General features: G+C 36.7%; 1 protein-coding gene across 1 annotated transcript; it reads left to right on the plus strand.

Moving 5' to 3' along the window:
- Nucleotides 1-2,599: 2,599 nt before the first annotated feature.
- On the plus strand, nucleotides 2,600-106,763 carry COMMD10 (COMM domain containing 10). Its single transcript, XM_005528131.3, has 7 exons — nucleotides 2,600-2,654; nucleotides 2,793-2,883; nucleotides 5,668-5,778; nucleotides 7,522-7,677; nucleotides 23,847-23,957; nucleotides 105,523-105,582; nucleotides 106,211-106,763. The coding sequence occupies exons 1-7, from the start codon at nucleotides 2,623-2,625 to the stop codon at nucleotides 106,247-106,249; spliced, it is 600 nt and encodes a 199-aa protein (XP_005528188.2). The 5' UTR covers nucleotides 2,600-2,622; the 3' UTR covers nucleotides 106,250-106,763.
- Nucleotides 106,764-108,773: the final 2,010 nt, after the last annotated feature.

Genomic DNA, 108,773 nt, shown 5'->3' on the forward strand with positions numbered 1-108,773 from the left:
GTGGTTTGAAAGACAAAGGGAAACTGGTGACAAACCCTTCCTGGGAAGGTAGGAGCTTGCAAAGCAGTTCTGATGGCAGATGGAACTCACGAGCATTGCTGGGGTGCGACTCTGCCCCACCGGTGTCAGGCTCTGGTTCGTTGGGTGTTGGTGCTGTTGTCTCTCCTGTCATCCACCGAACTCCACTGGCATTGGTGCTGCTATTCCTGAGCCATGGCCGTGTTGGGAGGGAGCAGGAGGGAAGACACAGTCTCTCTGCACTGACATGCGGTGACCCGACCCTGAGGCTCAAGCTTTGCACATTTGACAGGTGTTGCAAAATTCACTCTGAAACAGGTTCTGATTGTGAAATGCAGCTTCTTGGGTTGCTGCTGTTGTGAGCCCAGAAAAATACACCTGAAACAGCATCTGCCCTGAGCAAATGCCACCAGAGAAAAAAAGCACTTGGCTTGGGCACTCCAACATTTTAAAAAAAACATTTAAAAAAAAAGGATTGGCACCACCCCTTGCCCCGCAGTTCCGCTTCTGGCTGTAGTGCTGGGCCTTAAAGTGTCAGTAACAATATTGGACACAGATAGAAATGGAATACAGTAACATTTTGGGTTACCCAGGACAAAGTGCAGCACAAATGTTTTAAAGCCTCAGGCAGGAATTCTCTAGTTTCAATTCATACTCTTGGAATATGGCCACGTTTCTCACTTCTATTTTTCTGCTAAAGTTCCTTCTTAAGGCCAAGTCTGTTTAATCAGACATTAATTATCTTTTCATGCATTCTGGCTGCAATTCTGACCATATTGAAGTTGAACCCACTGACTAAATACCCTTCAGTTAATAGAGGCAAGATTTCATCATATATGTTTATAAAACATTTCTTCACAGTACCCTCAAAAATTTCCAACCTTTTCCATCCTGTCTCTTGAGCTTACCATAATTTATTACCAATTATTACCTTCATGACACATCTTAGAAACCTTTGCAGCCACATTCAGAAGTCTTCAAAAGACTTTTAGTAGTTTTAGTTGGCTTCCTAGGAAAACAAGGCTTACACAGTTATGCTGCTGCTGGAAATCGAAAAATAGAAACTTCTACAGATGCTGTAGGTTTCAATATGCAGCCTTAGAAAGAGCTTGGATTGATGTAGTGATGAAGGTACACAGATATTGGGTAGAGAAATTATAAACTTATGTTCCTATAGTTATAAGTAAGAATATGCCTAGAGTAGGTAAGAAATTATATTAGGTAAAATAGTTTGAAGTTTGAACTGTAATAGCATGACTCATAGAGTAGGTTAGAGATCTAGAAACTATAACAGAGGTGTGTATGTGACCTGTCAGCTTAGTGGCTGAGAGAGAGATGCAGTGCAGCAAAATTAAGCAAAGGTGATAGGTTAATAAGTGAAAACAAGCTTCATGTCAACTGCCTACTGGGTAAGAAAGCTATATATTGCTGCGCAAATAAGAAACTTGTGACTTCCTTGAGCTATGGCTGACTTGTTGCTTCCAAATCTCACACTTCGAGACTGATACCTTATTTGGCTACTTGAGCAATAAATCATTTTAAAGCATGGTGGTCCCATCCCTTGTTTTTCATCTCAATATGCTGCCTGTTCCTCTGCTAGCTCATCCCATTGTCTTTGATCATGTCTTTCAATTTCAGCCAAATCTTACGGAAAATAGAGGTCTCACAGACATTATATCCATTGAAGTGGAGTAGAAGCGCACAATTCAGTGCTTGAAAGTGAATGGTTTTGTTCATGTAGATTGGGATCCTTGTACTTGGCCTGAAACAAGGCATGATGTGGTGTGTCTTATGAAGGAGAGTGCAACCGGATGGGATGGGACTTTGGGATCATTGCCTGGGCACAGGCTGTTTGGGGAAGGTGGGAATGTAGCCTGTCACTGCAGCTTCCACAGCCTCCAGAACAATTCGTTGTTGCTGTAAGGATGGCATAAGCTTGCTCTGACAAGCTCACAGCCTACAAGTAAGAGTTGTGATGACAGGTGTTTTAGGGCTGACTTTGCAGCCCCATATGGGAACAAACTATGGAGCCGGAGGGGCTGAGGACTACCACTACCCTGAGGGCTCAGGGATGTGACTCTAGGATGAGCACCCGTCCCCACTGCCGGCTGTGGGCACCAGGGCGGCTCGTACTCGTCCCCGCCGAGGCTTCAGCCGCCGCCGCTGCGCAGCCCCGCGGGGAGCGCCCTCAGGCCGCCCCGCTCCCTCCCCGCAGGGAGAGCGTCGGCACCTTCCCCCGGGCTACCAGCGACGGGGCGAGAGGACACGGCCTCAAGCTACGCCCGGCGAGGTTAAGGCTGGATCTAAGGAGGAATTTCTTCACAGAAAGTGTGATTAAACATTGGAACGGACTACCCGGGGGGTGGCAAAGTCACCGTCCCTGGAGGTGTTTAAGGAAAGACTGGGCGTGACACTCCAGTGCCACAGTCTACGTGACTACGGTAGTCACGGTAGTGCCCGATGATGGGCTGGAACACGACGATCCCAGCCTTCCCCACCGAGCTCATTCCCTAATTCTGTGGGTTTGCGCTGCCCTCGCTGCAACCGGCGCGGCAGCGCTTGGCCCCGCCAGGCCGCCGTCGGGGGCGGGCCCGCGCCACAGCCATGGCGGCGCCCGTCGTGCCGGAGAGCGACAGGTACCGGGAGCGGGCCGCGCTGCCCCGCCGGGCCGGGCTGTGCGGGCCGGTGCGAAGCAGAGCAGAGCAGGTCCCGCCACGGTGCCGGGGCTCAGCGGGGCCAGCGCCCCTCTGACCCCCCTCCCTCCTTCCTCCCAGCATCCGCAGGGCCGTGTCGCTGCTTAACGCCGTCGACCCGGGCCGGGTTCCGCGGCTCCTCTCCCGCCTTCTCCAGAAGCTGCACCTGAAGGTTGGCGGGACGCGGGGAGCCGGCTGGGGATCGTGTCACGCTGGGCTGGGCGGGGCGGGCGCGGGGGGCTCGGCGGTGCCGGGAGGGGGAGGGTGTGGGGCCGGGCCAGTCCGGAGCATGGGCAGCGCGGCTGCGGAGCTTAAACACCCCTTCTCCCCCTCCCCCACCCCCTCCTCCGCTCCTTTTTAAGGATTCTAGATCTTATTTTCATTCATCACTAGTTCTTCAGGACTCCATCAGGGACATGAAATAAAAGCCGGTAGCCCCCGGCGTAGGAAGGCGAATGACATGAGAACGAGTGATGCTGGTTGTAGCCCGCTGCCTCCAGGTGCTGGTGCCTCCGCGAGCGCTGTCAGAGGACACGCGAGTTGCGTGGCCTTTTCTACAAACTCCTCTGCCCTCACGAGTGTTGTCCACAAAAGCCGGATTTCCTGTCCGGTTTGTAAAAAGCCAGTGCTTACACCCTCGAGCGAGACATTACTTATTTCAGAATTGTGCAGGCCCCATTTTCAGTGGTATTCCCCAAGTCAAGCGCCCCAGCCATCAAAACTTTTTACCACTTACACATTTAAGCAAACAAAGGCTTTAGTGTTCATTGGCAACAAGTTACATAGTTCTTACTAGTTAACATTCTGTGTTCTGCTGGTTAATGAGTCTCTTGCTTCCCGTGCTAATTAGTCTTCATGCTCGGTCTTTCTTTTATTTTGGGTTGGTGGTGTGTGAGTTGGTGGTTGCAGATTCCCTGCAGGAATTACCTTTTACCCAGTCGGAGCTAATTTCGGCACAGTTGCTGAGTTGGCTTTATCAGTTTCTCCCTTACCTTGGGAGTTTTGCCAAATGTCCTTGAGGCCCATAAATTCTGCATTCTTTGTGTTCACTATCAGTGGTACATCCTTATTCCCAAGTTCTGTCAACCTCCCCCTAGGTCTGAGGTCACTGATGTGTGTTAAACCCTAAACCTCAACAAGGCAATTCTTCCAACAGCCTGGTTCTTTCTAGAACCTGTGCATCACTTAGACCTTATTAGCTGGTCTCTATTTTGTGGATTAAATCACCTTTCTTGTTGATTAGGCTTGAAAGTATACAAAGATCAAACATCAGAGAACATCCTTTCTTAAGAAAATGTTGTATGTTCTGCATTTTACAACACAAAGGAAACACTAAATGGGTGTTTTGTTTATTTTTCTGCATTTGTGCATGTCCATCAACTAAAGACACCTGTGGAATTGAGGATAAAAATTAAATCCAGAGCTTTTAGTGAATATTTCTGTTGTCTTTGCAGGAGATGTTTTTGATTGCAGAAAAAAAAAAAAGGAAATCAGTAGTCAGTTTCATTTCATAGTGCTGAAATGTGAAAAGCAGGCTAACTTTAAACTTTGTAATAAATATTGCACAGAAAACTGTTAAATGAATCTTATGCCAGAATTTATTTTGTTAGTTTCATGGTCTTACAGTGTCAGATTTTGTTTATTCCATTGTTTGTGTTTAGAAAAAGTATAAAAAAACCTATGGAATTTGTTTTCTATGTGCATATACATATGGACTAAATGGTGAAATATTACAGGAGAAGCATGGAAAAAATGCAAAAATGTAAAGATTATGAGTGTGAGACTGTAACGATTCATTTGATTAAACTGCTGTGTTTTTTTGTTTTTGTTTTTTTTTTTTCTATTGACATCACTAGCTTGGATGCTGCTGTTATTGCAAAGAGTTTTCTCAGTTGTTTTGCATGGATATGAACTGTTTGGTAACAGGAATCTATCACCAACTTTTTGTTTGTTCTGTTTGTTCTTTTTTACTATGTAGCATTTTAGTAGCTCTTCAGAGTTTTAATTGGCATTTACATGAGCTGAAGTGGTTATTGTCATTCAGCCCACTCAATCTCATGATTAGTTTTACTTTCTAAAGTACCTAAGTAACTAGTTAAATTGCTGGAAGCTTGAAATGAAATTAATTGCCTAAACAAGCAGACACTGGGAGCTCTGTGTTCCCTTTTAACAACTAAAGATTCAAATAATGTTTCCGTTTTGATACACTTGTTATAAACATTGTGATCATCGAAGATTTTGTTTAATTACCTTATTTTTTTTTATTTGGACAGCTAAATTGTTTTGCTTGTGTAGCTGTGCAGTTTTGGATTACTAAGTGGTCTAAATGTGGTGTTTGTTACTAACTGGTTTTTAAAAGAAGGCAATATCTGCATTTTAAATTACTATTTAATTTGCTGTATTACAGTAAGTACAACTGCTGTATTTTAAAAGTGCAACACATTCTCAGTTGTCTTCAGTAACACAGTAGGCTATAGATTCAAATTTGACTTTCAAAATAAATATACATATATATTTATTTCCTTTGCAACCATATGGGTGATTTTTAGAAGGGTATCCAGAGTGGAAAAAGCATAGGTAATTAACTACAGTTTTGCCTTCTGTTTTCTGGCATGTGATTTAAGTAGTGCATTTTTTATTTGCCTTATTTTTATTTATAAAAGGTTGTTGGAACTGATCTACTAATTGAAAGAAGAATATTTCTGTAGAGTCTGAGGTACAAAGAGAAAGCTTTTTCTTCTGATGTATGTCAGGTAATCCTGTGGTACTGTGTTGGCTCTTAATTTTGATTTTCAGTGAGAGAAGTTGCATTTGCTTTTTAATTCCTATTTAGAAACAACTGGACAGTGTCTGGACAGCCACTGTGTTTACAAAGATGAGGAGAAAGTGGTTTTTTTGATAGGTATGTTCTTGGTCATTAAATGAAATGTCTGGACTAACCATTTTTGTGCTTCAGGCTGAAAGTACCTTCAGTGAAGAGGAGGAAGAAAAACTTCAAATAGCTTTTTCATTGGAAAAACAGGATCTTCATCTGGTTCTTGAAACTATATCATTCATTTTGGAACAGGTATTTTGTTTTCACCATTAGGCATTGATAAATGTATTTTTTTATCCAGCTATATATTTCAAAAATGGTACAGTGAAGTTAAGAAGGAGTTAGTGAAAATATAGCTGTAATATACTTAATATATTTTGGGGTTATGATTTAACTGCTTTTTGTTTCATGCCTTTCTGATTTGGATGGGACTAGATGCCTTTGAGCTGTGGTTTTTCAGCTAATGTAAATATTAATAGTAGAAGTGAGGTCTGCATGACTTCAAGGGATCTCTTGATAATTATGAGGTACAGTATCCTCTCTTCATTGTATCAAGCCAGCCATGCATTTTTTAAGTTCTTGTGAGGAAAATCGTAGTTGACATTACTGAGCACAGCTTAATTTACTGTAAGAGTCACTTATGGAAAATTTTCATGCACAGAAGCAGTCTGTACTGAGGTGAACAGGCACAACTAATGTAGCTCAAGTATTTGGAGGAGTGGATGAGTGCATGGTGGAGCATGGTGCAGTTGCCTTGTAAACAGAGAAGGTTTTCTCATTCTGTGGTCTACCTCTACTAAAGCTGGGAAGATGTTGAATTACCCAGTAAATATGGTAACCGTTTTAAAAATTGTTAAACCTATGATGTTATCCATCCATTTCATGCAAATACAGAAGTTGGCGTCTTGTGTGGAGGGCATGAATAGTGATGGTCTTTTGGTGGATTTAAGTCTGGTCCTTTCTTACACATGTCAGTTTATGATCAATTCACTTAATTAACACATTCCACTGTATTAGGAATAAAATAAACAGTCCTTCTCATGGCTCCCATCCACTAAAAAACCAAAATGAAACCTGAGGTCGCCTCTAGACTGGAATTTTTAATTTTCATCTCAGAAAAGCAGCAAAATTACATGCTTAGGGCCTTGTCCTGATTTCCTCAGACTGCTTAATTTATATTACAATTATTGAAGATGAACAGGAAAGCAGGTAATTCTCTTCTTGCTTCTTTTGCATTAAAAAAAAAAAGGAGGGGAAGAATATTAATATCTGCCAAAAAAAAGAGTCCCAGATGGACTACATGTTGTATGAGAGCTCTTTGTTTTCTTGCTGATAGCTGTGCTTCTTGGTGCAGCTGCTTATTCTGTTGGATAATAGCTGTTTCAACAGCCCTTTGGTCTGTGGAGGCATTATGTATAAAAAGACTGCTATAGAGTCTTTGCTGCATATGTTGTTTCTTTTTTTAATCTGACCTGGTGGTGATACAATCCTGTTTTGAAAGCAAAGAATCGTATAGAATATCTTTCACAAAAAAAAATTATGCTAATAGGGCGGTAATATCTCAGTTTAGGCAAACTGTTCTTGGATTTTCAGGATATTAACTTGTAGTTTAGATTTGCTTGAATAGTGTGAATTTGGAAAAGTTCTCTTTTCTTGATGGTCACAATTGACTTCAAAGCCCATCTTTTTTTATTGATAGCTGCTTTGCCATTATGCACAGTGGAAACATGTACATATACTGACTGGGCTTGTGTCTACTTCTTTTCTTGTAGTTTGTCTGTCTTGAGAGGAGTGATTTGTAACACTGCATTTTGAGATAGTTACAGTTTTTCATCTACCAAGTAAGAGAGTTAAGACAAATAGGTTGCATATAGTTCCTCTAGTGGAATTGCTAGTAAAAATCTTGCGTGAATACAATGGCCGTTTGTGCTTGAACATTTCTGCTATGACTTGTAGAACAGCACTTAGCAACAGCAGTTATTTTCCCTTTGACAGGCAGTCTACCACAATTTGAAGCCTGCTTCATTGCAACAGCAGCTACAAAGCATTCACCTGGATCAAGACAAAGCTGAAGCATTTGCTAGTGCATGGGTGGCTGCAGGACAAGATACGATTGAAAAGTTCAGGCAGAGGGTTTTGACCCCTCAGAAGGTAATGTGTGTGGTTTTTCTTCTGAGAGAGAGTAAAGTTGTATTAGTTTGGTTTAAAGCAAGGAGTTTAAACTAAGGTGCAAAGTTTGTGACGAAGTACTTGGTCACTTATAGGTACTAGATAACTTTGATCATGACAGAAGAATTCTGTTGTCTTATAGTGATGTTACATGTTAGCTGATGTGCTGTAACTGCTGGAACCTGGCTATATGTGCACTATTAGCAACCTTCGTACTGTTTGTGAACAGGCTTTACAACATGGGAAGGGACAGTGTGTTCATGAGCATTTGTGGTGATTGAGCTCATCAGCCTGGTCATTCTCTGCACTTCTATCTGAGCTCTTGCCATCTTTAATTTTGTAAGCTGGTTGTGTAGTGAATTTTATGAGATACTTATTACAATATTATGGTGTTTTTCTATGATAATTTTTTTTTCTATGTCATTTTGCTTCTTATGTTCCTGTTGCCACTTAAGACTTGCTACATGCTTTGGAAGTCTCATTGTATCTTTACAATGATGTCTGTATCTATGACAAGGTATAATAACTTAATTTTGTTGATTCATAATATCCCTTCAAATGCATAAGGAGTTGTGTATAGAAGACATCAGTGTCAGCCAGGATCAGATTTTTAGAAAGAATTGTGAAACATGACTCAATTATTGTTACTTTATTTTTATCATTGCTTTAGATCTTGTGGGAATAAGATTCAATTTGTTAATTAATGATTTTGTGAGTAAGATAAACATAGAAAAGAAATTGTATATATTAAGTTTACGTGATGCACAGAGAGAACTAGAACAACATAATATGTACCAGCCTGCTTGCTCCTAAATAAATCTAGAATTTCACTTTGGTGTAAAATTCACATTTTGAGAAGGTGAGGTGTATCTGTGGAACAGATTAAAGATACTCTGAATTGCATCACAGTTGATTTTTTTTCAACATATTTAAACTTGATGCTTTGTAAAACTGGGTAATTTTAGACACAAAACTTACAGAATTCTGATATGCAAAATTCTAATAACTCATTAATATAACAGAGTAAATGTATAAAATAAAAAAACCCAAACCAAAAACAGAATCAGCAAGATATTTTGGGTTTCTGTTTTTGTTTTTTTTTTAAATAATGTTACCAATGCCAAGTGTTTAAGTCCCAAAGTTTAAATGGTCAGTGGTACAGTAAGTATAGAGGCAGGTATGACTGTCACTGAAGAAGGTAAGTAATTTGAAAACCAAGTGAAATAATGAAAGATTGTAAGGTAAACTTTTAAACATATAGAGTATATGTGCAGGATGGAATGCAGGTCTGAAGACAACTTACAAAGCAGATGTCTTAAAAAATTTTCTTCAGGCAGACTATACATTAATACATTTTTTATTGCTGGCTCCTCAGCATATGATAAACTAATAAAAACACCTTTCATCCTCTTTCATTTCCAGCTTGTACCTTACATACCTCTGGACATTCTGTGACCTGGTTTGGGAGTGAAATTGCTCTCTTACTTGTCTTGAGCTTTACGAGCCTTGCAACATATAATGTTTCTGGTGTATGTTATGGTTTTGGAGGTTCTTTCTAAATTCATCATCATCTGCTAATACAATGAAGTTTTCCTACATATTGCATCCCATAGAAAGAAGTTTTAAATTGTCATTTTTAATTGAGCTTGCAGGAAAACAACTGCAAAAATATTGTAGTGCTATTTTCTTGTTTTTTGGTGTGAAAGCAGGTTTAAACACAGGTGTGTCCCCCTACACATGCTTAAACCTTCATTTTCTCTCTTGCCTTTTAGCCCAGATAACAGGTTAAGTATCAGTTTGAGTGTAATTTGTGTTGGAACTTGAATTTGCTTTCTCAGTTTGTTTTGAAAGTCTCTGAAGTATTACTCCTGTAGACTTGAAGTTTATGAGAGTTTTCCTTAAAGATTAAGTTCACAAAACTGATTGCTGAATAAAGAATTTATTCTGCTAGCAAGAAGTAAAATATTTTTTAAATTGCATTGTAATGGAAGAATAACTTGTCATGTCCTTACAATCTTCTGAATATCTTACAAGTGTAGGTGACTGCATTGTTTCCTTCAGTATGGTATGTAGTTGCATATCTGCATGTATTTTCTGTATGACCTGTCTGTACCTTGAAAAATAGTGGCTGAAATACTCTCTTACTTGTGGTACATTGCTGTACTAGCTGATTTTTTGCAAATGTTCATCATCATCTCTTCAGTTGAAGTTAAAAAAAAGTTATAATTCTGAAAAATACTTGCAGAAGGGTGATTGCTTTTTAAATTAGATATACTATTCAGATACTTGTATTGATTTTGAGATTACATTAACTTCTTTGTAGAAAGAGATGTGTAATGAATTATTAATACACTCTTCAACATGTAAATATGGGTGTAACCTATTAAACAATTGATCCTATAAATATGCCCTCTATTTCAGTATTTGTTTATGTGGCCATATATGTATTCTCAATTTACATTGTTCACTTATCTTCCAGAAGCAATATTCTGTACAGAAATAGAGTGACTTTTATATTATCACAAGTTCTAGCAACCTAATCACAGAATAGTTGAAGCTGGGAAGAACCTCTGGAGTGTATCTGATCTACCCCCTCCACTCAAGTAGGGACATCTAAACCCAGTTGCTCAGGACCATGTCTAGACAGCACCTGAGCATCTATGATGCTGTATATTCCACAACCTTCCTGGTCACCCTTTGTCAGTTCTTGGCCACCGTTGAAGTGCCTAAATGTTTTCCTGTGTTCAGACAGAGCCTCCCATGTTTTAGTTTGTGCCTATTGCCACTTGTCCTGTTTCTGGGCATCACTGTGAAGAGCCTGGCTCAGTCTTTATAGTTTTCCTTCACGTAAGGAGTTAAAAACCTCTCTTGTGGCTTCTTCTCATATGTGAGGTGCTCCTATCCCTTCATCATCTTGATGTCCTTTGCTGTACTCTTTCCAGTACCTACATGACTCTTACACTCTGCCCAGCACTGATTGTGCTACTCCAGGTGAGGCCTCACCAGTGCTGAGTACAGGAGAAGGATCATTTTCCTCAGCTTGTGGACATTACTCCTCCTAGAGCAGCCCAGGATGGTTCATGGTGGACTTGGTGTCCAGCAGGAGCCTCAGGTTTTTTGCAAGGCTTTTTTCCTTCTAGACAGCATCCAACTTGTACTGGTGCTTGTCCTCTCCAGTGCAGGACATTTCACTTCCATTTGTTGAACTTCATGAGGTTCCTGTCAGATCATTTCTCCAGCCTGTCCAAGTCTGTCTGGATGGCAACATAACCAGCCCATTGTACCAACCATTCCTCTCAGCTCTTCTCAGACCTCACCTGGAGTATTGCATGAGGGGCTGGTTGAGGGGCCCCCAGCATGAGACAGACTCAGATCTGTTAAAATGGGTCCACAGGAGGGCCACTGAAGTGAAGTAAGGGTGGCATCACCTTTGCTGTGAAAACAGACTGAGAGAGTAGGGGTTGTTCAGCCCACAGAAGAGAAGGCTCCGAAGAAACGTTGTAGCCATTCAGTGCTTAATGGACGTTTACAAGAAAGATGGTCAGAGTGGCAGGGCAGGGGAAAATGGTTTTAAATGGAAGGATCATGAATTTAGACTGGATTTAAGCAAGAAATTCTTCATGAGGGTGGTGAGACACTGGAGCGGGTTGCTCAGAGAGGTTGTGGATGCCCTGTCATTGGAAGTCTTCAAAAGATCGGATGGGGCATTAATCACCATACAATCCAATCCAAATCCCTTCCGATCCAAACCATTCTACAAGTCTATGAATGCTAGTTGCTGGTTGTTTTTTCTTTTGTCTTTCATGTCCTTTTAAAAATGCATGCAGGCTTTTTGGTTATTACTGCATATTTGGTAAGGACTGTTGCTGACCTGTTGAGGTGGTGTGCATCACTACATATGAATTCAGAATTTAGTTCATACGTGATTCTTTTGTACTTTCACTTACCATGTGCTTCCTGCACATTAGTAACTGTCTTTTCTTTAAAGCAGCTTTAGTGGATATGTAAAGGGATTGCTTGTGTGGATCCAAGTGCAGAATCAGGGTTGTGATTAACATTATGGAGGTCTTGATAGTTCTGCTTCAACACATACACGGTGTCCCTGCACACACTCACAAGACAAAGTCTATGAAATAACTAAGAAAGATGTATTTGGAATTTTATAGTGTGTTTTAATAAAATCTGTGTGGCAAAATAATTCCAAGTCCTTCCTGACACATGGTACTTAGAGATTGTCTCTTTCAGATGTATTGAAATGCTGGCAGTACAGTATTTTCTGTAGTGTACACAAGAAGGACTGGGCAGTAATCTTCCATTTCAGTTTCAAAACAATAAAAAATGGTAAACATTTTTTGGGTTTTTTTTATTAGGGATATGGTTTACACATTAAGAAAACATTGGAACCTGTGGGATTGATTAGCTTATGGTCAAAACTAGTGGGTAACTGAGTGTCCAAGTTTGTTATTTCATAATAAAGCTAAAAAATTTGACTTCTGCCTTTTTTGAGAGTAGGTCAGTGCATCTTTTGGCTTGTAGAAGTGTTCAGGTTTCGACTCAAGACCACTAGTTATTATGGGAAATAATTTCTTACAGATAATTTGCCTGTATTGACATGTTAGTTCTCTTAAACCAGATTTTTTTCTCACCTGCAAAGTACAGGTTGTTAAAAAGTAGTATTCTGAGTTCTGGGTCTGCCAGTTCTGTGCAAGAGGTGTAGGTGGTAATGTGCTGGTTGATACCTTCATTAGGATGACAAGTCAAATTGTGTTTGTTAGAGCAGCAGAACAAGTATTTCCTAAAATACTGTTTAGGTGAAGTTTTCTGTGGCATGTTGAAGAGTATTTCTAATTGTTTGAGAAAAACTATTCTTTTTTGAACAGTTTTTTGAATTTTTTGTGCAGACTGCTCAGTAGATAGAGATGTTCTTGACTTGAGAAATTAATAAAAACTGTGTAGTTGAAATAAAGATGTACTGTTTAGTACTGTTTCTCATTTAATCTTCTCATTTTTCTTTGCTGAATTACTGGCAGTCTTCAGCTGCACAGAGCAGCTGGTTCTTCAGTCCTTACTCATATGGCAGTGCCTTTATTATATTATTTCTGCTGATGATAATACAATCCTATTTAATTAAAATGATGGTATTTGTATAAGTTTTTCCTTTGAGCACTCTTCATCTGTCCTTTAAAATGATAGGCCAGTGATAATAGTTTGATATCAATCTGATCCGGTTTTTAAGCCTTTTCTTAGTAATATGTAAGTTTAGAAATGAGGGCACACTGATCAGATTAAAATGTATTTTTTCCTCCCTACAAAGAGGAGCTAGATTTTTGATAGCGTTCACTCTGAATTCTCATGGCAGTTTTACATCAGTTTTACTGATTTTCTCCACTTCTCCATCCCCTTATATTAAGTTCTCTGTATGTGTTTTGGTATTCTGCGCAAATCTGTTTTAAAGGCAGATCAAGCTAACTGCTTCATAGCTTTCTAGTTTTGGAAAACCATTCAGGGTATCCTTAAAATACATATAATGAAAAAAAAAAGTCCTATGTTGCCAAGCAAGAGAAGTTTTTTATAGCTTTCAGACAGCATTGCTTAATATAATGATGCGTGGGAATGCAACTAGTGAAGTTATGTACCTAAAATTCTTGACAGAGCTGTCAGTTCTGTATCTTGAGTGCCTATTTGAAGCCATATGGGAAAAACTCTGAAAGTGATATTCTCAGAAACTGGCCTTCTTGCTAATGGGTGTATATGTAATGTTAATATGCTAAATTCCCTCTGCTAAAAGCTGGCACATCTACAGAAATATTCTGAAACACATGCATACTGTGGTTATGCCAGAATAAAAAAAAGAAGCTAATTGGTGTGCTCTGTGTGTATGTCGTGGCAGAAATTTTTTTTCTGATATCAGAAGAATGCAAAATAAGGAAGAATACAGCTCAAACTATAAGAAAGAATTTTACAGAATTATGAAAAAGAAGTTTCTTTTTAGTATCTGATTAACTGATCATTCTTACAATGTCAAGCTGAGATACCTAAAACAGCTGTACCTATGGGCATGTCACAGTGAATTGTGAATCAGCTTACAGTATGGGATGCCAATACACTCACAAAGGGGCAGCAAATGATGAAATACAAAGTAAAAACACAGTCTTATACCTAATGAGATTATTTTAATCACCCATTACAGCACAACTGAGTCTTATTCTTTCACTCATTCAGCTTTGTTAGTAGGAATCTTAATTGTTTACAGTTTTTAGGTACCACTTTGTAAGGATTTTTTAATGAGTTGCTTCCCATCCTTGCCCTCCTCTGTCTTCTACTGAGAAAGTATAAGTTATAAAGGTTGGAAGAAGGTACATTTTGAGAAGGTACATTTTGAGAATGTTCAGAAAGATCTGTAAGTTCTGTTTTGCTCCTATGTATAAAATAGCATTTTTAAAGGTTATAAAAATGAGTACTGTCCTTGTCTTGTGTAACTTCCTGTATAATACAAAACATAATTTTTCCTCAAAATGTAAAAGAGCTGCAGAATCTGGTTTGACAGTGCATCTAGTATTGTGTCTAGGTAGGTAGGACCCATGCAGTGATTCTTACTTCCTTTTGACTTCCTGTCTGGGAAACATTGACTTCATAACTGGGAAACAAAAATAAAATACCATTAAAATTTCAAAGTCTTAAAATTTTAGCGCAAGTTGACCATGCCACTTATGCTTAACTTGGCTGTGCATATGTGTTATGACTGACTGTAACTACAGACTTATAGTTCATAAAAATCTTCAGCCTATTGTAGTGAATCTGTTATGTGGGTGAGTGGTTGTACCTACAGTTTTGTAGATAGTTATATACCATTTTTATGGGGACTGCTCCAAGTCTTGTATTTAATTTGAAGATTTGTGTAATACTGTCAGCTGGAGATGCTAGTCTTTAGTCTAGAATTTTGTAATTCATGTATACAAGTAAAATTTGAATGTTACAAATTTTAAACCTGACATTAAAGAGTACTTATCACTGAAAATACAATATGTCTCAGTAACCCATTTATGAAATGAGGATACTGAATTGTGTTGAAGTTGAATAAGTTTGTTCAGTAGAGGGACAGATTTTTAACTACTGTATACTTTATTTTCTATTTTCTATTACAAAATATAAATGTTTTTCTATTGGTATGAAAAATGTGGTGAAGGACTGCAGTCAGAAATTTAATGCTACCATATGAAAACCCAGTTTCACTGCAAGATTGTTCACCTAGGGAGCAATTGCACAGCGAGACCTGCTGAAAAGAAGCTGCAGCATCCAGAACTTCTTTTAAAGATATTCGTGCCACCTGAGTTTAACTGAAGGCAGTAGCAACAATGGAGAATAGAAATCAGTGTGTTTGTGCAGTCATCTCCCATGCTACAATGCTCGTTTCCCATCAGAAGAAAAGTGGTGTTTGGTCTGGGGCTTACTTTAGAGGAAACACTCTCTTCCAGATTACAGATTATTTCTGTGATGAAGACCCTGCATTGTGGAGTTTGGCAAATGTTACCTGTCAATCATTGCCTTCTCTTAAAAATTTGCCCCTTTTTTACTGTTGTAATATTTTTTTGCTATATTGAATACACTTTTGTCTATATCCTTCTGCTTTCTCCTCTGTAGTAATACTCTTTTCTTGAGATGGAGACAGCTTTTGAAGGAGTTTGTAGTCAGGCATGTTTTGTCATTCTTAAATCATTCCTAAGTTATTTTCATTACCACAGCAGGCAAAATTGATATTTTCATGTCTGATTTTGATTTTTGATTCTGGAGTGCTGACTTTGCTGATGAAAAGTGAAATTGGCATCTCTGGCTGTAAATTTCATAGAGAAGAATTAATGGTTTCCTCTTGTTTTATGCTGATGCGATTATACATGTATGAAGTTACGAGTATAGCATTGTAGACCTATGTTTTAATATGTAATACACATTTAGTCCTCATACAAAACTGATAGTTAATATATTAAAACTATAGATAAATGTTGCAGTGCTTTCTTTAAGTGAAAATTATTCATTTATTTAACTGTGACTTTAGTGTGTTTTGTCTAATTGATTATTGAAAGATGAGAGGAAGAGATCTCCAAACTTCAAACATGAATGTTGTGATTTTTGTTTTCTGCAATGGTCTTCAGCGCAGGAGCTAAGTATGGCAGCTACACTTGAGAAATTAAGCTGAGTGAAAGGGTGGCCATACTCATTTTCCTCTAGGTTATTTGCTTAAAACAGCTGAAAAAATCTAAGTGAAAGAACTGCACTAGAAAATTTCTTACATTGTGGATTATTTCCTCAAAATACCTTGTTCAGTGGACAACATTTTTAAATGTTTTGTTGTCAGTGAGATGTATAGTACTGTGATAATGTAAGAAAAAGATTTCCTGAAGGTATCATTCATATCCCATTATGTCTTCACTGTTCATAGCAGTTTCACTTAGGATAGAATGGATGGCTTAAATTACATAAACAGCTCTTTCAATTATTCCAGGAAATGTTTAATTTTTAAATTTGGACTATTCCTCTCAAGTTAGAGGAAAAAAATATCTGAAGTGAATGAGTTAATATCTTGAGATAAAATGACAAAAGCGTGATTTCATTTATTAAAATAAGACATAATTTCTCTCTTTCTGTAAGTGTTGTATTTGGGACATTATAGGTACCTTGCTCAGGTGTATGTGGGCAGAGACATTGAATTATTAATTTTCTCCATTGCTGTAAGCAGCGACATTATGTAGTGCTCTTTTTCAATTTGTCAGGATTAATTTTTAAGGTATAGTTTTTGCTCACACTGGAGCTATTGAAGAGTAGTTCCTTTTTTCTTCAGCTCTGAGAAATCCATTTCTTCAAGAATAGGCTGAAGGTTGTGTTTCCATCCCCCTTTTATGCACTCTTCCACAGAGCTATTTACTCATTCTTAACACTAAAATAGGAGATGTTTAGACATTGAGATCTTAAGATGTCAGTATTTACGTTAAACTATGAATTAAGGTAGCCTCTGAAGTAGGGAGCACTCTAGCCAGCCTTGATGTGGTGAAGCAGAACTTACTTCCATGAGTAGCTGCTGTATGTAAACTGACCACATGTTCCTGCAGATACACCACATTTAGTAGGAGTAGATGAGGAGACTGTTACTTTGAAAAATAGTGCTGTGCACTTGTGCATTGTTATGGTGTTTTTTATAGAAAGAGCTTCAAGTGTGACAATTTTTTTCTCAGGCTATGAAAAGCATGATCTCATGTTCAGTAACAGCAAAGCTATCACAAATTCCAGATCATTTTGAACTAAACGGTCTGTCAAAATAAGGATTAAATTATTTGAAAATCAAATGGGTGGATCTGTACACCAGTGGAGGGTGACACTAATTTCTGTATTGCTGTAACTGACTTACTTTATCTGCAATAGTTTGTTAAGCTTCAGCCTAATGGAAGACTTTTCTCTGGTACCTGTAAAAAAATGAGCCAGTAAGAAGTTATTGGCATTCTGTTTCCTTTATGCAGTTTTTAAAAACCTCAGAAAAAATGAAGTCAATTTCACTACTTCAGCATGTCCTCAAATTAATCAGACTGCCTGAGAATGTAAGTAACTCTAGGTGCATTTAAACTGCACCGAAGTCGATCTTTGAGTATGGATGTAAAGTCAGGAGACCTGGATGTAATATCTTAGCTATGCAAATCTACAGAAGCATTCTGTGCCATAGAAAGCTTCTGGCAACTGAGAACAGGGGAGTCCAAGTTAATCAAGTCTTTCAGCACCACCAATACCAGGAGAGATCGACCCTACAAGGGTAGCCTACAAGAGAGCTGGAGAAGAGAACTTTTTGCAAGGGTATGTAGTGATAGAATGAAGGGAAGTGGCTAAAAACTGAGAAAAGGTGGGTTTAGTTTAGATTTCAGGAAGAAATTCTTTACTGTGAGGGTGGTGAGGCACAGCAACATGTGTCCCAGAGGAGCTCTGGATGCCCCATCCCTGGAAGTGCTTGAGGCCAGGCTTCAATGTGGCTCTGTGTAACCTGGTCTTGTGGAAGGTGTCCATGTGTGTGGAGGAGAGGGGAGTTAGAACTAGATGATTGTTAAGATTCCTTCCAACACAAACCATTCTATGATTAGAAGCACTTAGTTTTCTGCCAAGATTTGAATTTGCAGAAGGAATGGTAGGGTTTATTTTCATTTGTGCTCATGTTACTGGCTTTTAATTCTGACTGTGGGACACAAGCTCAGTTTGCTTTAAAATTCTCAGTCATGTTAGGTGGCTTTAGCAGTTCCTTAGCAACTTTGTGGTAATGAAAATCTTGTGCTACCCAAAAGGGCACCTGTTGGGGAGTTTTGTTGCTTTAAAGAAGTTCAAGCAGACAAACTAAATGACAGCCCATTGACAGTGGAAGAGATACTGAATTTAAATAATACTGTTGAAAAACTGTATTATACAGTTGATTTTCCAAGATTACAATTATATGGCAATGTTACCACTTTCATTTACCAATTACCTTTAAGCTATACTGAAAGCATTTGTTGTTTTACTAGTAGTAGACTTGAAAAATTGGATATGTTAGTTTGTCTGTGCTATATGTTCCTTTCCCATCCAGGGCTTTCATAACCTTTCTTCCTTCATAAGCATAAAACTACAGGAGACTTGCTGCCAGTTTAGAATTGCCTCTGCATTCTCTGCCCACAAGGCTTGTTAACCAGTTTAGCCCAAAATTGTATTTTCCTCCCTTTTTAGATTTTAAAATGAAACACTGGTTTTGAACATTTTTCTTGCTCTTTGCCAGCTGCTAATCAGCATTTATTGCTCTGCCTGTAGAAATGCTCGTGGTAATTTGATTGCCAGAGAGACTAATATTGGATGTGATGGGATTTTCATACTCTTTCCTGTAGCCAGGTTATCTGTAGCAGACTGTTAAGTAACATTTAACCTGTAATGTTGATTAATTGTCTGCATATTTTGAATCAAGTATGTTTTCTGAATATGACATTTTTTTCTATTTAATGAAAGCTAGGTATTCTGGAAGCAGCAAATCTTGCCAAGAAAATGGAGAGCAAGAATCTGAACAAAATAATTAGGTCTTTCTAACAGGTTAAATTTGATTTGTAAAATAATTGGCTGTTTCATAACTGTCTAAATGCCTGGTAGTTATAAAAACCACAGTGCTGTTGATTTTATGTGTCTAAGCACTATTTCCATAGTGTAGTTCTTGCAGGTTCATTGCTGTGTTGAGCAACTCATTGTTGCTCTTACTTTCTGTGAGTCTGTTCTTAAAGCGGTTTCTAAGGGACAAACAGGTGCCAAATAATGGATGAGAAATAGTGGCTTGCATGGTGTTATTTATTCTGCTTACACTGTGGTAAGAAGCAAACTGCCACATCAGTGACTTCTGAGAGCCATGTAATACTGGTTTTCTGTAGTTTCTGTAATGATTTGTTATGACCCTTCCAGAATCAGGTAATTTACATGAAAATTCCAATTTTCTACTTTAAAATTAAAACTAACTTCCAGTCATTATGGGTGTAGAGACAGACAGGAGGTGTGATCTCAGTTTATCAGCTAACTGATATCTCTCAGTTTAATAAACTCAGTTTATTAACCATCTGGAAAATATCCCCTTTTCCTCCTCTTGTACTGACTGAGTATTTAAGCCCCTTTTTTCTGAGTCCTTTAAAAATACTCGACCCTGCTCCAGAAGCTTGGCTGAAGTTGGAGGCATTAGGTAATAAATTTTAGGTGAATACATGGTTTCTAAAATTCTGTTCTGCTTCATTGTCCCTGTTTCACAATACTTCCCCTTATTTTGTTTATTCAGATTAAGTCATTGCCAACCATTTTTTAGTGTCAGTTTCATGTTCACTTGTGCTCTGTACTTGCTCTTTCAGGTTGGAGTCCTGAAACATGCCTATTATTGACTTCAGTTCTGCTTTCATTCTCTTCATTTTGAGTCTGATAGCCTGGTATAGTTAAGATGATTAGCCTGAATTTCCTTGCCAAAGAACATTTATTTGATTTCTTATTGAAGAGTGTAAAGTAAATATATCTGTGTAGTTGAGAGAAGTATTTTTTGACAACTAATGTAGAAACTTGTCCCATTTGACAGACTTCTTGAATTTCTTCTCAGTTGAGGTTTAATTTGTACTAATGCTTATGGGCAGCAAAAGTGGAAGGAAGGAACTGTGATGAAGATATGTCAGGAAGACACAAGAGAATATGTAAAAACACCATGGGTTGTAAGAGAAATGGTGAATTCTGTGGGTGTTAATTTTGCCTGTGTGAACCTTGATTTAGCTGGAGATTGTACTTGAGGTTTATATCAGCTCTGAAGGCTGCCTTGACATTAATGCACTGGGCTTTTTCAAGAGAGTGACTTTCACCCAAATGTTTTATCATAGTTACGTTAGATTGGTGATAATCTTGTCTTACTGTGTAAAATACTATTCTCTACTACTGAGCCTGGAAAACAGTCTGCTGGACAGGACTTGCGTTGGAAAATCTAATGTATTACACTGGAAGAAAATTACTGTGGCCATCACAGACAGACCAGAGGTGATGTTTTTATGTACCTGTAAAGGTGCTGCTCATCTTCAGTTGAAGGGTCAGATATTCATATAGTAGGGGAGCTAGCTGCTTTGTAGTGTGGATCTGTCCTGGGACAGCTGTGGGTGGCCACTGAGAAGCACTGTGGATGAGGGAGTACAGGGGTGGTTCAGCAGGCAGTGACACCTTACCTCTTCTACAGCTGGTATTGAGTGAGTGCTGGGAGCGGCAGGTATATAAGTTCTGTGTCTGTTAGTCCTGAGTGCCATGGTAATCTCTTCAGAGGCCTGAATGAAACAAAATGGACACAAGAACTGAGAATTTACAGGAGTTATAGAAAGTTTACTTATATCTTTGTTGCCTTGACTTATTTGCCAGAGGTTTCATGACAGATCTGAAGCATTTTCATACACTCTTCCTACTGGTATTGTTTAGTACCTATGTTTATTTCCCTTCCTTTTTTCCAGCTTCTATTTGTTTGCTTTTTGTTTGGTTTTTTGTTGTGGTTTTTTTTTTCCCCTAAACATAACCTTGAAGTAAATAAGTGCCAGAGATATCAGTGAGAATTTACAGCAATAAGCAGTATATTTTCAAGAGTGTTTAGTGTTGCAGTGACAGAGCTTGGACATTTCTAACCTGCTGATAGGAAAAGAAGCTAAAGGTCTGTAGTAGCTAAAAACACAGCTTTGTTTTCATGCTAGGCATGGAGAAATACTTCTCCTCTGTCCCAGTAAGTGCTTTTTAGTTAGTATATCACAGTTTCTGGCATTGTTCTTCCATCATTCTTTTTGCTGTAACAAGTTTTATACCAGAAGTAAAAATAATTTTATAGTCCTTTCATATTTGTAAAAAATTGCCCTAAAGTATTTACCACTTTGTGACTAACAAATACTCTGCTTTGACACAAATGTCGTGCAGAAACCTGTCCCTACTCTCAAAAGGTTAATTGACATTGCAGGATGTTGAATGTCTTCTAAGTAAACAAACACAACCATTGCCAGATACTTGCTGCATTTTCCTTTTGAGAAAATGGACCATTTTGATGCCTTAAGGCAGCATGCTATTTATTAATTGAAACCTATTCTCGTACAACTATGTTTAAAGCAGAAAACACACATGAGTTTTATATGAAAACAAAGTGATGTTTAAGGTAAAGCAATATAAAACAAGAGATACAGCTGTTATTCAGCTTTAAGCTCAAGCCTGTGTGCTGCCACGTATATTTGTTCTGAGCACTCTACAGTATTCTGGGATAGAGGTGTACTAAAAGTAAAATAGAAAACACAGACTTGAATTTTTTTATTTTTGGTGGTTTGGTCTTTATGCTACACAGAATACACAGTATTTAACAGCTTCAGAAAAGTCTTGAAAGTCAGGCTTCCTTGGATATTGTTTTTGTGTTTAGTGGCATTGTTTTATGATCCTTGGGAAGCTACTATCCTGTCTAAGGCTTGGTTTCCATACTACAGTAATAAACTGTTTAAGTAGGTGATAGAAAGTTCTTTCTAAGCTGAGAAGCAGAGGGCTTGAACCATAGTGATTGCAATATGAAGAGGTGTCAGATTCCAGAGCTCAGTGTTTCTGTGTTTGTCCTTAGTGGTTAGGTGTTTTATCAATACGTAGTGCTGTTTCCAGTTGCACACTTTGGCCTGCTTCCACCACTATAACACATAACTTAGGATCTGAGTCCTTCTCTGTTTACCATTATCAATTTTCTTAACTGAACTATACTTATTTTCTTGATTAAAACCTGAAGTTTTTTGATTTTTTTTTTTGTTAGTTTTTTTTTTTTTTAAGGTACTATCTTTATGCTCCTGAAAGAGTCAGAGTTAATTTCCTAATTTCATTGAAGTTTGTGGAGATAAAATTGTTTTCTAGTTGTATCATTCTGGTATAATTTCCTGGAAAATACTGGCTACTGCAGGGACTTAGCAGAGTTGTCCATTGGTGTGACTGACTTGAGCATGTTGACAGAATCCACTCTAGATTGTTCCGTGCTTTTGGATCGGATGATCTATGCACTATTATTTTCACTAACTAAGATGTAGTCAAGTTAGAGAAAATCAAAGCAGAATTATGATTAAAAATTCATCTGCTTTAAAAGCTATGTAACTTTTCTTTAAAGCATCTTCTAATTCATAAGCTCTGGGCCTACTGTTACTAAAGCTTTGCTCAAAATGAGGTACCTTGGAACATCTTCACTGGGTTCCTTTGTGTGGTCTGCATGCTTTCATAGATTTGATTAAATGTAAACTTCCTTATTTTTATGACAAATAGAAGTTTGGTGCATTGATTGCAGAGCAGCTGACAGACTGCAGGCTGACCTGCTGAAGTTCTTCCTGCTGTCCTGCTCCTGTAGCTGCGCACAAAGTCAGCCTGAGATGGTGTCTTTCCCTTAACTGTGGCCTTGACTGAACTTCCTAACCATCTTGTACTGGTCTTGGTGGTTAAAATACATCATGATACATAGTTTTCCTTCTGGTATGCTTAGTTATGTGGTGGGCAGTGTTTGTTGCATAGTTCTGCTATTGATCCGGCGTACAAATAAATGCAGTATAACTTATATTAGTATGTAAGTGTAAATTGTGTATCTGCAAGAAATTTTGGAAGTTTGGTCTTTGAGCTGTGTCTATGAAGAAGCTTTTGCCACCCTTTCCTACCTTTCATCTAGAGATTACTGTCTCTGTAGGATGTAGGGCATGTACTGCTGTTCACAGTACAAGGCCTTTGGCATGGCTTTATTCTCTTAATGATTTTTAGCTGAATTTAGCTGTTAGATTGGTAAGAGATTAACCAAGATGTGGCACACTTACACTTTTACCAAGTCAGCCACAATATTTCCTGTAAGAGGGGAGACACACGATTAAAAAGAATTTGTGTGTAGGTTATCTTGGCCGATGGTAAGACTTTGTATTTCCACTTCTTTTTATTCATTAAAGCCAGGAAGATCATTTTGTGGAAGCCTTGTAGTTCTGTTGTTGTGTACTTCATTTGTGCATGAGCTATATTTTAATAATGTTTGAATATAACTTCAAATTAATAATGAAAAAAGAATATGAAATGTATTTTTTTTAATTTTCTATTAAAAATCCTATTGCTCACGTGCCTACCTGGGTTATGTCCTTTCAGCATTAATGAGTCAAAAAGCAGAATTGTTTTTGTCATTAAGATCTGCATATTTTATAACACATGAATAAATCTGTGGATTAAGAAATCATCATTTTTAGTTTACTATTTATTTAAGATTTTTTTATTTTTCCTAAAAGTAAAGTAAATATGAAATGAAATTGAATCTGCAACTTTAATGATAAACTTCCACAAGAGGAGGAAGCTACCATATTCTGGATTTGTAGTTGTGTTCTATGGATTGGGTTCATCAGATCTGGGATACAAGAAGTTGCTTTGAGTGGTCGTAGCAGTTTGAAAGATAGTTTTGAGAAGAGAAAAGCAAATCTGTCTTGGAGTCCAGGATAATTTGAGGGAAATGCATTGTATACAAATGCTTAACATTTGCGGAGTGTGACACTGTGTTCACTGACACAGGCCACTGGCAGTTTTGAAAGTTGACTTCACTGCTTCTGTACCATCTGATTGTCATCTAAACTTGTGTTTTATAGCTTGAAACAATTGGATGGCAGCTTAATCTTCAAATGGCAGAGTCCATGCAAGCAAAGCTGAAGTCTCCTCAAGCTGTTCTAGAGCTGGGAGTGAGCAATGAAGATTCAAAGGTAAGAAATATAAGTCAGCAGAGTTGGAATGAGTTGTGGTTGATGGCCTTATGTTAAGGGTCAGTTAACGGCATCCATTTGAACTCTCAAATGTTGTTGTCATTATTTCTGTTTTCATATTTCATAAAGATTATAGTAAACACTTGGAATTGTGAAATATTGATATAATAGCATAAGTATTCAGTAGACTGAGAGCTCTGTTGCCAACTCTTTGGGCTGTAACAGGAGAAATAGGGAATGTGGTTATTTTAGGTCTCTAAAATGTTTTTGTAGATTATTTTTATCACATAGCATATGATTGTAGTTCTTATGCTTTTAATACATAGTAGGTTGCAGCCTTCTACCATGTGTGTAGTTATGTAACGCATTGCTCATCACTTGCAACCTTTCTGTGCTAATGATGTATTTATATGAATGATGACACTATGTGAGGCCACAGAAACCCAGTATTTCGAGGTTTTAAGGCAGAGTCTTAAGTTCAGGGATTTTAGTGACTTGGTGGCATATCAGAACCCAAACTCACTAAGTAACATAATTTTTTATTCATAAAATCTGTGTCTTTTGTCAGCCAACATGTTTCAAATTAGACACATGATTTGCTTTTAACCTTATCTTGCTACTGGAAACAGGAGTCTTTGGTTCTGTGGTGTCTGTCAGAATGTTAACCTGTGAAGAGTTCAGTATAAGGAGTTTGAGGGGAGAAATCAGAATTCAGTGCTGCTTTAGCATTGTATTTAATTCACAGTAATTTTACTAATGTGAGTAAATATGGTGAAATAAAAGTGAATTCACAGCTTATGTTTGTGCTTCTCACTAAGACTTGCAGCAGTTGTATTTTTTTCAGCGTTCCACTGCTGCAGATGCAGGAACTGGACAAAATTCTATGCTCTGTCTGTGTCTGCAATGGTGGGCATTGAATACAGATTCAGTTCTTATGTCAAAACTATTAAAAAATATTATATTAAATATATTTATTATATTAATATATTTATTATATTAAAAAATATAGAGGGAAAAAGTCACTTTCATATAAGACAGAAATTCTTCTGTTTCTTGTACAAACACAATTCAGATAGTGGTCTTTTTCTATTGTTTTCTCTCTTCTTTTTCAGAATATGTTTAGATACCAAGATCAGAATTACTTGATTATTTGTGATAATTACAAGCCTAGAATAAACTCGTGGTGGGCATTTAGATAAAACAGTGCATCAAGATAACATTACAGACATTAAAATTTTAAAATCTAGGTTGGTGTAAAGATCACTACATGATTACATCCTAGTACATGAGATTGACTAGTATTTGCTTAGTGTGGGCAATCTTTCTGTTTGTATCTTGCATCTTTGTGATCTGTTGGTGCATGAAGTATTATATCTTAAATTTGTAGCTACTAGGTACCTTTTCTTTTCCTCTAAAGTCATGTGTGTGCCTTTTGTGCAGAAATGTGGTGTGAATTTAATATATTCTTAATGATTGTATTATTTTTTCACTTTTTTTTTTTTTTAATTCATGGATATAATGACTTGATAAAGACAAAATGCTGTTACAGAGGAGCTTTTATGGTCTGGCTCATTAGGGGGCAGTAGTGTTCTTTGTCACCCTGGCTCCTTGTTTGTTTTTTTTTTGAGATAATACTCAGAATCAATTCTGAAGTCAGTCATTGTGGGAAGTGTTTAAGTGTTTACATTTCTAATCTGTATATGACAACAGAAGTTTCTCTTGTGTATATAAAAAAATACAGCCTATTAATAAAAAATGCACACTGAGCAAGGTAAATGAAATGGGTTATTTTTTTCACTCTTGCTAACTAAAATTAATTATACTAATACATTTGTGTTTACTACAAATCAAACTGCTTAAAGAACATTTAAAGAGTTCTTATTCACAAGATGACATTTAAAATTTGTATTTAAATTATCTCTCCAGGAGAGGTAATCATAAAACCTGTGGCTACATGGATGTTACTTCTGTGTTGAGAAATAAAAAGAAATCTGCTATATGCTGTATAAATATTTATATAGTACATATTGTCAGCTTCAGATGAAATGCAGAGTCCCAGGGGAATAAATCCATCGAAATGCAAAAGCAAGGTGTTCTTTAGTTCTTTCAGGTGGTTCAAGCTGCTAGTGACATTTGCGTTTCTCAGGAAATAACACTGCTTGTGACTAGCAAGAATTGTGATCAGAGCCCATGATTTTTGTTAAACTGTTTTTTACTGGTTTTTGTTACAGATTTGCTTATACTCAGATTACGCTTGTGTTAGCCCCAGTGTGAGCTGGGGAGTGGATCAGGTGGGCTGTCAGACACAGCCTTCCAGCTGAAGTTGTCCTGTGGTCTAGGCTGCTTTGGTTGCTGCTAGTGTTTTGTATAAGAAAGAGAAAAAAGGAGATTTCAATTAAAAATCCAATTAACAGTGTTTTATTACAATGATTAATTTTTTCAAATGTTTAATTGCATCCTAGAATCTGAAGGAAGTGATATGTCTATGAACTAGACATATGAAACAAACTGGTATAATAGGAAACATATTTTTGATTTGCAAGGTCCCTTTGCTTCCCTTATGACATTTTGATGAGTTTAGTTGACATTTGAGAACTGATGTGTAACATATCAGCTGTGTATAAGGTTTTTTTTTAATAGGAAATTTGGTTTCACATTTTTGGACTGTTGATTGCAACATGACAGTCTGAAGATTCTGTACAGAGTATAATTATTTTTATGGCTATAGGTTCAATTGATAGTAAAAGAAGAACAAATTAACAATCCTGACAATCTGTGTTGCTAATAAAGATTTTTGATTTGCAAAGAAAGACTGCTCCCCAAAAGTGCTGTGTTTATTTAATATTTTTTTCCTCCAGTAATCTGTTTAGTAACTGTCCACATAAGCACACACTCTCACATTCCCTCCCACTGTTAATAGCAGTAATTCCTTTGGCTGTCTAGTCCAGACTTTTTTTTAAATAACTGTGATAATTTTATATAATCCTAGGAGAAGCCATAGAAATAAATAAATAAATAATATCAAAGTGTGTAGAAAGATTGAAGGGCTTCAGAAATGTCACACAATTGGTGCTGAACATCTTCACAGAGGAATGTGAGAAGTAGGAGTGTTTCCTTAAAGAGTTGTTGCTATTACTCATCATTAAGAAGATCCAGTAAGGCACATTACTATATAAGGTATTTGTTACTGTGTATTTTCACACATGATCTGTAGTTACCATTTATGCTTGAAAATCGTTAGGATAAATAAATTATTCTTGCCCAGTGTTGTCTCTCGATAGTTATCCAATTTTCTTCTGTAAATCCACTCCACAGATTTTATTAGATTCAGTTATCTAATTGCAATTTGTCCTATAGAAGGCTTTGCTCTTTTCTTGGTTTTCCTTCTCCTTACTTAATCTGTGAATTCTTAACCATAAAGAATTCTTGAGGCAGCTCTATTTTTAAGTATAAATATTATATAGAGATTCCTTGTGAAAAATCAATATTTTGCTTCTTCTGTTCCTTCTTTATAGATGTATTTGAAGAATTTTTACAGGATTTTGTCTGCTAATGCAAGACAAAATAATAAGTGATTATTGTGCTGGTTTGTAGAACCTGCTAGTGTAATACTTTTGTCAAAAGATGGATAATATTAGAATTCTTTTATTCTGATTTTATTTTATTTCTTTTTAAATAATTTCCCCTAACATCAAGATGCTTTAACAAGGGAATGTAACACATGAGAGACTGTGACAAATTAAGAGAGATGGGCAATCACTAACCAAATGAATTTCAATCAGGACAAATGCCAGATTCAGCAGCTGAGATGGGGCAACCATATATTTGGACACACTGGGGAATGAGATGCTGGATAGCAGTGCTGTGAAAGGTGATGTGGGGTTGATGGCAAGGTGAAAGTGAGTCAGCAGTGCCCTGGCAGCCAGGAGGGCCAAGCGTGTCCTGGGGTCCATCAGGCCCAGCAATCCCATCCCAGGGCAAGGGAGGGGATTGTCCTGCTCTGCTCTGCTCTGCTCTGCTCTGCTCTGCTCTGCTCTGGGGCAGCCTCAGCTCGAGTGCTGGGGGCAGTTTTGGGTGCCACAATATAAAATAGATACTAAGTTAGTAGAGGAGGTTATTACATAGGGCAGGCAACAAGGATGATGAAGGGTCTAGAGGTGAAGTATATGAGCTGCAGCTGATGTTGCTTGGTCTCTTCATCTTGGAGAAGAAGAGACTGAGGAGACATCTCATAGCAGTCCAGCGCTTCCTTGCGAGGGAAGGAAAAGGGGCAGACACTGGTCTCTTCTCTGTGGTGACCAGTGACAGAATCTGAGGGAACACCATGAAGCTGTGTCAAGAAAGGTTTTGGTTGGATATTAGTAAAAAGTTCTTCACCCAGAGGGTGTTTGGGCACTGGAACAGGCTCCCCAGGGAAGTGATCACAGCACCAAGCCTGACAGAGCTCAAGAGGCATTTGGACAGTCCTCTAAGGGAAAAGGTTTAACTCCTGGGGCTCTGAAGGGCCAGGAGTTGGAGAGATCCTTGTGGGTCACTTCCAGCTCAGAATATTCTATGATTCTATGAAAACCAAATTGCAGTCTGATTGCATTTGAAACTGAGCTGATACTACATAATCATCATTCTAGAGAGTAAGTAAAAATCTAGAAATCTGGAATTACTATCTTGTTAAAATAACATCATATGTGTTGGGCTTTTTCTTCTCCTGGTTTATACAGACTTTTTGTATATTTCTGGCAGTGAACAAAATTTATATCTTTTTGCTCTATTTACTTCAATAAGTACACCATTATGCTTTCTGAGTTTCCCATTGTGATTACTTTTCCCATCTTTTAAAAAAGACACCCCAAAGCAAAGTAAATGGGAAACAAATCTTCTGTCAGAGCTACATCAATTACTTAATTCACAGTATAGATTCTCTGCAGCCTGTATGGCATGCAGGCAGGACCTGCACATTAATCAGTGCTTAAGGAAATATGGTGGTACTTTCCCTTCCACCTCAGTTTAGCCCTTTGTTTTTCTCTGAAAAGTATTTGTGTTTGTGGACTGGCACAACAGTGAGAGCTGGTGGATACTAGTAATACGATCTCACTTCTGAGAAGTAGGAGGTGGCAGAATTGAGCATGTACTCCTTTCATTTGTCATTTCAGTCCTTGCCTTTGGGGATGATGCATTTATGTGGTTTTTTTTTTTTGTCGGTTTGTTTGTTTCAAACTAGAGGAGTAATTTTTATCTGTAGGGCCTTCAAAAAAGAGGACACTTGAAAGTAATAATGCTGAAAAGAACTACGATGAGGTCCAAAGATAAAACAATTGTAAATTGCTTCCCACGTTCATCAGCTCGCTCTCAACCACTTTCTTTGCTGATGAGGACATCATCCTTTTCCTTCTCAGAGCACAAACAACCTTGTATGTACACCCTGGAATTGAGCTTAGTTTTCCCATCAACATTATTTGTAAGTCTCAAACAATTGCAAAAAGAAAGTAGGACAGGCCTAGATGAATGCAAAAATGTTTAAGGATTAGATTGAGAGAGAAGGGGTTTTTCATTCCTGTTTGGGAGAGTTAATTGGAGACCTGGATAGCCTCAGACAGCACAGTCCCAGTTCAAGGCTTTTCTGTGCTTCTGAACAAGCAGTGTTGCTGCTTTTAGCAATGTGTTCATCATGAAATGAGTTTTGTCTGAGAATTAAGCCCTAATAAATAGTGCTGCTGTTAAGAAAGAAAAAAGTTCCCTAAGAGAAGGTTTCAGAATATGAGGGAAGTCCTCATATCTGTAGGAATGGTAGTAAGAATGATCTTGAAAATATGATCTTGAGTTGTGTGGAACAACTCAGAAAAATGAGCCTGAAATTATAACTTGATTCCAGCAGTCACATTGTTGCAGAAAGATGACAGAAACTTAATTGCTCCACCATGAGTGACGGAAATTCTGCACTTATGATGAAGAGCAAATCTTGCATTAGACTGTTTAGTTTTGATCTATCATAGTTATTACCTCTGATTAAATTTATTTAATTAGAGGGAAAAATGAAGCTGTGGTCTAGAATTTTTAAAAAGCTGAGAAGACTTTTTTGTTTTCTTACTCTCATAGAAATGGATGCCCATGTAGCCTGTGTTCTGTAAGTTGGGAGTAGTTTGACATTTTTCTCGGTAACCATTTACCAGGTGGTGTGCCTCCAGGAATATTCACTCACCTCTGGCAATTGCACTGCATTGTGTACTTAGTTATCTGACTTCATTTGTGATTTTAAATTATTTAATTATCCATCTTATAGTAAGGATCTCTTTACAGTATACTTACATTTCTTTTATCTGGCTATATGCACAGTTTGTGAGTTCAGACTGTATCACATAAATTTACAAACCCTGTAACTGGTTACAAGCTCTACACGTGCTCAGTTCGTGGCAGAACATTTTTAGGATGTTCTCCCTGTTCCTTTGTGTCCTGGAGCTAAAGAAGAAGATAGTGCCAGTTGACTGTTTATAATTGCAGTCTTGGGCAACCTCAGCCTACAATTAGAAATGAAACTCTTGTTTTGTACAGGAGTAAATTTAATTGTCTGTAATGTGTAGCTGTACTGTTGTAAGTCCAAGTAAACAGCAGAAAAGTAGTTCATATACTTGCGTTTAAACTTGGTGACCCATTTCATTGCCAGGCAGTTAAACTTTAGGGCCTTGAGGGAATTTGAAAAACAGAAAGATCTGGTGATCTTTTCTTATTTAGTGCAGTTGTTCATGACATCTTAGAAAACTTGTTCCCTGTTTCCCCAAATTGGTTTACTGTAGGTCTTTTTCAGATAAAGAAGACACATCCCTGGAATTCATCACAAATTCTCAGGCATTTATATTCTTTCTTGCCTATTATTCTCAGAAACTGTGCAGCGCCTTAACAGATGAACTGTTGCTTGATTGGAAGATAACCTTATTTGTTCAGTACTTTTGCTGTGCTTTTGCAGAACTTTTGCACATTATTTTTCCCTCTGCTTTTACTGAAGCAATAAGCTCTGTTGGACCTTCACAAATATGTTAAAAACCGTTATCTCTCCCGTGTCTGTTTCTTACTGACTCTATGGTAGAAAGATAAGGTAGTCCAAGAAATGAGTGAGGTTAGGCAGAGATAAATGTGAAAGCTGGACTTGCTCTAATAGCAAATACAAGGTTACCAGTATTGCTCTTCTATCTTTTCCTCTGTCACACTAATGTTGACTGCCGCCTTTGAGAATTGGAGATGGAGGCAGGAAGATGGAGGAGGAAGTGGACACAAGGTATAACAAAAAGAACGGTAATAGAGCTGGTGAAGGGTCTGGAGTCTGATGAGGAGGGGCTGAGAAGTCTGGAGGTGTTCAGCCTGGAGTAAAGGAAGCCAAGGAGAGACCTGATGGCTCTCTACAACTGCCTGAAAGAAGGTCATAGCCAGGTGGGGGTCAATGTCTTCTCCAAGGCACCAAGTGATAGGACAAGAAGAAATGGTCTCAGTTTGCACCAGGGGAGGTTTAGACTGGATATCCTTCACTTAAAGGATAGTCAGGTATTGCATATGAAACTGCTTAATTTGGGTTAAGAAATTAGAGATTCTATTACAGTGTAAAATAATTAAAAATACTGTGCAACCCAAAGGAAAAAAACTGGTCTGTGTCAGAGCATTTGCATCTTGCCAGGGTCAGGGCCCACAGCTTACTTTGGGACTACTTTGAGGCTGTGCATCCTTTACCTACACATGTTTACTCCTCCATACACAATCTGTCACATGTCTTGTGGAAAGATATGTGCTTATCTTTTCTTCCTGATAATGCCAATACTCATATCAGAAGAGGCTGTGAAAATAGTTGAATAGGTGAAAAGGAGCAGCTGCCAAACCAGTTCAATGGCGTGCAGATCACGCCTTGCTTTTGTATCATGTACCTTTAAAAACGTCACGGTGAGAAGGACCGTTTCCAGTTACTGTGTTGATTCATACCTTGCCAGCAGTTCTGTACTGCCTAGACTATTACAAACTAATTAGGTGTTTTATGTGACAGGCATCTCACCAGGTCTGCTCAGAGCAGTATAGAGGGAGCCCACACTTCTTCATTTGCATTCAGTTTACATTTATGTTCACCATTGAAATTCTCTCTTGTGCTTTACTTTTTCTTTGTGAGTTCTTTAAATTCATTGTTTCGTGAGTTTTGGTACAAAATGGTACTGTCAAGGAAAAGTAATCTTGTGGTAATGAGTTTCAAACTAAGAATCTTTGGGGGTTAATAGCATGGCTTTGAATTTAAAAGCAATTTGATTGCCCGCTTTGCAGAATTGCTGGACTTGCTTTCCTTTTACTTTTGCTAATTTTTTTTGTCAGTTTGCAACTAATGTAATTGCCAAATCTGGCTTTCTGGATAAATAGTGTATCTGTTCTTGAAAGAGTAGAAAGTTAGCATCTCCTGCGTTGCTAACATTTGTCCAGCTCAAGGCAATAAATACACAGTACATACTGTCAAACAGTATCAGTGCTGAGCATTTGACGTCAAGCAGGTGCTTAACAGTGTTGTGACACTCTTTCCAGTCCCTCTTCAGGTGGAAGAAGATAGGTCATCACCTCAATCATATGCAGAGACAATTTTCACTTAACTTGTTTCCTGTTGTTTACCAATGCCAGGAGTTTGATATCTGAAACTGTATCTCAGTTTGTGCCACTTGGCTTTGTATGAATGTTCAACAAACTATAAAAGCTGCTATGACAAGTGACCTTTCTCACTGGTTAAAATACATGAAATAAGACCGCTTTCACAGGAAAACCACAATCCACAGCATGGCCTACAGCCTTTGAGGAAATCTTATTCAGTATGATTGTATAAAATGACTACTGATGAAATAAAACATATTTCTAGAAATGCACGCTCAGTGGCAAGACAATAATAGAAAGATATTTCAAAGAAGAGAGGATTAACACATTTTTTTCCATATTGAGACAGATCCTGTTACTAAGAATACATTTTGAAGTCTTGGAGTAATGAAAGAATAATACAAAAGGCAAAACAGAGCCAAAGCTACTGAAAACGCTTGTCTCTCTTTTTTAGTAATGCCTCATTTGCAGCTTTTTATATTACCTCTGATGCATAGAGGCAGGCAGCAGACTTGTAAAAAGGTTTAAAATACTAGATTATTTCTCTGTCCTCTTTTGCAATGTCAACAGAAACAAGAAGTTGGGAGATGCCTATGTTTGGAAGTAAGTCGTGTTATGAGAGCAGGCATTTGAAAGCAGAACAAGTAGTCAGTAGCTAGGTTCTATGGAGCTGTACTATAGCTCCATATATTGGTCTACAGGTCTTTGATTAGGTACTTCACTACTAAAGGGTTGACTTGTTTGCTTCATGACTTGGAGAAATGTATTAAAGACCCATAGAATCCTTACGGCTGGAGAAGGCCTTCAAGATCATCAAATCCAAGCAGTGATTTAGCACTGCTAACCCATATTCCCAGAGCCACATCCACAGGCTATTTGAACACTTTGGGTGTGGTGATTCCTCTGTTTCTGTAGGCACCCCATTCCAATGCCTGATAATGTCAGTGAAGAAATTTTTCCTGATATAAATCTTAAGCTTTCTGGAGGATGGACACTATATTTTAGGGGGCTGCCAACAGGTAATTTAGATGTGCCATTGTACCTAGTAGTTCTGGAAGGTTTCCAACCTGGAACTGAGTATAGGAATCAGTAACTGCACAGAGGAGTTCAAATTCATGTCATCTTTACTATTCTGAATGCTAAATAAAGGAATTTCAAAATCTAACAATACACACGTGAACAAATACATCTTTTGTTCAGGAACAAGTGCATTTTCAGGCAGACACTGCCTGAAAAGACCTGAACTTACTACTAGAAAGTAAGTGCCTTTTATTAGAAGATCTTAAGAATAGTCAGGAGGAGAAGGTTTATTTGAAGATGCAGTTGGAGGTAGGAAGAAAGCCTTCTGTAGATTCAGGAACGTCCTTTGACTACAGAGAAACGATTCCTGAGCTGTTTTTTTCCTTGTTGTCATGTCTAGATCACTTTGCCTCTTCACATTCCCATTCCTTCTTCCTTTTTGTCGTCTCATCTTCATAGGAACAGATGCATTGTTCTCCTATCAAAGAAATGCAACAGATTATAAAATATTTTTGAAATTCCTCAAATATCAAGAGTTGCCATTCAAGTGGGACAGAATTGCTCAGTTTGATGCTATGTCTAATAAATTCAACACAAGCTCTCAAGTCCTGCCATCTATAACTAGTAACGGTTTTTTATAGTTGTTTCTGTTTCCTTTATTGTTGAAAAAAGGTTGATTAAGTAATAAATCATTATAATCCTTTGTTAGATAGGTTTCCTTTGTTGTTGAGGCTTTAGAGCCCTTCTTATGCTGTAGGGTATCTTTTGCTCCAAAAGGATGTGAAGCACAGTGTTACATAAATGCAAGATGCTCAGGCAGATTTTACACAGTTACTGGGTGGCAGTATATTCTTGTCTGTACTTTTGAATGCTAAAATTTACCAGGTTCTTGAGTGAACATTTTATTTTCCTCTTTCTAAATTTGTATCCCGTTCAGTGAAAATGAAAGTCTTTCTTGTGAGGACCAAAATGGGTTGGTAATATAGATGAAATGAGGACTAGCTAGGCTTTAGTATTGAAATTGATTTCTTTGATTTCTTTCCAAGTGCAGATTGCAGATTTGAGCCACCATACAGTAGGAAAAGGTAAACCTTTTCAGGAGAGCTGCTTTGCTGTAGCAGCAAGGAGCTGGCTTTGTTGAAGTGCATTGATTTGCCAAGGGTACTGCAGCCAGGCACAGTGATGTTTGAAAATGGTGTAACACAGAGAAGAAGTGCATGAAACAGATATGGGGGGTGGAGGCTGTAATAGCAGTGAAGAGCACAGAAATACAAGAAAGGAATGTTCATTGAAAGCTACCTGAAGAAGTAGTTGAACCTGAAGAAGTTTTTTGGAGTAAAACTGAGGATGATTATCATGCAGGAAAATGATGGACTCTGAGAAGGGTTATGTACCATGATGCAGCGCTTTGTTCTCAAGCACTGTACAGTCATTTTGAAAAGCTCTTGAAAATTTAAGTCTATCATAATTTGATTTTATTTTTTTAGTGGAATTGCTTTAAAATTCACATTACCATTTCAAACTGCAATTTTGCTTCTGTGGCCTTCAGGGAGTCACAAGGCACTTGAGACCATCCTTGACTTTGACATTGTGGCCTGTGATGCTTGTCTAGGATGATGTATAAGTTGCTTGTGCTACTTTCAGAAGAGAAGAACCTGACACATTTTTATCTCAGGGACTGCATTCCAGGGGTGAGCTACAGACCAACAGTAGATCTTTTGAGGAAGTGTGGAAATAGTAAGGCAGAAGAAGGATATAGCAACAAAGAACTCCAAAAAAATCCCCAAATTACTCAAAAAAGACATCTAATAATCTGTTATTGATAGATAGATAGATAGATAGATAGATAGATAGATAGATAGATAGATAGATTAAATATATTTGTCAATGCAGAACATGCAATATGCCGTGCTGTAACTTAAATACCACAATGAGGCATCAGGTTGTGTATACTTGTTCTAAACTCCTTCTTTTCTTCTTTGCAATAAAGTAATTTTTTTCCAAAACATTCCAGTCCAACTTGACAGACTGCTGGCTTTTTATGATGGTGTGGCTTTAGATGCTGGAAAAATAGATAAAAAAGGGAATTTCGTTCTTCCAATTGTTTTATGAAGCAGTTCAGTAATGTGCTTTCATCATTAGACTTTTTCTTTTTTCTTATTTTTTTTTCTTTTTAATAAAGATGGAAATAAAAATTGTGGACCAAGCATGAATCAGCCTATAAAACTGCAAAAATAGCTTTGCATGTCAAAACCAAAGTGCTATTATTTTAGTATGTGTCTTCATATACAGATAAGCACATCCCATTTGCAGAGTTATGTGAAATCAGTATGTGTTTAATTCTGTCAATAAAGATTGCAGGAGTATGAATGTCAGGAAGACTGCACATGAAAACCACTGTAAACAACATCCAGTACTGTGCTAGCAACAGGTCTGGAACAAGTGCAAAAGTAATTTGATACTATATTTGTACATGTGTTAATATCTTCATATTACCTCAGAGCTTGAAAAATTTAATTATTCTTTGGTTTTGTGGAAGAAAATATTTTAAAAAAAGTACCTATTTACTTGGAATCACTGTTTCCTTATTTGTGTCTAATTTGTAAGCTTCCGTTAGAGTACCCTTTTCAGTTATGGGTTTGCAGGATTTTTTTTGTGTGTGGTTTCTTGGTGTTTCATTTGTTTGTTTTTTTGAACTTTTTTTGTGGGAGGAGTTTGGGTTTATGTTTGGGGTTTTTTTATGTTAAAGAGTACTAACATGTTTACTGAATGTAAAAGCATTGAGAAGAAAGCCTTTGTGGCTAGAAAAGTGTCTTGTAGTTTGTGCCACAAAATTCCTTTCAGGTTTAATTGATCTAAACTGTATAAAAATTACCATTCCATTTCTGCTATTGGTTTCTCATAGAATGCCTGGATTTTTGCCCTAATACTAGGTCATTATCAGCATTCTGAGCTAAGGTCAGACTTTGATGTTATTAAACACCACACTCTTGGGCATTATGGGGAGCACATAGTCCAGGTGCTGAAAATAATGCACCTTGGGTCAGAAGAGGGCTTGGTGCTGCTTCCTTCCTGCCTTGAATCTTGGTACAGGGAATCAGCTGCGTTCTTTCCCCTTTCTGAAGTTGGTATATAAAAGAATATAGAAGATGATGGCTGATACTCCCACAGGTGGGTGAATGCCCTACAGAAAATAAAAAGCCCAGCATTTCCAGGGGGTATAAAATAGGAAACACACTAGCAGAAGGATGGGTGAGGTTACCTAAAGCATTTTCTCTGTTTTTTTTTTTTGTTGTAATAAAACAATTTCTTAACAAAAATTTTATACGTGTGTGTGTGTGTGTGTGTGTGTGTGTGTATGTGTGTGAAAGTAGTAAGCAACTGCGTATGTACTACAATAAAATCTGTGTTGTTTTCAATTCTCTTCCTCTATCTATGGCCTTCATGGTGCCTGGAAACTAGTTCAAAATGGGGCAGGAAATTCTAGGCCAAGAGGGAGAAGATTACCTCTGGCAGGCATCAAGGACAGTAACCCATTGTGGGGGGTTCAGTTTCTTAGTTATTCTTGTTAGAATGTTGGAGATGTTTTTAATCCTTAATGATGCTTAAGTGGATTTTTTTTGTGTGAAAGTAGATACCTTTGTCAGCAGTTGTTGAGTATCCTTCAAGGCTAATGCAAAAGCAGTAGAACAAACTGTGACTGTAGATAGAAACCTTGGAAATAAAAATAAAGCCAAGCCCCTTTCTTCTTCTGGCAGTTAAGAATTGTGTTGATCCTCCCTCTAAATACATCAAACCCCCGAGTGTGTGTTTTCTTCTGTAGAGGGTGAATGAGGTTCACACTGTCACAGTTGTGCCTGTATGTTTGTAAAGCTGTGCTGCAAAATGCAGCCCTGAAATGAATTAGAAATTGAAACAAAACTGGTGTCCTAAAAGTTTTTAGGAATTATAGATCTTATGTTTCTGGTGACATCTACAGAAAAATTGTACTGGCACTGAAATGAATAGACTGATTTGCAGGTGGTTATGAGTTGTTAGCATGGGGAGGGGTGTGACATAGCAAAGAAAATGCAACTTTAAGCTGTGCCCTGTTTTTAACTGTTAAGACTTCTTTTTCACAGAACAGGAGTAATCTCCCAGATTTTAGTAGGCATTTAAAGACTATCATTCTGCTTTACAGATGTAGATAAAAGTGAGGCTCTTAAATATGTATGTTTGTCCCTTTAGTGTTGCTACTAATGTAAAGATTAGGATGATTAAAACTTATTCTTTTCTGAGGCAGGAAAGATAAATTACTTGCATGGAGTTTGTTAAAGTTGATGCATTAGCATTTCTTTTTAATGAAATCAGTTAGATGGAGAGAAAATTAACTATTTAAAAAATTCCCACGAATCAAAAAAGCAGGAAATTGCTTAGCACTTTCTTTTTTGTAATCATGTTTGACCTTGTTTGTCTGAAGTGCTATTTGATTAGATTGTTTTTCTGTTATTAGCTGTGTTGTTCATATACTCATCCTTAAAATGACATTATTTTTACCCCAAACAATTCAGTTTAAGAAAGCTGTCTGTGTAAAGTTTGTATATAAAGTTCTAGAGATGAACATATCTTGTGCTACCATAGCTGTTTTAAAATAATTTTCCATTGAGTCCAAACATAAGCTAAAGAATACAATAAGAAGAATTTGATATGTAAGTGAAGTACATAGAACTAAAAGGTACAGGTATGAAATAGCAATGATAAGAAAGAAAAGCTTAATTGTAATCAGCATATATTATTAGATATTATAATCAGCATATAATATTATATATTATATATGCTGATAATATTATGTATATTATTCATATATTGTGAAAGACAAAACAGGAAAGAAAGAAGAATGGGAATTATGGAAATGTCAATGTGGACCATATTTAGAATGAATATTGGGCAAATTAGTAATATATAAGATAAAATGAAGCCAAAATACTTTTGATTGAAGGATCAAGAGAGACATGAAACGTATGAAATTGATCAAGGTGGGAAATGAATGGCTGAGACTCAAACTCTTCTTTGAGCTTCAGGAATTGGCCTACCACTTCATTTTCACGGCTAATAATGGGTGTGTGTCTAAGGGAGCTAAGGAAACAATGGATGGGAGGGTTATTGCTTGTAATGTATCCAGTGATTAAAAAAAACTAAAAGAAATTATAAAAGTGTCAAGGAAAAGACAAAAAAAGGGTTGCAGTGATCACGGCAATTGCAAGTGATATGCAGAGGTTCTTGCCTATGATTATAGTGATTATTATTGAAAGGATTTCAGTGTATTCCTCTAGTATTTTAAGTAACATTTTCAAGAAGGGATAAAACTGAGAACATCACTGGAAATGGCTAAATATGGTTTAGAAGAAACGGTTTTAAACTTTGAAAAGTTTGAAATTTTCACACTGTGAAAGTGCTGTCCTCAGCCAGGATGTGAGAAGTAGACATTTGTGGGGTATGTTGAAAATTCTTCATAAAGCAAAATAGCTGGACTTGCAGAGGTATCCCTGCTTTGGGCAGGAAATCTGGGGATGGCTGGGCCAGATGGCCTCCATTTTCAAGGAAAATTATTCTGCAGTTATGCAGAGATTTCATTTATGAAAATGTAAACAGACTCTTCTAAAGAACTCTGAAAAAGATGCTTAAGGGATTAATGATAATTTTGTATTTAATCTGCTCTATTTTGCTTAAACAAGGAAAGTGATATAGAGTGCGTGGGTTCCAAAAACAAATGTTTTGTGGTAGGTTCCTTACTCATTTTGACTCTGCTGTACTAGTTAGTTGGTCACATTTTCCATTTTGCATTTTATGTTAAAATGTCCAACTGAATTTTCATTAGAAATGCTGCTTAATGGGAAATGTAAAAAAAAACCCATAGCATTGCAGATGAGTTCTTCAATTAAATTGATTCTCATTAAAAATCACTCAGTCTCTATTAGATAATGGAAAATAGCAAGCAGCACATAACCTGGCAGACTTGCGACCTATGTCAAATATTAATCAGTAGTATGATAGTTAGCATAGCCTGGCATTATAGTAATTAAGTGAAACATGCACAATAAGGGGCAGTTTGACAAGAACAAGCACCAAAATGATGTGAAAGCTATTTACAGGATAAAGGACCAAAGGCAATACATGTTCTGTGCCTAGAGTGCAAATACTGTGGTATCCCATATTAAATGTTATGTGAAAATAGCATTTAGGTTTGTATTTGTAGTTGCAGTTAGTCTGGGCATGGCTTGTTTAAAAAACAAACAGTGTGAGACCTGGATTCTGATCTCTTGTGACTCTTTATGATTATTGACTTAGTTTATTTTTACTTGAATAATGCTAGAGATTTGTTTAATACCAATAAGCAGAGTAGCATTTCAAGGAAACTTTTTTCTGTTTCTCCCATGAACCTGTAATTTGATTCTGCATTTTACAGTGTGGGATTTGGTGAGTGAGGCATGAAGATAAAATGTTAGAATTAATTAATTTTTTATCCCTGAAAAGCTTCCAACATTTGAAATGTTGACCTTAATTTTGCTGCGTATTCCTTTCTAAACTCTGCAGTTTCCTGCAAAATACATTATAGTAAGGTAATTTATATGATTAATTTCCCTTGGAAGGTCTGAAATTAGTGGTAGATTTGTTTTAACTTGTTACTTTGTGTGTGAATAAGACAAGCACTTATAAATTCCTTGCAGCCATGATCCATTTCTGTTGTACTTTAAAATAGGAGATTTTTTCCACAATTGGAAAGTGTTCCTTCAGATTAGTGCTAAAGGCAGTTCTTGATTTTAGTCTAGCACTTTCATATTTCCTCGTATCAGTGTTCTAACCTGTTTACTGTTATGCTTTGAACTCTCCTGTTTTCTGTAGATGCTAATTTTAATATGGTGCTAATGCTCTCTAGAAAAATCACGGAGATGCTGTGGAAGGTTTGGATTCTGTGTAGCTTTGCCTCTCTTTTTCACAAGTAATGAACAGCAGCGTTCCTTATTTTAATACACTGGCTGCTAAAATTGCATCTTGGCTGTACTTCAGAGTGACAAGCCCGTACCCAGTTAACACCTGCGCCCAAGCTGGTGTGTGTCACGGGGCGAGCGCATGCCTGTGCTCCACTGCTGGCTCAGGGCTGCTCGGCAAACGGGGCTGGTTGCCGAAGCCATTGGTGGGATGCACAGTCCCAGCACATCCCGTGGCACCTGGCGCTGCACCTGTGCGTTCACAGGGCCTCCACAAGCAAGTCAGGTGTCAGGAGTGTGACACTGGGGATTTCCCTTAGAGGTGCAGCCAAAACACGTCACTTCTTTCAGTCCACTGCAAACACTACCAGCATGAGGGTGGTGAGTGAGGCCAGAGGAGCTGGGCAGCTTGCTGGGGAATGTGGAGTAGTGTATGGCTGCATTTCTGTGGCATTGCTGTGTGCTGTATCTAGGATCACTTTTTAAACTTACTGAAGGTGTTTGTAGAATGAAAAATATACAAGCCAGTTGTTGGACTGAATTTACATTTAGTTTAGTTTTCATAAGTGTAAGGAACAGAAACATGGTAGTAAAATTAACATTGCTATAGTTAATAAATAATGTTTTTAGAAGATGTATTATAAAATAAAAATATTGATTATTGTTAGGCTAATCTTGGAAGCAGGATTTTGCTTGGATTTTTTTTTTCTTTAACCGTGGTAATCTGCCAGTGGAAGGTGGTCATCGTAACATGCAATGCTTCCTGGTGGTAAAGGTATGTTGTGCTTGTTGCAATACATAGTGGCAATAGTAATGCTGTTGCCTTCTCACTTATTTATCTTAATAAAAATTATTTTTTTAAAGTAAAAAAAATCATACACTGAAGTATGTGCCCTACTTCCCTTTGAGTCTTGTTTATTTTATTGATTAAATTCTGAAATTAGATGTGAAAAGTTTTGGAAATGCAAAATTAATCCTTTTTTTATCATATGAAACAACATTTGCAATGAAGGAGGAGTTGAGATTTTTTCCTCTCTTAATGCTCTTGTGAATTAGGAATGGAATCACTTTTTTCTAAGAGTGTATATTTGTATAAAGTCATAGATTCTGATATTAATTTTCTATATTATTCTTATTTGTAAATTATTAAAAGTTTAAGAAAAATGAACCCAAACCAGAACAACCGACCTGAATTATATAATCTGGAACAGACTAATGCACACATATTTTACAGAGGTAAAATATTAGCAGAAGATGGTAAGGTCAGGAATAGAATCCAAGAACTATCTCCTGGGAAGCAGTTTGTTTTAATTCTGCTTCCTGTGAACAGAAGGAAATATATTTGTGATGTGTTTTGTAACAGTCGATGGACTCTGAACTATTCTTACACGGCCGGATTCTCTGAAGTAGTGTCTGAAGTATGGCCATGTAAAACAAGAAATTCACACATGGTTTTGTAGTCTTTAATCCTGTGCTGTAACCATTGTGTAAGTCTGGACTGTATTATTGCAGCTTACTCCTTTGTTTTATTTTTAGCAATGCAAGTATGACATGCAGAGCAATGTGGTGGGGGAGTAAGGGAGTGGATTTTGACAGCTGTGATGTTTATGGCACAGTTAAAACAGTGTAAATGAAACTTCAGATTTACTTTGAACTGGGACTATATGTTGTAAGTAAGGTTTTATAGAAGTAGATAATCTGAAGCAATCTTAAAATCTCTGGGGTGTGTTGCCTTGTTTTCTCTAAGATTTGCATTTACAGTGGCCATTTGTGCCTACTTCAAGCAGAAGATTTTTTACAGCTTCTTGTGGCATGTGAGTTGTGGTAACTTCTGCCAAAAGTGAAAACTGGGCATAAGTTTTAGACTAGATTTAACCTAGTAGTACTTTCTTTCAGGTCTTTGGGTCATGGACATACTCATTATTATTTGAAGAATTTATTACAAACACTCTTACCAGGATGTGTTATGTATTATTCTAGTAATTTTTTGACATCATAATTTGATGGATAGCTTGCTTGTTGAAAGTAAAAAAGCTTCTGTATGTCATTTAGTTTTTCTTGATTAAATTTTTTTATGATCAACGGATTAATTAATTCCTTGTGCTTTACCAATCCAGCTGATCTAGTTTATTACATTATGTCCATGATACCCATGACCTTGGAAAAGCCATAAAAATTTCAAATGACCTCTCCTGTTCAGCCATGTCACTTTAAACAACAGTCCTAACAGGGTAAATGGCAGCAAGCAGGAAGAAACATGCTACATGGAAAACAAATACCATTTTCTTTTTTGCTTCTGTATTTAGGTTGGAATACTTAATTTGTCTTTTCAGAGGACAGGTTTTTATAATCAAATAACCTAAGTAACCTGAATTCTGCATTTTAAACATCAGTTTTAATAGCTGACATTTACATTCACTTCTGGGCCACATTTTGGCCCTTTTGCAGGAATCAGAGAACCAAGAGTTCCTCAGTGCAACAGTTACTATGAGCGTGGTACATAATCTAAATATATTTGTGGAGGTGGTGTTACAGCTGTCTGTTGAAGAATACTGTTTTACTTTGTCCTGAAAGATACTTTTAAATTGGTGTTTAGAAGGAATAAGCCCTTATTGCCCAAGTTTCAATATTTGTAAGTAGGACATTGTGATTTAGTGGAACTGTAAATAATGTGGCAGACTGTAATTTAAATTCTGGTTTAGCAGGTATTTTTGTCTAAAGGAATTTTTTTTTAATACAGTTTGATAATCAGTGAATCATGGATGGAAGTTGGAGCAGAATTTTTGTGCACTATGGTGATACTCAGATATAATATTACTACTGTCCAAAATCATACGAGTAGTCCATTGAACAGAATAATTGCATGCAGTGCTTACTCAAAAGAAAACAGTTGTTTCTTGTTTATCCTTTTGCTGTGGCCTCTTTTTTTCAGTAGCAATTAGAGAACGTGTTAAAATCAAGTGAAGTGCATCACTGTAGGGCTCATGTGGAGACTTTCTTCCCTTAATCAAATCCTACTACTTAGCAATTAAGGTTGCATAAAAGATTTTATCATTACACTGTTTCAGAATTACGTTTTAGTTTTTACTAATATGTGAGCACAAGACTCTACACCTTAGTTTTATTTTCTTTTTTTGTAGTAGTAGTAGTAATGTAAAAGGTTAAGGAACATTTTACATCTAAAATTGTGTTTCTGATGAAGTCCCATGTTCCCATAGCAATTTCAGTAACCACGCGCTGTTTAACTAGAAGAGCAACTTGAGGATATTGCCTGGTTTCTCTCTACCTCCCATGGTAAACCTTCTGTTTGTTTTATGAATTTAGTAGTCAGAGGTGCGTGGATAAAGCTTGCCATCTCCTACTTAATGACATTTCACAGCCAGTAAGGCTGCCAAACTGCTATACAACTTTCCTTTTTACTTCATTAAGCAACACAGAGGAACAGATCACAACAACTCTTTTCTACCATAATGCCTCATGTTGACTGAAACATTTACATCTTAAAAATAGAGTACCATAAAATAAAAGGCTTAAAAGAGGGATGGACATCTTCACAACTCCAAATAGGTCTAAAGGGAGAAAAAGTGCAGAGACTTAGGTAAAGAAAATCGAGCATTTTCAAATGCGTGAAGCATGAGTTGAAAATGGTGAGAAAAGGTTAAGCTATGCTTATCATAGTATATTATATTAGAGATAAAATTTAAACTCCTTTTGATTTTTCTCAAAACCACACTGAAGGAAAAAAATGGAGCTAAATGTTTCTGCTTTCCCTGACGGCAGCACTTGAACTGTAGTGACACTTAAAATTGTCTGGTATTTTGCAAAGAACACAACTGTATCAAAAGTTCTTGCATAACTGTCTGACCAGCCTGCATCTGTGATGCTTTAAGGGTAGGGCAACAGTAGTCTGATAATCCTTTTCATGTACCAAAATGGCTTGCAATATGAATGGTTTGCTTCTGGTTATGGAGTTTATGATTTCATATGTGATTTTTGGTTTTCAAGAGCTGTAAATAAAAAAATAAAATAAAAATAATAAAAAAAAAGAAAAGGTATTTCCTTCTTTCTCCCTGTCTTCTCTCCAGTGACAAAAAAAATGCTCCCCACTCATCTGTGACAGTAGTTTTGGCACATGGTGTTTTGTTTGTTAAAAGGCAAATAGACTCAGTGCTTGTGTTAGCCTGGCTGTGTTCATCTGACCAGCAGATCAGGCAAGATGTTTGAGAAGGTAAAGACTGGACAGTAAAAAAGTGTTCTGTGTGCAAACCATGTATCCATGGAAAACAGTTCTGTGTCCTTGGGAGGAGCGTGCAGTTCAAGTGGAATAAAATTTGATGTCCACAGTATATGGTAGCAAATTGTTAGTACATATGTGTGTTTCAAAAGTGTTCTTCCTGTTGTGGGTGGGCATAGATTATAGTTAACGGCTAGACTGTGGTGGTGGTGGTGGTGGTGTTAACTGAGCTCGCATCTTGCTGAGAACTTACTTTGCTTTCGAGTTCAGATTTCACTGGAAATTGGGCAGTCGTGATGATTCATTTGCATAAGAAAAACTGCCATTTCAATAGGCTTACAGTGTGGCAAATTGTGGACAGCACTTGGGGAGGGGCTGGGAGATACCCTGCTATTGTTTAGTGTTTCTACGTTGCATTGAGGATAGAAAGATTGTTACACCAGAGGATAAATATGTAATGACTTTTTTTGATCTCTTCTCCTGTAAGGAGAGTAAGTTCTGGAGCTTTTTCCTTATAATTATTCCTTGGTAGAAGACCTGTGTTGCTATTTAATTTACATATTGATGGAACCTCCTGTCAGCTGCCTTCAGAGTTAAATCAGCAGCATGCAAATTACTTTGATAATACTACCTGAAAATACTCCAGAACACACTGATGTGGGATAGAACACCGAAATGATTTTGCATTTGAAAATTAGAACTCTACAATTCTGATTGTTTCTGTCCTTCAGACAAAGCAGGACAAAGACAAAATAGGAGAATGACTCTTACAGAAAGCAATTTTGAATTGTTGTCTCAAATTTCCACTATTTCTTTATTTGTGTTTTTTATTTTGACCTGCTTATCATCACCTTATTAGGTGATGATTTCTAAAGTAGTGTCTAGGTTGTCAGATTTGGTTATGTCCTTTGATAAAATAATTTAAGCTTTGAAAATTTGACATTTCCTTGTGTGAGATTCTGTTATTTGTTCTGGCTTCATAAATTTTAGCATGAAACTCTGGCCATTTCAGCCTATTTTTCCAAACCTGAAATAATGAAAATACTGAATTATTTGACTCGGAAATGTTGAAATTGGGCTTTGTGCAGCAAGGCGAGCCATGACTTGATAAGTAATCAATTTCGCTAATTCTGCATTGAATTAATTGTAGACGAAACTACTGGGAATTCCCTTCTGCTATATTCTAGGATTTTCCCTGCATGATTTTCTGTAAGGAATCCACAGAGATCACTTTGTTGAGTAATGGATTAATGCAATTAGTTGAGTAGACATAAATTCACCTTCTGCATTTAAACTAATGAAACTGCAGATATGCTTATTGTATTCCCCTGATGCAACAAGCAAAACCAGGAGATCTTTTTATGTGATTTTGAAGAAAAACGTGTAAGCGCAAAAACTCATTTCAGTCATTTCAGCCAGTCTTTTTACATCAGAGGGCTAGTCCTGGTTACTGTAATAAAGGCATTACAGATGCCAGCTCCTCATTAGGATGGTATTCCATAAAGTGTACAGGTATGGCTATAACATGTGCTGACTGACCAGTGATAGCTTGGAGTACTCATGCAGTGTCCCAGAGCTGCAGTGGATAGGGTGGAAGAAGACAAAAACAATAGAGAGCAAAAAGGAGGCAAGTTTTTTGAACAGATGACCTACAAAGCTTCTCCTGGGTATCATTTGCCTACTGTGTGACTTAATCCACAGCAAAATACTCAGTCATGCTTCTTAAGAAAACTAAAAGATGCCAAACCAGAACTAGATCTACCACTGAGCTTTTAGATTATTTTTATTTCCTTGCTTCAGGAGGTTAAAAAAAATCAGCTACTCCTACTTCTGCACCAGGAAAGGAACCTATAGAAACAAGTATGCAAGAGCCAATAATAAGGATTGGCAGTGCAGTCTGTTAAGTGACATGAGAGATCAGACCAAAAATGTTAAGCTTTTTAAATGGAACTTTTATTATCCCATTATCTTGTTTCTTAATTAGACTCTACATCAGGAGTTATTTTAATTACTGCTAGAGGTTTTAAAGAAAAAGTATGAGCTGATACCTTATTAGTTTTACTGTGGTGGTTGGCAAATCTAGTAGCACCAAGGATAAGTTCTAGAACCCCATTCATTATTGAAGATTAACTTAGTAGGTCATAGGATATTATAAACACACTACCAGTTAGTTTCCTTTGTCATAAAGTTCAAGTGTATCCATTGTGCATGTTAGAAGTCTTTTGATTATCTTTGATAATTCAGCCTGCAGGGTGGAAAGAACTGTAAGGTAAGAGGAACAAGTATACAAGTGGTTCCTCACAGTTGCCAAGTTTTTCTCTAAGTGCTAAAGTGTTTTTGTGTAAACTCACTGAATGATTATAAAACAAAGCCTAAAACTGAAGGCAAAAAGGGGGTCTTCATGTTCAGACTTTGTCTTTCTTATGAACTTGTTATGCTGAGCTTGAAGTACTTCATGTTTTTACAAGATGAAAGTGGTGGGTTTTTTTCCACACTTGCTGGAATATTGCATTATTGGCGTACTTTAAAAAAATACAAAACCCAACCCTATGAAAGGTAATTGGACATTGAAGACTAAAGTAACATTTGCATCACTAGTCTTTTGCTTCCTTTCACTGCATTTGGGTTTGGAGACATTTCTGAAAAACACTGTATCTGAGAATCCTGGAATGTTTTGTCCTAATTTAATATTTGTTCAGTGCTTGCCACTGTACAGCTCAGTGTGAGAAGATCTGATTTTGGGAGACCATGCAACACTTGCATTACTTACTTATAGTGCTGCAAGCTTTAGTATTTTTAACTTGAATTTTTCAATTTCTCTTTATTCTCACAGGTTTCATGTGAGAATCTTAGATTTCATTTAGTCTGAAAAGGGGTGAGCTCATTTTGAGCTGAAACCTAAGTGCCTTTTCTTATTCAACAGGAGAGCCTTTACCATGGTTGCCAAATAAAAAGATGAACAACCTTCATACTTGTTTACAGTGTTTCTTTTAATGTTGACATCGACATAGCTATAACTAGATTATTCATAAGGAGTAATTATCTGCTGGAAAATACAGAATATTTTTGTTTATTAAGAGAAGGTTGGGTAAAAAATGGTAAAATTCAGATGGGGATTTATTCCAACTTCTTAAAAAGTTGAAACTTTCAGATCATCTGTTTGCATGTTACCTATGAGTTGGTTCAAGAAAGAAATAATGTGTTTATAACATCTGTTAATAAATGTTTGATCAACTGAACATTGTAATGTCTGGAAGTTGGATAAAATGCTGTAACATAGCTGGATAGCTATATAAACATTCTTTAATTTTTATTTACAGTTTTAAGTGATGATATTTTAAGGTGCAAACAATCTAGATGTAAATATCTGTTCTTGTGGAATAATATAATCTTTTTAAAAGAAATAAATTTATAGTAATGTGTCAAGACAGTATTGAAAAAATAGACCCCAGCCACCTTCCTTGAAAAACAAATAATAAATCACTCAGTATTACCATTTTTTAAAAAGTGAAAACAAATCTTAATGCTGATGTTCAGATCAAAGTGGGAATTCATGGCACATGTGGCCTTCATAAATGCAACAAGCTTCCATTGTCTGGTTTCTTCTACTTTCTTGTATTGGAATTTAATTGGGTTTAACGTTGTGAAGTGTGTAACTGGTTGAGGTATGAGAGACTTACTACAAACTGTAATTTTGAACTGCCCATGGGAAGTACTGAACAATACCTAAAGAAAACTGCATGTACAACCCATTTACTTTAGTGCACCTAATTATTTGCAAATAAAAGGGGCAGTTTTAGTCTGGAAAAATGATATTCACCCTTTCACCTTCATGCAGTGAACAACTGTCTGCTGTTTCATTAATGCCTGTTTCAGACAAACATTTTTTCTCATTGTTTCAGCCATTACTGTCACTACCCCACGGGTGGTAAAGCAGTAGAAGGTGAACTTTTATCATCTAGAAGCACTAAATATAGGAAAGAGAGAGAATGATGCATTTTAAAAGCTCCTGTTTAAGATATGTAAAGCAGAATTAAAATTTTGTTTCTTATCAAAGTGTAAGGCTTCAGCACCTGAAATTACTCCAGAAGCAAAGCAGCAGTATATGAAGCAATGCCACTTTCAGGCAGATTTAGCAGCACACACCTCAGCTACTTATCTTGGTGTCTTCCTTTCATAAACACATACAGTGGCCTACTTAATTCTTCCAGTTATTTTAACAATTTTCTAAATGCTTCTAAGCAGTGGCTGCTATGTGGGAAAAAAATATTCCCCCACAGCAAACTCAGCTGAAATGCAGTTACAGGTTCATCAGCTTTTTCCTATTGCAGCATCTTTTACAGTATTTCAGCTTAATTAGTTTCAGAACTCTGTTTGAAAGAACACAACTGTATTTCATGTCCATTAAACCTTTTACATTTCTTTGAAGTTTTCACATTGTCTGTAAAGAGTGGGAAAGGAAATACTTCATGAAATTTTGCAGTGAGAATAAAATACTAAAAATACTTCATAAGGTTAATAATCATAGGAAAAGGGATTTTTTTCTGATTTTTTTTTTAGTTTCATATGTACATTTTAGAATTATATCTTTAATTTCCACAATGCTGTTATTAACAGTGTTATTAACAATGTATAATAAACTATAAAATAGTTTTCTGAAATACAGCAAGGATATTAAAATACTGATTTTAATTATATAGTGTTCTTATCATTCATCCTATTCCATCTTAGCTTCTTATTAATGATATATTTGTTGAAATTTAATACCATGGCATGTTTTATTAGGAAACAAGCTTTTGATTTTAGAGGGATTTTTTTTTAGTTAGTTTTTCTTTCTCTCCAAGGAACAGTTTGGTGCTCCTAGTCAGATTTTATGGCTTCCAAGTTAAATTTCAAGTGTAGGGAGGAAAGATCATTGTGATGCTTGTTTCCAAAAGGAAGAATCCTAGGAGGGAAGCCTTTCTTAGTAGCATCCAGAAAGCAGGTGGTATTGGATGCACTTGTTTTGTATTGTGCAGTATGCCTTTCTTTGTTTTGGTAGCTGTTACCACAGAGCAGCAATCTCCATCAGGGGCTACAATTTAAGGTTACTAGTCTGGATGCTGTTCTCTGCTATCTCAAAAGTATCACACCAGTCTTTACATGAGAAGGATAGTCCTGGTCAGTCAGTGCAGGCGGCATCACGCTGTCTCCGTCTGCATCGCAACTGCCTTGTCCCAGTGAGGGAGTTGTACTGGTGCTGCCTGTGCTTCCAGGTGATGTCTTGGGCACCTATTCTGCCTAGTGGTTTTCTGTGCTTTAAGCCAGTGCTGTTTGGAGCAGCTTTCCTGCTTCTGAGATGACATTTTATCCTTTTGTATTCCAGCTTGAGGGAAAGGAGTATTGCAAAGGAAGAGTGGAATTAATATATGCTTTACTTCAGGCTAAATATTGAATACTATCAATGTTGTAATTGTGAGTTGAACTCTACCACAGGTAGTCGTGTTGGTCTTGCAGCAGAAGGACATTAGGAATTTTTTCTGGTCATGGGCTTGTGCTAAGTTATTGAACAATTGCGTTAGGTAGAATAGCAGTAGACTATGGGACTTTGCTGTGTGTTTCTATTGTTTGTAACAAATTTTCATTTTATCTGTGCCATAACTTCATCTAAAAGTAATATATTTTATTTAAACTGAGTATTGAAGTGGTATACATAAGGTAGTACATACTCAGGTACCTTGAGGAAAGCACTGAAACTTGAAAATTGTAGTGGAGATGTAGACAGTTTCTCAGAACATTCTGCTGGAGTGTTTGAAATATAAGTTTTGGACAGAACAAATTGCACTTAGAACAAAAAAAGGCAGTCTGCTGTAAGGCTGTCATCTTGGGGTGTAGATACATACTTTTAGGCAGCTGGTCTGAGATTGTCCAATATGTAGCCACCAGTAGCTAGTGGATATTAATAACTTGGACAGTTTTAATAGATGCTGCTATCAGATAAAGCTGTCTTGCAGTTGTATTACACAGTTTTTACGTCACTGAGAAATTGAAGCACATAGAGGAAAACACCAGAGGGTGAATATCACAGCTCCTGATACCCTATAGATCCATATTGTGATTTAAATAATTGTAAGAGCCTATTTGGATTTCCGTAGATCAGAGCACATGTATAGCCTGTATTTTTAACCTTTGGTTCTTCATCTTGTGTAAATACTAATTTTTAATTGTTTTCTCTTGTATTTGTATTTTCATGTTTTCTATCTACAAATGTGTGATATGCTTTAGGAATTTAGGGGCAGAGCTACACAAAGAATTATTAGATTTTCAATGTTACATTCAATTCTTGAATTAGAAGTCTGATACATTATTTTAGCCATTTTCTTCAATCATCATCTCTTTTCAAAGACTGTACCATTAAAATAAAATCCCTCTTCTTGATCTGTTTCAAAACTGATGGACAAACCATACAATAGGAAAATCACGTATTGTCTTTTTGTAGTTGTAGTAGTGTAAATAGTTAGTAGTGTAGACACTAACAGGAATGTCCTCCCCAGTTTAGCAGCTGGAGGAAAAATAACGATGAAACAGAAAATTAGTGATGGTGTTACTTTTGAAAGGGAACTTTAAAGTGACAATTTCTAAGAAAAACATTTTCATTTAAATTATTATTACTGTATCTTCTTCATTTGTTGTCATGGAATTCTTCATAATGTTACTGAATCAAGCAACTTCAGTAATCAAATAGTTTTTATCAAATGAGTGATTTTTAGAGAATCAGTGGAAATGCTGCTGTTTACTGAGATTATTGTATACTTCCAAAGAAGACTAAATATGTTTAAGCAGAGAATGCTTTTCAGCCTGAAAGGACAAATCTCACAGTGAAAGGTCATTGTCAAACTTACCTAATATTCTGTTTATAGGTGGAGGGCTGCATGCTGGCAGAGTTGAAAAGGAATCCAGCATGTATGCTGCTCAGTCTAACGTTACAGATGGCCATTACATAAGGAAGGCCTCCAAATCAATATCATCCATGCAGAGAGACTTCTAAGTGTATACCTGATCCTGAAAGAATAGCAGCTTGCTATTTTTCTCCAGGAATGTAACTCTTGAAGCAGCAAGGAACACCTTCCCTTCCAAGCTACATTCTTGGTTGTGCTAACTTGGTGTTTACATTCAGTTTTCCTTCCCTGATCACCATGCTACCTTCCTTAATATGGTTTTCTTTTTATTGTATGCATGCATCAGGCTGAACCACTTATTAGATGGAGACATTTATGCTTTATTAAAAATGAATGATATATACCCTGGTTAGGATTTTTTCATTAGAAGGAATAGTATGGTGACACAGGGACTGAATTTAGCTGAAAGAGAGTAAACCAAACTGGCAAGGGAATAGTGTACAGAAGCAAGCCATAATTGCCCAAGCTAAATTTGTATTCAAGTGCCTACAGAAACTGGCAGTGAGCTTTCAATAACAGTAGTAATTAAGATTAGTGTGTTAGTGCACTATCTGCAAGCATAAGCTCTAGCAAACTGAAAGGAAAAGTAAGTGTTCATATGAGTAATATAACAGTAATATAACAAGTTGCACAATTTACGTGATGTTTAGGTCTAATACAGGATTAGACACTAAATAATCTATCCTATTTTCATGCTGAATGAAAATACGTCCCCATCCCTAGGTAAAGAGCTCATCACCTTTCCTGCCAGCTCTGGACAGCGCATAAAGAGGATTGTGTATCATATCAATGGTTCATATACTTCACATTTGTAACTAACATATGCTTCTGTGTTTAGTTATGTTCAATTCTATTGCCATCCACTTTTAAAATGCAAAAATACATGCTAGTTTGATGGTATAGTCTGCACAGGTTTGAGCAGTGTAGTCTTCCATCTGTGTCTGCACAGTTCTAGGATATATTGCTTTTCTACAGCTGACTGGGTAGAGAATTTTGAAGGGTCTGAACACCAGAGATTCAGGATGTGCCTATGCATTTGTCTTGCTGGATGCACATTCATGAACTAGCCAAACTGATGCAAATAACTAATGTGCTAGGTGAATCCAGGTCATATTAGAGGAAGACCATTGCTAGTCTGCTTGTACTAGTCTTCTGGACATATATCTTTTTGTAGCAGAATACTCTTCATTAGGATAATGTGCAGCTTTTGGGTAGAACAAGCAGTGTTTTTACAGTCTGCTGCCCCCTGTTTGAAAACAACAGATGCCCATCTAGGTTGCTATGTGTAGGTTCAAATAATCTAGTATATGGACTAAATTGAACGTATTTAGGCATGATACATATTGCAACAGCACATTTCAAGCTTTTGTCAGGTCCCTGTAATTGTTTGGTTGCATGATATCAGCTGCTTCTAATTGAAGTTACTAAACAGTTGACACACTCTTTACATGTGTTACAACTTTTATGTACCGTCATTTATTTATTTATCTTTAAATTGGGACCTTATTTTTAAAATGCATTATTTTTTTCAGCATTTAAATAATAAAATTTATTATCAGTATGATAGAGTCTTTGTACATAATGACATGTTGCATGACAAAGTTACATTTCTTGAAAGACTTAAATCCTTACGTAAGTGCTCACAATGCCAGGAGCTTGCTTATATTTAATAGTGTGGTTAGAGCGCTTGGCTAGTTGATTTAATTTGTTCTACGTTGCGATACGGAACAGCTGTTAGTTTATTACTGGCTTTTTCTGGGATTACAATATAAGGATGAGGAGAAGAAGCTGGAATTGGCAAATTGGTTAATTATGCAAAACAGCATGAGCTATAAAGTTGTCTGGTGCTGCTGCATTGAGATGTCTTGCAGACATCAAAAATACCCTAAGTTTTTGTTTACAGGAGAATCTGACAAAACCACCTCTGCACCTTCGGGTGCACTAGTGGTTAAGTCAGAAAAGGTTGATGTTTTAGCCTTTCAGCTGGAGTATTCAAACCGAGGAACACCTCAGCGTGAGAAGGTTTTGTAGGGAAGTGTGTGCAAATTATTTTCCACACTATCTGTATGAAAAGAGAGGATGTGAAAGAAATGACAGTCAGAAAAGTGGTGTGTGAGCTTGGAATACAAGTAGGCTACAGGCCTGTAGCAAAAGGGACTACTGAGATCTTCTTGCTTTTAACAACAGTAGTACTGTTTATAACCAAACAAAAAAAGCATCTTGCTTCTGTGATGTTCCTTGCCTTGATTACTGCTGGCAGAAACCATTCAGCATATTATTCACCTGATGATGAAGACTTCTGGTTCCCAGCACTGCTTGTTAATACCCACTTCTTGCATGCCACTGTTGCCTACAGCTTAAGTGTTTTTCTCCTTCCCTTTGCTTACATCCCTGCTTTGTTTACAGAGAGTACTTACTGCCTCTCAGCTTTCGTTTTACTGGGCTAATTAAACATGTCTCTGTTGGTATTGTCTTTGTACTGTCCTCTCCTCGCCTCTGCGGTTATTCTTGTAGCTTTCCCCTGCGCATGCTGGCACTTAAATCATGAATATCCTAGGACAGGTGACCAGAACTATTCACAGAGTTCCAGATGAGATCTTACCAGTTTCTTGTGAAACATTCCCATCTGAAAATTTGAAAATACCATCTTTCCCCATGTGAAAATATCCCCCATACTGAAAATTTGTCCCTTGATGTAGCCCGATAACGTGTGCCTTTTTGACAGCTGTAGCTCTTTGACAGGTTGTATTCATGCCAATTGATTAATACAGCTAAGTCATTCTCCTGCTCTATTATTTTGACTTGATGATTCTCTGGTAGAACTACAGTAGAAATTTGTTCTGTTCCCAGAATGCTTGACCTTGTCTTTGTGCTAGTATCATTACTATCACTTTTGTCCTTGAAGGCTATTCAGTTCTTGCAATATGATGTTCTGATTTTTCTCTGTATTGATACCAGTTCCAATTTTATTAATTTTTTTAACCACCATTAATTATCGTATTTATGACCAAGGCTTTTGTTTATTTTTGCTACAAGGTCATTTCTCACTGTGGTTTGTAAGGAAGTCCACTCAATCTCATTTTTAGTTCAGTAGTTTCCTTTCACATTGTGCCTCACTTTTTTTAGTAAAATCCTTGCTGTTTTGCATTCAGGTTGTTTTGGGTTTTTTTTTTTTGTATCTTACTTACTAGTGTCCCTACAATTTGGTGTTGTAAGACCTAGTGAAGTACCTGTTTTTGTGAGGCACATTAATTTCAGTTGTCTAAAGTATTAGTTACCTCCACAACAAGTTACCCTGGGCTGTTGTGCTTCTGTGTGTGAACATAAGTAAGTCCACCTATTTTTGTTTGGGTGAGAATCTATTCATTAAAATGCAGCATGAAGTCGATGAAAATGCCAAATGAAGAAAATTAGGTTCTTCAGTGTCAGAAGAACCATTAGTGACTCTTAGCAGTCTCTCTGAATTTCTTACGAAGTTTTCTGAATGTAAAATATGCTTATTTATAAGCTTGTCTATGCCTTTTTATGAGACCTTTATTTATAAGACTGTCTAGGCATACTTTTCAAAGGTGTATTTGGTAATTGGGCACCCTGGTGACATTTCATTTTTGGATTATAAAATTAATATGTTAGCTCAGAAATACATTGAGTTCCTGCTTACTTTGTGCTGTGAGAGAGACAGCATTTTACAAAAATTTTTGTTAGATACCAAGTTTTCTTTTTCATTAATGTGCTGGTTTTGCATTGAAAACCTAAACCAATACAATGATGAAAAAGAATACCAAGGATATTAAAAAAAAGTCTAGTAATATTCCACTAGCAGGCCATCCACAGTATTACAGAACACCTTAATGAAATACACTATTCAAGCCTGTTTTTCTTGAACATAAATATACTATGCAAATCTGCTGGAAAAGGCCTGTATTGGTGTATGCCTGCCTTAACCAGCATGACTGTTAGACATGATTGTTAGATCCTGTGTCAATCTTGCTAGTCGTCATCTTGATAGTACCTGACTGTCTCCTTTGTATTTAAAAATAGAAATGACAATCTGTCTCCCTCTGCCTTTTTAGCTTGATTAGTTCATAGTTGAAAGTGTGAGACATTTTAGGGAAAAGCTAAATTGAAGGGTTGAGGCTCCCATTCTGCATGTGGGTAAGATGCATTGTTCTTCCAGGAGCAATTGCTGCCGTCTTGTCTTTTGTCACAGCCACATGAAAGTCTTCATTTCTGTGCTTTCTGTTGTTTGTAAGTTGTGCTGGTGTGGAAGATTATGGCTGTTGTGCTGACAGAGTATGGAATGGAGAGGGTACCCAGCCTTTCAGCAGTGGTGCCATAAGAAGCACTGGGAGATGCTTAAGGCTGTGCTCAGAATACAGCAAAAGCTGCACTAGAGCAATGGGTGCTCGCCTTCCTGTCATTTAGGCTTTCCAAACTCATGTGTGAACTATGTTTCTGTTAATGTGCTTGCAGTGTTTTTTCACCACGATGATTTAAGTAATTCCAGGTGGAGGTCAGGTAAATGCGGTACAGTTTGTTTTTTCTCAATCATGGCAATGGTGGAATGGAAAGTTACTATCCATGATTGTGAGTGATTTTTCTCCTGTTTTTATCTTAGTGTTTAGTGACACTGACACCATCAACAATGCATGATGCTAAGCCAGCAGCAGAGAAAACTTTACTGTAGATGGATTTATGAAAAAGCTGTTTCAGTGGTTATACAACTGAAATTGATGGAATAGGGTTTGTGCTAGGTAAAGAGACAGTGTTAGGACTGAATACTGTTTAAGGGGAAAAGGAATACAACTTCCTTAGGGGCATGAAAATATCTCTTCCTCCCCGATACTGTATAGATCCTATACAAAGAAAAAAAAGTGTGTGCTTAGCTCTTTCTCATGATTCCTCAAAATTATTTTTAAACGTGGAAATGACACTTCCCATTACTTTCTGTCTGTCTCTAGTCAACATTATTGTAATTACTTGATGTAATTAATGTTTTTTATACTTCCAGAATTTTATGTGAGAAGAGTCCTGTTATTTACATAATACGAGTAGTAGCTTATGAACAAGAAAAAACAGATAAATTTACAGATAAACCTCATTAATGCATTTGAGTTGTCTATATTTCAAAAATGTAATTCAGGATTTTGTCTTTTTGGTAACTGAAGCTGTTTAAAAATATGTGTTTTCACCTTGATAGCATCGGATGAGTTTGAATGCACTAGGGTGAGTCTGAAGCTTTTGTGCAACTTGGGGGATGTGGGGGACAGTGTTTAAAAACAAGACAGTTATGAGAAAGAAACACTAAGAAAATGTCTATGTGTCACTTCAAGCTATGTATAGAAATACAATCTATAGATATCCATTCCCTCCTTCAATCAAATATGCTTTTTTCTTTTGCCAGCAGAGGGCCTTTAAGAAACTGTGTATTGCTACATCTCTGTGATGAAAATTACCCTATCCAGGGACAGGATGTAATCCTTCAGTGCTGTGTTGGCAATTATGAAAAGCAAAGAGGGAGAGGAAAAAAGAAGAGACTTGGTGCATTTTCTCATGGGAGATAGGACTCAGGGCACAGTGGAAGAGGCATTACACTGATGCCAAACAAGCTTCTAGCGCATTCAGGTTATCTTCCCTAGTAACCCTGCTTCTGTGGAAAAATTTCCAAGTGTAGCACTGAGGGAGCATGGCCAGCTTTTTCTTCAGGCAAGTTTTGTTTAGCTACTGGAATTGAATGTTAATTCAATTAATGGGAACCTACTCAACCTGAAACTTCATCTAACAGAAAAAATGCAGAAATATAATATGACTGAAAATATTTATTCTGATAAATTTTTACAGCTTAAGTAAGATGCTGCAGCTTAAGTGATGTATTTAAGCCCTGTATACCTATTTTTCAGATGGTTGTAGACATTTAAGTAATAAAGCAGTCCTGCCCTACCCTGTGTTGTCAGAAACACAAGATAAAGGTAATTTCTTGAAGCCATATTAGGAGTGAGTTGCCTCTGTCTTGTGTAAATTAGAGGACCTTTTTTAAAAAGGATTTCAGAAAGCATAAGAAGTTGATGCACAAAGATAAATATGGATTCTATTTGTTTGTTTATTTTGGGCTTATGGGCTTGGGCTTTTACTTAAAATGTGAAACTTGATGTTTGTTTCTTTACTTTTTTTTCCACCTGATAAAAAGGTGGAATCTTCAACCTAATTGCTCAAAGATCTCTTATATTAAGAGAATATTTTGTGTGGTGATGTGCCTGAATGCTATTATTTTTATTATTAATAATTATCACTGTTATTATTCAGATACGCTTGACCAACAAGAGCTTAGTCCATCCCATTTTGCAGTTACCACTGTTTGCAATTAAACCAGAAGAGACTGTATATCCCTTTTTTAATACACTAGCATCCTGAATCCTTCTACATTACACCTAGGTCATAAAATGAAACTTGTGAGAATCACACATAATGAAGAAAAAGGAAATTACAAAACAATAGACCTCAGGAATAAAAGAGGTGGATGCATAGAGGATAAATCTGATGAGTAGGAAAGAAATAGATGTGCCAGAACTCCAAGATTTACTTCTCAAACCCCATGTGCTTTGGAAGAAACTAACTCAATGGGGGTAGCCTGGAAAATTCAGGAAGTTAGTGTGGACATCTAAGAAATGTGAAAAGTATTTTAATTTCCTAAAATCTTCTCATTGTAGAATACAGCTATGATACTAGAGTTACGCTTGTGAAACTTGTTGTTCAGAAGAGGCCTGTTGTATTTGTCTGTGAAGTGATGGGCTGGCTAGAAACCCTGAAGTATTGTCACTCTTCATGTATGTAGGGAAGATAGAATTACCTTTCTATCTAATGTCTAATCCTATAAACGTAGCAGAGTATAGCATTTAAAATACTGACCATCATGACTGTATTCATAAAATCCACTTAAAAAAAGCAGTACAGTACGTACTTATGTTTTTATTCCTCTCTTGGCAGGTCCCAGGATCAATATTGTCCTTGGTCTTGGTGTCCAGTCATCCTTGCAGTTGGTATTTAGGATATTCTTTTCAGAAGTATTTGGTAACTAGAATTACATTCCAGTGAAATTGCAGAAATACAGCATTTAGAATTAAGAGATGTAAAAACAGGTTATAATTGGAGGTTTATTTGGTTTTGGCTTAGTCTAAATGTAATTCACTGTAAATCTAATATGCAGATAAAAGAAGTAGTTACTTATACAGAAGATTTAATTAGTCTAGCAGCAATGTATTCATTTTCAGATAAGTATTACAGGTATACTTGTGTATACATTCTGGGGTGACCATATGGTTAAAGAATTCATTAGTATTTTATATATTTAAACACTTGGTACTTGTAGGCACTGTTAAACATTCCTATATAAACATCCTTTGTGTAAACGTAGATGAAAAAAAAAAAAAGACCAGCTTCCAAGTTGCTCACTAAATTATTGATATTAATCTAGCTCTGTGCTAGTTGCTGAGCCTGCATTGTACTGTAAAGTACGTGTCATGATTACTGCCTGCCATTAGGTTGGAGCTGCTAGCAGTGATGTAATTTCATCTTTGTGTCATGGAATCAGATGCAACTACTTACTTTAATTGAGGGTTTTTTTTCTCAGTATAGCTGAAAAGGGCTCCTAGTTTGATTGCAGGAAAATACCTACTTTATAGCAGTTTATTTTAATGCATCAAATTGAAAGTTTCTGTGTTAGTTACTTGAATCTGACCACGCTGATGTGGTTTCTTCATGAACCTTGTGTCACCTAACCTGTGATTTGCAGAAGACAGAAGTATTGCTCCAGTCTTCTTGCTTCCTAGCTTTTTAAAATATTCATTTAAAAAAATCTATGTGAAGGGTTTGCTTTAAACCTTCAAAGCTTTAAAAACTGCTTCCAAATAAAAACTTAAAAGCTGTCTCTGTGTTATTCACAAATAAACCAAATAACTTTGTTCATCACCTGTATTTCATAATGGAAGAAGAGAAACAGTAGAGATTTTTTTATGGTTCTAAGTTATTTTTCTTTCCTTTTTTTTTCATGTCTCAGTACAAAAATATTGGTAAACTATCTCTTAGAGAACACCAGCAGCCTTCTATTCTTAAGTACATCTCTAGATAAATAGATGTACCGTCAAAATGGAGTCATGGTTCAAGGTTAGAAGACTGACTATCAGCAGAAGGTGTGACTCTAATGGTGAAAGAGACTTACCATTTTAAAGTGAAAGAGTGTACAATAATTTGTCCTGTATTTTATGGTTTTATCTGTGACGTTTGTCACAGTGCTTTGTATATTTTTTTATTTATGACAGCAAATGTTCAGTAACCTGATCTGTGATGTTTAGGCTCCCTGCTACCAGTTTTCAGTTCAGAAAAAATGACTTTTAGTTTTGCAGTATTGGATTTCTTTGCTGCTATACCTTCATCCACAACACATATACAGAAGTAAAGCTTAGTCTGTTATAATCCAGATTCATCATTATTTGCAAACCAGTAGGAACCAGACGTTGTACTTGGCCAAAATCACTTATGAAACTCAAGGTCCGTTTTCACCATGCTAATTTGATCTTCTGTAAATGTCACCAAAACAAATGACAAAGTAAGATGCCACATGCAAGATGCACATACATGAAAAACTGCTGCAGATAACACTGACTGCAGTTTTTTCACCACAGATGCTCAGCCTTCAGAGTCAGTGCACTTGTTGGAAGTGTTGCTATTTGTGAGAAGGAAGATTGAGCTGTCATTTCATTGAATATCTAATTGTGGATTGATGGAGGAGCAGTCTGTAGAATTGATGTATGTTTCATAAATGATCCTGAGTTAATTACTTGTATAGAATTATGGAGTTTAAGGCTGCAGATTCAGGCACAGACATTAGAGGGTATGTCTGCGTAACATTTTTTAACTACAGGGCAATGTGCTGTTTTTATATAGCATTTCTCTCTTTTGTAGAAGGTGTATAATGATGTAGGCAAAGGTATCAGGAAAAAGAATAACAGTCTTGAGACAAAGAAGTTGGGATATTCCTTGAGAATCTTGGAAAAGCTAAATCAGTGTTTGCCAAAAGTTAATTGCGTGAATTTAAAAGCAAAGTCTGAGGCAGACAACTACATGGAAATTATAGCCCAAGAATTGTTTTGGCAATTTTTTCTGGCCAAAACTTTCCTTAAAAAATTCTCCCCAAAATTCTATGTATAATCTTATGAAATATAAGAATAATAATATGAAATAAATATATATTCATATAAATATGAAATTAATAATATGAACTATATATATTCATATGAAAACCGGGATTGGATGAAGTGGTGCGGTGTGTATGAAAACATTAGATAGGTTGAATGTATGTATATAGTCTTGAAGAGAGTTGACTTACTTCTTTCAAAGTCAGTAGATCTGTAGTAATTTTTTAATTAATTCCTCATACACTGGAAGTTTATTTTGTGTGTAAGATCTTAAATCTTAGTTAAAATGAAAATGTCTTGCATGCTGATCCATTTCTCTTAAGTTTGCTGTTGCATGTGTATGCGTTATTCTGACCATTTTTATGTCAGTTAATATCTTAACACATCTACTGTAGGAATTACCTTGCAGACATGGCAGTAAGGAGTTATCTGAAAATCAAACTCATTTGTCTTTCTCTCTATGTCAAATAGATAAATCTGACTTTTAAGTACAGCTGTCTTTTTGGAAACTATATTTTTTATTATTTTTTATTATTTTTATTTATACATTTTTCAAAATTTACCAGTAAAATAAAATCTGGAGTCTAACAATGAACATGATTTCTAGACAATAAATCAATTTGTGGAACCACCAAACCCTAGGGACAAAGGCAGGGAAATATGAAAAATGAAATTAACTTTCTCTGTTCTCAATGCAAACTCTGCAAGCTTCCTGTCACTTAACTGACACTGATCTGTGCATACCACAAGGCAAAAGCTTTCTTGAACAACTTTTTGGATGCTTTTCCAAGGCCTACTGTGATTTGACAAAATAGGCAGTTTAGAGAGAGAAGCTGTTACTTGTTGGGGACAGTATATCATATTCTGCTGAGAATGGTCCCTTGGTCCCTTGTAGCTATTGACTAAATTTAATTTCTAAATTTGTTCACAAAAAGTTTCAGAAATATTTACATCCTCTTTTTATTACTCCAGACATACTTAAGAAAAGGCACAAGATGCGTAGTTTTAAACTGTGATCATGTTTTATTTTATATTATTTTTGAAATGGCAGGATTTAAAAAAAATTAATTGGAATTTTTTTTTTTTTGCCTACACTAAAAGAGTGCTAAGCACTAAACAGAGTCTCAGTGTTTGTAAATTTGACTTAGTAGACAAGAGATTTTAGTTGCATTGTGATTTATGGGATCTGGGATTTTAATGTGGTAGTTGTGGACTAAGCATTTTAAATACAAGTCTAGAATGGATTTGAAGATGATAGTGATAAAATACTGCCTGTTATTAAAATACTTCTTAACAGACACTTCTTAATAGGTATGCACCTATAAATATAGTTGCCTTTCATTTTTTATTTCATAACTATTGCATCATTCATTTTTATGACTTTTATGGGACAATAAATTACAAAAAGTTTATCACTGAAGTCAAATCTTCCTCTAAAACTCTCTGCACATTTTGATGTAATTTAATCTTTGTTCTTGTCGTGTGCATTTTGAAATACTTTCTTTGACTGCACCATTTGTTACATTATTTTGAAAAATACTAAATTTAATGAAAAGTGAAAGTCTTTCCCTGAAGAATTGAAAACCCAAATATATTATAGATAGCATTTCATAAAGGACAGAATTAGCGATTCCTTTATAATCTGTGCTTTGGAATTTTCTGACATTGCCCTGTCTTTATTTTGGATTTGAGGCCAGTGCTTAGACTTAAATTGCATGACATTACTTATCATAATATTTGCAATTCTATTGCACGGATAGAGGTACCTAAGTTGGCTAACCAAATACAATACAAGTTTATGCTGTTGGATAAAACCTCCCCTAGTCTTAAAAGTCTGATGGAATTTCTAGTGATGCATGACTGCTGTGGTCTCATTGATATGACTGGACAGCTCCTACATTTCTAGGGGCACTGTTTAGATGTTTAAATTACTTACAACAGAATGTGTAAATTGAATGATAATTTAGACTAAAAATTTCATAATTTCAGCAGCTAGACTGTGGGATGTAGAGAGACATGTTACAGGAGAGAGTATAATATGTAGGGACATTCCTAGGTAGAGGAGTATTAAAGGAGAGCAAAAAAGTAGCTAAGTGAATGAAAAAGCAGCTCAGCTGTATTGCAAATTGTATGGTGATTTGATAGAAATACAAGTTATATTTTTTATCTCTTAAGTTCTGATTGATGCAGTCCATTGTGCTTACAGCATCTTGGTCCTGAGTAGATTTACAGAACGTTGTCTTTATACTTCCTTCATTATTAAGTTGTAACCAGTTCTTGCAGAAGTAAGATTTTTCTTTCCAGGAGCAGAGACTGCTTTGCTTAGGACTAAATGTTGTACACTAGAAAGATACAACACTTGCTGTTCAAGACAGAGTGAAAATGCAAGACAGCTCTTTAACTGCCACTCAGTTATAACTGGAAAAGCCTGTAGAATATTTTTTTTTAGTTTTTAATTCTGTAGTGGGTATTTTTTGTGGCCTGTGTACGATATGTGGGAAACACAATCATGAACAAATGCCTAATTAACACTTTTATTTTATGATCAGTTCATACATTGCACCTTCCTATACTTGCAAGATGGGCTGCTTAAGCTCAGATGGTTATTAAGGTGTTGGAATGATCTTGATTTTAAAAAACAGTTTGTGGAGACAGCTGCTTGTGGCGCTGCTTTTTCACTGTATTTTGTTTGAATGTAAAAGAAATGTTTTGTTTAATTGTTTTCTTTCACTATATAGTTACAACAATGTAGGTTGTTTTTCTTTCTTTTAGCTGCTTGTCATTTATTTAATCAAATGTGGCCTGAAATTATGGTACATATTAAAATGGATACTGATTTGTGGAAATTTCTCATAATGACTCAATTCTTCATAAGGTATATTAATACATAATTTCTAATCTATTAACTAAATCCTTAATTTACTCAGCAGACTTTTGTTTATTTATTTGCTGTTCCCTTATGGCAGATCCGGACTTTCAATCAGGTTGGGAGTGACCAAACTTGTTGAACACACAGATCAAGCCATTTTTGACAGTGTAAAACCTTGAGCAGGGAGTTTGAACTGTATGTCCTTCAAAATCCCTTTCATCTTCACCCACTCTCTAAATCTGGAAAGGCTTCTTGTATTGCCTGCTTAGATGGAAAAGTGTAAGGATGGAGGTGCAAAACAGGATCCTGCACAGTGTTGCTGAATTTGCATTAATTTCTGCATTATTGCAGAAAGTTTACTGGTAATTGTTTCTCCAGATACAGGAGTAGTTGCGCATGTTTTGGGCGCAACATGTAATGGTCTGGCATTAAGTGATGCAAAGCAACATGATAAGAGTTTTTGGGCTGCATGTAAAAATATCTGTGGTAACTGCCACAGTTGTTCTGGAAGCTACCCTACATTTGCACATTTCTCTCAGTGAAATGGAGAAAGTGGCAAGTAGGAAGTAATCACTGGCTTCACTAGCACACTACCTGTGTTTATCTTTTTGAATTTACTGTGGAAGTGATGAGCTGGAGACTGAAAGCAAATTCATGGAAATTCATGCTTAAGCCTTTTTTTGGAAATAATTCTTAGCTGTTGTTTGCACTTCCCAATGGGAGAGATTCTTAAGTTTCTTCTATACATTCTACTGGGGCAAATTTTCTTTCCAGCTCTACGGATATTAACACTAAATCTCTCTGACAGCAATTTGGTTTGTTCAGTAGTTTTACCATGAAAAAGGCCGTGGAGCACAGATCTCTCTTGTAACAGTCTTCTGAATGTATCAAATTGTGAAATACATGCCCTTGGTCAATTTTTTTTATTATAAACAGATTATTTTTTCTTTTTTTTAGTTCATTATGTTCTCTGAATGTTACTTCATGCTGCTGCTTTTCCCTGAATTCATTTCAATTTGTGCATTTCAGTTTGAAGTGAAGTAACTGAAACTGGACACAGCTGATGCTTTTTCTTCTACAAAGAAAAAACCCTAAACAAAAATCCTCTGTGGTCCTGTATGCAGCACTTCTGTTAATGCACTAGAGAGGGCAGCATCATCCCACTGTTGATTCAGTTTGTGGTCTGAAGTAGGTTCAGGATCCTTTTCTACAGAAAGGGGTCACCTCTGAACATTTCAGCATTAAATTTCTTTCAGTACTGGTGGCATGGTTCCTTTGTTGGCAGTGGCTTTGTTTTTTGTTTCCTCCAAATCTGGAACCATTTTTCATTATGTAGCAAAACAAAAGGAAGGGGAGCTATCTGCATTTGAAAAACTTGATATCAGAGTTCTGAGAGGTTGATTGCCTTTTTTATGTTTTTCTTCCTGTTTCCGCTCTTTTCCATCTCCCTCAGCCTACCTCCCAAAATCTGTGACATGAAAAAGAGATTAAAGAGCAGCATTAAAGACGCTGCAGAGTCTGACTGCAGAGGTCACTCTTCTATAGAGAAAAGAAAAATCTAAGACTTCTTTTTTCTGTTTTGTTTTTTTTTTTCCCAAGTAGAAAATGAAAAAGTTTCAGGAAATAAGACCGTAATGCAAATCTTTCCATTGGAAAGTCTCTGAAAAGAACAAAAGCTGGCTTAGGAAGATCAGAGAATTCTTCATTCATTTTTATGGGAGCAAGGATGGCTCTTTAGTCTTGGGGCCAGAGCTTACGGAGAAGAATACACCTTTTTTTTTTTTTTCTTCCTAGGAATGTTTGAGTCTGTTCCTTGGGTTCTGTTTCAGATCCCATTTCCCAAAGAAACATATTAAACAGGATGAATACATCTACATGTAAATCTACCATTTGTGTAACAAATTGTTATTAAAAGTTATACACAGAGTCAACCCAACAGTTTCCAGAGTATCTAGCATTTTCAGCATCCTGTGCAGGTCTTGTCTGCTGTGACTAAATGATGCTCTGTGTCTGGAACCTTCAAAAAATAAGTGATGAAATGTTTGTGTGTTATATGGATACTGCATGAAGGAGAGAAAAGGCAGGGAGGGTAGAAATTGCTCATGTAAGTGTCTTGCCTGGATTGTACTTCAAATTTATTTTAAGTCTAAAGCAAAAACAGTGATACAGATTTGTTAGTTATAGTAAAATTAATATGCAATTGACTTCACTTGTGTGCAGCATTGTATTAACTTCAAAAGTTAATACAATGTAAAGTTAATAAAATTAACTTTACAACTTTTCCGTGGAGAAGTGATACTCATGAAGCATGGCACTTGTCATTTTTAGCTGCTCATATTTGTACCAGTCAAATGTCTGAGACATGTCAGCATAAATATTATTCTGTCTGAGATATTTCCTCATCAGAAACTTCTGTTGAAAAAGATCTTTTCAGTACCCTGTGTGGGTGGGTAAGGCACACTGGTAAGTACAGTTTAACTTAGTCTGGATAAAAACAAAATGTAATTGTATTTGGAGTTTCCATTACAATTATAATAAGATGCTACACTGCCTTATAGTTGTCACATTGCCTTGTCTGTGGCCGTGAGCACAGGATTGTGTGAGGATATAAAATTGCTCATTTTTTTTTCAGGGAAAAAAAATCTCTGAATACCATCCTTTTACTGAAAGACCAAGTAGCTTTATTTTTCTTCCCCTCTTAGAAACTCTTTGAATTTCCTATCCTTTAAAGCTTGTTATCTAGCTATAATCACTTTAGAGACTAGTATTGAGGGGAAGATAAGGAAACAATGGCATTGTTATATGAGTAAAATTGTGTTAAGAATAAAAACGGTATTTATTGCAAAAATAAACTCAGTTACTGGAAATTCTTCCCCCCACCCCTCAAGCTTTTGTTTACATGCAAAACAGGTTTTAAGTAAATGAATTTAAATATAAAGCAAGCAAACAAACAGACATATGCCTCTGGCCCAATTTTAATTTGAAATGTGTTCTGAAATATGAGATTGAATACACTTTCTTTCCCAGAAAACATCTAGGTACACTGGTTTATAACTTAAAATTTATCATTTGTAACAGCTGCTAGGTTCTGAATTTTCATAAGCCCTGAATGCCGTGAATGGTGCAGTTCTGGTTTTTTGAAGGTTAATAAGAGGTGCTATTCTCTTCAGTCTTCATGTTCTTTCATTAAAGGCAATGAAAACACTAGCCTGAAAGGCCATATGAAACATCTAAAATAATGATAAACAGACTTATCCTTTTGCTACTATTGTGCATATTTAATTTTCAAAATGGAGTCTTACTAGTCTGTCTCTCAGAACAATATTTGTTTTAAAAATCAGATCTTTGTATTTTTAGTTCTTGATCTCTTTTACTGGACATGCTGTTGGACATCCCATCAGGATGGTGTTAAACACTCTCCTAATAAAGTTGAATACAAATACTATTTTCCTTTACTTAAGTATATTACATGGTGAATATTTATGACCAGTCTTATTCAACAGTGTAGGCTAATTCTCAAGCAAACTGGAATTTTCACTTTCAGAGTAATCAGTGTTCCATTTTTTTTTTTCCTGTTTCCCATGAGTTATTTGATTCTACATATTTGTCTTTAAAATAACTGAAGAACAGCACTGTCCTGAATTCCTCTTTTTCAACTTGAGTTTGTTGTCAGATCTTAAACTGTAATTCTGCTGTCACAAGAGATTTCCTTGCTGTTTCTGAAAACACAGAACTCTTGTAGTAAGTCAGTAAAGCAGAGCCTGGTACCTCAGAAGGGGCTGCCACACCTGGTGCTGATGCCTGTTGCTGCAGGCACGGGGGTTATCATGACCTTGCTGTATACTGTGCCAAGGCCAGCCAGCTGAATGCAGCTGCTGCATGAGGAGTTGGCTTCTGATGGCAAGAGGAATGCTTGCTCTCATCTGCAGAGGTTGCTGTCATAGTCCCTTGCATCTCTTCCAGTAGCGGTACGTAGGTTAAATACTCTACCAGTAATAAACCCCCACAGAAGCTGCATGGATTTCCATTGTTCATTAGTAATTATGGTGCGAAGACTTTTTACCTCTTTCAGAAGTGACAGAGGACACGTGACTGATGTAGATAATAGTCTCAAGCATCAGCTCTTTGTTATTCCACTGTACAACCTTTTATACCCTGTTTCTCACACGCATAACATCCGTGTGTCCTTTTACTCTTTTGTGATTGGTCAATACAAATCAGCATTCCATGGTTCTTTTCCTTCAGTGGTGGTTACCTGTCTTACACAGCTGCACCCTATTAGGGATGAGGCTTGGCCACAGCCCCATTCCCAATGTCCCATAATCAATTCTACACAGAAGCAAGTTGAAATATGCGCCTTTTTAGAATTGCTGAATTTTACAATTCAGAACATGTATGATAGTCTCAATAATGGAATGGGACACCTCAAACCTTTAGTTCATGGAAATTTTTTGCATTACCACTGTGGGCACAAGTATGAGAGAAAGAGTAATACCATTGTTACAGAGCATGGAAACATACACAGGAATTGGAGAGACAGGAGTGGCTAAGAGTGTCCACAAGGTTATTATCAAAATCTTGGTCTTGAAACTTTGTATTTCTTCACAGAAACTGACAGCAAAGAGATTTCATACGAGTTTCTGTTATGACAGCTGCTATGCTTGTGGTTTCATTTTGTGAAGCCTTGCTAATTTGAATAATATTTTATATTTTAGTTCTGGAAGTTTTACTCAACAGTGGATATTTAAGGAATTGTCCAGCTTTTTGTATGAACTATGTCATTCCCAGAGGAGAAGTGTTGGCTGGTAGATCTACACCGTATGTATTTCTCTTGCTGATTCATTAGATATAAAATAGTTCAGATATTGGAATGGAAATTAGCAATTCTCATTGCTAGTGGATATCTGTCCTCACACCTAGTCTGAAAGGGAACCTTCTGGAGACTTTGGTACATAGTTACTTCATAGACCTCTCTAACATTTTTCCATTTTCTATGTTTAAAATATTAACAACTCACATTTTAAAATTAATTACCAAAGTCAGATTTTTTCCTCCTGCCCCCAGTTATTCAAGACCTGTAATTTTTGTTACTGTTATTCTGATTTTGTAATCAGATTGAAGAGTTACTGTATCATATAGTGAAATAAGTTATTTTCATCTTAGGGGCTACTAGCATAGCATTTAATTATTTTCATAGCAAAATTATATACTGTAATAATTAAGGCATGGTACTTTAGTATATTTGCTGCTGCAACTGGTATGGCTCTGTATTTGAATGTTTTTCTGATTACATGAATCTGTTTTGACATATAAATACCTAAGTACAAATACAGGCTCAGCAAAGGATGGGGTGAAAACAGCCCAAAGATGAAGGATTTGGGAGTGCTGCTGGATGAGAAACTGGATGCAGTCCAGAAAACCAGCTGTGTCCTGGGCTGCATCAAAATCAGTGTGGTCAGCAGGGCAAGGAAGGGGATTCTGTCTCTGCTCTGCTCTGATGAGACCCCACCTACAGGGCAGCATCAGCTCTGGGGTCCCCAGCACAGGAAGGACATGGACCTGTTGGAGCAAGTGCAGAGGAGGGTCACAAAAATTTTCATAGGACTGGAGCACGTCTCCTATGAAGGAAGGCTGAGAAAGCTGGGGATGTTCAGTCTGGAAAAGAGCAGGCTCCACGGAGACTTTTTGCAGCCTTCCAGTACCTAAACAGGGTCTATAAGAAGGCCAGAGAAGGACTTTTGACAAAGGCGTGTAGTGACCACATGTCACCACCACAAGTGGTGATGGTTTTAAATGGAATGCAGCTAGATCTGTAGAAGTTATTATCAAGAAATTCTTTACTGTGAGGGTGATGAGGCACTGGCACAGATGGATGCCCCATCTCTGGAGATGTTCAGGGTCAGGTTGGATGGGGCTTTGAGCAGCCTGGGCTAGTGGGAGGTTCCTTCCTGTGGCAGGGAACGTGGAACTAGATAATCTTTAGGGTCCCTTCCAAGTAATTTGGATTGATAGGAGTTGATACTGAAAACGAAGTGTTATCTAAGGGGAAAATGAAACTGAAAGACATCTTGAGCTGTGTGATTGATCTATGCAGCTCTACTGTACTTGGGTGGTTTACCTTTGCTATTACAGCAAAGTTTTTGACCAGTATGTATGCTCTGAGAACAATAAACTTTTTTATGTGGTCTCTTTTCAGAGTCTTCCCTCCTTATTTTTGTGTGTAAGAGTTATCTTTCATCCTAAGACTTTTCTGTAATGCTTCCTCTGACATTTAAAGAGCAATTTTATTCCCTAATTGCCATTGTATTGCAGTCCCATGCAAGCCAGGTTACTTTTGTTGCTAATGTAAATAAGCTTTCCATTCCCAGAAATTCCTAGCATCCTTTTCCTGTTCTTTTGCCAACTTGAATCATATTTTTTGCAAATGGATTACCGGATTTGCCTGTCTCAGTTCTGATGAGGTCTTACTGGTACCCTGTGCTGTGATTTGCAGAGTGTTCCAGCAATTTAATGGCTGTATTTCTGCTCTTGTCCTGTACTTTACAAGACACTAAACCTTGTGTCATCTGTGTCATCAGTGTTTGTGTTCTCATCCCCTAGAAATCTGAACCTCTTATTTGTTTACTTGTAACTTTGGAAAAAAGAGCAGAGGTATCAAGGATAATTTCTTCCCTGCTAATCTTGAGAGCAGGATGTAGAACATTCTGTAAATCCTTGACTAGATGAAAAGCTACAGAATAAGTTTACATACCATCTGGCAAAGAGAGTCCATGCAAGACAGAAAAGTCATAAATGCCTTATCTTACCTGGACCACACAAGTGTGTGCACACAGGTGCATAGCCTATAAAGGACTGCACTTAATTGTTATCAGTTCATTAGCTTTTCAAATTCTGTTTTGTTTTCTTTGCTTTTCCAAGAAAATTACATATGCACTCAGCTGTATGAAAGATCTGTTTCCTTTGATTGCCATACAAGTTCTCAGATTTTTTGGTTGTTTTCCTGGTATGTTTTAAAAAAATGTCAAGGTCTTGCCTTTCAAGTCCTGAGCTATTCAATAAGATTTCACTGTTGTTCTTACGTGTTACTGTGTGGGAGCTCTAATCCAACACATGTGGTACAAGTCGCATACTTCTGTTTTCTTTCATGGGACTACTCGGATACTTGAAAATAATTGGATTTATATATTCTGTTGAGTTGGAGCAGCCAGTGTCAGAAGATAAAAATTACTGCATTTGCCTCAAAATTGCGTGGGGGATTTGTGTTCGTATTTTCTTAAACAAAGTTCATCCATTCATCACTTCAGTGGAGTACTGAGAAAAAGGACGTATGCTTTCTGGGTTGTTAAGTGTTGTTTTGCTTGTGGTTTTGTTTTGGTTTGTTGGTTGGGTTTTTGGTTTTTTTTGTATTCTTGTTGGTGCATCTTGTTGGTTGGTGAGATTACTTCCATGCCTGAAAGCAAGGGATCTTGGATGCTAAATGCATATACTTCAAAGCACTTTAGGGTAACCTGAATTGGTAGTTTAAACAAATGACAACATTAAATAGGTACATACTTTGATAAAAGTGGTTTATTAGCTGTTAGAAGTATTGTTGGAGTATTGAAATCTGTCCTAATATACAATAATATACAATAGTATTGCAGCAACAGAAACTGCATCTGTTGAGTTCTTGCACATTTTGTCACCTTTTAAAATGATCTTTTGACACTATGGATTTGCTATATTTTCAGAAAAAATTGTCTTTGAGTAACATCTCTCTTTATTAAATTCTAGTTGTGTGTGAGCCTGTATTGACTCATCAGAGACATACAGACTCAGTTCTCTCTGAAATACTGAATAAATGAACGGTAATAGGTGACTCTGCTGTTAGTTAGGGTTTTTTTCATCTTTAGTAAATGGATCAGTATGTAAAGTCCACTTGAAATGTATTGAAAAAGCAGTTTAAATAAAGAAGTCAAGCTATTTAACTGAAATGTGATTGAAACTGTTTACTTCAAGTACAGACAAAAGAAGTTCTTTTTGGTTTTAGGAAAATAGTCTGTATGTGAGGCTGGCAGTTTTACAGAAGTGACATTGGTGAGCATCAGTGTTACAAGAACTCCTCTTACAAGATAAAGCCATGTTAGCACATCTGTATTTCATGGATATCAGAATGTTTAGGGAATGCTTAAACATGAGTGTACATCAGTATGTCAGATTTGCCTTACCATTCAGTTTACTACTGAAAGTGGATGACAAATATAGCCCAGTTATTTTAGTTTTAAAAATATATCCAGTGTCCTCTGAATGGTTTCCTTTTTTCTATTCTTAGCATTTCTTTGTATTCTTCATTCTTGGTGTTTTGTATATTGACATTATGGATATTAAGAACTGGATTCTTAAGAAACACAAATTTACCTTTATGAAGCTGTTTTGTTCAGAAATAAAGCCTTTCTTTAATATCCATAAAACTCAGGATCACTTTTTCATCTAATTTCTAGCACTTAAATGAGCTTTCACTGTGCACTTCAACATGTTGTAGGTTCCATGATTCTCATGACATACTTTGTTTTATTTAAATCTGAACTGAGGCTAGAGGGCAAATCTGTAATTTAACTTTATGGGGTGATCTTAAAGAAGCTGAAGCAGACTGAGTAGATTAAGTACTGTTGCTTCTTGTTCTTGAAAAGGATACCTCTTTAGTTTTGAAGATAAAAGATACAACAGGGTGTGAATCCAAAGAAACTTACCCGTGTGGAATGAATGATTGTTGTCTGCAATCATTTTTTTCCTTGGACACTGACCACCCTTCTAAGAATGTTTTATGTGAAGGGCTATAAAATGTGATAAAATGAAAATGGAGTGCCAAGAAGTCTTACTTTTAGTGTCCCTTGCCAAAGTGTGAAAAAATTTCTGTTTCTGAATTCCTTTGGAATCCCCACTGTGGTTCCCCTAGGTAGCTGGAGAGGTGCATGGCTGATGGCAGCAGCCTTTGGCTGCAATCTGGCTGCCAAGGAAAGCATTCATGTTCATGGGATAAAGTAGTAGGAGCAGTATTGCATAAATACAGTGCTGTTCCTGCCTAAGCAAGTCTGAGTGTTCCCCCTCTGTGTGATTCCTTACTCCCTCTTAGCCACCCAGCAACTTTCAAGCTTCTGCTGAGTAAACTCAGGCTCTGGGATTTTCATCTTCCTCCAAGCCATATGCTGCTTTATGGTACTATAATGATGAATCAAATCTTCTTGATGGATGCTTTGTAGTAAAGGTGAATTTTAGACTATTACTGACATGCTGAAATGTAGTGACCAAATCTGTGCACTGGATGAGACTGAGTGATACAGAAATGTAGCCAGGACAGTAGGGATGGCCCTAAAAAGACAACTTCACTTAAGCAGTTGGTATTGTGAAGTAAAAGAAAGGTACTCTGGGAGCAGAAAAAATTCCCCAAATTGAATGAAAGAATAAGGGAGTGAGAAAAATGATGATCATTTCCTTAATGAGTTGCATTTTGTTGGAAGGTTTTGCATTTTTATAATGTGTGTCATGTGACTTGCAAAAGGACAGTAATCTTCACAGGAGATGAGGTTTGGTAGGTACTATTACATGTAATCTTTTTCCAGAATTGTGCTTATGCTGACCAAGTGGAATACTGCTTTTCCTAATGCCATTTTACAGTGGTAATTATAAAAGTTGTCTGGAAACTATAAAAGAAGTTATCATTTGGATGAAAGTGTCATATTTTACAGGAATTATTATTTTTCAACTATTCTCATTTGAAAGTTCAAGGATACTGTATCCTGCTGAGCCACTGGTGTTTCTGTTTTCAGTACTTTGTGTGCTGCTTGAGTCATATTGATTTCCAAATACTTTTACAGTGTACAAAACAGGAAGAATGTAATAGCCTCATACGGCAACTGAGATGTTGGTGTTTTTTTCTCCCCTAATTAAAGTATTTATTAAAATTGCAACAGGAATTGCTCAGTGTAACAAGAAGCTGTATTTTCTCTGTTTGCAACCCAAGCTACTACTTGAAATGGTTCCATCTGTTTTTTGTTATTGTTTGAGTGCAAGCATTATCTGCTGTGGAAGAAAAGTAAGGGTGACACTTTCTTGTAACGTCTTTTCTAAATGTAGGAACACGCAATTTGTGCAGGTCAGAAGTGAACTCCAACAATACCAAATTGCTGACAAAATAATAATTTTCTTTGTGTATCTTTGTTTGATCTATTTATTTGAATGTCATTATAATAATATTGTGAAACACCAACTTGCTGTAATTAGGGTATTTCTTGTTTCACTTACCCTGAATATTCTAAAATACACAACTTGGATAGAATTTTCGTTGTGAAATAGTGTTGGCAGTTCACATTTACATGTGGGTTTTGTTTTGTTTTGTTTTTTTCGTGAGAATGCCTGCAATATTTTTATTCTAAAATAAGTTAGGAAATGCAGGAACAATGTTTTCTGTTTCTAATATATATGGGTACCAAATACTTCCCCTTTTTGAGGCAAAAAAAAAAAAAAAAAATCCCTAGAGCACCTGTTTGGTTCCTCTCAGGAGGTTTTAAGTTCTGAGATTTGATGGTTCTGCGTAGCTGGTCACGTCCCAAGAGTGATCAACAGTCTGCCAGATTTCCTGCACAGACATTAACAAGTCTGGTGGAAATCATCCGGTAGGATTTATTTTTGTGCTCTTAAGAGACTTCATTTTTGACTTGATTCATTTTTTCCCCTCACACATGCTGTGATTTTTCTGAAGGGCAGGGACAAATATCAGAGGCTGAAGCTATCACCAGCAGTGTGCACATTCTTCCTGGAACACAGAAAGCTTGCCTTTTGCTTGTTGCATGATTACCATACTGAGAGGGAGAGGTGTGTTCCTATGTGACGCTCAGTGTTTTGGCTAACAGCATTTTAAAAATGTGCACTCAGCCTCTTGTTTTCACATACAGTTCATACACTGAGTCAGATGTGGTTAGAGACATTGGTTGCATCTGAAGAAGAGCATCTGAAGTTAATGGCTGCTAGAAGCTTAGGTCCCACAGAACATATCCTTTATTATAACTGGTGGAATTCTTGGTTTAAAGAAGGGAGATATCAGTGATAGCATTATATTTGTCAATATATAGGCAGTCCAAATCTGAGGAGTGCAGGGTTGTTTGGACCTTCTCCAAAACTTGATAAGGTGACTGGGTTATTTCTGTAGTTGCTTGTGAACTATAATAGCAGCTTAACACAAAGGCAAATCACAGGATCATTTTGGGCATGGGTAGGTTTAAGCATTTTGCTCCAAACTGCATAATGAACTTGTAAGAGCAGAATACGAAGTCTGAATTTCATAAGGCATAAGCCCTGCCTTTATCCATCTTCCTCTTATCCTTCTGATCCCTACTCTTTCACAACCTTTTAAATACAGCCTTTTTGCAAGCTGGTCCTTTGCTATTCTTACATCCTATGCTTTTCAGTTCTCCATACCTTTACTAAGATCTCTGTTTCTGGGAGAATACCTCAAGAGTGTGAACCAGGCTCTGCTGAACAGCAGAGAAATGGGAGGATGATGTAAGGGCAAAGAAAAGGGTAATTAGAGCATTCTGTATTCAGAAGTATCTCCTCAAAGAATTCACATAAATGGAAAGAAGGATTAGGCCTCTGAATTAAGGGTCTGCCAGGAAATCTGTTGCTTTGAAGACCAAGGAAATAAATGAATAAAAGCTCTACTAACATGGGGTTAAGATTATTCATTGGTGCTCTGTAGTTTTTGAGGATATAGAGAATAGCTAATACAAAGACTCTAGAAACCAGAAAGTGCATGATTTAATGTGTTCGGCTTCCACTACAGGATTTTAATTCTGAATTTCTGGAATCATGCCTTGCTCTATCTTCACATGCTCTACACAGCCTCTGCAGGTGCTCAAACAGCTCTGGGCACAGAACACCTAGGCTCTTTGCCTGGCAAAAATCGGATTTTTAAATAGGTATGGTAAGTAGGGGCTTTTCCCAGCACTGAGGTTACTCTTCACAAATTACAGCCGACTTGCCTGGGGTTTCAATCTGAGATGCTCCTTTCATTTACCCATTGCTATACTCTCAGGATTCATTGTCATATATGCCAGTAGGCTATTAGTAATTCCATGACACGGTGGCATTTTTGTTCATCTCTAGGGAACTTTTCCCACACAATCAATTCAGTTCAGCCCTGAAAGGAAGCATTCTTGATTCCTTGGGATAAATATATACTCTTTTCAAATCACCAGATGCAGCTCCTCCAGGCTGCTCTCACTAACAACTCCACTGGTTGCCACACTGAGTGTTAACATAGTGAATGCAGCTGGAGTGTTTGCAAATATGTGCCCAAATGTAAATGTGAGAATTCAGCATAAACAATAACACATTGTGCTGGTTTGAAAGCAAACCACTGGGAGATCCCAAGTCAGAACTACAGTTTAATAGGAAAATTAAAGTAAAATGCAGTAGTGCAAAACCACTGAGAGTCAGAATACAACCTGACACCCTGTTGGTCAGGGTGTTGGTAGCAGTCTGATTAAATGGTGGCTGCAGTCCTCCTGCCATGACAGATGTGGTTGTGTTGAAGCAGTAATCCTGCAGAAGGGTGTAGTTTTACTTTGAAGGTCCAGTGGTGATGTAGAAGGGTCTGGTCTTTCCTCTGGGAATGCAGTGGAGAAATGCTGACTGCAGTGTTCCGAGTCTCAGTTATATCCAGGTAGGAATGCTTGGCTCCTCCCCCTGGCTGGAGCATCTCACAATGGGTTGATGTAATTTTATCAGTCATGCAGTGAGACTCAGTGAGGCCCATTAACAGAAGATATCCCCCTGGAGTTATGAGGGGTGGATCATGGAAGAGACAAAGAACACTGCTCCACCTGGTTTTAACAGCTGGTAATAGAACACATACTCCTGGTAACATCTTGCATTGCAACCCAGGGCACACATTGTTCTAGTTCATTCACATATCTATTCATGTATCTTGTAATGTTCACGGAATTCAGCAATTTTCAGACTTCTGAGAACCATCAGGTAGTCTGGCCTCTTGGCTATCCTTTCTGTATGGATTTCTCAGACAGTAGCTTTCTTGGAGTTCATCTTCAAGCTCCAAAGAAATCAAAAGATGGACAGCTTCTGCTAATTGAGGAGGTTTTCCTATCCATGAACACTTCTCACTGAACCATTCCATGAGACTGTTGGCAGCTCCCTGACTTCAGATCCAAGATCCCATTGCTGAGGTGAGAAGCACATTATTTTTCATTGTCTAAGGCACAGTCTAAAAGCATCTGAGACACCACTGGCATATTTGAACTACACTAACTAAGCTTTGTGAAAATTCAAAACATGCAGAGTTAAAAAGAGTGTTTTTTGTCATGTTTCTCTTCATCTTAACTTTTCATAGGAAAATGTGTAAGAGAGCACTAAGCTTCTTAAAATACACCTTTTGGGTCTAAGTGTAAGATTGCTGAACTTCTCCTGCTTCATTCTTGTGTGCATGGCTCAGCAAGTCCATACAGGCTATAATTCAGATGAAGAGGAGTAAGCACGTGAGTTGCCTTAAGGGGAGATCTTAAGAGGAGCCAGCTGAGGAAGACTACTTTTGATGAACTTGAGTTTTGAGTACTCACTAATGCCAAAACGTAACAAGGATTTGCATATTAACTTGTGGACTGCTTTTTTTCAGAGTCTTGGCTATGCCCTTCCTCTGTTAATTTTCTGTATGTGATTGAGCTGTGTTTTGGGAGAGCCATAGTCTCTAAAGCCTTAACGTTTTGTATTAATTTTTCCGTGGTACTTTGCTGGCTTATTATGAGAGCAATGCTTGCCAATGCTCTCTATTAACTTCCATAGTTATCCTTGCAAACAGTAATTGATCTTTTGGTGAATTTAAATATCCTTCTTCAAAGGCATGCTGGGAGATTTTTTTTTCTGTAGGCGAGTGATAATCTTTATTATATTTACAACTTTTAACAAAGCTCTGGCTTCTCAGCTAATTAAATTGTGAAGGGTTTCTTTTTTCTTTTAATAGAAATACTTTCATCTTCACTGCTTTTTTACCTCTTGAGATATTTTTAAAATTAAAATGATAATATGAAAAAGCCACAAGACATATGTTAGCCAGTCTTGGTTTAGACATTTGTAATGGATTCTTGAGCCTCAAGTGAGAATGTATCAAGAAAAGTTTAATTTACTTAACCAGAATGATGAAGGAAGTTTGTTCATTTGGGCACAACAGTAGTCACATTTTAGTAGAATTAACTCATGATCTGTTGATTGTGAGTTAAGATTGTATTAATTTCCATTTCTTCTGTTTGCTGCCTTTCAAATACAATTTTTAAAAAGTAGCTGTTGAGGGGTACTTTATCATGCTCCTTTTATTCTGCATATATGCTGCAATATAGATTGCATTAGTAGAACTTATTTATTTGAAATTGTGTCTGAAAATGTGTAGTAGCATATATCTATTTCAGAATGCACATTTTTATATATATGCATATATATTTACTTTCCTTTAAAATCATTACAATGAACACTACTATCAAACCAAGTTAAGTTTTTTCAAACTTATTCTGGGAAGAAAAAGTAATTCATGATATATTCTTTTCTGGATCAGGAAACTATTAGTGCAAGTGTGAGTTCTGTCTCACTAACATCAATATTCAATTATATTAGTTTTACATGGATTCATGTTCATACTTTCTTCAGCAAAGCAAATCAAAGTCTTTTAATTAATAGTCTTTAGGGCCTTTTCAATATTCTGTCCTCAAGAGTTGTAAAATAGAAGGTTTTTATTGTGTTTTTTTAATTAACAAAATTAATTTTGTCTTAATCTTACAACATATTTCACCCATGACATACTGAGCAATGCCATTTTGTTCTCCTGATAAGCAGAATATTCTAGAACTTTCTTACGTGAAGTCAATTTGCTTTGTTAAACAAAATACTTTGAACATGTCAGTATATGCTTTGTTCTCCTTGATGTTCCTTATTTTGAAGAGAGGTTCAACAACTAAGGCATCCATGGGCTTCACAAAGTAGAGGCAGTTTTTTCAGACTTCTCCATGCTGGGTAGGGCATCATGGTTTTGGTTTAAGCATTTGAAATGGTTTTATTTCAGGGGTTAGGTTTTGGGGTTTTTTTAAATGGATTGTTACATGAGCTGGATAAACAGTAAAAGGATGATGGTATTCCCTTTCTGGAAACTGCATTTGAGGAATTTGGTGGGAAGATGTGAGCTTTACAAATTTGAACGGAGTCTGCTTATGTTGGAAATGGACGAATAAGATTTTTTTTTGGTGAACTGCATTACTGAGGGATAGCGAAAGGTTGCATTATATTAAAGAAAGGGTGCCAGAAATGGGAGTTTTTTGTATTTGGGTGAAAGCATATTTATGAGGGCTAAGCTGGAGATTGAAAAGGAGGGACCCAATTATGAAATGCTTGAAATAAATTGCTCTTTACTATAGTGGTCCAGGTAAGCACGTTTGCTAAGGACAATAATCCCTGCAGTGTAAATAAAAGTGTGTTGTAATTAGAGATGCAGTAGGTGCCTTGGACTCTACAGTTCATAGCAATAAATGTGCTTTTCCTGGTCACTTCACAATGATAAGGTGTAAAAGCTATTCACACTTGTCTTACAGAGTGAGTTCTTTTACAACTAGCTAGAATTTATTGTTCTTCTGCAGCATTGGATGGGTCTCTGAGTAACCTGATCTAGTTGGAGATGTCCATGCTCTTTTCCAGGAGGCAGGAGCACAAGCCATTTCATAATTCTGTGATTTCTTCACATCAGTAAGGCTAGAATCGAAAATATATAAAAATCAAACCAAACCAGTCTGACTACAGTATGTGAATTTCATCCAGAAGAGGCCTGGAAATCCCTTTTCAGCATCCTTAAAGTAGGGTGGGAGAAGGAATGAAGAGATCACTGCTGCTATTTGGTTAGGGTTTTTTTTATTTTGGAGGGTTGATACATGAAGGCTGTGTTAGAATACAGGCTGTGCATAGGCTGCTGCAGACAGAATATATGACTTGTGGGACAAGCAGGAATGTCTGATCTCAGGCCCTGATTGTACATTGCAGCATGTGTGGAGAGCATACTGTCTCAATGTGAATGTATGCAATGCTTTAGTAGTTGTATTTTGTGTTTGTTTTGTTTTCTCGGAGAAAGAAGAAAGCCTTTTACCATTTTTAAAGTCTTTATTCAGGAATATTTTGAGGGAAAATACAGTCTGTGATCAGCTGCCACCTAGGCTGTGTACCGGAATGTTCTTACTGATTTTATGGATTTAGAAGTAAAGGAACTGAAACTGCGGGAGACTTTGAATTTTATCACTGCAAAAATATTCAGCAGTTTTTAGCCAGTGTACTCTTTTGAGCTGCTTTACTCAATTTCATAAATTATTCACGGACGACTGCAAATTCTAGCCAAATTGCTTATTTAAATGAATCATTACTGGACACCTCACCAGCTTCTCATCCATTTTCAGCACAGTGTACTTCTACTTCATTTGAAAGCTTTTTTTTGCTTAAGAAACCACTCTCTTTTTCCTGGTTTACTGGCTGTGCTCAGAAACTTAAGATTTTACTATTCCTTTTAAGCTGTTTATTTGTTGCTCACATTGCAGCAGATGTAATGCTTGATTGTAAGGCTTTTTTCATGTTTATTTGGAGCAGTTTATATGATAATGTGTAAAGTCATCTGTTATTTAATGAACAGTTATTTATTCAATTTTACCCTTCAGATTTGATTGGTAGATATTTCATACAGAATGGGTCAGGATTTCTGGATCCAAGATGTCATAGTATATGTAGTCTTTTGCTATTCGAATGTTTTAGCTGAAATATAAGTAAAAACAGCCTGATTTTTGTGTCCAAATCGAAATTTTGTGGGACAGACTGGTTCTCTTGGATACCACAAATGTGGTTAAATCAGTAGCCTTACAGAGTACAAAATGAAGGGGCAAGGGAAATAAAAGATTAATTTATTGCATTTTCTTTTATACTGTTTTTATATTGAAACCCCACCAGCAGCACAAATGAAAACCAGATACTTGCTGTGTTTTGTCCTTTGCAACAAAAGGCCACTTACTTCATCAAGCAGGCTGAGGCTGTAGTAACTACAAAGCCTTCCCACACGTAACAGTAGTTGTGGGAAAGTCACATACAGATAGGGATCTTGGTTTCTTACAAAGGAGCTTACCAGATGCCAAGATAACCCGGATGACTTTGTAGGCTACCCAGTTATGGCAGCAGGTGTTTGGCCAGCTGCCACCCAGAAGCACTGGAAGCCTTGAGGATCCTGCTGACCAGAGCTTCCAGCAGGCCTCAGAGCGGCTGCCTTCAGGTCCAGAGCTCAGAAACCCCAGTATCTTCTTTCAGTATCTTTCTTCTCAGAAACCAAAGCTGACATTGGTTTGGAAGTCTCAACCTGTGGGTGTCTCAGTATTTTTTGCTCTGCAGCAGCCCTCTGGACAGACTGGTAGAAAATGTGGGAACCCTTGTGCCCTTGACCGTCTTCAGGCCCAGGGAAGCAGACAGAAGAACAGGCATGTTTCCCGCTATTCTTTTGTTAGAATTAAAATTTTTTTCAAGGACATGTCAAATTCAGCATTTTCTACCATAAAGTTACTCTGCTGAAACATTCTGAACTGGCTGTATTGAAAGCTTAAATTCTGTCAGCCTGAAAAAGGAAAAAAAATTTAGGAGGTTGGAAGTTGGTGATATCTTGGCATTTGTGTGTCTTCACTACTATTTATGAAGTCAGGTTAGAAAACTAAAATATCCAGAAGAAATAAGGATTTGGTTGTTTGGCTTCCACGGAGCTTGAAACAGTAGAAAATGTTTTGCAGTTCATGTAGATTTTTTTTTTTTTTTAATTTGAGGGGGAAGAACGATATTGGGCATAAGAAAGAGTAAATAATTTGTAATTTTTCTCACATTTTAATCCTGATTTACCCTATGACACATCACAATCAACAGTTTGCAAGGCAGTATGTCACCCAAGTTTCCCTATATTTAATATTAAAAACTCAAAACATTTTCATGCTTATGTTTTTATTCTTGAATATTTGTTCAACTTCTAAGCTCCTGGTTTAGTTTCTCAAAACTACAGAGCTTTATAGCAAAAAATTTGATCTCAATTAAAGATTTTTATTTTAATTACTAACATACCAGAGAAGGATTGAATGGTTTGTCCTGTTTCCAAATATATTGTAAAGCTTGATGAGCTTTACAATCAGAGCATGAGCAATCAGAGCATGATCAATGTGCATGTTTCTGACTGAATTTTTACACAGATTACCTTGAGCAGAGTTGTTATCTCTGTGTAATATTAATTAAACAATATATCCCAAAGCACATCAAGAGTGAACAAATGAAAACCCAGGTGGATTGCTACTCTCATTAGATTATCTTCCTTTCTTTTTCTTCCCTTGTCTGCCTAGAATTGATATTTCTATTTGGAAATACCAGATCTTAAAGTGGATGTTTTGAAGAGTTACTGCTGTTAATGTGGTAGAACAGATTTATAATTTAGAGGATGTAAGATAGCTGAGAGGAGGCAAGAAAAGCAGGTGGCCAGAGGCTGCTTTTCTGTTGTGCTTCATTCTTGTGTGTCTCTGTGCAAATCCAGTACTTTAGAACTAAGACTATAATACTACATCATCCATTGTCTTGGGGTTATGGTAGTTATGCAAACATCCACATTTAGCAATAGGGAAAATTCTGAATTAGGATGAAGGACAATGTTGAAATGTCAGCTGTAGAAAAGTAAAAATAATGACAAAATGTAATCTTGTAAATCCTTCATTACAAACTTCTTGCAAAGACTGACTGCTTCAAGACATCTTCAGATTTCTTAAACTTAGTGCTGTTCTCACATGCTGGAGCTGCTCCTTTCTTCTGTATCAAATCTATAATTTATACTTTACACATATTGCCCCTTTTTTATCTCCTGTTCACAACAGAGTGATCTTTGTAAGTAGCATGTAAAGATAGGCATTGTGTTTAGTGGCTTCATATTGTGGCAGCTTTTGATTTTTGCTGAGAAACACTGCTCTTTCTCAAATATTTAAAATAAAAAGCATAATGTCCCTTATTAACCATCATAAAATAAGTTGTTCAGACATGATCCTACACTATGGCTTCTATGAACCACTTAGCTTGAATTTGCATAGTCTTTTTCTTCATGCTCATGGTCTCTGATGTGTGAATTTACTATTTACTCCATGTTTGTTCATACAGACATGCCCCTGACAAGGAGTTTGCTTGCTTTATTTTTGTTTTTCTGGAGCTTCTCTTTCTTCTAAATAAAAAGAACCCGAAAGATGCAAAAGATGCTACTACATATTACTTTTTTACAAATTGGCTTTTAGAAATCGGAATGTACCTCATACAGGTCCTCAGTTTTCAGAGCAATTTTTGAGGAATGGGAAACTTTTCTTCTAACTTTCATTAAGAACACTAAGCTTGTTTTCACTCACAAGTGCAGATTGTTTAGTTATATACAACTACTGAAGTGTGACAGGATCCTTCTACAAAATCTCCTAAATTCAGCTTTGCAGTTTAAATGTTCTTTTTATATCCATTAGCTGAATGAAAGTACAAGAAGAAAATTAAAATTAGTTTCTGTCATGTATCTGAAAAAAGCATCAGAAGACTGCATTTAAAGACAAATTTGAATAAAGAAAGCTTAAGGGTTTTTTGGTGCAGAAGCAATAGGCTGTAGGAGATGAGATGATATGGAAACAGGAACATTGGAGATTTTAAATTTGGACAATAGCTGACTGAGAATGTTTTCTTTCTGTTGTGTGAAAATCAGTGCTATGATGGTAGCAAAATTAAGTATTCTGCATGTGTTCATTTAGCTACACATTGACCTTTTTGGGACTAGTCTCAGATGCAGGAGTAAAACAAACTGCTTCTGAGAGTTTTGAAAACTTTCTTTCCTCTGTGCCCAAGAGAATTAAAGGGAAAAAGAAGTAAAACATGGATCAATGAACTCCTTTTTCAATTATTTTACAAAACAATACAGATTGCAGAGAATGAATCATCTAATGATATTTCACTTCTTAAAATTTTAATGGAAGAGATTATTCTCTGAAGTAACCTGCTGTGCCTGTTTCACAGTGACAATACACAATATTCCCTGAAGCTATTTCTGACATCACTGAGTCTAACATGGTTTAGGATGTTTGATGGAAAATTAGGTGTGGGAGAGATGTTGGTTAGAGTACCCAGTATCTTGGGGATGGTACACAAAACTGAGGCTGTGGGCAGAGTGGATTTTTATTTTACAAGCTGTCACACATACTGAAGCAAAATAAACAAATGGACTGACAATCTGATATACTGTTCTGTCACTTCACAGTAGTAGAAAGCGTGCTTCTGAGATTTTGTAGGTGTGATAAAGTTGAAGTACATGTTGCTGTTGATGATGTGTTGGATGTAGAACTGAAAGCTTTTTGTCATCTTGGGTCATATTAGCAACAGCATTGCAAACAATGGGCAGAGAGTAAAGTATGTGGGTGTCTGCTTGTTTGTTTTGAGCTTCATGATTTTAAGGTTCAGTGGAGGCTTGTGGCACTAGCTGATCTTAGCTGTCAATATCCAGTGGATTTTGGTTTATTTTCAATGTGGCTTAAATTCAGTATGCTTTGAAAAAATAATATTCTCTAATATCTCTGAATTTACTTTCTTGTAATATATTTATTATTAGTGGTATAGCATGCAGAGATACCTTCTGATTTAGGGTGCATCACTCTTTAGATGAGAATTTAAGAATCTGGAGCTAAAAATCTGATATTATTTCATTGCTTTCATTAGATAACACCTTTGTTAAGTTCTCTGATCTTCATGATATAATTAATTCAGATTTTTTTCCCCATTATTTTGATGGCAAGACTCTTCCAGGCTTCTCTGTCACAGTGTTTAGGAACCTTTATTTCAATTTGAAGTAAATATTTGGCTAATTTATGTCCATTTGTTTTCATTCTAATGTTCTTTTACCCTCTTCTTTCTCTCTTGGTCATAATTAAGCTACTGTTGTATTTATGTTCTGTAATAAACTTACGGAATCCTGCATTGTGAAAGAATTTGGGGGAGCTGAGGTAAACTCTCTTCAAGTATCTCAATAATTTATTACTTCTCCTTTTCTCACTGCCTTTATATTGGGCACTCTTCTCTACGTTTAGTGGTGTAACACTGTACTACTGACATAGTGTTAAAAGTTTCCAGTACTCCTTAGGATCTGTATTCCCTTTCTCTTTCTAGATGCCCTGTACACTTCATGCTTGATGATGTACAATACTATGTATAATATTCCCTGCATATATGGGCACTAGATTTGCTGAACTTTCTAAATATTCAAACTAGCTATTTCTATATAATTTTGACATGACATTTTGTGTACTGTTATGTTTTCCAGCTATGATTCTATCAGTGTCATCAGCACAGACTGCTTTTGTTCAGCTCCTTTTATTTGGATGGACCTCAGAAAAGTGTCTATTATGTATGACCTCTGCAGATGCACTGTGAAATCATAAGCTGTCCAAATGTTGAACTGCTTTTTGTTGCACAAGTGCCAGTAAATTTGCAGTTATCAAATGCTAAACTACTTCTGTACAGAAGGACCAAGGCAGCAATGTGCATTCAACAAGTTCTTTGTTATCTTCATTGCTGTAAAGACAAAAATCAAAAAAACAAGTTGTAAACAAGGAAAACTGGCTAAATGAAGAACAAAGATTGTCTCTGCAGCCTGTATTTGAGATTCTCACAAAGGGAGCTGAGGTGACACAGCAAGATCTTCTCCTAGAACTGTACCGATGTTATGCTGAATTTTATAAGCTTAACAGGCTTGAACAGAAATTAATTTAAATAACTGTTATGTTAGTGTTAATAATTGCATAGGTGTAGATATTGTTCCTAAAAAATGCTGTGACAGATATTCAGAGAGAGAAAATCACTTTCAGCATCTTTCCCTATATGTAGAGTACGTCTTGTAGACTTTTCCCTTCTTTTGCATCTTGTTTCTCTGCTTTCCTGCAGAACACTAAACATCAAATGTTATTTTGTGACTCAAGATTTATCTTGAAAAAATTATGGCTTTATAGTATTCTTGTCTTTTTTTTTTGTTTCTTGTATTAAGAGAATATTAAGCTTGCCTATTGTTTATTTCAGTAAAAACAGTGAACGTAAGGATATGTGTCTATTAAAAACCTTAGTGTTAATTAGAGTTATGTTAATGCAATTGCCTACAAAAATCACAGAATTCTGTTAAAGGTGATGAAAATATTTCTTTGTTCTAATTAGAAGTTTGACATGATAAGCAGAAGCCTTGGTGAAAGACATCACACTCTTATGGGGGGGAAAAAGGTACAACCTTAGAAAGTAAGCGGTTTAAATGTTGAAATTATTCTTGTTTCGCTTACAGTAGACTCCAGCTAAGACTAAGACATTTGAAGGGTCTGTCCAAATGTCCTTTAGATAAAATTTTAGCTGCTTAGGTCCTAAAACAAAGAATCAAACAAACAAACAAAAGGAGCCCCAACAACAAACAAAACAACTCCCAATCCAGTAATAAAGTGTTCTTGATTGTTTTAAAAATATAAAGCAATAGAATGGGTACTAAAGCTTTTAAAAGTATTTCATGTGCTATAAAGGGAATTTGGGATTAAATACTTTCCCATAAATATGAATTATTTTACTTACTAAATTCAGGCAACTTGTTCCTTTATTATTGAAAAGAAAAACCTCCCTGAAATCTTGCTAGAAGAGGGAAAATCTGCTGCATGTTCAGTTTTGGGGTGGCTCGTGCTTCTTACCATGTGGTTGTATACCAGCTTTGCAACGGCTTGAGGTGGCTAAGCTGTTATGAGAATGTAACATCTAACTTCATTCTTCTGCCTGGAAGTCTTTGTGGATTTGAAAAGTTGACTAACATTACCCAGTTTGCTCCTTATGGATAAAAGTATGTCAGCTGAACTCTCCTGAACTGTGCTGCTTTAACCAGCTGCATATGCATAGAAATCAGCTGTCTCTTAACATAAGCTGATAAACAGTTGACAGCTATAGCAAGTCATTATCAGATTTGTCTGTGTGGAAATCCTTTTTTTTTTGCATTAATATGCTGTCACGTAAAGCTGTATGAAATCTTGAAGCATATTTAGCCATGTTTAGGCAGAGTCTAGTGTTTAGCAGCAGGCTGGGAATTTCTACAGTAAAGCAGCAGACTACATTTTAATGAAGGGAATGATTAGATGAGTTGAAGTTATAACCTTGCATGGGGGAGTTGCACAAGGAAGAAAAAATATATTACCATCTAGTAGGTGCTTTGACAGCAAAAAAATAAATCAATTACTTACTTATTGTAATCTGAAATATATTTTTAGTATTTTTACTTTAAATTTAATATTTATTAATAGTTATCACATTTATTTTTATCCAAGATTTGATAGAAAAAGGGCTCATTGGGTTCTTAAATTTGAAAAGTGTGAGTGTAGAAGAAACAATATGTACTAAATCTGCAGAAGCAACAATTAAATCAATTACTGTAATTTATGTTTACTTAAAAATAATATAATATTCTGGAATTCCTAATTCTAAAGGACAACAACCATTTTATTAAAAAGGGGGCTTTAGGAATGGGAATGTAAAATTGAAGGTATTATCCAGGTGCTTGAAAAACATTGTGGGAAAAAATGGAACTGAGAGTTAAGATGTTTGGGAGTTAAAGCAAATTCTTTCTTATTGCATTATAAAATATATCTAAAGCTGAGTGGATAACCTTTAAGCAGCAACTTGATAAATTCCCCTCAATTTGACAATGGCAAGACAATTAACAGATGGAGGGAAGGCATTTACTGAGATTAGCAAAACAACTGTCATTGACTCATACTAACTTTATAAACGGAGCTGATACATCAGGAAGGGTTTTTAATTGAAAGTAAAATGTTGGTACGGTCATGGAAGTAATAATTCTTTGGAAAGCTGTGCTCAAAAATATGGTTGCAAACTTTTTATGTGAGTTTAAGGAAGGATGGGACAAGCCTACAAATAGAGTTTTGTTGAAGGTTATTAGACAAATAAATTCACAGGGGACTCAAGAAATCCAGCTGAATTCTGAAAGGGTGTCTGATGGGAATGCATGGATACTGCCTTTAAAGCCATTGGTTTCAGAGTGTGCACAGTGAAACAGAAGAAATCTGAAAATATTATATATTTTTTAACCTGGAAATCTGATTATCTTTTAAGGGAAGCTCTGCCTGCACATTTCCTTTACCTTTCTCATTCCAAATCTTTGTTCCGTAATTTCTGACATTTTGATCCACGGCATGACTTGCTTGAGAATTTGTTAGATTTCGTGTTCTGAGGTAGAATTAAACTGAAGTGCCACTTTAGTCTAATTCTATAACACTAAATAAAACTTGTAATGACCAAGAGTGTATTTCCAAGTTTATTTTGTCATGCACAGAAGGGTTCTTTGATAATGTAAGTAAATTTGTAGAAAATAAATTAGCATTTGATGACTTTTGAAGGCCAGGCACATTGTTTCAAGAGGTAGTTTCAAGGACCTTTGACAGCAATACTAAAGTGTTTGAAATACTTACCCTGCAAATGCATGAAGGGAGAAGAGAAAATCTGAAGAGTGTTTATCAATTAAAATCGGTGGAGTTTAAATGGCATTGCAGTTCTGGTTAGCAGTGTGACAAAAGGTGTTTCTTTCTGGATAATTGAGTTGATTTCAAGTTTGAAGAGTTTGTAGAGGGCTTCAGGATCAACTTGGATTGGGAATGGAGTCAAGTGGCAAATAATACCTTTGTTTTTCAGAATTCTTTGATTTTCTGATATTGCAAAATAAAATCTGTGTGCTTTCTATTCCTGGAAGTGTTCCAGGAGGCTGGATGGATTCCTGAGCAACCTGATCTAGTGAATGGCATCCTTGTCCACTGTGGAGAGGTTGGAACTACAAGACCCTTAGAGCCCCATTCAACACAAGCCAGTATGTGATTCTACAATGAAAATATCTTCCTTCTCCAAGATTGTATCTCTGGCTTTCATGGTGTTACTAGATATTCCTGTAACATGCTTCAAAGTCTATTGGTAAAATAATTTATAATACAGGAAAAAAAACATTTTTAATCTTAGTTTTGTTTAATGGTAATTTTTCCCCTATTTACTTTATTTTTTCTGTCCCCTGCTGGTTTTACTTGGGCAAAGCCAAATACAGCTATGCATTTTGAAAATAATGACACTTACTTGTTTTATACTGACTGTATGAAATGTGTGTGTCATAATTTTCAAAAAAGTCATTTGGGACAAAAGGTTTACATATTGAGAAAATTTGTACTGTCAGTCTGCTTGAAGTACAGACATGTGACCTGCTCGTGTTAATCAGAATCGCATTCTGATTCCATGCTAATAGGCCCATTGTTATTAATATATGCTGCCTGCTTCTGATCTGCTTTGCTTAGAATGCATGTGGGTTTTTAGTTTGTGTGACGCTTAAGGGTTATGGATTAAAAAAACTAAATTTTCCAAAACAAAAAGTATCCATACATTTTTAACAGAGTTTACATAAGAGCTATTCTACATTTTCCCTTGAGCAAGATGGTATTGAATTAAGTGTTGGTATTTCTATGGCCATGTAAGATTTAATGTTCTGGACAAAGATATTAATTATCTTTTTAAATGGACAGATGGTTTTGCCTAAAACCTGCTTGTTAATTAATTGGATTTTTTGAAGAGCAAGTAATTTTCAAATGAGGTTTCAGTCCCAATTTTTTGATAGAGACTTTCTCATATCGTAGGCATGAGGTATTTTTTTAAGAAGTACATTGTGTGATGTAACATTTTCTGTTGGACTATGGAAATAGAATCTAGATAGTATAGAAGTTCACATCATCTCTCATGAAAAAGACGTCCAAACCTGGGTTGAAAATAAATAAAAATAACTCAAGAGTCAGGGTGTTACAGCTCTTCATTACAGCATGAGGAAACTGAATTTACTGATTTATACAGATTTGCACTTTACTCTGCATAAAAAATATAAACTGCTAATAGGAAATGATGCATGAGGCAAGTTACCACTCCTAGAGTCTCCGAAGCTTTTTCAGAAGTGCCACGTTTAAAACTTCAGCTCTTAGTGTTGAGGATCAAGAGGAAAATAAAGTCAGCAGAAGCATTTGCAAGTCATTTCATCTTTCTGCAAAAGGGAGAACTGAACATCAGAGGTGTGGCTAGGTAAACTTACTGGCTGTATAGCCAGTCTAATCTCATGCTGTGCTGCAGATGACACACAAATCTGTGAGCAAATGTAGTATATCTTTGGTAAGTTCTCAGGGATGCTGGAAAGCTCACTTGTGTACATTTTTATACACTAGTGTACACCATTGCAGTTCTTTTAGTCTACACTGGTGTAGTATTAATCCAATTAATACAATAAAAGCTGGTACTTTTACCCTGTTCCATTCCACTCTTTTGCCCACTGATATTTATCTTAACCATAATAAAATTATTTCATGCTAATCATTTACATAAAATGTGGATGCTCTTGAGCATATTTCATTTTTTCTAGAAATTATCTCTAAAATGATTTTATTTATTTATTTATTTATTATATTTATTTATAGATGCATTTTTCCTCCCTGTTATTCAAAAAAGCTTGAACTGAAGAAAAATGTTTTGAAGAACAGAATACAGGATTTTGAGTAATGAGTGCTGCATATATTCCCCTAATATTTTCGCACAGGTTTTAGGGCAAGATTTTTATACTAAATAATGGTAGTGCAGGAGGAACCATTTCTGATCTAGCATAGATAGACTTTGGGATAGGGTCCCCCCCCCAAAAAAAAATAAATTAAAAAGCCCAAGTAACATGTTCACTACAGTTCACTGGAAAGCAGCTACAAAAAACAAACCAGCCAACCAACCAGCAAAATTAAATAACAAAGCATTTATTACAGTTCACTGAGAAGTAGCTACACTGGCAAAAATACTGGGCATTCTTTGAGACTTTAACATCAAGTGAATGAGAGATTCTTAAAAGTTGCTTACTTAATTAAAGGTGTTAAAAAAAATTGCACTGATGGAGAAGGATTTTATCACTGCAAAACCTAACATTTTTACTTGAGATTTTAAAAAATATATTTAAAAAAATTCTCTGTTACTAGTGAAGCACTCTAGTCAGATCCTTACTCATCATTCAACAGGAATAAGTTGATTGTAGATACATTTTTTTAATAGATGGACCTCATGTTGTTCTCTAACTGTGGTCCATCAAAATTGGTTTTTGTTATGGAAATACAGGGACAGTCCTGAAGCCAGGTACCATGTAATTGGGTATCACAGGGATGGCAGAAGAAGGACTGTCTTTTCCTCCTCGCTCCTAGAACACAGAATGATGGCAGGGCTGAACACTGTCTTGCAGACTTGATCCTGAGATCTGTCTTTTCCAAGGTCTGTGTTGATTTCTAGACTGATCTGCATGATCACATTACTGTCTTTGTAATCCCCAGTCACAACTGATTTCACATATTTTTCTTGATTGTGAAGCTATTTAAACCACTGTGGTCAGGGTGGAAAACATTATTTGTGACAAAGTTATATTTAGTTTTAAAATCCTTGTAATATTTTATGCTTTCAATTGTAGTTGTTCAACTAGAGAAGATTTTGGAGTTTTTTGTAGTCAGCAACTAGAACCAATGGGATGCCAGGATTATATGAAATAACTTAAGTAAATTGCCTTAAATTTTCATTAATTTTGTAGTTTTGATTTTGAGTCTCTGTTAGTGTTTCTTGGTTTCCATAAAACAGTGTTAGAAAAATGTATTAAACAGGAAACTTCAACTAGGGAGATGATGCCATGCTGCATTAAAGAGTAGTGTAGAAATACAGCACTTTCTAGTAACCATTGTTATTATTATATGTTATTGTTATCATCTGAATAATGGCCTGTGAGATTCATTCTCACAGGTATAGCTTTAGAGTAGTGAAATATTCCAGGCAGCTTTTGAGTAAGAGCGTTCAGCAAGGTAATTTACAGCCCCATTTCGATATCTGTCTTCACCTCTTTAGTCTCTTGTTTGCTTGGAAGTACTGCCACGTACTGGCCTGTAAATAGCATTTTCAGTTCAATTCATAGCCAGTCAGTACTCACCTGTGAAATAAACAAAGTCTAATTTTGCAATTAGGTTGAAGTCATGGAGTCAAGGCATGATTTCACAATCATTAATACCATATCTCTGCACTGTTGGATTACTCACAGAAGAATTGTAATGTTGGGTACAAGACAGCCATTCTGTCACATTAACTAGGATATATGCAGCTAATACAGAGTTTATGCCAGCCTTGTGTTTTTATGCTGTCTTAGATTCTGAGAGAATGGGCTATGCTACCACTAATGCAAAATTAACTTATTGACTTTCTATTAAGCACATTTTAGTGGTTGAAGGTAATCTAGCTCCATGTATTGTCTGACTGTAGCATTTTGCCTCTACACCCAGAGCCCTATGGCCCAGTGATGCTCTGAATGGTAGTGTCTAGAGGTGTAGCTGCCTAACAGTGGCAATTTTTTATCCAAGAGCTCTGGATCCTTTGGGTAGTCACTCTTATACTTGCTCTTTATGGATGTTTTAGACTCCCTTTAAAGTTTCAGAGTTATTGAAGCTTGTGCTGCAATTCTCTAGTCACACACCAGTTGCAGCACTTTCAAACTGGTGGTGATAAAAATACAGGAGGCCAGGAAGTCTTCAGATCACTCAGATTCAGGGCTTGACTGTTCAACAGCCTTGTCTCTTGTGAACTTCTCTGGCCTCCTACCGAGTTACGGAGATCATCTTTCTGGCTACTCTCACTATTTATCAATCAATATCTATTGAAATTACGTGTGCATCCATATTTAGGTCTTTTTAGAGTGAAGAACAGTGGCCATCTAAAAGGTGTGGTTGCCATCTCGTAGGGTTGCATTTGGATCAGCTCCATGTGGGAATTATTTGGAAAAATTGAATGGTGATGAATGGATTGAAATTGTATTCCTTGTCAATTCTTCAGCTAAGGAATGGTTATTATTTGCTGCCAAACATGATTCTTTCATATGAAGTGAACTCCCTAAAAAGATAAGATCTCTAGTACTTAACAGAATAAACAAAAATAACCTGTCACAGAGATACATTTTAATGCTACAATTGTTCAAATTGTACAATACACATAAAGGTGTATAGATTTGAGACAGTTTAAAGATGTGGGCAGTGTGAAATGAGTAACATTCCCCTTGAATCCAGCTAATCCCTTCCCACCAGTAATGAATGAGATACCAACAGATATAAGTGGAAAATTAACAAATTTAAAGTTTAGCAACAGACAAAGTGGCAGCAGGCATGAATAAAAAAGGTGACAGTAAATAACCGGCTAGATACCTACAAATTCATGATCTGCCACCCAAACAAAGAGACCCAAAATGCTGGAAATGCCCTCCCGAGACCCTGCCCAGCAGGGACAGCTTCGAGCTTGTGGGACCGAGGGAGATGTTGCTCACTGGGGCAGCACCTCTCCTGCTGACAGGCACCTGCAGAACCCTCCCCAAGGCAGCCTGAAACTCCTGCTGCAGCCTCCGCCAGAAGACAAAATAAAATAAAAAAAAAAAATTAAGGGAGAATCCCAAAAGGAGAAAATCTCTGCTTAAGCAAAGACCGAAGAGCCAGTGAGGCAAATACCATGTGGCAAAAATCAGGAAACCGCCTGGAAGAGATGATTGTAGAAGTACCTGCAATAGAACACTTGCCACCAGGGTTCTTGCTTGTAGGGTCTTAAAGATATGGTGAGAAGTTTTGGGCACAGAAAGGTATGGAATACAGTAACATTAAGGATTACCCCAGGACAATAGCACTGCAGGTAGATTCCCTATTCTTAACACTGTTACAAACTAAGCAGACCTTCTAGTATCTCTTCACATCTGGTATATCCAGATGATAACCTTTCATATCAACTCCTCCCAGTTTCCAAGTATCTCTCATGTACCAGGCTGTGCAGGACTGAATGCAGTGTCTCATATGGAGCCTTACACTTACAAGTGCTGAACAGAGGAGAAACTGCACTCTGGCTGATGGCTGTGTTTTTGCTAGTGGAGGTAAACACTATCTTCTCTTCTTCTTAAAATGGAATATGTTTTAAGATAAGAATCTCTTGTCATTCATGTTTTAATCTTGAAGAGTGTATTTCAGGAAGGAAAGGTTTAGTTCCCAGGTGAAAAAAGGAATGGAAAGTCTTTCTGGATCTTCAGTATTCTGGATTTCATTCACCAAGGATACCAAGGATAGCTATTGTTAAATGACTTTTAGCTTTTGGCCTCCCATGTGTTTATTTTCACATTTCAATATTTTCAACACACAGAAAATATGAACAACTCCTGGAGAAACATTTTTGTTCAAACACAAAACCTCATTTTGAATGTTTATCAAAGTTCTTGCTGATAAAGGCATGCAGTTTATTCAGTTGGCCCCTTCTCTTGTAGAATCAGGCTTTGTTACTGCATTCTAGAATTTCATATCTCTGTAGGCTTCAGTTTTAGGAGGATATTATATAGAAGGATATTATATAGAATGATTTAGAGGATATTACCAATACCACAAAAACCCAGGTACTGTGTTTATTAATTTGAGGAGCAGATTACCAACTGGCAAATCAGCTGTTGGATCTGTGTGTTCCTTAGGTAGCCTCTAATCCCACAAGCCACTGCCTGGCCATAGGGTCCTGCCTAGTTTGTGGTTGTAAAATAGTCAATCTGTTTATCTCTAAAAGAAACAAAACAGTCCAAACAGCATTACTTCTCGTTCACAATAGTGTTTTAATCCTTTAAAAATAATGCTTCCAAGTATGTTAGACTGCTGTTCTCATTAAAGAAACTGGTTTGCAATTTGGGCAATTCAGTCTTCTGTGCAGGGTCTTGGAATTACTTTCTTCAACAGATACAAAACATTTCTCATGCAGTGGCATCGCCCTTTGTATGTGTTCAACTATTAATTCTGTCACACCAGTAGGAAAGCACAGGTACTCTTAATATGCTCTTTTATAAAGACTCTGATCCTGACTAGGATGATCAGGCTGTCTTTCTGATTTATCATTTCAGCCATTCATTCTTCTAGTTAATTTTTCTGCTGCTCAGTGACCAGTTTTACACCTTGAATGCAGCTGGATGCTGCCTTGTACTAACAGCTACCTCAAAGGAGGTTGTAGAAAGGTTGTAGAACTAGCAGCAGGACAAGAGGAAATGGCCTCCAGCTGTTCCAGAGTGGGTTGGACAGCAGGAAGAAATTATTCCTGGAAGAAGTTGTTAAACATTGGAATGGACTGCCCAGGAAGGTGGTAGAGGAAGTGTTCAAGAAATGACGGGGTGTGGCATTTAGTGCAGTGGTTTCGTTGGCATGGTGGTGTTTGGTCAAAGGTTGGGTGGGCTCAATGATCATAGGGGCTCTTTTCCAACCTTAATGATGTGTGATTCTAAGAAAATAGTATTTGCAAACTGACCTGTAACATCTTACTATTCCATTTTTCCCTTTGAAGAACTCATATGTTAAAAACATAAAAAAGACTTTAGTTTAAATATTAATTTCATGTCTATCTTTGTGAAAAGATTACACCACATACACCTCTTATTGCTTGCTCTACCGTTTTAGTTTTTCATCATGCAGTTCTCTTGTGAAAGAGAAAAATGTAATTAATTGAGAGCTAAACGGATTTGTTTAAAAAGTATCTTGGTTTTGATAATAAATGAAACCATTGCAGTGAGCCTGAGTACTGGATTGTGCTCCTGCCATCTGTAAAATAATCTGAATCTAATACTATATTCCTTCTTATTATTTACTGTCTTTAAAAGCAATGTGTATGGACTGTAATTCAATAGCACACAGACTTGAATAAAATAAAAAGGCATTTGATACCCTCTTTCAAGTTATGTTAGCCAAATTTTTTTTTTTCTTTCCTGAGAGGATATTAGTTACACACTTATGTTGATAGTGTGGCTTTGAAAGAAACTGTGGGTGAGAGATCTCATTTCATCTTTGGTGTATGTGAAAACACACAGAACTTGTACTTTCTGTCCTTAGCACTCGTCCAGTTTTCAGTAAGCAGTGAGAATTCACACCACTCCACTGCATCAAGCTTTAAATAACTTGTCAGCAAAACTAGTAAAGCAAAATCACTGAAATTCCATTGTCTGAAATCCAAAACTGGTAATTTTGTGTCATTAGAATTTGTGTAACCTTCAGTGACAAATGAGAAAGTTGATGCTTTATTGCTTGGTAGTAACGGTTGTTTCCACATTCTTATTAATTTTGTGGCGTCATAATTAAAGAGGGCCACATAATCTATTTGTAATTCTTGTAAAAAGGTGAAGCTTTTTTATCTAATTTGAGAAACTGGTTTTAATGACCTTCCAGTTTTGCACTGTGCCCTGTTGCCTGAGGGTATTTTCTTGGTCAGGCTAGTGATGCAATGTAATTTTGTTCACACTCTGACATCAGTGTGTCCTTGATACAAACAGGTAGCTCTGGTTCAAGGCTTTGCTGGGTTGCTTATGGCAAGGGATACCAACACTTATTTGTAGATCGTGAGCATTGTGAGCTGTAGAGCCCTTAGAATGCAGTAAAAATAGTAAGTAGGTGACTTCTTTATAAAAATAAATAATTTTTTAAGAAGGATAAAATATGCACTACTTTACAAACAACCTTATTCCCTAAGAGTTCTGGCTTTGATCCTGCTGGGGGACTAGACTGTTAGTTAACATTCCTCATTTCTGCATGACTTCCCCTATCTTTCAGCAGCTGAGATTTGTGTGCAAGCCCTCAGTTGCTAGCTGCTGGAATGATATGCCCACTGGAGATCAAAAACATACTTGCTGACAGCCACTAGCATCCCTTTAGCACAGAAAAAAAAAAAAGCCCCAAACATTTTATCTTTGCTGATCAGCCTAAAAAAATCCAGATTTGTGATACTCCGAGTGACCCATTTCAAACAAAAATAACTAATTTGCAAATTAACTAATCTTGACATTTTGTAAATATTTAAGCAGATTTTTGAAAGGGTGTTTTCACACCAGTTACATTGATTTCATGTGGATCTGAGCTTCCCGTGATCTTTCTTCTCACTGCTGGCATCTTTTATCCAGCTGCTTTTCTTGTGCCTCAGTAGAAATAGTAGATACTTTCAGGTATTCCAGTGATGAAGAAAGAATGGCTCTTTGTGCTAAAACAGCATTGCAGTTTCTTACTGAACCAGGTAGGCTCAGAAGGTAATAATTCAAAAAGATGCCAGCTTCCTCCATTCTTAAATGGAGATATAAATCCTTTTTAAAATGTTAGTCATCTGCATGACTTCACCATACAGCATTGCTGTCGGATCTGTAGCTGTAGATGTGGATGCAGATGATAACAACCCCGGTTTCTTCTCTGAACAGAGGAGGTTTTATCTGGCTTTTAGACTAGAAGAAAGGGGTGACTTCCTGAGTGGTTTGGATGACAATTTGAGCTTCCTCTAAATCCAGCTTCAGACCCAACATAACATGTGTAACTGATTAGAACATGAAGTATTTGTAACTCCAGGTTAATTACATCAGCTGCAAGCAAGCTGTGTGAGAAGCTGTGCATGGTGTTGAGCTTCCCTTCTTGCTAATAGGGGTTTTTGACCATTATATATTTAAATGCAAAGAGTTCTCAGTCTGCCTTTGATGCTGTGGGCTGAGCTTCACTGTTCCAAGACACCCAAGGTGCATTGTTTGCCATTTAAACTCATAATTTTTAATTGGTGGATGATAATACTAGGCTAATCTTGCACTTAATATTTACACTCAGTTCTGTTAATTTCCTAGAATTTGATTATTTTCTGATTGCAATAGTGAAAGTATTTTATAACTGTAGCTACATGACATCTTTTTGATGTGTAGTTTGTAAAATTTAATGTGGCATCAAATCAAAATGGCATCAGTGATCAAATCTGGTGAACATGTGAGGTCAGAAAACCTTGAAAACGTTTCTGGTGCCAGCATGCCTAGGCTTTCCGTTTCTTCAGCAGAGGTTGTCTGTGTATACAATAATAATAAGAAGATTGAATTCCTTATCATTTGAGGTGAATGTAGGACTGTTGTATCAGTTTTGATGTGAGCTATCTTTAGAATGGAAATGTGAATTCACTGGTCTTCTTGGCTTTGAAGAAGCTGTGACTTTGTACATTCTAGCCCCAGTAGAAATACACACAGTCTCAGCTGCCTAGTTTTCCTTTCAGTGTTCCTGAACTTAATTATTTAAATATCATAGTTTCTGTGACAAATGAGGTATACTAAAATGTGAAAGATAAGAATTTAATTTCTTCTGAGGAATAAAACCAGTTATCGCAGTACAGTTCTGACTAAAGAAAAAAGTTCTGTTTTGATGGTTACAGGCAGTATAAGCAGTATGCAACAATTTGGATGTATGTGATTTCATATGAACTCTTTTTTCCAAACTTGATACAATGAAATTTAATGGGAAGGAAGAGCTTTCATTTGGTAGGTTTTTTTTAATTTTTAGTAAGATTGCTTCTTCAGAGAGCTTTCTGTGGTATTTGGAGTACAGTAGAATTTGCAAAATTAGGCGAGAAACAGGAAAGTAATAATTATTAGGACCCATGTTCCTCAGATTAATCTGTGACATTCTTAGTAATTGTGGCAGCCTTTCAGTGGATGAGCTGATTTTTAAACACACGTTTTGTTTGATATACTGTTTTTGGAAATTATGCGTGTTTTGCCATTGAATCCTGAAAATACAACAACATTCATGTGGATGAATGGTTGTTGCTCTTAGTGACTGAATCCATGTGGAGTCTACTGAAGAATCAATCAAGAGCTCGTGCAGTGTGTATAGTTATCTTCAAAGAAGGAAAGGGCATGTGAAGGTAAATACAAAATACAGAACTGACATAAAGCAAGTCAGCCTTTCAATAAATCTTCTATGAGCCGTTTTCTGTACGTGCAACATAAGGGCAATATAAATGTAAAAGACATGCTTTTACATGATAGGCATACACTGATACACGTCTACCACTCATTTCTCCAAAAAGCATGTTTGTTCACTGTTATGTGTTTCTTAAAGTTTATTTAACATAACCTGCACAGAAGTGTCAACCCTCATCTCTAGATTTCTGTTTTTGAGAGGTTTTCCATGCAAAAGTATCATTAAAAGGCCAACCGTTACAATGGTGGTACTTACAGGAATGAAAATTCCTAGGAACACTTTGCTTGGATACAGCTATTGGAAAAAAGGCTGTTCTATCTCTGTTTTCTTTAGCAAGATGGTATTTACTCTGACATGATGTACCGAGATGAAAACTGTAGTTTTGTTTTGTTTTTTTCCCGATACTTCTCTCAGTTTTAAAAGCATTTTTCTTACCTACTGTGAAAAAAGGGACCTGTCTGCCTCTAATGCTCTGTGATCTTCCCAGCCTATGTGGTCTTTTCAGTAGTCGTGTCCCCTTTCCTGTCTATAGTTTTGCATCAGTTCATTCAGCCAGTAATAGATATTTTTGTGAGGATGCAGAGGAACAGGAGTAATGAAAATGGTAGTGACTGACAATTCTTATTGCAGTTTGTGAGTATGCCAAGTCTTCTGTAGGTGTCCCAATGCCTGCAGAATCTGTTACCTTATTACCTGACTGGGCAATAAATTCATTCTTGCCATTTTCCATGCAAACATGTTTAAATGATCCTGAATCTGCTGGAGTGACATTCAAGATATATCCGTATGTATGTCTATAAATTCCAGTAATACACTGGTTAGATGTCAGCAATCAACACAGACCTTTGGCTAGGATGCTTACATACAGATTGCAAAGAGAGGGAAAGACATCTTTATTATGATGCAGATCCTGATCTCCCTGAATCCACAAGGAATTTGAATTTCTTAAGTTTATATGGAAAAGCAGTGCAACTTTGAAAGGTAGACTGCAGTATGTTTCCAAACTGTGTTAATATGTTGGCCAGGAAAAAAGTGGATTATTATCTTACATTTTATAGCAGTTACACACTGAAACTTGAAATGTGTGTAATTTAGTCATAAAACATTATTTTTTTTTTCTCTACAGAAATAGTAATTTGGTATTGCAGATGGAGATAAGCTTGGAAAAAGAATTAAGTTTGGAGGTTACATTTTTTGATGATGTGAAAGAAGTTTAATTAGGAATATATTAGTCTGTATTTAACTCCCTGTGTTTTGCTGAATCCCTGAGCTGAATTACATCCATCTACAGCTGTAAGAATATGAAGAAGTTTTAATTACTGTCTCTTATATACAGAGAGTTAAGAAACAGCTGTTCTTCTAAGAGATTCTGGTCTGTTTTAATGCATATGCTCTTCTTAACATTGGTCTTCCTGACCAAGCAGTTCAAACTTTTTGATAAATTCTCTGAGATACAAATAGAAAAAGAGCTGTAAGTGCCTAGGTGAATGCACAGTTCTCCAGGGTCCAAGGAAGTTTAAAGGAAGTCTGAATTAATGTAGCACAAAAATTTGTAGGTTCAGAGGAAAATGTAGGCTAGTAAGAATCAACTGGGGTCTGTTTAGGAATGAATCTTAATTTGTCCATAAACTGAATAGCTTAGTTATCCATATAATTCTGTTCTGAGGTTACAAGGGTATCTAACAAGAATATATTGGAGAATGGATAGCAAGTGAGAAAATATTCTTATCTCAAACTTTATGGAGATGTCGCTCAAGGTAGTATTAAAGGTAATATTAGAATATGAAGACTACGATGTATGTTATTTCACTGAGTTACTATCAAAAACCTTCTCTGAATATACTGTATTTTTTTACATGTGTGCAGTCACAGAACATTATAATTAACAGTAGACATTTAGCTTTTAAATATATGATCTAATTCAGCTTATCCCTCTGTTTGCTTTGAAATAGTTTGCTTTTATTTTTCAGTATCATTGAAATAGTTATAGCTTTGCAGTTGAGAACAGTAATACCAGGTTTTTGTATTCAAGTTAGCCTTAAACCAGAAGTTTAGCTTTTATTTATAACTTCTAGTGCATTACTCTATGCTTACACATGGAGTTGGGGACTTAAATGTGTGAAATACCTGTGTAGTCTGTAAGGCTGCAAAACTCTGCAAAAATCCACCAGCAAACAAACCCCTTAAAAACAAAACCAAATCCTTTGGTTATTACCAGAAATTTGCCTCTACTTTCTGAAGTATTTTAAGGAGACCTTTTTTGCTTGGTTTCCACTGAAACATTTTGCAGCAAGAAGATATTAATGTTTTAAATAGTTAGCCAAGATAATGGGAAATTGGAGACTCTTACATATCTTACATATCTTGTATTCTTCATCATCTTATGCTTATGATCATGTTCAGCTAAAAAATTGCCTGTTTGGTGGTGGTTGTAAGCTAAGTGTATATTAAATTACTATGGTTATTTCATAGAATTAGCCAGACATTCAGAATGGCAGTTCTGGTTAGGATAACATATTAATATTGTCTGGGAATATAAAGGTTTTATCTTCATTTTCCTCTCATTTCTCTTTCCTCTTCTCTGCCCCCCTTCCACCCCCAAAGGAAATTTGGTTTTAGAGACCGATGAAGATGTTACATTTTTTAAAATAATAGCAGACAGTAAGTGAGAAGATACTTAAGGGGAGAAAACAACCCTAATCAGTTAAACTTATTAGCATTTCACAGTTCTCAGGAGGCTGTAAGTTGTAAATTGATACAACCCTGGGGTGAAAGAAGAGGTGGAATGAAATCGGATTTCATCTAGATGTATGAAGGGAAAATGGCACAAAAATCTAATTTTTACACTTAAAATACACTCACTAGTGATACATAGCCAAACATGTCAAGCCACACATTTCACAAAGCTTCTTACTGTATTCCTTGCAGTGAATTCAGAGTGATATAAAGATTTTTCTTGGTGACATCTGATATTCACATAGACCTTTCTGGTAGTAAACGCAATGCTTTGTCATGTTTTACAGTAGATGAACACGATGAACTTAACAGCAACTTAATTTAGCTAATGTGCTGCACATACTCTTTAGCTATGCTTATTAAGCATCTTCGTCTCGTGCAGTCCCTGCCACCCTTCATGGATATTGTATCAGACAAAAAACCTGTCTCTGTATTTTCAAAGCAGCCCAAAGAATGAATATTTGGTACTTTAGAGATTTCTTTGTCTTCATAAGAATAGCATCTTCAGCTATGTTTCTCTGATGCTATGAAACTGTCACACTAAAGGCTAAAACTCCTAAAAGTAGGAGCTAGGACACTGGCACAGCAACAAAATTTGGGATGTGATTAGAAAAACTATTGGAGTGACAAAGTGTGACAATGGGAATAAATTCAGTTTAGTTTTTTGGTTGCTGAATTTAGTTTTCTTTCAATGAAGATGATTAAAAGAAAGAGAAAATGAGACGCCAGAAATGGGTGAGAGAATAGTGCGAAGGTGAGGGATGGGAAGATATTTATAAGGAAAGAGGAGAAAAGAATGATACATTTGATAAAAAGAAGAAAGAAGTTAGACATCCAGCAAATTGCTGTTTTCTTATTTATGTCTGGGAAACACATACTAGATCAGAGACAACATCTGAAAATTTGTATATGCAGATAAAAGAAGTCAGCTTAGCTGTACTTTCCATAAATAGGTTGAGGCTTTGTCTGCACACAGTGACATTTAATTAAGTAAGTAAGCTGAAAGTGATTTTTTTCATCCTGTGTTTTAGTTATGGTTGAAATATTATTGTGGTTTGTAATTTTGTATGCTTATCTGAGTAAAATTCCATTAAGTATATTAGGAATTTGCCTGCTCTGGGGTGTTTAGCAATGTTCTATCTATATAGTAATTTTTAAGACAATTTTACTGAGTAATTGAAGAACTGGATGGTAACCTAGTCCTGTGGCACACAGTTTTAATTGCACTTGTTTATGTTCACACAGAATAAAGCAAATAAGTGAATGATGGATATCTCCACTAAAAATGGGGGGCTGTCAGCCACCTGAGAAGTAGGGTTTTTTGTAGGGATCACGCAAGGCCCACAGCCTTGTCTGCATGTAGTTATGACACAGTGTTTTTCTAATTTATATAGGAGCTTCTGACCACATAATAACGATAATTTATCACCTTCCTCAACAGACTCATTCTAGTGAGAAATTTAATATAGTAAAGTAACATTTTTAACTGGTGCCATACTTCTGCATGGGTTTTTTTTTTGTGACACTACTCTCTGTTGAAGTGGTGTAGTGGATGTACCAGGTTTTTACACATATAAACAAATACATTTTAGCAGATGATTAAGTGCAGATAAACAATGTATTTCATACAAGATTGTTACACCTCTCTCCCATTGACATTCCTACTCCCACCCCAGATCAGAAACATAGCCCAGCACGGGATGCTTTCTTTTAGATCTCCACAGATATTTGCCTGCCACAATCCAACATAAATTTTGTCCTAGTTATCAGAGTATGATTATTAAATAATAATGAGAAGAGAGATCTCATCCTGTCATAAAGCATAGTGGGGTTTTTTATTAAGTGTAAAGAGAATCTGAATTAAAAGGTCTGCACTTTTTTTCATTTGCATACTCTATGAGTAACTAATAACTAACAGTAAATAATGTAGTTATAAAATATGAAAGACAAGCTGTGAGACGGAGAGAGAGAGAGAGAGAGAGAGAGAGAGAGAGAGAGAGAATTGATTGTGCTTGCTGATCTGAAGTAGTACCAGAAGATGCCCATCTTGAATGAGACACAGAGATCAGAGAAATGAGATCTGATGGTCAGAGATCTTTTTCTGCTCCTCTCTGGAGGCATTGCAAAACTGTCATATCAAAATCCAGCTGATTCCCCTTCCAGAAATCATTCAAGAAATTATCATAGATATTAATTATGACTGATAGACTTTTAAGATACATGAAATTGTCCTTTCACTGAACCTCCTCTCTGCAGTTCTGATTCCTTCCATTTAGTTGTCAAAATCCTACTAGGAAGGCAAATGCCAAGCAAACATCCCAGCTGAAATGGTAGATCCTTTTACTATTAGTGTATCTTTCTTCTTTCCTCTGCCCACTTTCTCTTCTGAAGAAAACCCTTGTTTGCTTTCTTTTTTGTTTCTTAGCTGTTAGAAAGCCTTTAAAAATGCTTTTACTTCCCTGTCATGGCATTATGCTCTTTGGAGGGAGGATCAGCTGGAGTCATGGCAAAGAAAACTGCTGTCCTGGTAGTTTTATTTTGTATTCACCGTACGATTCACAGTATTGCATTGTTCCTTCCCAGAGGGGGAAGATTGGTCTCTCATGCAAATCACTGGTCCTTTTCTAGGCTTTTGTAGCTGTCCTGAAATTGTTGGAAGGGATCCTTCTTTCTGCAGAGCGGGAAGGAGGAATTGCACCAGACAGGCTGGCCCCAGTTATTTTATCTCTTTCCTGTGTCTCTTACAGCTCCTTTTGAGGAGCAGGCACCAGGCAGTACCTATACTGTGTTCCCAGGGCTTCTGCTGGTCTTGTGCATTTGGTGTGCCAAATTCAGTGACATTATTTGGCATAACTTGAGACTTGCATTGTTTTGAGTATGCAGAATCTGGCCCACAGCCTTGTCTGTATGCAAAAGTGTCCTTGCTCATTTAAGTTGAGTGGATAAACAAGTGTTTTTCTATTGACCCAAGTGTTACATGAAGTTGGTACCAGTTAAAGAAACGTGGTGTGTGTACGTTATTTCAGCTGATAATATTTTGTGAGTAGAGGCATCCAGAGTAAGATTTGGCTTTCACAGAGACTTGTTAGTGTTCATGGAAGTGCAGCTTTTATCCTCAGGAATGCCTCCAAGCCTTGAAAAGTCTAAGAAAAACAAAGAGAATGTGCAGAAATAGAAATTTACTTTTAAATAAATTAAGTCACAAAGTGAAGTAGAAGGAATAAGGTTAGGAATTGTGTGGATAGATCTGCACTCTGATTGAAGGTAGCAGGCTCCAAGCAAGTTAAGCAGGACAGAAGTTTTAATTTAACCCCCATCTCCACAGATATCAGCACATGCATGCAGAGGATTATTACCACCATCTGTTTTATCTACAGTAGTTTTCATCAGTTGTGTTATTTTGTGGGTTTTTAAAGTGCTTAAGCACTGCTTTGAAGCTGTTTTGTTAATTGTTAATTTGGGCTGAATCTGCATGGATGCCTATAGCAGTGTCAGCATGCTAAGATTGGAACTGTTAGATTAATGAATGGAAGTATCAGCTCTGTGCTTGTGCAGTACATTAATAGCTGTGCCAGTTCAATCAAATACACTACTGACTTTGTCGCTGTGAAATAGTATTTACCAGATCTTAGATGGACTGCTGAGAAAGATGAATGTAATCTGCCATTTTTGTCTGTCTTAAAAATAAGGTAACTAAATTCTTTACATAGATTATTTCATTACTGTTCTTCACAGGAGGAGAATTGATATACTGGTAGATTTGAATTCTTCACTTAAATGAAATATACATGTACAAGGAACATTATAGTGAATGGAAGGAAACTAACCATTATCTTTAATATAGCTTACTCTTATATTCTGATTTACTGGAGTTAATGAAGAGAAGAGAAGAGAAGAGAAGAGAAGAGAAGAGAAGAGAAGAGAAGAGAAGAGAAGAGAAGAGAAGAGAAGAGAAGAGAAGAGAAGAGAAGAGAAGAGAAGAGAAGAGAAGAGAAGTATTCTTCCTCCTTATTTTTTTTAATTTTTTTTTTTCTTTCTTCTTTACAGAACCTGAAGAAGGTGTTTGTAGAATTTAGCCATCAGGAGCTATTTGAGTTCTACAACAAGGTCTGTACATTTTACAATACTATAGTTTCTTTGTAAACACCTTATGCTGCTCAGCAGGAAGTGTTGCCTATTTAATTAAATCTAATAAAACTGGAAAGAAGAGATCCAACTTAAAATAAGGCTGTTGGATTTCTTTAATCACATAAACCATTTTGAAGAAGAGCCTCTGCATTCAGCTTTGGAATATGCAGGGCTTGGGTCACTATAAGCAAAGCTGGCAGCTAGATCAGGAGGAATAGCTGATGATTGACAGTGGGGATCTCTCTGGAGACAGCATCTTTGTGTTACATCTTCAGTCAAGATGCTAGGCTTGTAATCCAGTCAAACTGAACTCTATTATTTTTTTTCCTTGTTATGCATTGGAAATTCACAGGAAAACATCTGTGCATGCTAAAGAGTTAGTATTTAGACAACTGTTTCTTTAAAATTTGAATATTTAAACTGCAGCAATGAATTCTAATAGCTTCCTGTAAAAACAAATATTCATGAGTACAGGATTTTTATATTGGTATGCAAATATATTTGGTATGCATAGTTGAAGATACTGGATATTTCTGTTATCATGTTTCTAAACAACATTTTACGAGTGGAGGTTTTTTCCTCTCTTTTTTTTTTTTCCTTTAAATAGCTGGAAACTATACAAGCACAGCTGGATTCCCTTACGTGATGTTTTAGAAGACTTATTTCTCTATCGCGCTTCTGCCACCTCATTATTTTGAATTGAAGATAGATTGCCAAGCTGTGTTTCCTGAAGGATTCAGCGGGTTGCTTCTTGTAAAATTATTTGGCTTATCTGCTTTTTAGACCAGTACCATTAGCCAAGAGTCTTTGTTGAAGGTCTGAAGATCCTAATGGACTTTCTCTTTTTTGCTTAGCAGTTGTGAAAAATGTCTTCTTTACTTGCAGTGGGGAAACACCCTGCCCACCCCCTCCCCCTGCAAAAGAATGCTACCCTGCTTCTGAAATAGTTTTTTCATCCTATTCTGTGTGATAATTGATTCTGGTAGAAATTTGCATGTTAGTGAGAGACCACGAAAAAAGTATTTTTTTGTAGACATAAATGTGGAAGTTGTAAGAAAATACACAGCTGATAGAATCTCTATCCTTTTTAAATATTATTCACACAATTGATAATGCTTCTTGCAGATTTTTCAAAATAAATTCAGAATTTTAAAAGCTTATTTTGGGGCTCGTCAAACCTCATTTTGCTGTCTTTGTTCTATTTTAGTTTGGGTTTTTTTTTAATTTGAAATAATCAACAGTGTCTCTGATTTACATGTTTACTCTTGGCACCAAAAATAAAAATGGCTTCTTAGCACTGCTTGCCCACTAATAAATCCAAGAAGTATGGTGTATAACTGAAGGGAGAAATCTCAGAGTATAAAACAAAAAATACTGAAATTATCTGACAGATTTCTGAAAGCTATGTTGATCCTTCCTCATGCTGTTTATACCACCAGTGTTTTTATACTGAGCAGGAAAAGTTGAAGTATAGTGATTAAAGGCTGAGTTGGTTGTACTTTTGCCCATTAGTTCCAGATGATTCATGAGCAGCAGGAGGAAGGCAAAAGTCATCTTAGTTCTTTGCTGCCATTTATTGACAGGCAACTTCATTGCTGCACAGTTTACAACTCTGGGCTCTGGCCTTTTAGGAGGTGAGAGGAAATTTGCCTGTTCAGGGATTAAGAACATTTTCTTCCTGATGCCTACATCAGGGATGGTTAATACCCAACCAGACAGTTTCCTTCTCTAGCTTGTTTCTCATGACTGTAGATAAAAGTATAACCATAATGTATGTTTTGAATAGCTGGTTCTCCTGAATAGTTCAGAACCTCCTGTGCCAGATTTCCCACTTTGTTGCTTTTGGAGGTTTGTGCCCTTTTGTTGCTTTGTTGTTAGAGATTTGTGTGACGTTTGCACAAGTTGTCCAAGCTGAAAATTCATAGATTCAGATGGTAAAGCTATTAACAGTCTATGTGTGAGTAAAGGGCACTGAAGGGAAAAGACACACTTACCATAGTCCTTTGCTCTTAAAGGAGAACCCAAATGATACTGTACCCCTCTGATACAGTAACACTGTTCCCCTGGAAGAAGAAAGGAGTCATCATTGCACAGCAGAATATCCTCAGCTGTCCACTTATGGCTTATGAGGCTGGCTGCCAAAATCACGTCCTGTCATAAGCCCCAGCAAACGTGCCGTATCTTCTGGAGGTACAGTGCTCCCACCCACAGACGTCACATCCTTGGTCTGGCTGTTCAACAAGAGCTTGCCAGCTCGCTCATCTCACACTGCACAGACTGGAGCATGTCTGCAGGTGGACACGTCCCCACCATTCCCTCTGCTTGCTGACAGTAGCAGTGCTTTGTAGTTAGAGCAGCTGAGGGAATCCCCTTCTGCACGACATGTCTTCTCTGCCAGTCCTGCGGCATGGTATGCTTTGTGCTAGAACACTGCTCTTGAGCCTTTTCTCTGAGTTTCCAGAGTTTACATTCTGGAAGTCAGGTCTAAAGTGAGGTCAGAATTTCCTGTGTGGATACAGAACATACTAAGGTGGTTGTGTGAGGGATTTAAGTAACTTTTGTGAATGTAGGCAGTGATCGATGAATCCTGGAGGAGGAGGTGAGGGCTGGACTGGTTTGGGGAGCAAGAGTCATTGGACAAATCAGCAGTCACATCTGAAAAAAGAAATGAGAGTAAGAAGAAATGGGGAAGAAAAAGGAAGGAGAGGGATAGATAAATGGATATTTCCAAGGATGGAATTTGGGTGATGGAAAATACCAGGAAGTGAGCAGAAACACTGGAGAAAAGATGACAAAAGTATATATACAAAGAAAATTAAGCAGAGAGGGAGAAAAGACGAGTGAGATGTAAATTGGGGAATCAAAGTAAACCATAATTAACTATGGGAACTAGCCAGTTGTATAAAAGCGTCTAGTATTTCAAACTAACCCAGAAGTGTCATCCTTGGTGCAAAGCTGACCAAGATCAAAGTGTGGGGTAATGAAAAACAGATTTTAATCAAGCTTTAATAGGAAATATTAAAAATATATAGAATTATGTTGGAAGAAAAAGCCTCAGATTGCAGTAATTCTGTAAAATTTATTTAATGTTTATTCTTGTTTGCAGATGACTGAAAAGATTCATGATTTCTTTACAGTGGCTGCCTTTTATTTTTACTAACTATACTGAA

This window comes from Pseudopodoces humilis, chromosome 4, assembly GCF_049639895.1.
Source record: "Pseudopodoces humilis isolate 2021_Gansu_Grassland_sample_001 chromosome 4, ASM4963989v1, whole genome shotgun sequence".
NCBI classification, from domain to species: Eukaryota; Metazoa; Chordata; class Aves; order Passeriformes; family Paridae; genus Pseudopodoces; species Pseudopodoces humilis.

What these genes read in the sequence shown, in the direction of transcription:
- COMMD10 (XM_005528131.3), top strand. Translation starts at nt 2,623, where the DNA reads ATGGCGGCGCCCGTCGTGCCGGAGAGCGACAG. An exon ending in TCCAGAAGCTGCACCTGAAG is followed by an intron (nt 2,884 to 5,667) that starts GTTGGCGGGACG and finishes TTTGTGCTTCAG; the next exon opens with GCTGAAAGTACCTTCAGTGA. An exon ending in TATCATTCATTTTGGAACAG is followed by an intron (nt 5,779 to 7,521) that starts GTATTTTGTTTT and finishes TCCCTTTGACAG; the next exon opens with GCAGTCTACCACAATTTGAA.